Source organism: Eleutherodactylus coqui, chromosome 9 (genome assembly GCF_035609145.1).
Source record: "Eleutherodactylus coqui strain aEleCoq1 chromosome 9, aEleCoq1.hap1, whole genome shotgun sequence".
Classification (NCBI taxonomy): domain Eukaryota; kingdom Metazoa; phylum Chordata; class Amphibia; order Anura; family Eleutherodactylidae; genus Eleutherodactylus; species Eleutherodactylus coqui.
Window position 1 is genome coordinate 156,365,678 of NC_089845.1, and position 117,514 is coordinate 156,483,191.

The 117,514-nt window shown below is 45.0% G+C and overlaps 2 protein-coding genes and 2 pseudogenes across 2 annotated transcripts; all 4 read left to right on the top strand.

Annotated features, from left to right (window-relative positions):
• Positions 1-7,408: 7,408 nt before the first annotated feature.
• LOC136578880 (lymphocyte antigen 6E-like) lies at positions 7,409-11,418 on the top strand. Its single transcript, XM_066579060.1, has 3 exons — positions 7,409-7,485; positions 8,981-9,100; positions 11,174-11,418. Exons 1-3 carry the CDS (start codon positions 7,434-7,436, stop codon positions 11,380-11,382), a joined length of 381 nt encoding a protein of 126 aa, XP_066435157.1. The 5' UTR covers positions 7,409-7,433; the 3' UTR covers positions 11,383-11,418.
• A 15,854-nt stretch (positions 11,419-27,272) lies between these two features.
• LOC136578736 (forkhead activin signal transducer 3-like) lies at positions 27,273-32,245 on the top strand (annotated as a pseudogene).
• Positions 32,246-59,315: 27,070 nt separating this feature from the next.
• Positions 59,316-64,122, top strand: LOC136578737 (forkhead activin signal transducer 3-like). Its single transcript, XM_066578908.1, is given in 3 exon segments — positions 59,316-59,804; positions 60,998-61,102; positions 63,520-64,122. Coding segments are annotated over 3 exon segments (1,197 nt in total).
• Positions 64,123-93,236: 29,114 nt separating this feature from the next.
• On the top strand, positions 93,237-101,900 carry LOC136578738 (forkhead activin signal transducer 3-like; annotated as a pseudogene).
• The last annotated feature ends 15,614 nt before the right edge of the window (positions 101,901-117,514 follow it).

The window sequence follows — 117,514 nt, forward strand, 5'->3', positions numbered from 1 at the left end:
ACCCCAGACTCTGAAATAGGGAGATGGCTCGGCTGGTATCCTCTTTGAGGATCTTTGGCGAGGATGCAATTACCAGGAAATCGTCCAGGTATGGGATGATGTTTATGCCTGCCACATGGAGATGCGCCACCATCTCTGCCACTATTTTAGAGAATATCCTGGGTGCCGTTAAAATTCCGAAGGGTAGGCACTGGAATTGAAAATGGCGTACACGGCTGCCTATCCTGATGGCAAACCGCAGGTACTTGTTGTGTTCCGGCAGGACTGGGATGTGGTAGTATGCGTCCTTTAGATCGACGGTACTCATAAAGTCCCCTCTTTCAATCAAAGTTACTGCAGACCTGACGGTTTCCATCTTAAACCTTTTGTGGGTAATAAATCTGTTCAGGCCCTTCAGATTAAGGATCATCCAAAAACTGCCATTCGGTTTTTTGATCAGGAATAGGGGTGAGTAGAAACCCAAGCCCTGCTCTGCTGCGGGGACCCAGACTACCGCCCCCATTTGTAGCAGTTTAGAAATTTCGTTTTTAAAGATATCCTGCAGGGCAGGGGATTGCGTGCGGGTGACTTTGAAATTATTGGGGGGCCGGGTGAAGAATTCTATTCTGTACCCTTGGGCTATGAGCTGCAGGACCCACGGATTATCTGTAATCTCCTGCCATTCCCGGGAAAAGTTCAATAGTCTGCCCCCCACCTGGTACTCTTCTACGGGGGAAGGGGTTGTTTTTGTCTTACCCCTGCTTCCTTTGGGGTAGGACCAGCGCCCCGTCTTTCCTTTGCCCCAGTATGGCTTGAAGGATGGCTGACGTTTGTGGGGAAATCCTGTTCTTGCTTGGTCCGGGAAACTGTGGGTTTTGTCGGTAGCTCTTTTTAGGATCTCCTCCAAGTCCGCGCCAAAGATGTGGCGTGATGTTGGCCATGAAAGGGGATGTTACACAGCCTTCCTCTGGAGGCCGTATCTGCTTTCCACGTTTTCAGCCAGACTGCCCGCCTGGCCATATTAGACAATGCGGCGCTTCTGGCCGCCAGCCTCATAGAATCGGCAGATGTGTCTGCCAGGAAGCCTGTTGCGGATCTCAGTAGAGGCATGCATTCCAGTAACGCATCTCTAGGGGCCTTCTGTTTAATCTGGTCGTCGAGTTCCCCTAACCAGAGGAACATCGACCTCACCACAGAAGTCGCTGCAATATTGGACTCCAGCGTATAGGCCGTTGTTTGCCAGGCCCGTTTCATCAAGGCATCAACCCTGTTGTCCATCGGGTCTTTAAGGTTAGAGGAGTCCTCGAATGGTAGGGCTGTCTTTTTGGCCATTCTGGCCACCTGTGCGTCCACCTTGGGGACCTCCTCGTAGATGCTCACGTCTTCCACCGCAAAGTGGAGTCTCTCTTTATACTCGCGGGACAAATAGAGATGTTTGTCCGCGCAAACCCATTCCTCCATGACTACTTTCTTCAGGGTATCATTAACCAGAAAGACGATGCGGTTCCTTGGCCTGAGCCCGCCGAACATATCGTCCTGTACGGACCTTGGCTCGACCACATCCTCGACCTTCATCATATCCCTGACTGCTTTGATCTGGTCATCCAGGTCCCCGGATGAGAAATAGTACTTTTTATTCTCATCCTTGGCATCAGGGGGACGGTCAAAGAGTTCGCCATCTGACAGGTCGCCCAGGGATTGTTCAGACTCTGAGCTCCTTAGCGGTATGTGGCTAGCCCTTTTAGCGGCCCTTCTTTCCCGCTGAGCTGGGTGGAGACTGGAAATCGATGCCCGGACCTCCTCTCTAACCAGTGATTTAATATCTTCCCTGAATGCGACCTGTTCATCCGTAAGGATCTTGGAGGTACAATCGGGGCATAGCGGCTTTTTATACACCTCGTCCAGTTTTTTAAGACACAGGGCGCATTTCCTGTGTTTTTTCTTTAGATCCTGTTTAGACCGGGTGGATTCCCTGTCCTGCAAAATATACATGCATGCACATAAGGGAAAACCCCAACACAATGCTAAATCCCTGAGCATAACATCCCTGCAACAAGTAACACTTACAGTTTGCAGGGCTGCCATCTCTGATTCCTTTGTAGTCATAATGCCAGATAGCGTAGACAGAACCAGGTAGACAGATAAATCCTTCCCTGAAGGTGTGCTGTCAGTGGAAGCCTGCCAGGGGGGTCTCCATTTTTAAATCTCCCGCTGTTCCGGGTCAGCTGATGGCGTCTGACGTCACCGCGTCACTGGCCCCGCCCCCGACGCCGCGCGCAGACGCGCCGGCATGCCTGGAGGAGAGAGGCATCTGAGCCTATGGCCCGTCGCTCTCCCTGGCAGAGAAACGCTGCATAGAGCTCTGGAAGGAGGAAGGAGGGGACTCAGGGACCTCTGGCCAGCCGCTCCGACCGCTGCGGTGGTGAACCCCGGGCAGTCAGATCTGTAGTCCGCCGTACTCCCGGACTGCGCTGACCCCCCGAAGGGAGATGGGAAGGGAAGCAGCCCTGTGGACCGTCAATCCCTCCATTCAGCCTGCTTGGAAGGAAGGTGAGGGGAAAAGCAGCCCTGTGGACCGTCCCCCAGCTGTCATCCTGCGGCTCCCGGGAGGGAGCTCCTCTTGCATGTCCCTGTAGGGACAGGAAGCACTGGTGAATGAGAGGCAGGAGCAGCCTTTTGAAGTCTCTTGCTTCCTGTCCCTACAAGGTCAAGGTGCAACTTCCATGTCTGCCATCAGGATGACGCCGGGGAAAAACCACAATATATAGTGCCGAATAGTGTGTTCAGAAAGTGCTATATTTTTCCCACGTAGCGCCATATGTGATTACATATAGTGAAATAGTGCCAGATGGTGCTAGAATTCTTTACCCACATATTCATAGAGTACTCACACAGTGCCATACTGCACAGTACTTTGCCCCATAGTCATATAGTGCCACAGGGTGCTCACATTTTACTAAACAGTGCTCAGATTGATATATATTGCTCACACCCTGCCCTACGTGGCATTTTTCCCATACAGTACTCAGTGTCATGTGTTGCCCTAAGTGACAGTGCTTTGACAAACCGTGACAACAAAGTATGTGTGGGTGCTATACAACCATGTGAATAGAGTACCTACAGTTGGGTGAGGGGCATGTTGGCACAAATGCCTCTTCAGGTCATTGTCTGGCGTCTTTGCCCCATTTGTCGATGCTTATATGCTTATTTCCATGGCTACTACCAGTATAGTCCTGCAGGGGGAAATAGCGAATACAAGGCAACTGGCTGATAATTAAAGTATCTCAGTCAGATAATTACTACGTTCTATTGTTCTCTGTGCCAGAGATTTCAGGAAGGATGAAGGTGTGAAAAGTTCTGCAACCTGAGAACAAGGAACCAAAAACAATTACTGAAAGTCCAGCGTCTTATGAGATATTTAAAGGGGACTTTGGAATATAATATCAGACTATGCAGTACTTGTGTATTGAATGCCCGCCACTGTGTGTAATTGTGCCCTTTAGTTCATCGTAATGGCAGAGGCTACTGTAGCTGGCAGGGTGATGGGTGCCAATGGGGGCACCAACAAGCCACTCTGCTGTGTCTCAGGGTATAAAGATCCAGGGCAGCTCATGCCATCTCCCTATTGGGCTATCAGTAAGATAGTGTCCTATCGTGGATGCAGATGAACATATTCCCGTTCACAGGCGGACTGTGACAACCTGACTATCATTACAGGCGACTGTTCAGGATTGTCAGTCATGTTCTGCAGTAACGGTCATTTCGGTATGACACAAGCTTCAACAGTATTGCAATCTGCAGCTCCAGAAAGTGTGCCTGCAGCTACTATGATGTTCCCCACGCCCAACAGCGCTGCACCCCCGACACCAACCCCTTGCTTACTGGTAATGTAGTATAACAGGGCTCTGATTAGTGTCTCCATATTCGACAGGCTCAATACTGTGATCTGCTCAACCATGAGAAGTGGCATCCTGGCCGCAGACGGCATCCCATTCCGTCCCAACCCACAGACACTGCAGTGGCACTATAATGAGGACTTTACACCAGTGTAGTGTAATATCTACCAGAAGATGATCTGTGAAGCAGGCGAAACCAGGCCATATATGTGTGCCGGCGGCCTCCATCACTCCTTACTCCTTACACTCTCTTTCTGCATAGTAGACAACCTTAGGTCTTCAACATACTTAATGTGTGTCTGAGTTGTCGCCCAAGAGGCTCAGGGGCAAGTCACATTGGTCACCACAGACACTTGTGATATGGACAAGAATAGGGCATACTAATAGTTTGTTGTTTTTTCATGCGGACGATTGGTCCACAACAGTGTGCATAACCCTATAGGCTATAATGTGTCCGTGTGCTGTCCATGAATTAACAGAAACAGTACATGGACCCAAACACGCCAGTGTGTCGGATGCTTCACAGTGGTGGAAATCAACTGTAGTAACTTTTGAGAGGGTCTTGAGACCTTTGGTGCCAAGTTGAACAGGACCATGGGGAAAATGGTGTGCAGGTTATGAGGGGAGTTACAGGGGTATTTTAAAATGATTTCCCACCATCCTCTTCACCATGAGCTCCCCATCATGGTGTCCTAACAGTGTTGCCCTACCGCTACCCCCAATATTGCCGACCATGCTGCCCAGTGCCACAGTATATGTTTTTCATCTCTGCAGTGTTGCAGAGATAACAGAGGCATAAATATAGTCCCCCCAAAATCATAGCACCATGCAGATAGTGCCCAACATTATTAGTACCCACAACAATAACCCTACCAAGCAGATGGTGCCCAACAGTGTTAGTATCCACAGCAATAACCCTACCAAGCTCCTGATGATTCTGCCCATCATATACTGCCCTCAATCAGTAATATTGACCATATATTGCCCTAACTGAGCCTCTAGATTGCAGGCTGTGGAAGTTGGTGTCCTAGATGGTCCCATACATGTTCGTGGCTGCCCCGTCACCAGATTTATTGCCAATAGAAGTGTGACAATGTTGTGGGGGTTCCTGTGACCCCCTGTGTGTGCAGCCGAGCATTATCCTGCTGCCTCTTGGAAGACCGCCATGAGAAGAACACATGTGGCTGCAGGATATCCTGAACATATCGCTGAGCTGGCATTGTTCCTCATACGACTACTTGGGGTGACCGACCGTTGGTGCGATAGACTGGCGGGCCATCACATACAACAGGGGGCATTGTGCCGTTCCACAGCAAAGGCAGTATTGAGGCGCTCATCCCGAGGTCTCCAGGCCGTCATCAGCACCCAAACTGAAACCTGGATTCATCGCTGCAGACAACCTGGTTCCCCTCCGTAGCGTCCAGTTTCATCGTTCATGACACCACTGTAAATGGACGTGATGGTGGGTGGCCAAGACATGGCACACAATACATGCTCTGAGACCGAATATCCTTCAGCCAAACACCTAGAAATGGTTCTGACAGACATAGGCACCTGTAAAGATGGCGCCACCTGTCTCTGGATGGCGGACAACAAAACAGTTGGATCTACTGGTGCTGCTCAGGTGATTCTCTGTATTGCCAAGCTTGTATGTTTTTTATGCCTTTAAAGACAAGGAGTTAAATCTAGTGCACTTTTATTAATAGAATGAGCTGTAGTACAGTTGCATATAGTAAATGATATCACATAAATTTTTGCAATAATTTCTAGAAAAGGTTAAGTACTAAGTTATTTCCTTACACATCACCAAGGGCTGTTATACAAGCATCATCTGTTGGAAACATCAGCTGGGTAACACCAGCGAAGACAGAGAACCCCTGGGAAATTCACGACACTGAGCCTGGAGTGGCCTACCCCCAAATACATGTGAGACAGAGGGACAAGACTTGTTCCCAAACCATGATGGCAGTACGCCAGAAATGTACAAGGTCTCAGCTAGTCTAGAAAACAAGTTGTATAGATGACAATATTCAAAGAGCGGGCATACATGGCTGAAACAATACAAACTGGTGGCGGAAAATAGCTATCTAAGCCATTATTAACATATCCCCTTACTGGTGGTCTGTCAGGGGTCCTGAGCCCGTTCACCTTGTGGGCCCTCACACATCCACTGGTCCCAACACCTCCTAACAGTCTGGTCAGACACTCCTCTCTACTGGTGGTCTGTAGAGACCAGTGGATGGAGGCACACAAGGTTACCAGGGTCAGGACACCCCTGAACCTCCTAACAGTCTGGTCAGAAGGGCCCAGTGGGGACAATTCATCGATACGACAATGCAGATTCTCACATCCCAATAATGCGCCACCTTCTGGTAATGGGGTGAAATCTCTTCTCTAAGTCGTAGAGATCTAGTGGTCAACAAGCTCTACACAAGCGGAAGAAGAGGTCACTACACACAAGGAGCCTCCGAGAGCCTCTTATTGGTGCAAGATTTGTTTCCCCCTTGGCCTATATGAATCCCATTCTTTTGAATGGAGTAATATACATGAGCGGCATGCTTGTCTTTGTTCGTGCCTTGAAACACATCACGCATTGTTTTCAATTAGCTTTAGGCATCTTAGCTTTGCCCCCGTCCCGCCTCTTGTCCACAGCCAGCAATGGGAGGAGGCAGGATGGGATGGCGCTTAGCTCCACCCCCTCATTGCAATCAGCCAGAGGGGAGAGGAGGTGAGTCGGCGAGGGGGAGGGGCAACGGCATGGCGACCTCAACGTATATGCGCCCTGGTCCATGCCGTCTGAACAGGCGCACAAATGTTTGATTTTTGTGCCCATTCACAGGTTTGTAATCCTCACATCGTAGCGTATATCGACTGGATGGGAAAATGGTGGCCGATATACGCTCGTGTGAAAGAGCCCTTAGGCTGCCTGTCTACAGGCATTGCGGTATCCCGCGGAGATCCGCCGTGGGATACCACCGCCTGGGAGCAGGAGACGGCAGGATCTCTGCTGTCAGCCTATCTAACAGATAGGCTGACCGCGAAGAATCGCTGTAAATTTGCAGCATGCTGCGAATTGCCGCCCGCGAGCAGAGATTGCAATGATTTTCTGCTCGTGGACAGGGGGGAAACGCTATGAAGAACTTTCACTGCATTCCCCGCGGCCAGATTATCGCCGCGAGGAACGCAATGAAAACCCGCCCGTGGACAAGCAGCCTTAGTCTGTGGTATTCTTTATATAATCCTGCTAGTCTGCGGTGCTTTATGCAATCATGTTATTCTTGGGTGATATATATATATATATATATAATCACCGAGCGTTCACTTCACCCCAGGACCAAAGTGCTGTTATACTGAATTGAGTGTGACTGGTTACAATCAGCCGTAATACAATGGGGAGCGACAGGTATTGCCCACACAAGTGTAGGGTATTGGGTGACGCTCGTGTAGTTCCAGCCGTACATCGCTGCTCGCTTTACAGGTAGGAGGAGATTACGGGAAATTACAGACCAGTATGTATATATAGAGAGAGGACGAGCCTCCCGGGTCACACAGCGCACGATGGCAGCGTACACAAGCCTCCTCCTGGTGATCGCCCTCTGTGCGTCCGCAGGTAAGACCCTCCACCTGCCCGACAGCTCAGCAGGTGGTATAACACATAATAGGATTAGATACAGCAGCTCAGCAGACAGTATCACACATGATGGGATTAGATACACAGCTCAGCAGGCAGTATCACACAGGATAGGATTAGATACACAGCTCAGCAGACAGTATCACACATGATAGGATTAGTCTGCTGAGCTGTGTATCTAATCCTATCATGTGTAATACAGATACACAGCTCAGCAGACTGTATCACACATAATAGGGTTAGATACACAGCTATGCAGACTGTATTGCACATGATAGGATTATATACACAGCGCAGCAGACAGTATCACACATGATAGGATTAGATACACAGCTCAGCAGACTGTATCATACATGATGGGATTAGATACACAGCTCAGCAGACAGTGTCACACATGATAGCATTAGATACACAGCTCAGCAGACTGTATCACACATAATAGGATTAGATACACAGCTCAGCAGACTGTATCACACATAATAGGATTAGATACACAGCTCAGCAGACAGTATTACACATGATAGGGCTAGATACACGGCTCAGCAGACTGTATTACACATGATAGGGTTAGATACACGGCTCAGCAGACTGTATTACACATGATAGGGTTAGATACACGGCTCAGCAGACTGTATTACACATGATAGGGTTAGATACACGGCTCAGCAGACTGTATTACACATGATAGGGTTAGATACACGGCTCAGCAGACTGTATTACACATGATAGGGTTAGATACACGGCTCAGCAGACTGTATTACACATGATAGGGTTAGATACACGGCTCAGCAGACTGTATTACACATGATAAGATTAGTCAGCTCAGCAGACTGTATCACACATAATAGGATTAGATACACAGCTCTGCAGGCAATATCACACATAATAGGATTAGATACACAGCTCAGCAGACTGTATCACACATGATAGGGCTAGATACACTGCTCAGTAGACAGTATTACACAGGATAGGATTAGATACACAGCTCAGCAGGCAGTATCATACAGGATAGGATTAGATACAGCAGCTCAGCAGACTGTATTACACCTGATAGGGTTAGATACACAGCTCAGCAGACTGTATCGCACATGATAGGATTAGATACACAGCTCAGCAGACAGTATTACACATGATAAGATTAGTTACACAGCTCAGCAGACAGTATCATACAGGATAGGATTAGATACAGCAGCTCAGCAGACTGTATTACACCTGATAGGGTTAGATACACAGCTCAGCAGACTGTATCGCACATGATAGGATTAGATACACAGCTCAGCAGACAGTATCATACAGGATAGGATTAGATACAGCAGCTCAGCAGACTGTATTACACCTGATAGGGTTAGATACACAGCTCAGCAGACTGTATCACACATGATAGGATTAGATACACAGCTCAGCAGACTGTATAGCACATGATAGGATTAGATACACAGTGGTATGTAATCTGTATTCTCCCTTCTGTCTGCAGTTCAGTCTCTCAGATGTTACAGCTGTCTCACAGCAACTAAAAACACCAACTGCCTGACAGAGACAAACTGCACTGATGGGGAGACGTATTGTGAGACGACGGTGACATCATCGGGAATCGGTGAGTTCATCATGTGGGTTTTGTGGGGTTGAGTTCTCATCAGCCGGGCCTCGGACTGCAGTGACATATGTGATCATATCACATGACCCAGGGAATGACCGGCGGGCGGTCGGGGTATGGTGACCCAGTGTTGTCACTACTAAGGGTTAATCTTCCACTGGAAAGTAGGACAGGATGGTTGAATATCCTCATTGTATGAGCTGAGCTGACAGCCATGGTGATTGGAGAACAACAGAGTCTAAACCAGAAGATCCTGTGATCCAGAAGTCTAAATAACCTCCTGCTGGTTCCTAGAGACCTCAGAAAGGAGATCACCCAAGGAGAAGCAACAAGTGTCTGTCCTTGCACCAGGGAACTTTACCTTTACCAGAGTCAGACTGACTCTTTAAATAATGTCACATCGTGACATTTTCTAGGCGGACTGTTTTTGGGGGATGGTTTGCCATTGCCTTCCCCAGTCATCTTTTTACCCCCCTCTGGGTACTCAGCCTTCCATCCTTCCGAGGTTGGTAAAATGAGTCAACCTTGAGGCGACTACCTGAACCACATGGGGATTGAGCCTGCAACCTTCAGGTCGTGAACGAGAGTTAAGGACTGCATTTCTGCTGCCTTAACACACTGCACCACACAAGTATCTACAACTGGCTAAAGGAAGGGCTATCCAGGGCCTTATTCCTGATTCTGGGAAGGAGCAAGGAGCCAGATACCATGTTGTCGTAGTCATCCCAGGACCAGTGAAAAACCTGGACAAGCTGTATGGGAACTTTGTATAGAAACAACAGTATCTCCAGTCACCATCTCCTCAGTGGGACATAGGGATTATGGGACTGTGTTAATGTCTTCCTGACTACAAGCTGAATGAACCAATAAGCATGAGATTTCTTGTAACCATCTCCGTGACTCCTGCAGCTCCTTTCCATCTGGGGGGACCTGCACTGCACTACACCACAACACTGTCCCCAGAAGCTGAGGCCAACACACTCCATCAAGTCCCCCCATCATCAATATTGTAATATAACTGATGGGAGTCAGAGTACAAAGTCTCAGACATTATCCAAGCTGACCCCATTTTCTGTGCTCATTACACAAGCTCCACCCCTTTTAGTGACATCACTAAATAGTCACATTGTAGTGTCCCAGAGTTGGGCACTCCATAAGATCTATGTGGTAATCTTTCAATTGGTGTATGTACCTTTAGATGTCTGTTAATTTTAGAACATTATTGCATATTCTGCCTTACAACCACCCTGTTTCCTCATTGGCTGCCAGACAATGAGGTGATAGGGAAGCCCGGTGCTTGGTGGAGTAGCTCTCCGCATGGGTTCGTTGATAGAACTCCTGTCAGAGCAGTTGCAGAGAGAAGCAGCAGCATCAAGTGAAGAGCAGAAGGAGAAAAGGAACTGACAGTGTGGTGAGAAGGAAGAGGTGTAGTGAGTACCAGCAAAGATCACAGATATAATAGCAGGAAAAGATAAAGAAAGAAGATTTGGTTTGAGAAACAGCAGTAAAAAATATATGTATATAAAGAGAAGAATAGATATATTTATTACAGAAAGGAGTGCAGATGTATTGCCTATAACTACCTATATAAAGATTATTGAAGTGCTCACTTGTAACTGCTTGCTGAAATCTCTACAAATAAATTATCGCTTATTGCTCATCTGTTGCCCTGGAGCCCCTTCTCACCCAGATGCCACCTGTCCAAGTACTATACCACCCTCCAGGGGAAGGGACTAAAATCCCCAACATCCCCAAGTTTTTCCCTTTTATTTTTGCTCATGGCAGATGTAGGTCTGACTCTGAGCTGGCGTCACGACAAAACAAAAAACTTTTTTACCACCATACCGTCCCCGACGCAACAGCGGGTAGCCAAATAAAGTAAATTACTCCAAAGAATTTATATTCTAAGTTGGTCGCTGCAGTTTGTGGGAAACATCACAGCCACGATCGCTATTTTAAGGGATAACGTAGCCACCACCGCCACCAATCACAAACCCCTCACATTTTGGGTCTGGCCCGCCACACATGACTAGTGCTGGCCGATTTCTCACATTTGGGTTTTCTCCGCTGTAGATTTGCTGTCATACGTCACCATCAGTAAGTGGTGTGCTGTGTCCTGCACTCCGACCGCCAGCAGCTTCGCCATCGCTTCCACCTCCGTGTCCTGCTGCAAAACTGATCTGTGTAACTACAACGGCAGTGCCAGCATCAGGTCCAGCTGTGCCGCCATCATCCTGGCGCTGGGATCCGTCCTGATCATCCTGAAGAGCTCGGTGCTGTAACCGCAGAGGTGTGACACCAGCGCAGAATGTAGAAATAAAGAGACCGTAACTTCACTGATGTGTCAGTCATTATTGTTCTGCTTGCTGATAGTGAATGGAAATGTTCTTGTTCATATCTAGGGGCCGAATGCTTCTCACACATGAGTGTTTTATCTGGATACAATTGTAACATCCTCTGTAAGGTAACCGGCTGATACATTGTAACAAACCTACAGAACAGAAGAGAGGTTTGTGCTGCTGTTGTGTCTTCTGTGAGGTAAAAACATCAATTGTGACAAACCCTCAGCTCCATGGAAATGACGGTGCCCTTTAGCTAAAAGAGATTTGTTTTGGAAGGTTAATATGTCATTCAATCGCTTTCGGGCAGCGACAAGTGCCGAGATTACATTTGATGTTTTTTTTGAGATTTTCAATTTCAGACATGAGGGCCACCTGTTCACTCGCTCTTTTTTGCGCTGCATCACATGCCTCATGAACAACCCACACACGACACATTTGTGTGCCTCCCATACCCTAAGAGGAGAGGTTTTCCCCCAGCTGGTTTTCCTCAAAGTAGTGGACTAAGTGGAAGCGAATCTGCTCACTGATGGTGAGGTCATTCAGCAGTGACTCATTCAGACGCCAATTCCAGGGTCTTATTCGAGGGAGAAGACAGTGTGCCACATAGCACTGCATGATCTGCACATGTAATATGTATTGTGAAGGAACAGATTTTGGGGAGGTCCATACATCTAATAAAAAAAAGTCAATTCTTGAGTAAACATCATGGGCCGGGGAATAGTACATATAGTCTCTCCCTTCTTGGTGGGCCATACTCCATATGTCCATTAACTATTGTGATTGGAGAAGGTGCTTCACGTAACTGATGTTTTGCAAGGCTCATCACACATTGCCTTCTACCTCTGAGTGTGGGTCTATTGCCAGAATAAAGTAACCCCCCACCATTAAGGTGCCATGCGAGAATTCTTCTATTTGCGCTAGGATGCAGTCTAAGACAATGAGCTGGTTGGAGTTTGGAAGGTATACATATGCAAAAGTGTATGTGCAGCCCACCAGTTTACCCTTCAGGAACAGGAAACACCCCTCTCTGTCAGTATGATAGTCAAGTGTTTCCCATGGTACCCACTGCAGACTAAGCCTCTGGCTTTTGTCCTGTGGTAGCAGCTATGATAGCCCTCAGGGTATCTAGGGGAGCACATAGCTGGAGCCAAGCCCCCTTTGAAGTGGGTTTCTTGAAGGAAGGCAATCTGGACTCTCTTGCTCCGGAGAAGGGCGGATCTCTTTTACAGCAAGTTGAGCCCTCGGGTAGTAAGTGTCGCAAAGGAAATGGTGTCCATGATAAATGGAGAGAACGGAAGACTGAGTAAATAACAGCAATTAACACACAACTAAATAAAATGAAGGGAGCAAGTGGGGGATATAAATGAAAGAAGAGATAAAAAAGGGAAGAGGGAAGAGGGTTAGAGACTAAGAAATAGGAAAAGCTGTAGAAGAAGAGAAAGGAATGGGGGGGGGGGGGGGTAAGGGCTAAGATCCCTTGAGTCAGAATTAGCCCATGACTGAACCTGGCTAGTCCAAGGACAGTCTAGAAGGGATAACAGTGGTGAAAAAACTCACAGTAGCAAGTCCCAGGCAGCCACTCAGTAGCAGCCTGCGAGACACCAATCTAATTGTAAAAGTGTAGAACCTAATGCTGAAGATACCCCCTGGGTCAACTGCCAGCCCCCCCCCCCCCCCCCCCCCAGCATTAACGGAAAGAAGCCTCCCTATATGAGGGGAGAGAAAGATAGATCATCCGATACCCCACCAGTAGCAATAGATGTAGATAATGGGAAAGAAGCCTTTCTATATGATCTCCTATACCGTTCAGCGGTAGGTCATGGTAGCTTAGAGCCCGGCATCTAAGAAAGTTATTTGGTAAACAGGACAGAAGTAAGCAAAATATAACAGCTCTAGGCAGAAATCCAAAATCCTGCGCATTGGAATGAAAGCTATATTTCAGCCAGGTCTTTTGCACAGTGAGTGCTGGTGTCTTTAAAAACAAAAGAGAGGTTCCTCTGATCTTCTGAAGGCCTGGAGCACGGTAAAAGAGGATTAAAGGGGTTGTCTCACGCCGAAACGGGTTTTTTTTTATTCAATAGGCCCCCCGTTCGGTGCGAGACAAACCCGATGCATGTGTTAAAAAAAAAAAAAAACGGGTAGTACTTACCCGAATCCTCGCGCTGCGGCGACTTCTTCCTTCTTCTTACTTACCTTAGTAAGATGGCCGCCGGGATCTTCACTGTGAGGGCCATTGCCGATTCCAGCCTCCTGATTGGCTGGAATCGGCACACGGGGCGGAGCTACAAGGAGCATCTCTCCTGCCTTCTGAATGGGGCCGCTCGTGCCGAAGACCGCACAGCGCAAGCGCGTCTAAAATCGCCTCTTCTGGCGATTTTAGACGGATCCATGGAGACGAGGACGCCAGCAACGGAGCAGGTAAGTGAATAACTTCTGTATGGCTCATAATTAATGCACGATGTATATTACAAAGTGCATTAATATGGCCATACAGAAGTGTATAACCCCACATGCTTTCATGAGACAACCCCTTTAAGTCCATTGTTCCACTCACCAAGCGAAAAATGTCAAAGAGTGTGGTCTTACACTATATTACTTAAGTCGGATTGAAGGGAAGATAGGAAGAATTAGGAGTGGCTTAACTTAGGTAGGCCCTAGGCCTTCTGGGTAAGATCTATAGAGAGCTGGACAAAGAAAGAGAGATAGCTAGACAAACGACCACTGTCTTCTCTCTACCATCAGCATTAGTATGCCATGTGTCTTCAGCTAGACCCCTGAACCTGTAAACAGTAAAAAGTCTTTGCATGTATGAGGTAGTGTCCATTGTTCTTCTATGGAGGTGGTTTAAGATCCTTAGGTGCTGAGTCTATTGGTTCTGGCCCATTGACGGGGTCTGGATGGCGTATTTCGTTTATCTCAATGAGGCAGGAGACTCTGTTGGGTGGAGGGCAGAGGACTTCCAGCTAATCTGGATTTGCTAAATTCTCTGTACCCAAGAATTTACTTAGTGCTCTTGATTGAGTTGGTGAGTGCAGGTTGAAGGTAGTTCCATCTTTCCAGATGACTAGGTGGAACGTATGGCCCCATCTGTAAGAAGCTCCCACTTCGCGATTCTAATTTAGGAGGGGTTTCAGAAGATGCCTCATCCCGAGGGTTCAGCGACAAAAATCTGGTAGAAGCTGTAGGGTAGCATTTTGGAAGGTTATGGGACCCATCCCCCAGGCCTGTTACACGATCCCATCTTTTTCCCTGAAAAAATGAACTATGCACAAGATGTCTCTTGGGGTGGTGGAATCAACGTGGCTAGGGCCCGCAACGCGATGTACTCTGTCAATCTGAATCTCTGAGGACTCTGCACGTATTTTATTAAGGATATAGCCTTATATAGATCTGGTGGGAGGACCGATTCAAGAAACCCCGCAGCTTGATGTTGTTTCTATGGTTTCTAGTCTCTTGATCATCAGCTTGAAGTAGTATAGTTTTGTTAAATGTACTTTGTGTGGTTAATGTTTCTTCTAATCTGGTCATGTGGGTGTCTATCAGTGATGAGGCTTGTTCAGTAGTCGAGACTCTAAGTAATGGCGTTAAGCTCAGAATTAACCATTGCCATAGCCTTTTCATGCTTGGATTCAACTCTTTGAATCAAGGACTCTAGGTCAGATGCAAAACTGGGCAAACCCCTGGGTTTTTTTGCCTTAGGCTGTTGGGAGCCAGGGTAAACTGATGTGGTCAGAGATTACAGACCCCTGCTATATGTGACTTGTATGTTTGCTCCCTTGTCTCTGCGACAGGATGTTAATCCGGGAGGGTACCGACCAATGATGTGCATTTATGTGTCAACACTTTCCGCTTGCTTCTGTAGTAGCCTTTTAATTTTGCCCACCCTGCCAGAGACTGTGTGACACACTGTCCTCTTCTCCCTGTGCTGCCGTGTGGCTGGCTCCAGGTTGAGGGAATCTGCTCAAAGTTATGTGCCGGCCAAGCCAAAGTCAGATTTCTCTATGGAGGAACTAGTAGAAGCTGCAGTGTGCCTGATGTCTCCAGGGCACATGTAGATATGGAACAATCTGCAGTGTAAGGCCCAATGTGTAGTGGCCCAAATGGGTCCTACAAAAGCGTCTGGACTAAATGGCAGCGCTCAGTTCATGTATAGCCAGCGGGGCTTAATCACTACTTAATTTGCCCTATAACACAGCTATTAATAATCTGTCAGGTCGACAGTTAATTTTGATTGATTGCCCGCAGATTGGCTGCAAGCCTGTTGAGAGGCAATTGTTCGTGCAGATCTGGGGAGTGAAGAGAGAGAGAGGTAGGAGAAGAGTCGTGTCATAGTTATAGTCAGGAGATAGTCAGTGAGATTTCAGTCAGATCAGAAGAGTAAAGTGCGAAGACAGTTTGTCAGTAAGTTGGCTGTTAAACAAGTGAACCGTATAGTCAGTGGGATCATATGTGTAGTTGAGAGGAGTTAGTCAGACAAGTGAGAGAGTTAGATAGTAAAAATCTCCGGGCGTCCATCAGAGAGAGGGACAGTGTTAGTGTGTATATAGAGTGAGTTAGGATTATCGGGAGAAGAAAGTTTCCTGTCAGCATTGCAGTTAGGGAGCTGCCGGAAGAGTTGTTGGATCCAGAGGAGAGTTGCAGCCGGTCACAGGAGAGTCAATGCGAGATAGACGAGACACGAGAGGTAAAACACAGAAGTATTCATTTTACTGTGAGGAGTGGGGCCCAAATACAGAGCAGTGTTATAATTGTGGACACCAGAGCCACGGAATACCCTCATAACCTGGGCCAAAATGAAGGTGTATACTGTTCACAGTTCATGCCACTGAGGAGCCATTAAACCGACCCAAGGAAAACTACCAGCACCGTCATATGTTAACCAGACGGTCATCTCTGTAACCTAAAGGATCCCAGGTACATTACATGTTGGGAGGATCATTAACAGGAATATAGACAATAACCACTTTTATTTAAAGGCTTGTATGTGTGCACTGATATATGATCACTACTGACAACAAAGAAATGGAAAAGAAAGTTAAGTTTTAATCCCTGGTTCTTCTGATTTCTTAATTGCATCACTCGCAATAACACCATGAAGAGGCCTTTGTGGCTCTGTGGCAGACAACAGGGAGTCGCTTCAGAGCACCTAAGCAGCTGCCTCATGTCCGCCCATAGAGCAGCATTGGACATCCGCACTTGATTTAAGTCCTGTGGATTTGATTTTAAATGATTTGCGGATGCCCCGTGCGGATTGAAAAACGCAGTATGCTCCATTTCAGTGCGGATTGGGCTCCATTTACATCTATGGAAGCTCCCAATTCACAGTGCATCCGCAAATACACAAAAATAGATTTGCGGAATTCGCTGCGGATTTGAAGACTGGAAGGTGGAGATAAGGGAGGCAGGCGGGAAAAGGGCTGTGGACTGCAGGCAAAGAGCTGAGGTGGCCATTTTAGGCAACGTGTTTTCCATGAGCACCCCCAATTTTCCCATGTCGGACTATCCTGCAATTTGGGATACAAATCATGAACATTTCAAGGACAAAATCGTTAAGGAGCGCAGCTGGGGGGAATTGGCACAGGCCATGTATGTCACAGAGTAGTCAAAAGACACTGTCTCTGCTAAACAGACTATCTGTAAGTACTTTCTTCCCCTGTAACTGCGTCTGAGTGCCACGGCTCCCTTGCCGGCATTCACTCATCAGCGTGCTGCTATCTGTGCTGATCCTGGCGCACACTGTTACATCAGTGTGCAACCGGGATCCTTCTCCCCGTCCCCTGACGTCTCCTACTTGGTTCTGCGAGAGCAAGGGGAGGAGGCATCCGGCAGCACACTGACGTCAGTGTGCACCAGCGATAAGGCAGAAGAGGAGCAGCACTTCCACGAGGAGGGGTAAGTATGTGGGGGGCCGCTGGGGGGGTGCATTATTACTGCTGGGGACCACTGGGGGGGCGAATTATTACTCCTGGGGGGGGCGCATTATTGCTGCTGGGAGGGGCCATTATTACTGCTGGGGGCTGTCACTATTATTACTGCTGGGGGGGCCATTATTACTGCTGGGGGATGTCACTAATATTACTGCTGGGGGGCCATTTTTACTGCTGGGGGAGGGGGCATTATTACTGCTGGGGAACTGCTGGGGGCTGTCACTATTACTGCTGGGGGGGGGGGGGTCACTATTATCACTGCTGGGAGACCGCAGGGGAGGGGACATTATTAATGCTGGGGGGATCGCGGGGGAGGGGGCATAATTACTGCTGGGGGACCGCGGGGGAGGGGGCATAATTACTGCTGGGGGACCGCTGGGGGGGGGTGTCACTATTATTACTGCTGGGGGGGTGTCACTATTATTACTGCTGGGGCGCATTACTATTCCTGGGGGACCGCGCGCGCGGGGGGGGTATTATTTCTGGGGGACCGTGTGGGGGGGGGGTATTGCTGCTGGGGTGGGCAATTATTACTGAGGGGGGACCATTATTACTGCTGGGGGCTGTCACTATTACTGCTGGGGGGGTGGTTGTGTCACTATTATTACTGCTGGGAGAGCATTATTACAGTTGGGGGACCGCTGGGGGAGTGGGAATTATTACTGCTGGGGGATCGTTGGCAGGGGGGCATTGTTACTGCTGGGGGACCGCCACTATTATTACTGCTGGGGGAACACTGGAGGGGTGGGGGTGTCACTGTTATTACTGCTGAGGGACCGCTGGGGGGGCATTATTACTGCTGGGGGGGTGTCACTATTATTACTGCTGGGGGGCCACTGGGGGGGGTGGGGGTGTCACTGTTATTACTGCTGGGGGACCGCTGGGGGGGCATTATTACTGCCGGGGGGGGGGATAGCTGGGGCGGGGGGGGGGCATTATTACTGCTGGGGGGGTGTCACTATTATTACTGCTGGGGGGCCACTGGGGGGGGTGGGGGTGTCACTGTTGTTACTGCTGGGGGACCGCTGGGGGGGCATTATTACTGCCGGGGGGGGGATAGCTGGGGCGGGGGGGGGGGGGGCATTATTACTGCTGGGGGGTGGGGGTGTCACTGTTATTACTGCTGGGGGGGCATTATTACTGAAGAAAAATAGAAGTGGAGAGGAGCTGCTACCGTTAAAAAAATTTTTTTTCATACTTTATTGAATAAAAAGCATACAGCTCACAGGTTCGCGCTGAACGCGTTTCGGCTACAGTAGCCTTTGTCAAGAGCTATGAGGTATGGGATACACAAGACATTTATAGACAAAATACAAATTAAAATCAAAGAAGCAATACCTGTGTGTGCTAGCTTGTCAGGAGGAGAGATGGCTGAGGAATGGTATGGAGGGGGTGTTCAGGAGTTAATTGCACCACATGTTGTAACCAGCATACGGAGATGTATGGGGGGAGGGGTGTCACTATTATTACTGCTGGGGGACCGCTGGGGGGGGGATTATTACTCCTGGGGGAACGCTGGGGGGTCGCATTATTACTCCTTTGGCGGGCACATTATTGCTGCTGGGGGAGGCGCATTATTGATTCTGGGGTGGGCAGTTATTACTGCTGGGGGCTGTCACTATTATTACAGCTGGGGGGCATTATTACTGTTGGGGGCTGTAACTATTATTACTGCTGGGGGACCGTGGGGGAAGGGGACATTATTACTGCTGGGGGACCACGGGGGAAGGGGACATTATTAATGCTGGGGGACCGCGGGGGAAGGGGGCATTATTACTGCTGGGAGACCGCAGGGGAAGGGGGCATTAGTACTGCTGGGGGACCGCAGGGGGAGGGGGCATTATTACTGCTGGGGGACCACGGGGGGAGTGTTCATTATTAATGCTGGGGGACCGCTGGGGGGGGGGGTTCACTATTATTACTGCTGGGAGACCACGGGGTGAGGGGGCATTACTAATGCTGGGGGACCGTGGGGGGAAGGGGCATTATTACTGCTGGCGGGTGTCACTATTATTACTGCTGGGGGCTGTCACTATTAGTGACACCCCCACCCCCCCAGTAGCAATATTATTACTGCTGGGGGAGCATTATTACTGTTGGGGGACCGCTGGGGGGGGGGGGGCATAATTACTGTTGGGAGACCCATCTCTAGAAAAACCATTAGTTATTTTTTGAAAAAATAAAACAATTAAAAACATCATTGCCCCCTCATGGCCACACAGCAAAACACTGCAAAATAAATGCAAATTCTTCCCACGGTCCAGGCCCCTGCAAGGGTCTTTTAGATGTGGCTTAGCTAGATGTAAATGCTGCAGAAGTATTACCATGGAAGGAAAGAAGTTCCACTGGGGAAGAAACAAGCGCCCTACAAACTAAAAGAATTTTTAAATTGCGGTACAACATGGTATCTATCTGTTGGAATGTCCTTCTGCCCTCCGGTATGTGAGCCGTACAATTAATGCATTGAGGACAAGATGGAATAAGCACCGCACCAATATAAGAGAAGGCTTTTTAAGTCACAGACTTTAAATTATCATGATAAAGATTTTGCGGCCCTGAAAATGACACCATTGGAGTGTAAAACCAGGTACAATTACGTGTTAAAGCCCAGGGTCTCAATGAGAGTTTAGAGAAGATTTAATATATGGGTATCTAACTCACATGTTTAACATTATATAATATGATTTATGTTATACCATTTTTATTGTTATAAAAGTGTTAATCAGCAATAGAATTAATGTATTTACAAGTTTACGGACCATAACTTTTAAGTATTATAATTTATTAGGTACTAGCTTACCAGTCGCGCGTTGCTGCGAAGACAGACAGACATACATACATTCGTTTTTATATATCTAGATAACAACCAATCACAGCGCAGATTTCATGTTACCTCAGTGGTATAATATATATTATAAAACTGAGGTAACATGTAAGCTGTGCTGCGATTGGTTGTTATATAACACCCAATCACAGCGCAGCTTTCATGTTACCTCAGCAGTATAATATATAACAACCAATCACAGTGCAGCTTTCATGTTACCTAATTAGTAAGAGAAATAACAACCAATCACAGCGTAACTTTTATTCTGCCTCAGCAATATAAAAAATAGCAACCAATCACAGCGCAGCATTCATTTTACCTCAGATGTATAATATATAGCAACCAATCACAGCACAGCTTTCAATTTATTTATTTTCTTCATCTTTCATTTAGGACATCAAGCACTAGGGAGAACAAAGTCACTGAGGAGGATCCTGGCATGGGCCCTCATACATCCACTCGGGATACAAAGGGTCCCCTATTTCTGAAACTTGCCGACCATGTATTGGTACCCCATTTGGTGAGATTCTAAGGCAACAGATGTTTGGTAGGAGATGTCCAGTGGAGGTGGACGCTCTCATAATGGTCACTCGTGAATCCTTTGGAGATTGGATGAACAGACTGTGTTTCAGGAGGAAATTTTAGTTAAGATTTGGCAGCTTCTCACACCCCAGTTACCTAGTCTTCAGTTTATCCAAAGTCTCCTCCCCTTAATGGATCTATTGACACCTGAGCAGTTGTATGATTGCTGGTTGGACTGGTTGAGTATGTTTTGCAACACCTGCATCACCCCCTCCCCTCCTCTATTTTTACATCATCATATTTATACCCCTCATCCCTATCATTTACACCAACCTAGGGCCATCTAACAGCGCACTCCCATCCAACATCTCATCACGTTCCACTGGCACAGCCCCATCCATAATTTGTCTTATCCCACAGCACTGCAATTACCACCTCCCCAGTCCAGTGGTTCATCAGCTCACTCATATACTCCAACAGTACCATTTCCACAATCCCAGTTCCATACAGCCAACCTGACAATTCCACCTTCCCATTCAACTCCACAATCTTTGTCTTCTCATTCTTCTCCTCCTCACTTTCTTCTTTCTCCCTCCTTCCTCGCTGTTCACATATCATTTGCTATCCCCCTCAGAATGCTACTCCACCCTAGTCAATACAACAAATCCATATGCAGCCGCCCAATATGCTTTCCAAATGGAAAATACATCAAACTGGAAATTCACGAAATGGAAAAAAAAATGATTGTCATAGTATCCAATTGATTGCTAAAATATTGCAGATTTTGTCACAGAATCAGTACTGAAAATATGACAAATGAATGAAGCCTTAGGGAACCTTCACACAAAATGGAATTGTCCGCAGGATGCAGCACAGATGTGGATTTTTAAAAATCTCTACATACCGATTCCGCCTTTTTTTTTCTTTCACCTTTTATGGGTTTGCATCTAAGGGGCCCTCAAACAAAAAGGTACATTTCCTCTTTTAATTTATCAACCAAATGAATACCATCTGAGCCACTACCATCACACCGGATTGCCTTGCCTCCCTCTACAAAGAAGGACCCGACTCAAGCTGTTCTTCTGAAATGCTGCAAGGTGTTCCCCATGCAGATAACAGAATTTGGCATCCCAAGTTGACAATGCGCAAGTAATTGGGTTACGCTCGCTACCAACTGCCTCTGAACCTCTACCTCCATTCTTACACGAAACCTGACCTAACCCACTCCCTGACATAGAATTCTGGACAAAAGACGGACACGGACAAAACCTGGAGTCATATTCCCCAGGCTGCACAGGAGCTGTGATACCACCGTGGGAGATCTGAAATCCAGAGCAGACTCTCCGACAGCCATATTTGCACTGGCTGATTCTGCTATAACTTTGCCAACCAGGAAGGCAGAACCTCCCTACCTCCGTCCGGGCATCCATATGGAGGAAGCCAATCGCACACTATGGTCCTGCTGAGGAGGATCATCTGAGAGAAAGAGAAGCCAACTGACTGCAGCCTGCTGGGAACAGGCCACTGCACTACTAATTTAAGGCTGTAATCCATGATTCCACACTGTCGACCACTGCACTCTCATGCCTGGCAGGCTCCCTGAATGGAACGCCGCCAGTGGAAGTTAATGGGGCCAGAACAAAAAAAATGTAGAGCGCTTTCACACACCGGAATATTCTGCAAACATCGCTGGCAGTATGGATCCATTTTCAAATCGGCATCACTATCCTCATGTTGAACCTGCGGATTTCTCTGCTGGCGGAGTATTCCACAGCGTATTGTGTGTGAAAGCATCCTCAAAATCCACGTTACATGCGGACCCTGAATATCATTTTAATGCGGATTTCACCCTCTCATTGGAAGAGATGGAATCCATGATGGAAACCGGCAGCACAGATTGGCTTGTTGTGCAAATTGTAAATTGACAATCTACAGACTTACAATGTAGATATCTTTCCATAGTTTGTAGATGAGATTACTTAAAATCTCATCCCCAAAGTTAATTTGCAGGGTTTTACAGCATAAAACAAACTGTAGAAGCTGTGGGCCAACACACAGAAGGGGCTCCATGTCTCCTGCCCTGGGGGTGTTATTCATCATCATCAGTGGAAACTTCCGCATTTTGCATTTCAATGTTCTGTGGAAAATGAAATAAATGGCAAAAACATTTAAGAACTTTCATGACAATCCTATATAAAGACGTATGGTAGTATTATTATGTAAGGTCCTAGCGGTGGGTGCATTCACTGAGATGCTCTTCAGTACTTGAAGCATCAGGGTGGGGTGAGATGCTGAAGGAATACAAGCCTCCTATGCTGTGAAAGTGGAGCCCCCTGTGGTGACCGATCTGGGGGACAATACAGTCTTTACATATGACTGGCCCCAATAATATCCCAGAATGACTGTCAACAAGCAGCAATCAGAGACAACAATCCCAGCTGGAGAGCGAACCTCCTCACATCACACTGTATTCATGTATAGCTGTAGGGCATCTGACACATTAGAGACTGAGGTGGAACTGTGGAGAAATAAGTGGTTATTCTCGCATTTTGTATCTGTTTTTGAATCACATTTGGTGCCATTTTTTAAATGTTTTTGTCAGTATTTACCTTCCAACAAAAGTAAAAAAATAATTAAGTCCCGTCTTCAGAACCTACAGGGTCACAATCAGTAAAACCATTTATTACACTGTACGATGTCTTCTAGAGACGCTACATTGTCTTTTTCAATCTCCTGTAAAAAACAATGAAATCTCACGTATTATACATGAGTACCAGAACCTGCAGCGACTCGTCTCTGTATAATCAGTAGGCGCACCGGGGCTTTTCTTCCATTGTAAATATGTATTAAAAAACTTACAAAAGTTTCTTGTGTTTTTACCGATATTTTTTAATTCAACTTTTTCATTGCCAATATCTCAGCTTTGTTCACGTAAGAACTACGGCTCTATAGATAAACCAAGTAGGTGACAGGGATGCATCAAACATCTCATTGACTTATGGGGTATTCCGGTGATTCAAAGAGAAAGTTATATGCTTCATAAGGCGATAACGTCATGTTGCAGTATAATGTTAGCACTTGTTTATAACTTTAAGGGGTTGTGCCAAGTTCAGGCTGGTTTCACACGAACTATTATATCGCACAATTTTGTAGCGATGCGATATTGCTGCAAAAACGCATGTATGTGAAGCCCATGTTTTCCAATGAGTTCTTGCAATGTAGCAGACTACAAAGCATCGCTCATGTGAGGGACCACAAAATGTGATGTGCTCTATACAGCTGGGATTTGCTATGTTTTGTAGCCCATGTTTCCCTATGGAGTCTCCTTGTTTATCTCATAGCACGAACTTGTTATTTTCTTGCGGTGTAATTTTAGCATTAGAAAATCCTTTTAACTTTCTTGCTATAAAGTTACTCAATTTTATCATGCCGGTAGCAGCGATGCAATATTCTTTCCAAGAAAAAAAGAATCACTGACGCGACAAAGTATCGTGTACATAGCAGCGATATCACTGTCACCCGTGTGAAGAAGGCCTTACAGGATAGGGATAGCTTTATGATTGGTGGGTGTCTGATCACTGGGACCACCACCGAGTGCAAGAATGGGGTCATGAAGGTCTCCATATGAATGCAGCGGAGGTCGCACAAGAACACCATGGCTCAATTCATTTCAATGGGAGTGCCGCAGATTGCCAAAAATTTGTACTCGGCAATTATTGACACCGTTATTGATTTGAATGGAATAGTAGTGCACATGTGCAATGTCTGCTGCGCTTATGTGGGGACATTTGGAACCCAGCAGCAGGACGCCCACCAATCCTAATTATCCTCAATCCTTGGGATATAAAATAGAATAGCTTGGCACAACCTATTTAAGTGCCTTTTACAAGGTTCGATCATCAGGCATGAATTTTGCCAGAACGTTTATTTGCCTGCCCCAATGTTTGGAAGACCAGCCAACAAGCAAGCACACACTTTACAGAAGCATGAAGATGCTCACTGGTTGGCTGCACGTCTGTGTGGACTGGGAGATGTATAGCCGATCAATGGTGGCTCTGTTAGGATGAACGATCGGATTATTATTCGTTCCCATAAAGCCGATCATCTATCGTGTGTGAACGGCAGTGAATGAGCGCCAATCATCATGTCAATTGTCATCTCATATAAATGGACCCTAAAGGGGTTAAGCTGAGATAGCATGCCCTATTCACATTAGGGCATATAGGGGTCACCCTGCTCAAGATCCCCCCCCCCCCCCCCGACTAGTGCAGAGAGCCATCCCGTAAGGCTCTCTCCAATTCAGGTAGACTGTGTGCTGCTCTTGTAATTCATGTGAACGGCTGTCCTGCACTACTACGTTTCTCCTGTAGTGGAAACATCTGGGTCTCTACGACCAGCTAGATGCCAGGAAAGTAAAGAGTGAGACTCTGGGAAGTCAGTTGTTCACTTCAGGCCGAGAATTATAATAGGGGTTGTGGAAGTTGGGACGACAACTTCAAGGGGCTGTCAGTAACACAAAGATATCTGTTTTCGGTCTCTGTCTGACTCCACTCCTGCAGGCCAAAGACAACAAAGGTCAAAATCTGTCATCACTGATGACAAAAATCAGTACTCCATGGCCGGCTTACTCATACTGTACAATGAGGGAACTATATCATCGAGTCATCTACAAGATAGTTCAATAAATCCCCCAAGCTCAAGAGTCCATAGAGGGGGAGGGTTCAACTTTTCAAGACCCACTGTATTAGCCACATCGGAGAGGCCTCTGTATGACTCAGCCTAACACCATATATATTTCTTCATTGGACGCCCCTTTAATTATTATGGCATTATCTAGTTTACAGAATTTTGCTTTAAATGGATATTCAATATAAAAAAATTGCATTTAAAAAAAATAATAAATGGGCGTTCTACACTCAAAATATAAGTTCTTAAACCAAGGAAATGAAATGTCTTTTTGCAGATTGCTTATCTAAGCCCCAAATTATGTATGCGGATGATGACTGCCCATGCAACATGCTTTAGGGTATACACACCTCATATACATACTGTATACACAACACAAAGATGGATCACACCCAAGGACTGAAACTAAAGTGTAGACCAGGGGTGTCAAACTAATTTTAACCGAGGGCCACATCAGGCTTATGGAGACCTTCAAAGGGCCGATTGTAAGGCCCCCTGTCCACAGATGTGATTTCACCGGGGTTGCTGTGGAAAGCACCGGCCCTGTGTCCACAAGCAGAGAATCCTTGCGATTCTCTGCTCGGGGCCGACATTTCGCAGCATGCTGCGAATTGCCGCGATTCTCTGCGGTCAGCCTGTTTGTCAGATAGGCTGACCGGCAGAGATTTGTCTGCTGGCTCCCGCTCCCGCGGCGGAGATTCACCGTGGCACTTTGGAACTCTCGTGGACATGGGGCCTAAGACAGTATAATGAGGGCTTGTTCACACCAGCGTATTTGCGTACATAATATGCAGGGAATAGAAGCCATTGATGTCAATGAGTCATTCACATGATGTATATTGTCATACAGTCTGACCTATTTTGTTGCGTACTACGCACCCCAATAGGCCATTGAAGTGAATGGGCCGCGCAAATATGTGGTGATTGCGCAGGAAACCGATGTATTCACTGCATATTTGCGCACCATTTCAGTGGGCCCATCTGCGTTTTTTTGCATCCCCAAATATGCAGGCATAAGTAATTTTCGATTGCGCAAATATGCAGCGTATTTATGAGACCAAAATATGATTATGCCCATGTGAACGAGCCCTAATAGTGACCCCTATAGTGGCCCCAATAGTGGCCCCAGTAAAAATAATGACCACCACAGTGGCCCAATTAGTAATATTAACCACCTCAGTAGTAACACCTCCATAGCAACATTAAGCCCCCTCAGTAATAGTAATAAACCTCTCAGTAATAAACCGCCCTCAGTAATAAGCCCCCCCCCCCCCCACAGTAATAAGCCCCCCCCACAGTAATAAGCCCCCCCTCAGTAATAAGCCCTCCCCTCAGTAATAATAGTTCCCCCCAACCCATATACTTACCTCCTCCTAACTGTCCTCTGCTCGCGCTGAGCCTGCTTCTTCCCTGAGTCCTCTTCTGCGGAACTGATGAGCAGAGGACTTAGGGGAGAAGAATCCCGGCTGCACATTGACGTCAGTGTGCGCCGGGATCAGCGCTCACAGCATGATTACCAGCGGGAAGCGGCAGTACCCCAGCTGGTAATCGCTGCACTAGTGAGCGGCGTCAGCACGCTGCGGGCCAAATAAAATGATACAGCCGGCCGGATTCGGCCCACGTGGTGCAGACACAATGTTATTGTCTTTATGGATAGAGGTTTTTCTATAACAATAATGATGGGGGGGGGGGGGGGGCGGGGGAGTTTTCAAGCAATAGGTTCCTTCTGGTTTGGAGCCAATGCTGGAGGTGGGGTGATATGACTTATCAATGGGGCCCAGTGTCACATCAGATACAGCATTGGGAGCAGTGAAGACCACAGTGGACTCTACCTCTTCACTTTCCATACTTGGTGAACACAAGAGCGAGACATGTCCTACCCATACCATCCTTGGCATCCAACCTACATGCCAGCAACTGACCTGCCCAGCATGGAGCGGATGCTGCAGATGGACTTCAACAGGGAGAGTAGTTCAGAGGAAGGGAGAAGTGTTCTGCGTGAGCAAGATCCCACAGATAATCCTAAGAAGATAGAGAAGACCCCTGGGAAGAAAAAACTACCAGCGATACGCCAAGCCTCCATATTCCTACCTGGCCATGATTGCCCTGGTTATACAAGGCTCTCCAGAAAAGAAGCTCAAGCTGTCCCAGGTAAGAGACCTTTATGTCCCGGAAACACAGGGAGGTGATTGGCAAGTAGGAACTGACCAACAGCTACAGCCATTTTCCAGATACAAAGTTCTAGAAACTTCTTAAGCCCTTAAGGACGCGGCCTAATTTGGTACTTAAACATGCAATTATTTTTTTGGATTTTCATCCCCACTTTTCAAAAATCAATACATTTAATTTTTTCACCAACGTGGCCATATGAGAAATTGTTCTTTGCATGACAAGTTGTAGTTTTAATTGGTATAATTTTGGGGTACATGTAATATATATATATATTTATTTTTTGGGGGGCGGGGGTGGGGGTTAAAAAGCACATCAATTTTACCATTTTTTATAATATTCACCATGCAGTAAAAAACAAAAAGATCCATTTTTTCTGGTTGTCGGTACAATTAAAACAAAACTACAATTATATATTTTTTTTTAGGTTTTTACACTCTTGCGCAATAAGAAGTCTTTTTTTTGTAAAATAATTGTTTTTTGTCACTGCATTTAAAAACAAGACTTTTTTCATTTTTCCATGCACGATGCTGTTAAGGGCTTTTTTTTTTTAGATGTGCTGTAATTTTTGTTGGTAACATTCTGGAGTACCTAGTACCTTATGAATCGCTTTTATTGCATATTTTGGGAGGCAAAATAAACAACCCCCCCCCCCCCATCCCCACAAATGGGCTTTTAGAAAATGGGCACTTGCCTTTTAGGATAAAAAGTGTGTTCAATTTATTGGTTAGATGACTCGATACTAAACTTTTTTAAAAAAATTTTAAACCAAAGAAATGAAAACAAAATGCATAAAAAATTTCTTTTAACTGTTTATGTCCCTGTAGGGGACTTTAAGCTGTGATCCTATAAACACAAAAAGGGAAAAAAATACTACTATATTGGTAAGTGGATATGGCTTAATTTTCTGTGATTTTGTAAAAAAAATGTTTTCCCATTTCTGTAATTTTTTTTTCAAATTAGTGTGGGGACTCGCAAGAAGATGAGGACCCGTGACGAGGGCTCGTGAGCTTCCATATTTTGGCCAAAATATTAACTAATGCCTCACATTTATTGGTACATATCAATATATCAGTTATTTGGCATTTTGACCTTATATGCCATTGAAGCCTGGAGTATAAGGCCAATGCGGTTCACCTGTAAGTAACAGAGCAGCCCTCTGATTTAACAATGGCGCAACTCATCAGTTGTTAGTTTGTATGGTGCACCACATGTGTGAATTGCCCTGACTCCTTTTTTATCATTTTGAATTGTTTATTGATGTGCATTTTTGTGTTAGGCAGCCGGCCCTCTGTAGATGTGTGAGTGGCTTCTTGTCAGTGTCTTGCTCCTTTGCAATGCTCCTCTATTTTGCACTTTGGCTGTCTGTGTGTTTGCTTTTAGCAATATTGTATAGTCTGCGCCATGCAGTTTGGCCCTTGGTGCTGGAGAGACCGAGTGCTTTGCTCTTTGTTATTTTTCAGCCTGCTTTATACCCATTGATGGGTTCCAGATCTGCAGTGAGTAGAACATGTTTGGCATGGCACCCTTTATATCCTGTATCTATATCCAGGTGCAGCATTGGATGGCTTTGTAGGTCATGTAAGTGGCTGTTCATTAGTACCTTGCACCTTTTTAAGCTCCTTTATTTAGCATTTGGTCCTTTTGCATTTAGTGGGAGGTCATGCATCTGCATCCTTATCTGCGTCATACTATATTGGTAAGTAAATATGGCCATATGTTACTGTGATTTTGTGATCCTATAACCATTCAAATAATACACTGCAGTACTTCTGCAGAGGTGAACAAGGTTTCATAACCGAAACGCGTTCTCTGTATTATTCAAGCACCACAAGAAAATAAAAAGCAAGTTTTTCCACAAAAAGCTGTATTCCTGCAATTGGATTGTTTTGCGTCTATTAGCTCTATTAGTTTACATTATAGGCCATGGCAACCTTTCAGTCCTCCACAATTGAATGGCAGTGGGCCAGTGACATCATAAAATGGAGCCTCCTCCATTAACTCCATACATGCCAAGATCAATACTGATCCTTCTGATCCACACTGTTGCAGCAGGATCCTATCTGTCAATCCCAAGTGCCTCCAGCTGCAGATGCGGTTGGCAAAGCTCCTAAACCCATGCTATTCATATACTGTACATGTACATCTTGGGGCAGGAAGTTTTTATAGAATCTAAGATCTTCCTACCCAATAGTAAGCAGGGAAGGAGGGGCACAATTTACTAGCAGACTCTTTACTAACAGATTCTTCAGGAGATCAGCAACATATTCCCCTTCTTCAAGGGAGATTACCAGGGATGGAAAAACTCCATCAGACACAACTTATCATCTAGAGATTGCTTCACAAAGGTAAGGGACCCAAAAATGGACGGCGGTGGTAGAACTTACTGGAGTGATATACCTCTTATAAGTGCTGGTAACTTTTCCATATATAGTTGGGAGATTTCCTAACCCCTTAATGACAAAGCCAGTTTGCACCATAATCAATTTTCAGTATTTTTCATCATCGCATTCCAGGAGCCATACATTTTCAATTTTTCCATTAACATAGCCGCAAAAAACATGAGGGCTTGTTTTTTGTGGGACAGTTTGTATTTTTTAATTACATCATTTGGGTGCATATCATTTACTGCAGAACTTTTGTTGTTTTATGGGGGTTTGGGAAAAGAGCTAAACTGTCTCTAACTACCCGATGGTATGCCGGGCTGGGCATGTACTCGCCACTCCTGGGCCATCTGAACGGACGCACAAACGGGAGATATTTCCGCGCATGTTCAAGCGATTTTCGTCCGCACTGTGACCGTAACACGGCCAACCGAAAATAGTCTATGGTTGTGTGAAAGAGCCCTAATTGCGTACAAAAATAGTAAAAACAAACACTTTAAAAAAAAATTACTTTTGTGTCACCGCATTCCAAGATCCAGAGCTTTTTTATTTTTCCATGGAGGGAGCTCTATAAGGGCTTGTTTTGTTTGAGGAATTAACTCTTCATTTATCCATTTAACATTTTGATTCCATATTTTTTAGAGGCAAGATTAATAAAATCTACAATTCAGGCTTTTTATTTTTAACAGCGTTCACCGTACAGTATAAATATGGTCAATTAATTCTGCAGTTTAGTACGATTACATCAACACCGAATATATATATATAGTTTGGGGGGGGGGGGGGTGGATTGCAACATTTTCGAATTTAAGATATTTTTCTTTTTTTTATCACTGCATTCAAGAGCCCCTTCACATTTTTCTTTGTCAACGGTGCTGTGAGATTTTTTCTTTTTGAAGGATGAGTTGTACTTTCTAATAGTACCATTTGTTGATCCATGCAACGTATTGATCACTTTCTATTATGTTTTTTGTTCAGCAAGATAGGCAAAAAAAGCTTATTTTTATGCTGTGCACTCTGTGGGTTAAATAATGTAACAGCATTTTTCTCTGCGTCATTATGAACACAGTGAGATCACAAGGGGTTTTTTTTAAAATATTTTTTTACATAGTAAAGGGAGAAAAGTGGGGTTTGAATATTTATTTTTTTACATTTTTTAAAGCCTTTTTTAACTTTATCTGTATTTTTTTGCCATTACAAACCATGGTAAACCATTGATCTTTCGTGATAGGATGGCAGAGGAAGCCCCTCCCTCTGTTACAGTAGACTTGTACATGTCCCAATCAACATTGATTGGGGCATGTAAGGGATTAACGGCCCCGGATCGAAGTTCTTTGCGATCCCAGTCATTGTAGCAGGACCCCGGCTGTCCTGCTACAATGATTTCGGATGACATGGGCTCAGCTCTGAGCCGGCTCCATCTACATGCCGTACATGTATGGCATTTCATGGTGTGGGAAGGGCTTAACAGTGTATATGGAAGTCATTGTCCATTAGAAGAAAGCTCATTAAATACATTCATCCCAGCAGTACAAGATGCCACCAGGCCGCATGTACTAAAGGCAGATGTATAATCTAAGACGGAGTTCAACCAGCCTGTAATAAGTGATATCATTAATAAAACTCCTGTAATTCACCTTTTGTGTAAGCCAGAATTGTCCAGTAAGCCATCAGCTGAATTATTATTATTTTTTTCAGGTCCTGAAAGATCCGCACAAACCGCAGGCGAAGGAAACTACTTGACGGTGGATGTCAGTAAGATTCCAGATGACGCCATGAAGCTTCAGAACACGGCAGTCACCAGACAGAATATCTATCCACAAGACCTGGCCCCCTTCATTGTCCACGGACATTCCTTCCGTCCTACACAGTGCCAATACCAGAAGCCGCTGCTGCAGCCAGCTTATCTGCCCCGGACCCCGCAGATCCTATGGAACTTTCCCACATCTTACACGAACTGCGTTGCCCCTAATGTGGTTGCACCTTCTAGTATTCATCCACTTCTGCTTTACCCCAACTTTCCATCTATGTCCCTGGGTAACTACATGCCACCTCCTTGCCCTAATCCCCCTTACCAAAACCGGAGGGAGGCCTACCCCTCCTGCCTAGGACCACAACTACCCCTCGCCCCAAGGCCTCCACCAGGGTCTGCTGATTTCCTCCCTAGCAGATCAGTGTATGATATTAAAGGATACACCCCACAACCTCTATTCCCACCGCCTCAACCGGTATACAGGCAGCCGCTCACACACAGCGCCGGATATTCTGGATACCGGCATGTGGATTACTAACAGTGGACGTGCAATCTTTGGGTCTAATAGCACAATGTTGGTCCTCGGTCCTCACAGGCTCTTAGGCCGGTTCACACGCTCGAATTTGTGCTGTGCAATATTTTCAATGTGTTCATTTACATGAGCGCATGAAGAAAATATGTAACATGTTCTGTTACAGATTTCACCCCTTTAATTAAAGCCTGATGCAGATCCGCAATCTACACCAATACTGCTGATTTTGGCATGGATTTTTCTCTGCGGCAAATCTGCACCGAATTCTCTACATGTGAACATACTTGACATTTTTCCAATCAGTTTCCCAAAGCATCTCACCAGGCCGGTCCGAGGTGAGGGCACGGCGGCATTTATACTGTTCTTATACATATAAATACATTATATATTAGCGTGGACACCCACTTGCGTTTTTCTTGCTCTTTTTTTTAACGTGATTGTCAATGGGACTTTCTAATGTTACAAACGCTTTGCAAGTTTGTGCTTTGCTATCTTTGTGCGATGCGTTTTTAACATTAGAAAGTCCAATTGACAATCGCGTTAACAAAACCTGCAAGAAAAAAGCAAGTGGGTGTCCACCCTGATATATCACACATATATATAATCACTTAAGCACAGTAAATTTACGGCACTTGGCCCTGGGCTTTATTCCCGGACACAGCTGAGGACCCGAAGGTGAAGCGGTCTGTAACGGCTTTTGCCTTCTCCTTTCCCAGTTTTTTAAAAAAAATATATCTTTTTTTTAGCTTTTTACCCTCAATAAAATTAAAAAAAGGAAAAAAAAACTCTGAAACAGATATAAAAAAAATAGCCCTGTGCATAAAAAACAGCAAAAATAATTTTGGTAGCTGAAGGAAAAAAAATAAGGCAATAAAACCACCAGATGGGTAAAACCCCTAAAACGTGTCTGGTCCTGTAGGGGTTAATCTTTGTTGTTTTTGTCTTTTAACTCCTAATAAAGTTTTTTTCTCTTTAAACGACTCTTGTCCCGGTTTTGTACTTGTGAATGAGCCCCTCAGAGGAGACATCCAGCAAGGACAGTAGTAACGCTAAGGGCTCGTTCACATGGCGTAAATACGCTGCGCACCATGCAGAGAATAAACCCAGTGATGTCATCGCGGTTATTCATATCTGTGGATTTTTACATGAATTTTGGTGGCATGAAAAAGACCCACAAAAAACAGCATGTCCTGATTTGCTGCATTCTGAGGCCTTATTTACCTACTTTGCTGCATAATATGCGCTAAAAGAGCTCCTTGAAGTCAATAGGCCGGCGAAAATACACAGAAAACCTGAATATTTGTGCTTGAAATCCATGTACGGCCAAAGGACACCAAGGTGCTGGGGCCTCATGGAATCTGGAGCAGTGAGGTGCTTTAGATGTTAGGTAGGGAATTAATGGTGTCAATGAGGTTCATTTCAGGGCCAGCAGAAAGTGCCAGAACACGCTGGTGAATTTACTGAGCCTTGGTGACAGGATTGGATTGGGCAGTGGAAAATCGGCGGGAGAGAGAGGCTGCCAGCTGAGTGGTAAACTGGAAACAAGATGATTGGTCAGGAGGAGTTGTGTTATAAGCGGGTGACAGCTGGACGGGACCTTCAGTGGAGAGCGAAGCAGGTTGTCTCGCCCACCCTTTGCTTTGGAGTAAGGCCCTCTGTCAACGGGCGTTGCGGTATAAGCCGCCGCCTGGGAGCAGGAGCCACAGACCAATCTCCACCGGTCAGCCTAATCTCCACCGGTCAGGGCCATTCGCAATGATTCTCCGCTCGTGGACAGGGGGGCCGGCACTTTTCATAGCAATGCTATGGAAAGCATCAGACAGCGTGATTCACCAGTGGTTTACAACCAGTGAAATCACTGCCGTGGACAGGGGGCCTAACAGCGCGTCTGTCGTGGGCATTTTTTAAGATAGGGGGATTGCCACCTTCGGCAGGTTGGCATCGACGGTATGTTAATGTTTGGTTGTTGGTTTAGTCTGGGTTCATATGACCAAGACTACTCGGTTTTATAGAACATTTTTTGAATTTGAGTTAAATGTTAACCCCGTTTGAAAAATAAACACCTGCAGCCAATAAATGCCATATTGGTGTCAGGGCCTTTATTTCAGGTATAGTTTAAAAGGTTCAATTAAAGCATAAGATTCCATGGAGTTTCAGACAGTTATTTGCGCACATAAATACGCAGTGTTTTCACGTGTAAAACCCCCCTCCTGTCCGCATGTAATACACGATTAATACTGCGTGTTTTGGCCCATAAATAAACCCACATCCACTAGTGTGAATGAGCCCTTAGGGAGCGCCACATACAGACGCTGTATGGTGGCACTAATAATCCCGGTCGGTTTGCTTTGTTGATGCGTTCACAATACGGTAAGGGGCGTGGCTAAGAATACTGCCGGTTCCGTGTTTGTGCCCTGTTTCAGTGTGAATCCACATTAGATGTAAATCATCTAGCGATCTGCGTGACTCCAGCGAGGCGCAGTCATCAGCGACAGGATCTCACCCCCAACCGTCTGGGGTTTTCTAGTGCAGCAATGTGAAGTGTATACTAAAAATGGCGCGATGAGGAAAGCATCCAGCAAAAGGGGATCTAATAGACAGAAACAGGGTTGGAGGAGGATGTCAGGAATCGTTGTGACCAACAGGCGCTGCAAGTAAAGCGCAGCTGAACACAACGCTGGCGCTTCAACTAACGTGTCTGAATGCACAACTCGCCTTTCCTCATCACGGATGGGCTATAACAGAAGACGGACAGTTCTAGCACCATTGTATCTAAGAGAAACTCCAAAAGACAAAAGAGGGCAAAAATTGTATCAGTGAGTAGAGGAAAAACATGGCCTGGTCAGATGAGGTCCAACGTGCACCCAGATGGGGTCTCACTAAGACTGGCTCATGCACAGCTGAACTCCATAGCGGCAAGCATAGTTGCGCAAATGCCAGTGTGCTGTTGCCCTATAGGTAAGGTAGATTCTCCTCAGTATATGCAAATAGAGATCGGGCAGATTTTCCTCACTATATACACAGAAGTGAGGTTGATTCTCCTGCTTGCTAGAGAAGAGTTACACCTTACACAAACAAGTAAGCATATATTTGGTGGGCGCCTTGCTTCACTCATCAGGAGAGCTTTAAACTAGAATATGGGGAGGGAAGTGAAAGGCCAGGCAAAAATTTACAGCTAATTAATACGTTTGAGAACCTTGCTATTAGAAGTGGAAAGAAAGAACAGAAACAAAACATTCAGAATGCAAGTAGAGGAGCAAGAGACACCGATCACAAACTAACATGTTTCTACACAAATGCCCAGAGCATGGGAAACAAACAAGGGGAATTGAAGCTCCTAACACAGGAAGAGAAATATGATGTCATAGACATCACAGAAACTTGATGGAATGATACACATGATTGGCATACAAGGCTTGATGGATACAACTTATTTATAAGAAACAGACCTAATAAAATGGGAGGAGGTGTTGTGTTGTATGTTAGGAACACATTCATCTCCACAGAGATTCAAGCTTCAGAGCTGGGAGTTCTGTAGAAACTGTTTGGGTAAGAATACAAGGAGAGAAGAACAGAAAGGACACCATTATAGGCATTTACTATAGGCCGCCTGGACAAGCAGAAGATATGGATGAACTCTTTCTACATCAGATGACCAAGCTCTCAAAGACGCCCAACATAGTGATCATGGGTGATTTTACTGATCCAGACATTCGTTGGGAATCTCTCAGGTAAAAGTAATGGACCCAACAAATTCTTATCCGCTCTTGCTGACAACTTCATCTTCTGAAAGGTAGAAGAGAAAACAAGTGGATCTGCTATCTTGGACCTAATTCTTACCAACAGGGAGGGAATGGTTGAGGAAGTAAGGGTGGCTGGGACCTTAGGAGGCAGGGATCATGATATCCTTCAGTTTTGGATAAAAAGGGGATGAGGATCAGAAAAAAATAGTATCTGTGTTTTGGGGTTTTTGCATGCAGAAAGTCACCCTGTGTGTCGAGTCTTTTTTGGTACTAACATTTTTGTGCACATTTTTGTGTTTGTAATACATGCAGCAGGCCTTTAATTAGAAAGGTTGTACTTTTCATGTTTCATTAAATGCATGTGTGCAGGCACTGTCACCCACTGCCCGTTATGGTGGTTTTTTTTGTTTTTTAATTGTAAAGAACGCCACTTCCTGCGGCTCATCCTTTTGTGGGATTGTGAATTTTGTGCCTATAAGAGGTATTTGTAAGTAATGTGAAGAGGCTTAGCACGCTGTTATCTGTACCCTTTTTTTTGCCTTTTTTGTTTGAAAAGTTTCTTTTGTCAACTTAAATTTTTGATGATATTGTGTAAAATGTGTCTAGCTGTGCGTGTTGCTCTGGCTTTTCCCCCTACATAAAACTGCCTTACCACAACATGTAAAGTTTTAATAACATGTTCTTTTTCTCCACCTGCAGATTTCTGGCTACTGGGGACTCCTTTGCAACCCTCCACTTCCAGTTTCGGTTAGGATATACAACGGTGTCAACTGTAGTTCATCGAACCTGTGCGGCACTGTGGCATGCGTTATGTCCAGAAGTAATGCTTCTGCCAATGGTGGGTCATTGGCTTCATGTGCCGATGGGTTTAAGGCACATGCAGATTTCCCGAACTGCATAGGGGCACTGGACGGCAAGCACGTGCGCTTCCGTAAGCTGCGTAACTCTGGGACCCGCTTCTACAACTATAAACACTTTTTCTCTGTAGTTTTGTTGGCCATGGCGGACAGAGTATAAATTTATATTAGTAGATATCGGGGCGTACAACAGATTCACGTGCCTTTACGGCCTCACGAATTGGACAGCGGCTGCAAGAAGGCTCACTTTATGTTCCTCCAGCACAGAGCCTTTCTGGATGTGATGGGCCACCAATACCCTTCATCCTGGTGGCGGATGAGGGGTTTGCTTTATCCATGCATGTGATGCGGCCTTACCCATTTAACTGATGGGCGACGGATTTTGTAACTACAGACTGTCTAGGGCTAGGAGATGCATCGAGTGTGCCTTTGGTATTTTGGTGGCACGCTGGCATGTCTTAGACACTATGCTTTGTTTGAACCCTGATCGTGCTGTTGGGGTGGTAAAGGTCTGCCTGGTTCTGCATAATTTTGCAATACTTGAGGATGGTCCATGGGAAGAAGAAATACCCCTGTGCCCGTTACATAATATATTTGGGGTTCAGGCCGCACGCCATGAGCGCCCTGCAACAGTGGACCTGCGCATTCGGGAGCAGCTAACACATTATTTCCTAGCTCCAGAAGGTACTGTACTATGGCAGCAGGCGGCTGTTCCATGGCGACGGCCATAGCAAGTGCATTAGACAAGGCAATTTTTGGGGCATCTAAACTTCCATGCGAGGATGGTGCCTGGGTGAATTCTCCCATATTTCATTATTTGGCTGCAGCAGATCTTAAGGGCCGCACAACGTATTTGAATTTGTGTTATAATTGTAAATGCCTTTTTTCCTATTGTGTTTGAAAAATAACCACGGTCATAATGTAGTGATGGTCCTTTTTGTTTGTTCCCTTTTGTCGGTCAAAAACTTGACGTTCCTTTCCTTTTTGTCTAATGTTGTGCATTTTTTTAATTAAAATCATTTATTTAATTAAACAAAGAGACTTCTGACATAAATGTGGCGGCTGTAAATGTTGTCGCGGTCAATACCAATGAGAGCCTATATGTTCGCTTCTTGCTTTGACTAACCTAGTTGTCCGTCCTTTGTTGCCTTTTTCCCTGTATTTGGATTGAACGCCAGCATGTTCTCTACTTTTGGGTCTTTACAAATTTCTTGACTTTACCATCCTTGTTTTCCGCCTGTCTTGGCCACTTATTTCCCTTTACAGTACATAAGAGTTTGCTCCATGAATCTTTGCGAACTTCACACTTGGCATTACATGTTACTGGAATATATTTGACCAACAACCCACATGTGATGCGCCAAAGCATGCGCACCCTTTTTTTTTGTGTTGAGCTTTTGTGTAACCGCACATCCCCGATGCCCCTGCAATGTCTTGTGTCTTCTGTACTTAGGCCAAAAGATGAACACTATATTACAATGGCCAAGCATGTCTTGCCATCCCCTGAAGGGAAGGCTTATAATGTCAAGGATAGATTCCCTGACACAGAAGGCAAGCGATAATATAAATATCATACTCAGACCCTTTGTGGAGGCGCTACCATCTTATATATGAGATACTACTGACATCTTGACACATCTAGAGGGAATCACAGTAACAGATTATATCCTTCTAGCTAGTTTGGACATGGACACCCCATAATAACTTTATCCTGGGACTGCTTAAATTTGTCCTGGAGCACAATTTTTTGTTTGAGGGGTGGTTCTTCCACCAGCTTAGGGGGGCCGCTATGGGGAGCCTGTGTGCCCCTGCTTATGTGTGCCTCTATCGGGGCTGGTGGAAGGAGAAATATCGGTTCCAGGAGGCAAACGAAAAATGGACAATCCTCATTGACCTCTGGGTGAGGCCTATCAATGTTTTCATCCTCTGGTCCGGCACAGTTGCGGAATTCCAGGAGTTTGTGAAATTCCTTAACAACCGTGTCTATATTTGACATTTGATATTCAAACACAAGGTTTTACTTTCCTGGACTTAAGTTATCTAAATCTGAAACAGGAAGTTTACAGACAATGTACTGCAAACCGACTGCCACAAATAACCTCCTACATTTGGGAGAGCTATCATCCCACCCCTCTCAAAAAGGGGTTTACCCAAGGGGCAGTATATCAGAGTTAGGAGAAACTGCTCAGAAGAGGATGAATTTGAGTCTCAAGCAGAAGAGATGACCAGGAGAGTCACAGACAGGGGGTATCCCAAGGACACACTCACTAAGGCCCTTGGAATAACTAGGGATATGAATAGAAGAAACCTGTTGAAAGTTAAGCACAGAACAGAGTCACAAAAAGTGGTGAGAATCATTGGGACATATGATGACTAGAGATGAGCGAACGTACTCGTCCGAGCTTGATGCTCGGGCGAATATTAGGGTGTTCGGGATGTTCGTTATTCGTAACGAACACCACACGATGTTCGGATGTTCGGGTTACTTTAACTTTCTTCCCTGAGAAATCATTTCTATATGCGCTCAATGGGGCCGGCGGCAGCAGCGCCAACCCCATTGAGAACATATAGAAGACAAATCCTTCTTCTCTGCCACAGCTGTAACAGCTGTGACAGAGAAGAACGATGTTTGCCCATTGAATTCAATGGAACCGGCAATACAGCCGACTCCACTGAATGCAATGGGCTGCCGGCGATCGCGGGATGAATTGTCGGAAAGGGGTTAAATATATAAGCCCTTTCCTGCAATTCATCCAGAAATGTGTAAAAATAAAAAATATATATATACTCACCTGGTGCCGACAGACGGAGTTCAGCGCGGCAGGCTGCAGTTCTCCTGAACTGCTCTGAACAGCTGTTAGTAGTATTCAGCAGCCGGGGATTTAAAATCCCCGCCTGCTGAATAAGATGCCTCTGAATGGTCACAGCCTGACCAATCAGAGGCCAGCCCTCACTCACACCCATTCATGAATTCACATCGTTCTGAATTCATGAATGGGTGTGAGTGAGGGCTGGCCTCTGATTGGTCAGGCTGTGACCATTCAGAGGCATCTTATTCAGCAGGCGGGGATTTTAAATCCCCGGCTGCTGAATACTACTAACAGCTGTTCAGAGCAGTTCAGGAGAACTGCAGCCTGCCGCGCTGAACTCCGTCTGTCGGCACCAGGTGAGTATATATATATTTTTTATTTTTACACATTTCTGGATGAATTGCAGGAAAGGGCTTATATATTTAACCCCTTTCCGACAATTCATCCCGCGATCGCCGGCAGCCCATTTCATTCAGTGGAGTCGGCTGTATTGACGGCTCCATTGAATTCAATGGGCTAACATCGTTCTTCTCTGCCACAGCTGTTACAGCTGTGGCAGAGGAGAACGTGCTGTGTCGTTCCCATCATTTTCTTGAATTGCCAAGATTTTCACACATGAAAACCTTAGCGAGCATCGGCGAAATACAAAAATGTTCCGGTCGCCCATTGACTTCAATGGGGTTCGTTATTCGAAACGAACACCCGAACATCGCGGGAAGTTCGTTTCGAATAACGCGAACCCGAACATTTTGGTGTTCGCTCATCTTTAATGATGACCAATTGAGAAACATGAGCAAGATAATAGGCACGTACTGGAATATCCTACTCAAGGATGAAGATCTAGCAGAATGCCTGGGGGAGGGGGGAGATCTCGATTACGTATCGGAGGGGTAGAAATTTAAAGGACCATTTGGTCCATAGCCATTTTACCCCCAAACCACCAAAAGAAACATGGCTGACCTCCAGCAGGATTAAAGTCACGTTTCCTTGCTTGGATTGTAAAGCCTGCCAATACATCAAAAAAGGTCCTGTGTTTGTGAGCTCTAAAACCACTAAGTCATCCCACTTTTCCCACTCTTCATTCTAGCCTTAGAACCATTAGCTATAAAAATGTGTAACAATCCCAACATTAGAGGAATCGAAATTGCTGAGGTCCAACACAAAATTAGTATGTTTGCGGATGACATACTTGCTATAATATCTCCTCACACCACAATCCCGTATCTTATAGTGGAACTGTCCAGGTTCGGCTCAATTTCTGGTTTGAAAATTATTGAGGCAAAATCAAAAGCTTTTAATCTTACCCTACCCACACACACAATCTCTCTACTCCATTCCAACTTCCCATTTCAGTGGATGACCGGGTCGCTGAGCTACCTGGGTATAAGTCTGACAAATTCCTATACCTCGTTATATATGCAAAATTATATACCACTCCTCCATAAACTCCGCCCACTATTGAAAAGCTGGGACATATACCATATATCATGGATTGGAAAAGCGAACTCCCTAACAATTTATTTCCTTCCTAACCTTTATTTTTTAGAGCTCTTCCAGTACAAGTACCTGGGCATTTCTTGAAGACACTACAGCAGATGACCCTCCATTTTATCTGGAATAACTATTCACAGGGTATCATGTTCCACTTTATATAGGCATAGACGGCAAGGAGGTATGGCCCAGCTAGCCTCCTTTCATTCCACTACTAATGCCCCCGTTTGGCTTACTACAGGCCATGGATATACACCCTGTCACAGTAGATTTACTTTTATGGACCCCCCCCCCCCCCCCCAACTTACAAGCCTGTGATTGCTAACCCAATTATTAAACACTCTTAGAGTTTGGGATCCATAAAACATTACTTACAGTTAAAAAATTGGTTGTCCTCCCTACAAAAAAACACAAAACCCCCTTACACCTTTACGCCCTTCGAATCATTTTGCCTTAAACACCCACAAGCAAAAGGTCTTATTTCTCAAATTTATTTGAACCTTGTCTATACTATGTACCGCACATAATTATCACATGTAACAAGATGGTAGCGGGACTTAGGTAGCATTCTAGATGAGGAGGAGTGGTCCCAGATTTGGAGATCAACCAATTGTGGCTTCCGTAACACATTAATGTTGGAAACTTCAAATAAAATCCTTCTACACTGGTACTTAGTCTCTACTGGAATTGCACTAGCGGTTCCTGGCTACTCTAAAGATTGATTCCGGGGTTGTTCTTCCCCTGGAGACATGCTCAACATATGGTGGTCCTGCTCTAGAGTCAAATGACTTTGGATTAGGACATACTCCCTAATTTACTCAGTAACATACCACAACCTGCACAAAAATCCATAGGAGGCTCTGATCAATTAAAAAAAGAAAACAAGAATATGCCCGCAAACTCCAGAAAACTGATTTCTTTCTTATTTTTAGCTGCAAAATAAACTATTGCTTGTTCCTGGCATAAAGCTTCTTGATTCCCTTCAGGGCCGCAGCACCGGGAGAGAGTGAACTTCCCCCCATCCACACCCCACACCTGGATTCTTCCCTGTTCCCACCCCTCCCTTCTTGATATGTGCTTTGGCCCTAGCCAGGCCATTGTTTGCTATTTTTGGAAAGAGCATTTTACAATAATAATGAAAGAAGAGAAACACAACAATATTTGATTGCCACTATTTTGTTATAAATAATCTATCCAGAAGATATAAGGCTTGTAGCTACATCATTGTGTTACGTCTGGAAATTTTGTATATTGCTATATATTTCTATGCATATTTGAAAATGTAATAAAAACTATTGTTAAAAAAAAAACCTAAACACTAAGTCATAACTTTATAAACTGTAAGACATCAGGGGTAGTGTATTTTGTCACTTGCACTACGTGGGAAAGACCAAAAAGCAGTTCAGGGGAAGAATTTTAGCCCATGTGGGTAACATCAGGAGAAGTGAACACACCAGCTTGGCGACCGGCGTGAATGATCATCATAATAATGATCCGAGTGTTTTGCAATTCCAGGGAATAGAGTTAATTAAATCCAATGGAAGAAGGGGAAACATCGACAGAAAACTATTGCAGAAGGAATGCGTGTGGATAGATTGCAAACCTTGTTCTCCGGCAGGTTAGAGTGAACATGTCTCCTATACATTATTTACATGATAAGATTTTTGGTCCTACGTAGGTGTGGGAAGAATCACCAGCAATGATTTTCCTGGCCACCTAAGAGTAATAGGTGGGCAAAGAAACAACTCTATACCCTCTTAACACCAGGAGGTAAACAAAGTGGAATATATGTATACATGGGCCCCTCTTATTGAGCCTTTTTAAGTCCTTATCTGATTAAATGTATAGGTAATGCATTTTTTGCATCCAATTTTAAATTGAAAGCTGAATGCGAACTCTTAATTATGCTATAATTGGCCGGACCAGCTAATTTCAAGGTATTATACATACACAGATTTTTGGCCTCTGCACCACTAACAGAAACCATCCCTTTAAGGCAATGCTTCCCCGGAAACCATTATACGCTAATATCAATACCCACAGATGTGTACTACATCAATCCCTCTCTCATAAGCATTGGATGTGCGGAAATAGACTTATTTTAATCTAGAAATTTATCAGCATAGTGCACAATAACAAATCAATGGAGGGAGCTGTCCAGTGCTGATTATCACATTAGGCTGAACAACATGCCCTATGATATGGCGGAACAGGAGCTGTCCAGTGCTGATCTCCTCGCTATGTTAATGGGGCAGACAGACTCCTGCTCTCATCTAGTGCTCACATATCGTGAGAAGCGGATGAGGGATGGCCTATAGGATGACTGTGGATCAGGATTGGTGCAGAGCGGAATGACCTCAGGAATAGGGAAGGTGGGGCTATTTACATGTAAGTGCTGTCGGGACCCGAAGCGCAGCACTCATTATTGGGAATGCGGCCAGGCATCACGACCGCTCCCGCCTGCTCTCTATCGTCCTGATGACACAGTCAGCAACAGAAGGCTGACTGTAGAAATGAGTCACTGTAGATTAGGTACAAAGGGAAAAGTATCCATCAGCACTCAATCCATACCTACTAGGGGTGAGGTGAAAAAATGCAAGCCACTCAACAATGAGTCTGAGTCTCAAGACTCAGTAGTCAATCCCAATCAAGCTTGAAAAAGGCCTTCTAAGGCCGAAATGTAGCTTAGCTTTTTAACCCCTTGAGTGGCACGCCCGGAAATTTTCCGGGACGAGCTCCACTGCTCATAGCGACATAGCCCGGAAGATTTCTGGGCTATGTATCACTATGGGAGCTGCAGAGCACAATGCCACAAGCTGTGACAGTGTGCTCTGCCTGCACAGACCCACAGAGAACAAAGCAAGGGCTTTGAAAAACCAGCAGAAGATATTGCCAATATGCCGGCAATCTCCTGCTTTGTTTACAGCTTGCCATAGAGACCATCAGCTTGTCAGAAGCAAGCCGATGGTCTCTGTGGCAGGGAGAGCTAGTGCTTGGCTGCCAGAGGACAGCTAGGTACCTGCTCTTACAGCAGAGATCAAAGAAAACCTCTGATCTCTGCTGTGTTAACCGTTTACATGCTGCAGTCTATGTCACTGCAGCATGTAAAGGGCTGTCACCATCGGACCCCCGGAATGTGATCAGGGGTCTTGATGGGTCCCTGTGGAAGTCCCCAAAAGGGACGAAAAAAAAATAAAAAAAAATAAAAAAGTTAAAAAATTATAAAAACAAATAATAAAAAAACACTTGTCTCCCTTTACTTTGTAAAAAAATCAAATATACAATCACACATGTGGTATCCATGCGTCGTAATGACCCAGAGAAGGAAGTTAATACATTTAACCTCTTAATGACATGGCCCCTTTTTTTCTTTTTTCCCCATTTCTTTTTTTCCTCCCCCCTCTTTAAAAAATCACAACTTGTCCCGCAAAAAACAAGCCCTTATGTGGCCATGTCAATGGAAAAATGAAAAAGTTATGGCTCTTGAGACGCAGCTGCAAAATTAGTTGAAATTCAATGATTAGACCATTTGAAAAAAACCTGCCCTGGTGGGCACGACAGGGTGGTAGGAAACCCGACACTCAAGGGGTTAAAGACCATAGAATAATAAAATTTAATTTTTTATGAAGTTTTTCCATGCTGCAAATTACACTTTATTACTTTTGCTGGAGATTAGGTAGTCAGCATCCCAGATAGTTATTTAGCAGAGTGCAGCGGGCCGCCTGATACCATCTGTCAGGCGGCTACAATGGTGCCCACTTAGCTAGAGTTTACTATGTCTCCTCAGCATCGGAGGAGTCAGATTAGATTCTCCCCTAGGGGCTATATTCTCATCAAGTTCCTCTAATACCAGATATTTCCTTCAACATTTAAGAAAAAAAAATCCTACTGGAAATAGGGGGACAGCCGGGGAAAGAATCTAACACTAGCGGCGCCAGTTTCTCTGAGACCCTGATACATTTAAGAACCTCTGATATTAACCCTTCCATTACCGGTGCCTATAATCTGGTGCTGTAGGAACGAGTTGTCTTGGCAGAAAGGGCGGAACATATGAAGTAGATCCTTGAATAATATGCGTACCTCCCTTGCTGCTATTTTAAACTTAACCCCTTAGTCTCCAATTCCATCAGGATAAGTAAATTTGGACACTTGGAGGGATCAGCCCTCAAATATATTATATATATATATATATATATATATATATATATATATATATATATATATATGTGTGTGTATTTTTGTTTTTCTACTGCCAATTAGGCAAATAGAAAGGGGGACATATGGAATAAAGGGTTTAATACAAATAAAAGAAGGGAGTCGCTGTATCTGATAAGTACTGCAATAATAATTGCTACTCTTCTCCTATGGGCTACTGACTGAGCTATAAAGATATACTACACAGATAATTTCTGTTTAAATCTGTACTCTGTGAGCCTAGAACTAAAGGCTTCTATACATGAAAAGGAAGTGCCTTCCTATTCAGTATCTTTTTTAAAGTGTGGTGTCAGGGTTCTATCATCATACCTATACCGATGTAAATTATATGGATGTATGGTATCCTAGGCCCTGCACAGTTAGAAGGAATAGGTTATGAGATGTGAGGTTTCCTGGTGCCTATCCATAATTCGGGATGGCACCTCACATATATGTTTAAGTCTATCCAGGAGTCAAAAAAAAAATTTTAAGTTATTTCTTAATTTTTCTTTTTCGGTGACTAAATCTACAGAAAAGATTCAATTCCTCAACGTCATGGTTATCAAACGTGGTGGCAGCCTTGAAATGGGTCTCTATGAAAATCCCACTGCCAAAAATAATCTTTGTTTATATCAAAGTTATCACCCTAGGGGGATGATGAACTTCTTACCTTGGAACCAACTCCTTAGGGTCATACATATTGTGAATAAACAAGTGATAGATACAATATTGGAAAAATGAGTTCTAGATTTTTGTCAGGGGCTATCCGGAGTCATTGGTTTTTGAGGCCTCTAATACGGCCAAATAAATAACAAATGAGGAGCTATTGACACAGGAGGAAGACACGTGGGATGGACAGGGTACCCCTTGTCTTGACTTTTGGGTCGATGAGTAGCAAAATTACGGGCATCATTAGAAAACATTGATCGTTGTGGGAATGTTGTGGAGTTTACCTCTGCCCCATTATGTCCTATAAAAGGGTACCCAATTTAAGAGATAAATTGGATCACTCAACATATTGTTCTGAATAAATATTTATTTTATTACTAAAGAATCATACACCTAGCAGTTAACAAAATAAGCAAAATAAGTATATAATAACATAGATAACAATAACAGAGATTGAGTAGACATCCAAATACAACCCCTTAATAGTCATTAACCCACAAGAACTCCATTCTAAATGATATATTTCATTCTTGTATATGTATATGAATCAATACCATTGATTGCTTCTTTCGTGTTCAGTTTGACTCTGGTCTGCCTAAGACGACCAAAGTGACACTCACCGAAGTCTCTCCGGACACCACTAGCCATAAAATTCCTTTATAAACGAATACCATTTCTTCCTATTAAATAGACAAAGAAAAAAGGAAGAAAAAAGGAACAAAAAAAGAACGAAAAAAAGAAACGTAAGTCAAAATGTCTACGGCCACGCTAACCCCCTCAGACTCTCTTACTTTATCTATTTATTTCCCCCATCTCTCGTCTCATCCCTAACTTTCCCCTCTTAACTTCTCCCAAACTTATGTTACTCCGTCCACTATCCGACGGTCACATCTTGCAGATCAAGGAAAAGTCCTCAACACCTTCCATATTTCTTATATGCCAACCATTTAGTTTCATCCTTGGCCCTTAATCTTTCTATGTAGTTAATCTTGTCCTTGGCCAAGACCCAGCTCAAACGTGTAGGTGGGGGCCTGGGATTTCCATAGTCGAGGGATCACAATTTTCATAGCCAGGATGAAAAAGCAGAGGATTTACCTTTTACTATCTACGATAGAGCCTTGTAAAATTAAGAGAAGTGCCATTTCTGAAGTACCAATGATTTACCCATCAGATCGTTATATAAGGCCCCCACCTCTGACCACAACCCTGCTATGTCTGGGCTGAACCACCAAATATGCATAAGCGAGCCTGCCCCCTATAAACACCTTCAACACCCAACATATAGTTCTGACAATATCCCCAGACAGAAGTTATTAGCCCCATTAAAAATGGGCAACTTCCCAATTCTGAATTGCTCTTGCTGTCGAAATCTACAAAGGGGGATAAATGTAGATATCCATTGATGAGTGAAACCTATGACATCATAAAATAGATACCCATGCTCATCGTCATTTGTGGTCTACATTATAACAGGCCAATGTGGCTTATGCCATGTAGGTGAGACCACAATGGAAATTGGATTGAAAATAGTTAAGTATAAGAGTACATTCCATAGTAACAATAGGGAGCTACCTGTTTCAAGACATTTTCTTGTAAAAAGACATTCTATCAATCAACTACGCTTTAGGCCATAGATCATGTTCCTATGTTAATGAGGGTGATGACCGTGTCCAATTGTTGAAAAAGAAAGCAATTCTGGTGGATTTATACATTGGACACCCTAGCCCTGAAAGGAATTGAATTTAGATTATAATATTTTGCCCTATATATAATGTAATATCCTGTATACTGCAATGGCTACGTGTATGTTTTGCTTTTAATGTAGGGCCATGACAATTCACAGAGTGCAGGAAGTCTAGGTAGAATAGAAGCCATTCACAGACTAGACTTAATATTAAATGATAATCTTTACTAGAAAAAAGGTCTAATAGGTTACCATCCAGGCCAGAGGTGCTGCTTTTTTATTTTTACTAGGCAGGATCTCCTTTGAGAAGGGGGGGGGGGGGGGGTTGAGGAAAGTCCTCTTTGCAGGGCACTGAGGTCGGACTCTAACCTTTCTTAGACAATAACGATACTGTAATAGCTTTCCAGGCATTGCCCTGGCTTTGGTATACTAACCATGGAGTCCCTATAGACTCCTTCTATCCTCCTTTCTACTCTATGTTCTTGCTATTGGGGAACAGTCTACTACTGTGGAGTACTAGGATAGAGATCTGATCTTATAGTAGGTGATAGTACCTCAAGCTGCCGTATTTGCAACTATACAGTATACAGCCTCTCAGAATCATACATTTAACTATAATTTATGGTCTGTCTTTATCAGTGCTCCCACACCTCCTGAAGATCTGCCCCATGGGCGGTGAAACGTGTAGAGATTTAGGGGCTGCTTAGTTTTGTTGACAGATACTCTACTCCAATACACTCTAAATCTGAGTCCTTTGGGTCTTTTTCTCTACTACATTCAGGTCTCTAATTCAGAGGGAAACTGCATGTATATTGGGTCCACTTTATAACCTATAATATAGGTCCATGTGACCGCAACTAAGAGATTCATCTCTCACTTCTGTGTCTGACATATGCGTTTGTTAATTACTGGGCTCCGGGGTTCTGTGTTGCACTATTATGGTCTTCTGTCCTAGTGGTCTTGCCCTCGTGTGCATTTTTTAGACCTTTTTTCTAATAAAGATCATTTAATATTTTAATACGTCCAGTCTGTGAAGGGCTAGTGTAGGGCCATGTGTTTTTTATATCACGTGATTTTAACTTGTAGTTATGTGTGTTATTTTACTTCGTGGGGAATCTGGGATCTCTTTGTGCCCCGACCAGGTTCCCCCCAACGATGTCTACTGCTCTGGATTATTGATGCAATGTGGTTTCTTGTTTGAGACATTTAGTATTCTTAAATTGAATTAATTGATTCTCTTCTCTTAATGTCAGTCGGTGTCTATCTGGCTTTCTTTGCATAATATTCTATAACAAAAAATTGGTTTTGTTTTGATATATGAAAGATATTTGATAGATTTGAGACACATACCTAATAAATTTATTTTTTGTCAATGGGTCTACTTTATTGGACCACTAGTACTGGAGTATCTACTACTCTAGGAAATACTCATTTAGAAAACTAGGGGTGTCTACTATGAATGAAAACTAATGAGTATTTATCATGGATTGTTATCCTGTGCAAGGCAAATTTGGGATTTTTAGGTCCACCATTCCGCTTTCGGGGCATGGGTGCAGATTAATTGTAGATACATTTGACAAGCGTTAATTAAGATACATGTCAATTGAATAGTGGATATATACTGGGGCCCCGATATGATCAGGGACAAAGTACAAACCAATCTCCATATATGTTGAGAGCTCTTAATGGAGATTGATTGGCAGTGTATTAGCTACCCTGCCGGGTTATATCTGTGTGTAAATTTAGCCCAGTAACTTGAATAATTTCTGTTGATTGTGATAATGGAGTGTATTGTTCTGGAGGAATATATAGCGCTGTTAGAGCGTAAGCTTCTTGCCCGACGAGTGACAGCGTCTGTGGTTGTCTAGACAACCCTGGTTTGCTTGAGGATGGCGTCCCGTGGGACTAGGAACGTCATGAACGTCATGCACAGTGGAGGCGGCCAGGCTGGATGACAGCGCTGGGATCCTGGATACCCCTGAACATATCTGAGCTGTAATTATATGATGCATATCTGTTTAACCCCTTAATGATGCTGCCCTTTCCCCCCCCCCCCTCCCTTAAAAACATTGTAAGTCCTTTATTTATCCATCGACGTTGCTGTATGGAGGTTTGTTTTTTGCGGAACAAGCTGTATTTTTCAAAGGTACTAATTAATGTACCATACAATGTACTGAAAAACTTTTTAAAAACTCTAAAGTGCAGTAAAATAAAAAAAAAAGACATTCCGCCATCTTTCAGGGTGTCTTGCTTCTACTGCACACAAATAGCAACAAAAATGACACGATAGCTTTATTCTGTGTCAGTACGATTACTACGATACCAAACAGTTTTTGGGTTTTTTTTGCAGTACTGCTTGCATTTTCTTTTCAAGAGACATTTAATTTTTTACATTCATTTTCTGCCGCCATCTTCTGCATGCAATAACTTTATTTTTCCATAGACATAGTTGTACAAGGACTCCTTTTTTGCAGGATGGCCTGTAGTTTGCGTTGGCACCATTTTAGAATACATACGACTGACTGATCGCTTTTTATTGCATTCTTTCTTGGAGACAGTTGCACCAAAAAAGCGCCTGTCTGGCGTTCTTTATAGCTTTCTTTTTCGGACAATGTCCACCATGTGGGGTAAATAATGCATTACTTTGATGGATCGGACTTTTACGGACACAGTGATACCAAATATGTACTTATTAGATTCTTTTATTGTAAATATGGCAAAAGGGTTTCTTTTTACTTTCATTTCTTTTGTTCAAATAATTAGTAAAAAAGTTTATTGCTCTTTTTTGCTTTGTTTTTTAGTCCCCACAGGGGATGACAACTTGCAATACTTTGGTTGCCCCTGCAGTATTATGTAATACCATGGCATTACATCATACTGATATTGGGCAGGCAGTCTATCAAGCCACCCCACGGGCATGGTTTGATAGGCATTCTGCCAAGACAGCACGGCTCCCAGCGATCTCATCGTGGGGGGCCGTATGGGACCTGCAACATCGTTCGGGGGATTTAAATGCTGCTGTCAGAATTGTCAACATCATTTAAAGGGTTAACAGCTTCAATCAGCCAAGCTGCTTATCAGGGTTGTTGCCACCAGGGAGGTGGCTGTAATAAACAGCCGGCACCCTCGATATATGAAGAGAGATCTATGAATATATGAAGGATGATACATGAAGAGAGATCGCCCCGCAATCTTTCTTCATACATCCCCTGACACTGCAGGATGTAAATATACGTCCTATAGCGGGAAGGGGTTAATCTGCTGTATATTTGTTTCACCTGTTGGGGGAATGTGTCTAAATGGTTGGAACTGTATTGTGATTGGTGAGGAGCTAAGTGGTTACCTATTTAACAATGTTGTGTTGCCTGTACCTAGTAAGCTTGAAGAAGACCTAGATAGGGTTGAAGCGTTGCCGTTTTTAACGGTCATGAAAGAATAAAGGAACTTGGATTTTATTGCACCATTTATGCTGCCACGCTTGTTTCTATAGTGCCTGGATACGTATATGAAGTCGTGATTCAGATTCTACTGTGACTGTGCATTGTCTTTGCATTGCCGTATGAGGCCTATAGGTTTGTGCTGCTGGCAAACATCGGTTTCCTGTTGCTACATCTTCTAGAAGCTGTCATATGTGTTCAGCCCTTCACATAACTGCTCAATGTCATTGAAACCTTCTGAATGCCGTAACTTTCCAAATCTTCAACCGTACCCCATACCGTAAACAGTACCCAGACTTTTATTTAAGCTCTACTCATTCTTTTGCCCTAGAGGTGCCATGCATGTAGCCTGTATAGAAGTACATTGAGCTTGGATATCTCCATTATTACCCATCAATACATCTACAGCGTAACACTGTAAGCCAACTAGAACACAAATATACCTCGTCTGATGACTTCTGCTGCAGGATTTTTAGGCTTCTTCCCGTGACCATATTTGCACATGTTTTTGCATGCATAAAATACAGAGAATAGAACCCATTGATTTCAATGGCTTTGTTCTCATGAGTGTTTTGCGCACTTATGAAAAAGGTAGAACCTACTCTACTTCTCTTCGTTTTGTGCAGCAAAAGCCCCCATAGAAGTCTATGGAAGGTATGCAAATATGCAAGGGGATGCGTGACAACACTGCGCAAATGCGCGGAGAAAGGAACACAAAAGCTTGAATAGCCTTTTAATTCATGGAAGGGGTTTGTCACACACATTTGTGAACTGGCCCTGCGTGTCTAGAAAATATGGTACTAGCGGTATGTGCAGACATGCGCAGAAATCCAGCTCAATATCCTCATTTATGCACAAATACGTCACACTGAGGCGAGCAGATTTGCGCATATAGTTGTGTGAAGCCTTTACTATAAGGTGCGCTTTCACTCTGCTCCTCCCAGTCATCATCCAGAGGAAACTATGAAATGCATTATGCATTTCAATGTTTTGTGAAAAATGAAGGAAGTTGCAACACTTAAGGACTTTCATGACAAACCTACATAAACACATACATATAGCAGTATTCTTATGTAAGGTCCTAGCGGTGGGTGCATTCACTGAGATACTCTTCAGTACTTGAAGCATCAGGGTGGGGTGAGATGCTAAAGGAATACAAGCCTCCTATGCTGTGAGAGTGGAGCCCCCTGTGGTGACCGATTTGGGGGACAATACAGTCTTTATGGGATATCACTGGGGTCAGTCATATGTAATGTTCGTCAACAAGCAGCCTGAATACAGGGCCATCAGCGACAACAATCCCAGCTGGAGAGCGAACCTCCCCACATTACACTGTATTCATGTATAGCTGTAGGGCATCTGACACATTAGAGACTGAGGTGCAACTGCAGAGAAATCAGTGGTTATTCTCACATTCCGTATTTGTTTTTGAATCACATTCAGTATTTACCTTCCAACAAAAGTTAAAAAAAGTCACAGTCACTAAAACCCTTTATTCCGCTCTATGATGTCTTCTAGAGACGCTACATTGTCTCTTCAGTCTTCTGTAGGATACAAATGTAAATACAATAATCAAACCTGTACTATTATTCATGTGTGCCAAGAACCTGCAGCGACTCATCTCTGTATAATAAGTAGGCACACCGGGGCTTTTCTTCCATTGTAAATATGTATTAAAAATCTTACAAAAGTTTCTTCTCTTCTTACTGATATTTTTTAATTCAACTTTTTCATTTGAAAACGGATCCTGAGTTGAAGCTGCGAATATCTCCAGCTTTGTTCACATAAGAACTACAACACTATATCTAAACAAAGTAGGTATCAGGGATGAATCAAACATCTCATTGACTTAAAGGGGTATTCTGACGATTCAAAGAGAAAATTACATGCTTTAGGATAGGGATAGCTTCATGATTGCATACATGGACTATCACTTGTGGCCATGCATGATAGCTTTCAAAGTATGGGGTTTTTGTGATGGGTCCATTAGTGACTATAGAGACCTATTCTTGATCCACGAGTTCTTTTGCAGTGGGGACATCAGCGTCCAATTGGAAGATGGTCCCGACAAGGGTTAGTTTAACATGTTTTCATCTTGATATGTTTCTTCCTTTTACCCTTCATTCATACCTCTTCAAAATTCACAGTTATATTAATGGCTGACCCCTCAATTGAGCACTCGAGGGCCAGCGCTTCCCAGTTCTTGATGTCTATGCAACAGTTTTTAAGGTTAACTTTAAGCCCATCCTTAAATCTCTTTCCCACTTCGTCCATCCTGGCAGCACACATGGAGGTTGCCCTTTGACCTCGTTGGGACAGGAAGAGGAGAGTTTAAAAGGCCGCATCACACCGCCATTCTCCAGTGTTCTTCCTGTCCCAATGGGACAGAGGGAGGATAATTTGAAAAAACGTGTGTCGATTGCACATCTAATATTGTTAGAGGAACAACAATCTTTAATGGAAGGTATTCACTAGATGGTGCGGGAGGAAATCCAGGCAATTAAAATCTATCCTGCTTCCCAACCTAAGCCTGGGGCGTCTAGGCCTGCAAAAAGGAATCGGACGCAGGTCCCGGCTTCTTTGGACTCCAATGAGTCAGACTTGGAAATGTCTGAAGGTGAAATTTCAGACATGTCCACGCCGGTCCTCTTAGAGGATGAGAAAAATTATTATTTTTCAAACTGTGACTTAGAAGAACTAATAACAGCAGTTCATAATACAATGGAACTATCAGACATCCAACAACCCAGGTCTATTCAGGACGAGATGTTTGGCGGGCTGAGAACAAGTGTTTTCACGTTAAACACTAAAACAACTGGTGGAAGATGAATGGGAAAAGAAGCGGTTGTCGATGTTGAAAGACTTCAAGGACAAGCTCTTGTTCCCCACTGATGAGACTTAATTATGGAATACAGTTTCGAAAGTCGACATTCAAGTCACTAAATTAATTTAAAAGACAGCACTCCCATTTGCGGATGCTTCTCAGCTTAAGGATCCCATGGACCAGAAGGTGCATGGGCTCCTTGAGTGCGGTTGTGAGACTACAGCCAACTTGATAGATGCTAACATCGCGGCTACCTCAGTTGCTCGTTACATGTACATATGGCTGTCACAATTGGAATCACATTTGATGCAGAAAACTGCAAGAGAAGAATTAGCTGAATGCATTCCCTTGTTAAAAAAAGCTACCGGCTTTTTGGACGATGCTTCAGCCAAATCAGTCTGGTTTTCAGCAAAAAATGTAGTGTTATGCAATACCGCTAGGTGTGCGCTGTGGCTCCGAGCATGGTCGGTTGACACCGCTTCAAAGAACAAGTTGTGCTCAATTGCCTTCTAAGTGGAATACTTATTTGGTGCTGTGCTGGATAAAATTCTGGAAAAGGCAGGTGAGAAAAAGAATGGGTTCCCATCAGATTTCTCCGCCCGAAGCAGCACAGGGTTTAGGCAGCCCTTTCGTTCTAGAGGCCAAAAAGGCAAAGGCAAGATGGGCAGGTGGTCCAACGCAAAGGGAGGTAAGGGTAAATCTTCCCCCTTCTTTCCACCAAGGCCAGAACAAAAATAATTCCACAATTCCGCAAATAGGGGGCAGGTTACGCCAATTCCCAGGGAGATGGCCTCAGGTTACTGAGAATCGCTGGGTATTGGAAATTATTTTGTTAGGATATAGAATTGAGTTTGATTCCCTGCCTCCTAGGAAATTTTTGGTTACCCCAAACCATCCCCCCCTTCTGCAAACAAGATTAAAAGAAGGGGTAGGGAACCTGTTACAGATGGGAGCAGTGCTTCCAGTTTCTTCATCACAGCAAGGGTTTGGATATTATTCACCATTATTTTGGTGCCAAAACCAAATGGTTCTTTTAGAATCATTCTTAATTTAAAATCCCTGAATAATTATATATATAATCGCCATTTCAAAATGGAAACGGTGAACTCTACAATTCCGTTGATTAATCAGTCAGACGTTATGTGTACGATCGACTTGAAAGATGCATACTTTCATATACCCATGCATCCTGCGTTCCAAAAATTCCTTAGGTTTGCAGTCAGAATAAAGTCAAACATTTTTTCATTTTCAGTTTGTTGCCGTTTGGCATTTCAACCGCCCCAAGGATTTTTTCAAAAGTTATGATAGAACCAATAGGATTCCTTAGGAATCAATGTATCTGTATAGTACCTTATTTAGATGATTTATTACTTGTCTCGGAAAGTTCTGAATCTATGGAACAACATTTAGACAAAATGCTATGTCTCTTTTCGGATCTGGGATGGCTGATTAATTTCGAAAAATCAAGCCTTCAGCCAGATACCAAGAAAGTTTTTGCAAATGTTGTTCTTGAGAATTTAAGATCCCTGTCGGCGGTGCATCTAATGCGCTCTCTAAATGTAGTCGTAGATTATCTAAGCCGGGAGGAAATAAATCCGGGAAATTGGTCCCTAAATACTGAAGTATTCCAATCTCTAACAGCCTGGTGGGGCTCCCCACAAGTGGACTTGTTTGCGGACAAAAACAATACAAAGTGTCAAAACTTTTATTCCCTGAACATCAGAGACAGACCATTGGCACTGGTGCTTTGTCCCAAAATTGGTAGATGGATCTGGCCTATGCCTTTCCCCCCTCTTCCTCTGGTCACGAGTTCTGAGGAAAATCAGCAGCAGCCAAAACAAGGTTTTTCTGATAGCACCGGCATGGCCAAAAAGACCCTGGTACCCGCTGTTAAAATCCCTGTTCATAGATGCTCCGATTGCACTTTCACTAAGGGCAGGACCTTCTGTCCCAAGGTCTAGTCTTCTGTCAGGAGATTCACCAGTTGAAGTTGACTGTTTGGCTCCTGAGCGCCGTAGGCTGAGGAAGCAGGGATTGCCAGACAAGGTAATTGAAACGCTTCTTAAAAGTCGGAAAGTATCCACCTTAAAAATATATTCCAAAGTCTAGAAAAATTTTTACATTGGTATAGACCTCAGGTTTCCGACACGGATAGACCTGACCTATGAAAAATTTTAGATTTTTGCAGGATGGCCTGGACATGGGTCTTAGCCCCAGAACTCGAAGAGTTCAGGTCACAGCTCTGAGCTCAGTATTTAATTGCCAATGGAGCAAAAATAAATGGATTCGTAGATTTTTGCACGGGAACGACAGACTTAAACCTTTCATCAGGAAGTCTATTCCGGCCTGAGACCTTAATCTAGTTTTGAATAGCCTATGCCAACATCCATTCGAACCAGTTGAGTCTCTCTCTCTTAGAAATCTGTCAATCAAAGTGGCCTTTTTGACAGCAAAAACAGCTAGAAGGGTTAGCGAACTTCAGGCCCTATCCTGTAGAGAATCCTATTTAAGAATCTTGGATGACAGAATAATTTTGAGACTCGATCTGGAGTTTTCCCAAAAAGTAGTGTCTAGTTTTCACATGGAGCAGGAAATTGTCCTGCCCTCATTTTGCCAAAACTTCAAAAATACAAGAGAACAGCGCATGCATAGCTTAGACGTCAGGTGAGCTGTATTGACATATCTACAAGTTTCACAAACCTTCAGAGATTCAGAGAAAATATTCCTCCAGTTTCAAGGTAGAAACAAAGGAAAGGCAGCTACGAAAGATACCATTGCTAGATTGCTAGATGGCCAAGATTAGCCATACAAGAAGCTTACAAAGCAGTTCCAGAAGGAATAAGGGCCCATTCAAGAAGGGCTCTTGCTTCTTCTTGGGCCGAGCGCAGGGAGTCCTTCACCGAACAGATATGTAAGGCTGCTACCTGGTCTAGCATCCACACCTTCACATCATGCATTACCGTTTGGACCTACACTCTGAAAGGGAGCTGGCCTTTGGACGGAAGGTCCTTCAGGCTATTGTCCCCCACTGATGTGTCCATAATAATCTGGTATTGCCTCCATGTGTGCTGTCAGGATAGACGAAGTGGGAAAAGGGGAATTGTTCTTACAGATAGTTCCTTTTCCATGAGTCCATCATGACAGCACATACTTTCCCACCCTATTGTGATTACTGTATATGTAATGTTCAGTACATTTGTTTGTTTTACTGTAATAAAAGGATTTGGCTGCATAATCGTTGAGATGATTGGAAAGTCACTGGAGAATGGCGGTGGGAGGCGGTCTTTTAAACTCTCCTCTTCGTGTCCCAACGAGGTTAAAGGGCAACCTCCATGCGTGCTGTCATGATGAACTCATGGAAAAGGAACTATCGGTAAGAATAATTCCCCTTTTTGCTGTCCACCAACCTCCTGTTTCCTGTTCTTGAGTTGAGAGTATAGTAATTGCTTTAGGAGATGGTAATCGGGCATTTGCACAAAATGGCCAGTTCAGTGAAATTGATGGCAAAAAATCATTGCTTCAATGTTGCTGGTCTTTGCTTACTCCAGAAAGCTGATATTTGTCTGCCTATCTTCGCAAGATATTTGCAGGATCTTTCTAGGACAACGCTGATGATATTGTTAAAGAAGTTGTGTGACTTTTGTAGATGTCAACCATTTGCCTATAACATGGTTGGAAGGACAACAGTTATCAACCACCCACATGCCAGTCTGTGGCTAGGGGCGTCCAGATTTCACAGTCCTGCTCCTGTCACCTCTCGCTGATCGCCATGGGTCCTTTTTGATTTTCTTGGAATATGCCTGTGCGTGAATTTGATTTGTGTGTGGAGATCAGTGCACACTTGATCAATACACAAACTTCACAGAATGAGGTTTACATCCAGTGGCATGGTTAACCCCACAACCGGTGGCTTCTCATCTGTTGCAAGCTTCCTTCGAATTCATAGCCATTGTAACAAGTTCCATGTTATTATCTGCCTGCTCCACTTTTGAGGACTTCAGATTATGATTAGTGCAGGTCTGATCACTGGGACCAAAACAGATTTCAACAATAGGGCTCCTGAAGGTCCCTGTAGAAATACAGTAGAGGTCACGCGACCATGCCATGGCTAAATTCATTTGAATGGGAGTGCCGGAGATTGTTAATCATTTGTACTTCGCAATAATTGACACTATCATTCACTGGAATTTCCCTGGAATGACCATACACATGCGCGACCTCTGCTCTGTTCACACCCACCAATCATAACATTATAATCTATCCTTGGGATAGAAGATAATGTAATAACTTGGAACATCCCCTTTAAGGGCCTTTTACAAGGTTCGATTAAACATGAATGTCAGTTTATTTTCCTGCGCAAATATTTAAAAGAACGGCCAACATGCAAGCAAAAACTTTTTTATAGTAGCATGAAGATGCTCACTGGTTGGCTGCACGTCTGTGCGGACTGGGAGATGTATAGCCGATCAATGGTGGCTCTGGGAGGATGAAGGATTGTATTATTATTCGTCCCCATAAATCCGATCTATCATGTGTGAATTAGCGCCAATCAATATATCAATGGGCCTTACAGGATTATGCTAAAATAGCATCCACTGTTCACATTACAGCATATAGGGGTCACGCTGCTGAATGTCGCCCCCCCCCATGACTAGTATGGAGAGCCATGATGTAAGATTCTCTCTAATCCGAGCAGACCATGTGCCACTCTGGTAATTCATGTGAATGGCTGCCCTGTACTATTACATTTCTGCTGTAGTGGAAAAATCTTGGCGTCCATGACTCCGTTCCTGCAGGCTAAAGACAAAATCTGTCATCACTGATGATAAAAATCAGTACTCAATGGCCGGCTTACTGATACAGTACAATGAGGGAACTATAATGGGTCATCTACAAGATAATTCAATAAATCCCCAAAGCTCAAGTGTTCATAGGGGGGGTGGGGCTCAACATTTTAAAACCCCCTGTATTAGCCACAGTGGAGAGGCTTCTGGCCTAACACCCCATACATTTCCTCACTGGACCCCACTTTAATTATGGCATGCAGTAGTATACTGAATTTGGCTTTAAAAAAATTTCAATACAAAAAACTGGCAATTAAAAAAATAAAATAAAAAAGTGCCTTCTACAGTCATAAAATATAAACTCTTAAACCAAGGGAATGAAATGAATGTTATAGATTGTTAATCTAAGACCCAAATGATGTATGCAGATGATGACTGCCCATGCAACATGCTTTAGGGTATACACACCTCATATACATACTGTATACATAACAGAAAGATGGATCACACCCAAGGGCTGAAACTAAAATGTAAACTCAATGTTATTGTCTTTATGGATAGAGGGGTTTTTATAACAATAATGATGGGTGGTGGTGGTGGGGTTACCAGCAATGGGTTCCTTCTGGTTTGGAGGCATTTACATAACAGTGCTGGAGGTGGGGTGATAGGACTTATCAAGGTCCCATTCAATGGGGCCCAGTATCACATCAGATACAGCATTGGGAGCAGTGAAGACCACAGTGGACTCTACCTCTTCACTTTCCATCCTTGGTGAACACAAGAGCAAGACATGTCCTACCCATACCGTTCTTGGGATCAAACCTATGTGCCGGCAACTGACCTGCCCAGCATGGAGCGGATGCTGGAGAGAGACTCCAACAGGGAGAGTAGTTCAGGGGAAGGGAGAAGTCTTGTGTGTGAGCAAGACCTCATGGATAATTCTAAGAAGATAGAGAAGACCCCTGCGAAGAAAAAGAACTACCAGCGATACGCCAAGCCTCCATATTCCTACCTGGCCATGATTGCCCTGGTTATACAAGATTCTCCAGAAAAGAAGCTCAAGCTGTCCCAGGTAAGAGAGCTTAATGTCCTGGAAACACGGGGCAGTGATTGGCAAGTAGGAACTGACCAACAGCTGCAGCCATAATCCAGATACAAAGTACTAGAAACTTTTTAAGCCCTTAAGGACGCCGACTAGTTTGGTCCTTAAACATGCAATAATTTCTTTGGATTTTCATCATTTTTTAAAAGTCATTTTTTTGCCAAAATGCCCATATGCGGCAGCTGTAGTTTTATTGGTATGATTTCGGGATACATAATGTTAAACATTGTTTTTTGGTGGGTAAAGTGAAAGAACACATCAGTTTTATCATTTATTTTATGGTGTTCACCCTGCAGTATAAATAACATGATCACATTTTTCTGGTTATCGGTACGATTAGAAATATATTTGTTTAGGTTTTTACACTTTTGCACATTAGGAACCCTATTTTGGAAAATATTTAGTTTTTGGCGTCAATGCATTCAAAGACCCAGAACTTAATTTTTCCATAGACGATTGTGTTAAGGGCTTTTTTGTGTGTGACGAGCTGTAGGCTTTATTGGTGACATTCTGGAGTACACGAGGACCTTATTGATCACTTTTATTGCGTTTTTTTGGGAGCATTTTTTTTTAAATGGGCATTTGTCTTGCAAGCTAAAATGTGTGCAGTTTATTGTACAGATGCCTCGACACCAAATGTCTTTTTTTTATTTATTATTTTAACCGACAAAGGAAAAGTGCACAAAAAAAGTGTTTTTTATTGTGGATTTTTTTTCACAGTTTTTATTTCCCTGCAGGGGTGATAAACCTGTGATCCTATAATCATTCATATAATACACTGCAGTACTTCTGTACTGTTGTGTATTCTCTATTAATTTACATTAAAAGCCATGGCAACCTTTCAGCCCTCCGCAATTGGATGGCCGAGAGCCAATGACATTGCAGATGGAGGCCTCGCCATTAACTCCGTACATGCAAAGATCAATACTGATCCTTCTGATCCACACTGTTGAAGCAGGATCCTGTCTGTCAATACAAACAGGCTCCAGCTGCAGATGGGGTTGGCTCAGCTCCTAAACCCATGCTATTCATATGCTGTACATGTACACCATGGGGCGGGAAGGGTTTATACAATCTAAGCTCTTCCTACCCAATGGTAAGCTGGGGGTGGGGGCACAATTTACTAAGCGACTCCAAGACTAAATGTTTTTATTTTTTTCTAGATTCTTCAGGAGATCAGCAACATATTCCCCTTCTTTAAGGGAGAATACCAGGGATGGAAAGACTCCATAAGACACAACTTATCATCTAACGAATGCTTCACAAAGGTAAGGGACCCAATAATGGACTGCGGTGGTAGAATTTACTGGAGTGATATACCCCTTTATAGGTGTGAACAACTTTTCCATATATAGTTGGGGATCTGAACCCCTTAGTGACAAAGCCTTTTTTCACCATAATAACTACACCAGGAGCCATAACTTTTAGATGTTTCCATCGACGTAGCCATATGAGGAATGTTTTTTAGTGGGACAATTTGTATTTTTTAATGGTATCTTTTTGGGGACATATAATGTACGATATAACTTATTGTTTCTTAGGGGAATTGGGGAAAAAAGAAATTGGGCCTTTTTTGGATTTCATTTTTACAGTGTGCGAAATAATGGTATTTATCAGAAAAACTATTTTCTGAGTTGGCACGATTCTGGCGATACCAAAATTATACATTTTTTTAAATGTTTTACAATTTTTGAATACAAGCACACTTTTTTTTAAAGATTTGCTTTTTAGTCGTTGCATTCCAGGAGTCAGCATTTATTTTTCCATCGACAGATCTATAAGAGCTTGTTTTTTAAACTCTAGTCTTCAATTATCTAACTTTTGGGAACATTTAGAACAACAGTTTCTTAAAGGGGTGTCCAGGGCAAGAATTAAGGGTCTGCTATGTTTGCAGAAACCAAGCTTTTATCCTAATCCTTACAACACTTAAGTCCTCCATACTCTTCAGGGAAAAGTCAACTAAACCCAACGATTTCTGCTGGACTGGTGGCCGACTATTGTACATACATGGGAGCCTCCTGACTTTTCCTTGAATTTCATGAGTGGATCCATTCTTACCCTGTAGATAAGCCGCTGCCAGAGGTGTCTGGTATTTGGAGTGATGAGAGCACACATTCACTACTGGACTTTGGCTATACCTTAACCTCTAAGGGCGCGGTCACACGAGCGTAGGCGTATTTACATTTGCACGTGCGCAGCGTTTAATCGCCGGAAAGAACGTTTTTCAGTGATCATGACCAGAGCTAGAAAGCGTATTATCGTTTGTTCCTACTTTGCAAACTATCTTTTCGGCCATCGAATATGCGTTGGCGCGTATTTCGGTCGCATATGTTCCGGTTTTTTTTCGGGTTGCCATTTTTACAGGTCGTAAAATCGCCTGTGCGAACGAATACATTGGAAACCAATGCCTCAGATGGTCACGTTTATACGATTGGGCGCAAAAACGCGCAGTTTATGCGCTCGTGTGAACACACCCTAAAGATGCAGCCTAGCTGTTACTTAAGGACACAGATTTTCATCTTCACTTTTCAACAGCCCTAGCTTTTTTATCATGGCAGTATAAGGGCATGTTCGTTGTGTGATGAGCTGGTACAGTTTTGGGGTACATATGACTTTTTAAAAATCACTTTTAGTGTTTTTTGGAAGGTGAATATAACTTTTGGTAATTTTTTAAGGTGGTAGCAGGGGGAAAGAACTCATCAATTCTGCTATTGCAGCATAAATGAAATAACTTTTTCAGTACAACACCAAACAATATTTTTTTTAGGTTTTTACGCTTTTGCATTATAAAAATAATTAGTTTTTGGCATCGCTGTATTCAGAGACCCAGAACATTTTTGTTTTTCCATGGACAGAGCTCGGTGAGGGCTGGAATTCTGCATAATGAGCTGTAGTTTTCATTAGTACCATTTTAGGATACATGTTAGTTTATCACTGCTAGTTCAGTTTTGGGAGGTTAACAAAGAAAAATTCCTTTGCTTTATGATACTGTTTGTCGAGTGGAATAAAAAAAAGTGTGTTCAACGTATTGCATGGTGAAATCAAATGTGTTTTCTTCAATTCACTTTTTATAAACAAAAGAGGACAAGTACTAAAAAAAATTTTTTTTTTCTAGATTTTTTCACTTTTTTATTATGTATAATCTGCATTTTTTTCCCATTGCAAGCTAAGGGAAACCAATGGTCCTCCATGATAGAATGGCAGTAACCTTGTATGTACAAGTCATAATCAACATTGATTGGGGCATCTAAGGAATTAATTGGAGGGATCAGAGTTCTTTTCAATCTTAGTCTTTGTAGTCGGACCCCGGCTGTCAACTATAGCTAACTCACATTGCGGATGCCATGGGCTCAGCTCGAAGCCCACACCATCTACTGTACATGCACGGCATTTCATGGAAACCCCTGCCCTCCCATGTGGTACATGTAATTCATTGGGTGGGAAGGTGTTAATATGGAAAGTCACTGTCCAATAGGGGAAAGCTCATTAAATACATTTATCCCAGCAGTACAAGATGCCACCAGGCCGCATGTACTAAAGGCAGATGTATATTCATTTAAGACGGAGTTCAACCAGCCTGTAATAAGTGATGTCATCATTAATAAAACTCCTGTAATTCGCCTTTCATGTAAACCAGAATTGTCCAGTAAGCCATCAGCTGAATTATTTTTCATTTTGTTTTCAGGTCCTGAAAGATCCGCACAAACCGCAGGCGAAGGGAAACTACTGGACAGTGGATGTCAGTAAGATTCCGGATGACGCCATGAAGCTTCAGAATACGGCGGTCACCAGACCGAATATCTATCCACACAACCTGGCCCCCTTCATTGTCCACGGACATCCCTTCCGCCCTACCCGGTGCCAATATTCAGCCCACCCAACAGATGTGGCAGATCCCCCAGCAGCACAACCAGAAGCTGCTGCTGCAGCCAGCTCATCTGCCCCGGACCCCGCAGTGTCTTACCCAATGATTCTATGGAACCTGCCCACATCTTACACAAACTGTGTTGCCCCTAATGTGGTCGCCCCTCCTAGTGTCCATCCACTTCTGCTTTACCCCAACTTTGCAAAGTCCCTGAGTAACTATATGCCACCTCCTTGCCCCAATCCCCCTTACCAAAACAGGAGGGAGGCCTACCCCTCCTGCCTAGGACCACAACTACCGCTCACCCCAAGGCCTCCACCGGTGTCTGTTGATTTCCCCCCGAACAGATCAGTGTATGATATTGAAGGATACACCCCACAACCTCTGATCCCCCCGCCCCAGTCCCAGCCGGTATACAGGTAGCCGCTCACACACAGCGGTCTGATGACACACTTTTGAGTCCTTGTAACAAAAGGAGGGGCCCACAGCACACCTCCATATGCACAAATCATTTTTTATGTTTTTGTATTTTTGTATTTTTTAAATTTATGTTTTACTTTTTTTTCATCTTTTTTTCTCTTTTTTTCTATTTTTTATTTATTTTTATTATTTTTCATTTCTATCATTTGTTATTATTTATTCTTTTTCCTATCATCATTATTTTTCTTTATTTTTTCTACACTTGCTTCTATATGCCTTGCTTTGTACTACACATCCTGCTTTTTACATTGGTTCTTATTGTTTCACTCTATAGCCATTCACCACATACTCATTTGGTCTGTGATTGGCACTACTATTCTCTTTATGGGGATTCCGGCACCATTTTATGGCTGGCAACTCCATATGCTTCTATTTAAATCCCCTTATGTGTAATACGGGGCTCTTCCTGTCTGCGGGCGCCATATTGTGGCTGGCAAAGCAGCCTTATGTGCCTGACTTTTCTTGGACGTCACCCGCTATCGTATGTCCGCACTATGGCTGTATTTGGATGCCGAGTGCGATATGACATCGGTGAAGCAGCCCAGCCCATGGAGCTTAGGCCTCATGCCAAGGGGAAAATCAGGCCCACTACGGATTCTCCATGTAGAATCCGTAGCGGGTCCCTCCTGCCCCGCGGACATGAGCGCTTAAAATAAGAATAAAAACTCACCTCTCGCACACTCCGGATCTTCCCTTCACCGCGGCTTCATCTTCTCTCCGTCGCGGCCAGATCTTCCTTCTTCGGCCTGGCGGATGTGCATGGCCCGTCGGCTGCGTGCCGCACGCATGCGCCGGCCCGAAGAAAAAAGGTCCGGCCGCGACGGAGAGAAGATGAAGCCGCAGTGAAGGGAAGATCCGGAGCAGGTGAGTATATTCTTATTGTAGGTCTCCTGCGGATCCGGACGGCTTCCATAGGCTTCAATAGAAGCCTGTGGGAGCCTTCCCCGCGGGAGACCTGCACGAAAATGGAGCATGGTCCAGATTTTTTCATGCTCCATTTTTTTTAAAATCACTTTTATTGACCATCCGCGGGTATTTATCTACCCGCGGGTGGTCAATGCATCACTATGGGGTGCGGATCCGCGGGCGGGAGAAGAGTTAAAATCCACTGCGGATTTTAATTCTTCTTTTGCCCGTGGACATGAGGCCTTACCCAGGTTTTTTAATGTGTCTGCAGTTAACATATGTCTCATGTGTTACTCATATGTGATAATTACCTCCCTGTGGGGGTGTCTGTCTCGTTTGTATCTGTCTGTCATTTGCTATATAAACTCTGTACTAGTGGCTGTATGTTAGGCTTGATAAAGACTGCTAAAGTCGAAACGTTGCCTTCTGTATGGAGCAATAAAACTTTATATTCTTTTGCTACACCATTGATGCTGCCATTTGCTTCTCTACTGGATGTACGACACTTTTGAGTCCTCACAGGCTCTTAGGGTCGGTTCACACAGCCGGATTTGTGCTACTTCATACTTTCGATGGTTCCATTCATATGAGCGCATTTGTTCAACAAGCTCTTTCCGTGCTTGCGTAAATTTGGAATCCTATATATCCGCGCCGCACATACACACAATCAACTTTGTGCATATGTGTGCGCAAACACGAAGGACGTTAACACACATATGCAATCGCATCTTAGCCGCATGGCTATGGGACGTATTTGCATGGCAAGAATTTGCTTACGACCGTGTGAACCTCGCTGTAGGATATGTTTACATGTAGCAGATATTGGGGCCACACCACAGTCCACAGCATATTTTGCTCTGTGGATATTGGTGCCGATCTGCAGACACAGCTGAGGACCCGGAGGTGAATTGATCTGTAACCATTTTTGCCTTCTTTCTTGGCTACATACTTGTGTCAAAAAAAAAAAACTGTAAATTTAAAAAATGTGTTTTTAATTTTTTTTTTTTACTTCCAATAAAACTAAAAAAGGGAGAACAAACAAATCGGGGGAAAAAGATATGTAACAAAGAAAGCCCTACATGCACGAGAGAAAAAAACCTAGCAAAAATAATTTTGGTGGCTGAAGGAAAAAAAAATAAGACAGTAAAACCACCAGATGGGTAAAATCTAGAGATGAGCGAGCGTACTCTGTAATGACACATACTCACGCGAGTATCGTCCTTACCGAGTACCTGCCTGCTCGCCGGCAAAGATTCGGGGGTGAGCGATGTGTTACAGGAGTGAGAAGGGGGGGGGGGGAGAAATCTCCCTCCGTTCCTCGCAGACACCCTAATCTTCGCGGGCGAGCAGGCAGGTACTCGGTAAGGAAGATACGCTCGCTCATCCCTAGTAAAATCCCTAAAAACGTGTCTGGTCTTTTAGGGGTTAATCTTTGTTTGTGTCTTTATTTTTTTATTCTTAATAAAGTTTTTTTCTCTGTAAACGACTTGTCCCGGTTCTGTACTTGTGAATGAGCCCCTCAGAGGAGACATCCAGCAAGGACGGACGTAACTCTAAGGGCTCGTTCACATGGCGTAAATACGCTGCGCACCATGCAGAGAACAAACCCAGTGATGTCATCGCGGTTATTCACATCTGCAGATTTTTCACATGAATTTTGGTTGCAAGAAAAAAAAACTGCATGTCCTGATTTGCTGCATAATACGCGCCAAAGGAGCCCCTTGAAGTCACTGGGACTACGAAAATACACAGAAAACCTGAATATTTGTGCTTGGAATCAATGGAGTTTCAGGCGTTTATTTGCGCACATAAATACGCAGTGTTTTCACGTGTAAAACCCCTTCCTGTCCGCATGTAATACACGATTAATACTGCGGGTTTTGTCCCGTAAATAAACCCGCATCCGCCAGTGTGAATGAGCCCTTAGGGAGCGCCACATGCAGACGCTGTATGGTGGCGCTAATATTCCCGGTCGCTTTGCATTGTGGATGCGTTCACAATACGGTAAGGGGCGTGGCTAATAATACTGTCGGTTCCGGTTTTGTGCCCTGTTTCAGTGTGAATCCACATTAGATGTAAATCATCCAGCGATCTGCGTGACACCAGCGAGGCGCGGTCATCAGCGTCAGAATCTCGCCGTCAACCGTCGGGGTTTTTTAGTACATCAATGTGGGGTGTATATAAAAAATGGCGCGATGAGGAAAGCATCCAGTGAAAGGGGATCTAATAGACAAACAACTCATCACTGAAAAGGGGTCTGAGGAGGATGTTAGGAATCGTTGTGACCAACAGGCGCAGCAAGTAAAGAGCAGCTGAACACAACGCTGGCGCTCCAACTAACGTGTCTGAACGTGCAAATCGCCGTTCCTTATCACGGATGGGCTATAACAGAAGACGGACAGTTCTAGCGCCATTGTGTCTAAGAGAAACAGAAAGGTGAGGACGGTCCGACCCGAGTAGATAAATATCAGCATTAGGACGGCTTGGGAGCTCAAGGATAGAGATAATATGGTGGTTATTGTAAACCAGTGACTGTGAATGAAGGAGCCCCCGGCTGTAGTCACCTCACTGGTAGAAGCTTCTAGAGTCTGGTAGCTACTCCGGTGGGCTCTTATTACAATAGCCCCGGCACTGGGCTAGAAGCTGGGAGACACGGATATCCGAGCTAATGGGGCTATAAAACACTCCAAGCACGGACTGGGGGATCTTCATGCCGGGGTTGGGATAAAGTACGAAGACTCAACAGGTTTCTATCCTTTATAACCGCAGTATTTCATCAGGAGTTTTAGACTTATTTCCCTAATGGGTAGAAAGCCGTACAGCCATGATGTTCAGCCGCTAGCTGGAGGTAATAGTGGAGCCGCCGCCTAACGCCCGGGACTTATGTGTTCATAACCCCGCCCTCCTCAGTTCTAGAGGCGTGGCTCTCTCAGCCAATCATGGACCGAGGTGGGTGTACATCAAGATGACATCATCACACTATCCATAGAACTTCTGTCAGTAGAGTGAGGGGGATTCAGTCTTCAGAATAAGGCTGGGTTCACAAGGGGTGTAAATCCCACAGAATGCCCCCATGGGACCACACTGAAGTTCTGTGAGATATCTGCAGCTGAAGTCACGTGGGTTTTGAAAGCGGCTATCTATCCCCATATGGAGGAGAGAGCCCACAGTGGAAACGGCGATACAATTGACATGCTGCAGCTTTGAATTCCGCGCGGCATGTCAGTTTCAGCGCGGCTTCACAAATCCTGTCCACTTTGCTGCTTAATATCGGCTTAAGATTGCCGGTGTAATTTCTGTGCAGAAAGTCTGCAGGCAAATCCCGCCCCGTGGGAACCAGCCTAAACCAGCCACTAAACGGAATGTTACCTCCAACACAAGGGGAGAAACATTGTTTGCAGGAGACAAGTATAGCAGCTAAATCAGAGACGACCCCGCTAACTGTAGGCACCACTGCCTCTACTATCATATCTCCGCACTGCGATCCTGGTCCGTCCACGTATACAAGGATATGACCCCTCCGCAGTAATCCACTATACAGAAGATATACAATTACATGTATAGTGTAAACAGAACATAATGATGGATGATAAGCCAGTTCTTGATAACAAGAGGACTGGAAATGGGAGAGAAAGTGAGGGTAAGGATGGGGGGGGGGGGGGGAGAGAGAAGGGGGGGTGATCGGTGAGGTGAGGACTAGAAGGTGTAAACCAACTAATCGGCCGATTGGTATCGGTCAAACACAGAAAGGATTGAAGGTGATGCTGCTGGGGGACTCTTCAAGCAATCGCCGAGTGCGCAGTACGGTCTCCCGGTATTATCTACGTCACTCGTCCGACCAAGAGTCCTACTATTCCGCAGTCTGGTGGAGACAGTAAAGGAAACAAGTAACAATAAACAATAGAATAACAATTGAATCAGACCATAGCCCATAAGGGGCAAGCCTCATTGTGGCCACAAGTCGTACTATCTGTAAGTCAACATTAGCTAAAGATAAAGTTATCAACTCAGTAAGAAAACGGTAAGACATCCGGGGAATGGGTCCATCTTCTGTCTAACTTCTAATCGTTAAGTTAGCCGTGCAATCTCGGCCTTTCAGATTCTCAGGTAGTTTTGTGGAGGGGACCTTCTTTGCTTTTCTTTTTCTTCCCTCTAGGGGACCTAAAACCTCCTGAGTTCTGGCCAACCCCCTCCAGAGACAGTGAGGGGAGTGTGGGGAACTCCGGGAGTGGAAGCCACGAGGGAATGTCCATGGGCTCCATCTCTAGGATGTGCCAACATTTCTGCAGGTCTTCCGGTGAGCGGATGTTATATCTGCGGCCCTTGATGTTGAGCCCCAGTCCAAAGGGGAAGAGCCGGGAATACTTAATGTCCCTGGCTCTCAGGGCCTCGAGTAGGGGTCTCATTAGGCGCCGTTTGGCTAAAGTTGTTGGGGCAAGATCTTGGTAGAACTGAATTGATGCCCCGTCATAGGAAATATCCTTGTTGTGCCGAGCTGCATCCAGTAAGGCCTGTGTATCTGTGAACAATAGTAGCTTGCAGATTATGTCCCTTAGGGATCCGATCCACCAGGGGGGGGGGGTCTCAGGGATCTGTGGATACGCTCTATTGTAATTTGTGTGGCACGTTCTTGGCCTATGAGTGATGCAAACACTTCAGACGCGACTTTGGGAAAGGCCTCTGCAGCCCATGATTCCAGGATGCCTTTAATTCTGATATTATTTCGCCTATTGCGATTTTCTAGATCTTCTTGGAGAAGCAAAGCATGTTTGAGCTGGTGATGTTGTTCTCTGACCAACTGCTCAAGCTCTGTTGAATGCGTAATTATAGAGGTTGAGGAGGCTTCCAGGGCTTCTACTCTTCTACTTGTGTACTTGACCTCCTCTTTGATTTCTGCGAGATCCATGACAATTGGTTGTAAGGCTTTGGTAATCAGGTCCCTCATAAAGCTTCTGGATACAACTTGCTCCGTTTCTTCTCCTTCTGATGACGCCTCATCGTCTCTTTCTGAATGAGCCGGCGGTGGGGCTGATAAGTTCAGTGCTTTTTTGCTAGAGGGGTGAGGGGATCTGGAGGATCTCTCTTTGAGGAACTTCTGCATATCTGATTGGCCTTTTGCTGGTCGGGGTGTATTTAGAGAGTCGCTGCTTTTATCTTTGTTATTTTTCCCCATGTTGCGTTGGAGTTGACTCAGACTTGTTCGTGCGACGAGGTCCGCCCCCTGGTGTGACTTTTTTTATTGGTTCATCAGGTGGGCCCTACCACTTGGTATCTTTGGGAAATAAGCCTAGATGAAGCAGCTTGCTTCAGGGTCCGGCTGCGCGGTTATGCAATCTAAGGAGTGCGTTGAGGGTTGGGGGGTCTCCACCAGTGCGTCAGAATGATGGTCTAATCCCCCCAGGGGAGGGCTTATGTAGCAATTGAGGTTCGCGTGGGGGGACCTTGGCCGGGTCCCCCTGAAAAATTCAGGCTGAGCCTGTATGTAGTCCTTAGAGAGGGCTGACTTCTGTTGTCCTTCTATCTGCTCTCCTTAGCAGGGTTGAGCAGGAGGAGGTGGGGGATGTATATATGTAGTTGAGTAAGTGGGGTATGTGCAGGGGGGGAAGGGTCTCTTGCTGCTTTCAGAAACTGGATGTTTTTTTTTGCATTGCTCGGTGCTGCTGGGCCCACTGTAAATTATGTTGCTGGCTTTCTAGGCGCTGGCAGGCCAGCAGATATGAGTTAGGGTTCCCCCAGAAGGGGTGACACAGTCCTCTTTATGGGTGTTAAACCGGGATGCAGTGAGGTGGGATCGCACAGCAGTCCGTGGAGACAGAGCTGCGCCACCCGGTAAGTATGGGCCTTGTCCCCCCTTGTGTGTTCCCTTGGATGAAAGGGGCTGCTTGCTGCCCTCCTCTCGGTCACTGCTGCACCCCCCCCCCCCCCCGCGGCGGTCGCCGCTGCCGCCGCTGAGTGCTGGTCGGCCTGTGCCTCTCCTAGACAAACCTTTATCTGGGAGACCCCTTCAGGGGTTGCCGGATTGTGCCGCTTGTGGATTGTGGCCGCAGGGGCTCCCGCCCGTCTCGCCCTCTGGCGCGGCGCGAAAATTTAGATCCCGGCTTCCTCCTCGGCGCTAGGCCGGAATGTTATCCGCGGCTGTGAGGGGTCCGGAGCGGCTCTCTTTGATCCCCGGCCTGCGGAGCAGCTAATGCTGATGTTTAGCAGGGTGGTCCGGTGTCAGGAGCGCCGATAGTAGGGTTTTCCTGAAGCGGTTGCAGGAGCTGAGTTCCCACACGTCAGCTTCCTCCGCTGGCTAGGCCACGCCCCATCCTGAATATGTAGTTTGAGAGAAATTACACATTTCTGAGGAGGCTACATTATTCGTGATTTCCCGAACCAACTAAGACTGTGCGTTGTCCTCCTTTTATCAATATTGATGTAGGTGTACCTACAGGCATCAAATGTTTCTTGTTTTTTGTATGTGCATCACAAGTTTTTAATTGAACAAAGCCAACAGCCCAACAAAAAAGTAGCGTTTATAGTTAATATAATGTGAGCCTGAATTTGGTGGTTTGTGCACCCGCACGTGCTTCCCATCCAAAGCACCAATACATAGCAGAAAACTGCATGCCTCCCAGAAGCCTTTGGCAACTTGTAACCAGTCTGATGTGGCGCTAATGCTTCCGGCTGCATGTTCCTCCAAATTGCCCTTGAGGTCGTGTGCACAATTTGAGATGGTTGAAAGACCCCGCAGGAACTCAAATTAAAGTGCAGTAAAGGATTTACCCGCAGTGAGGAATCTGTATGGGAAAACATACAACACATTAACATTCATTACTTACAAGTCTGCCACGAGTGCGAGCTCAGCAGCCTTCAGGGTCCGCTCCGTTACCTGTTTTTACACAAATACTTCTACTCACACATTGGCCCAAACCTACGCCATTTGAAGCACATATCCATAACGCTTCTCCGTGGAGATTCAGAGAATACGATCACCATAACCAGTAAAGTTAATTTTTCAGCCCATCCAGCCTCTGAACTGACATTTACAGCTGTTAAAAAGCAACAGCAGCAAGAAGCTTACCACATGGCCAGTACACTGTGCATCTATTGAAGAATAAGGCGCACCCCATCCATACGCACTACATCATACTGAAGGAATCAGGAAGGTTTATAAATGGGAGCTTCTGTGAGGTAGCAGGATACGGTTGTGAAAAGAACTCCTAGTATTTATAACAATGCTTTTGTGCCATTGTGTGGTGTTCTTCAGGAAAAGATACTTTGGTTCCAATACCAAGGTTACGCTAAAGTCGTGTCACAAGAATGACCGTACCCACAAACTAACCCTAATGTGACTAGCAGACGTTCCTCCTCAGAGATGCAGCGCCGTAGTTGAGTATCTTGTAAAGTGGGGGCAAAGTTTTTCTAACAGAATATCAAAAGCTCTTCCTGATAGGCGCACATATGCCTTAAACTTGGCAGGGTGTTGACGAAGGTCTCCATACAGTGCTCTAAAGTGACCTTTCACAATTGGATGGACCAGAATCTCCATCTGCGCGGTTTTCTTCCATGCAGCATCATCTGCTGCTCCCCGAACAGCCGGGATACTAGCCAATTAAGCAGAATGACATTCCTTGATATAATGACACGGCTTGGTCGCTCGCTGAACTTTACCTCACGAAATGCCAGCTGAGGTAATGTAGTCCTGCTTTAAAAAAAATGCTCTGAGAGGGCGGAGCCACTCTACTATCACTGACCAGAACGGATATGGAAGTGTTTTTACGTTAAAAAAAACACACAATAGCACTGTGTGAAAAACGCACACTTTTGCAATGTGTTGCAAAGAAATTTGCATGGAAATTGCATCTGGCAAATGGCGATATTGCCCTCAGTGTGCAGGAGCCCTTACCAGACAAAAATGGAACTTTTGTTGAAAAACATTGTAAATGTACATAAATGGAGTAATTCAGTTCCATATTACAAGGTGTGAACATGAAGCTCAGGGAAAGACCATAAAATTGCCCTGAAAGTCACTTTCAAATAACACCTGATACAACTACCCTCCTCCATTGGTGGCATGTGTGCCCGTTCACAACTCACCACCCTCGACCTCAACAATAGTTGTCCTAGAGTTCAAGCTGTTGTGAGGCACAATGCTCTACCGGACCAGATGGGAGGCCAAGGTATAGTGTAACCTACTTCAAGGCCTTAAATAGCTGGCATGGGAGAGCAATTTATTAAATCGCAGACCAGAATTTCCTAATTAACATTATCAATCAGACAGTAGTAATCTCTTGTCAAAGATAGGGAGATTTCTGTGTACTCACCATAAAATCTCTTTCTTGCTTCATCATTGGGGGACACAGCAAACCATGGGATATAGCCACTGCCACTAGGAAGCGACACTAAGCAAAAAAGGTGTAAAGCCCCTCCCGCTGGCTATATCCGTCCTGCCGACACTAGCCTGATCAGTCTGTGTACCAGCAGTAGGAACCGCCATGCGGACAAAAACAAAAAGCAACGAAGGTTAGCAATATGACACAACAGCTACAAATACAATTTAAATACAGCATCACATGCGAGTTACGGAACCCAGGTTCTGGTCAGGACAAAAAATCTGTGTCATATGGCAACAGATAAGATGGGTGGGAGCTGTGTCCCCCAATGACAAGACAAGAAAGAGATTTTAAGGTGAGTACACAAAAATCTCCAATTCTCGGTCGTGCCATTGGGGAACACAGTAAAACCATGGGACATCCTAAAGCAGTCCCTTAGGGGGGAAAAAAACACGCATGTGGTCAGACTACCACCTTTTGTAGTACCGTCCGACCCAGCGAGGTGTCAGTCGACGCAAAAGTATGAATCTGGTAGAACTTAGAAAAAGTGTGCAGAGACGACCAAGTAGCCGCCCTGCATACTTGTGAAGCAGATGCTCCATTGCATACTGCTATTGAGGTCCTCACCACCCTAGTCGAGTGCGCCATCACCTGAAACAGTGGGGTCTTCCCCTTGGCCCAGTAGGCCTTCATCACCACTGAACGAATCCAGTGGGAGATGGTCGCCTTGGAAACCGCAAGGCCGTGCCTTAGGCCTTCAGGGATTTAAAGCACCGAAAAGGAGCTGTTTGCTCCAAGTAGATCCCCAGAGCTTGTACCAGGTCAAATGTGTGCATAGCCCACTCCCTAGGGTGTACTGCCACCAGGCAGAAGGAAGGCAGTACAATATCCTTGTTGATATGGAAAGCGGATACCACCTTGGGAAGAAAAGAAGGCACTGGACGCAGTGCCACCTTCTCCTGGTGACATACCGTGAACAGCGAAGTGAGCACTGCATTCCCATCGGAATTAATATTTCCCGATCGAGGTCGCTCGTCTACCCATCCCACCTCGTCAGTAGAGCCCACTGAAGGGGGTGAGAGTGAAACTGGGCAAACAGAATTGCCTCGAATGTTGAGACCATCAGCCCCAAAACTCTCATGTCGTGCCAAATCGTTACCTGGCGGCTGGTGCAGAGGGAGCGCACCTGTAACAATAGAAGCTGGTGCTTTGCCACTGGGAGCGAGACCCGGCTCTGCAGGCCATCGAAGATCATCCCCAGAAACACCATGCACTGGGACGGCACCAGAGACGATTTCTGGTGGTTGATGACCCACCCAAATCAGGTCAACGTATCCAATATGATGCACAAACTCTCCAAATTGTCGGACCGAGTTGGAGCTTTCACCATGATGTCGTCCAAGTAAGGAATGGTCACTATCCCTCTGGAATGAAGAATATTACACCATTACAGCAGCAAGTACCTTTGTAAAAACCCTGGTAGCAGTCACCAGTCCAAAGGGTAGCACCGCTAACTGGAAGTGATCATTCTGCACTGAGGACCGCAGGTAGCGCTGGTGCACCTGGCAGATGGGAACATGGAGATATGCGTCTTTGCTGTCTACTGAGGAGAATCTGCCAGGAAAAAAAACTCGATCTGGTGAGGTGAAGTGCCAAGGTGCCGCTCCCCCATTCCCACTACCACACCCCACACCACTGTGCCTAGGAAGAAGCCTCTGCTGCAAGCCTGGAGAGAACCCGAGAACACACCAGCAGGTACCCGGAGACTACCCGCCAGCTACACAAGGGGAGGACAGAAGAGAAGGGGGAGAGAAAAGGAGGAGAGAAACGGGGGAGAAGGAAGGGAAGGCACATACTCACCTAGCCGCCCGAAGGGTGGCTCCCAGTTCCAGCAGAGCTCTTCCCCTAGCATTGCTTGCGCTTGTGAGGGGAGGGGATGCGGACCAAGCGCCATAATTGGGGGCTACATGCTGGTGGACGAACCTCCTTGCCTTCTGATGGGGCTGAGCAAACAACAGAGTTTGCACATCCAGTTTCGTTTGCCCTCCTCAGTTGGGGTGATGGGGAAGCATCATATCATCCTAAACTAAAAATTGATCAGCCTAGTGTCGGCAGGAGGGAAATAGCCACTGGGAGGGGCTAACACATTTTTTTTTGCTTAGTATCGCCTCCTAGAGGCAGTGGCTATATCCTATGGTTTTGCAGTGTTCCTCAATCATACAAGCGAGAAAAACATTTTCTTAGGTTTCTGAGGCTGAATTAGCCGCTGACCATATAGCTTCTATATCGCATCCAAGCAAAGAAAGCTTCATAGAAAAACACAAAAGCAAATTTTAAGAGAAATTCTAAAAATATTCCTTTCCGAGTTTCTTTTCCATTAGAATGGAAACGATCCAATTTGAATATGAGTAATATTTAGTATTTAACCAGAAGAACCATTGGAAAAGCTACAATATAGAGTCATACAAACATGGCAGAATTCTTTGATCGGTGGGGGTACGGATGCAGAAACAACCGCGATTGCTGGAATGGAGGGGCTCCGGCCCTCACCGGACTGCTCTAACCCTTCGGCTATGTTCATTACAGATTGACAGAATATTTTCATCAGCTACATTACATATGCCGTAACATTTGTGCTGTTGAGGAAGGTTTGAAGAAAGTATTTTTAAAAGTAAAAGACATATCTTCTAAGAGCTGTCATACGTCTGAGAGAAGTACATAGACAAGGGGAAGTGCAAAGTTCTGGGTGTCCAGCCTTTTGTATTCCTGCTCAATGTCAACACCTTCTGGATGTCATAATTCTCCAAATCTCCAACCGAACCCCATACCGTAAACAGTACCCAGACTTTTTTAAAGCTCTACTCATTCTTTTGCCTCAGAGGTGCCATGCATGCTTGTACCAGGTCAAATGTGTGCATAGCCCACTCCCTAGGGTGTACTGCCACCAGGCAGAAGGAAGGCAGTACAATATCCTTTTTGATATGGAAAGTGGATACCACCTTGGGAAGAAAAGAAGGCACTGAATGCAGTGCCACCTTGTCCTGGTGAAATACAGTGAACAGCGAAGCGAGCGCTGCATTCCCATCGGAATTAATATTTCCCGATCGAGGTCGTTCGTCTACCCGTCCCACCTCGTAGAGCCCAGTATTTGTAAAAGTAAAAGACATATCTTCTAAGAGCTGTCATACGTCTGAGAGAAGTACATAGACAAGGGGGAAGTGCAAAGTTCTGGGTGTCCAGCCTTTTGTATTCCTGCTCAATGTCAACACCTTCTGGATGTCATAATTCTCCAAATCTCCAACCGAACCCCATACCATAAACAGTACCCAGACTTTTTTAAAGCTCTACTCATTCTTTTGCCTCAGAGGTGCCATGCATGCAGCCTGTATAGAAGTACATTAAGCTTGGATATCTCCATTATTACTCATCAACACATCTACAAAGTAGCACTGTGAGCTAACTACATACTAAATATACCTCGCCTGATGACTTCTGCTACAGGATTCTTACATTAAAAATGTGTTGCCTATGAAATTATTTTTATTACTAGACATGTTTCCCATTGTAGGATGATGTACAGCACAACTTATAACAGCAGCGGTTCCAGGAGCGGCGCTACTGTAAGGAGGAGGTAGGCTTAGCTGACACAGTGCTGATTGGCTATGAAGTAATAGAGTCAGAATGCAGCTTGGGATGTACGGGCATGCAAGGTTTGAGCAGTAATGACAGCAAACGTCATTACTGAGTGCTCCCGCCCCTTTAGCCTAGTTTGAGGTGGAAGAGGCCATTTTCTGCAGCACATAGTTGGGTGTGAAAGCAGTATATCAAAGGTAAAACGGATAAAAAGCACTGATGATCCTAACCAGAGGCGTGACTTAAAGCTTTTGGGCTCCAATGCAAAACCTGTAACAGGGCCCCCAACTATAATGTTTTATTCATACTACTAGGCATACTATATGAAAAAGATAAGCGTTATGGGCCCCCTAAGGCTCCTGGGCCCGAGATCAACGGCATCCTCTATAGTTACACCCCTGATTCTAACTATAAATAATTCACTGCACAGGCAGCACTTTCACTTAGCAGAACTGTCAAGTTTTTAATTTATTTTTTTCATATTTCATTTAGGACAACATCAAGCACTAGGGAGAATGTGATCCCTGAGGAGGATCCTGGCATGGGCCCCTCATACATCCACTCGGGATACAAAGGGTCCCCTATTTCTGAAACTTGCCGACCATGTATTGGTACCACGTTTGCCGAGATTCTAAGACAGGAGATGTTTGGTAGGACATGTCCAGTGGAGATGGACGCTCTCATAATGGTCATTCGTGAATCCTTCGGGAGATTGGATGAACAGACTGTGTTACGGGAGACATTTTAGTTTTGGCAGATTTGGCAGTTAAATGGGTGGCGTTATCGATTCTCACACCCCAGTTACCTAGTCTTCAGTTTGTCCAAAGTCTCCTCCCCTGGATGGATCTATTGACACCTGAGCAGTTGTATGATTGCTGGTTGAGTATGTCTTGCAACACCTGCATCACCCCCTCCCCTCCTCCATTCTTACATCTTAACCAAATCCGCCATCACATTTATACCCCTCATCCCTATCATTTACACCAACCTAGTGCGATCTAACAGTGCACTCCCATCCAACATCTCATCACATTTCACTGGCCCAGCCCCATCCATAATTTGTCTTATCTCACAGCACTGCAATTACCACCTCCCCAGTCCAGTGGTTCATCAGCTCACTCCTATACTCCAACAGTACCATTTCCACAATCCCAGTCCCATACAGCCAACCTGACAATTCCACCTTCCCATTCAACTCCACAATCTTTGTCATCTGCTCGTTCTTCTCCTCACTTTCTTCTTTCTTCTGTCAAGACATGTCACTAATATTTTTTTTACCTCTATGTGGTTTCCATAGTATTCAATTGAATGCTAAAATGGTGCAGATTTTGTTATAGAATCAGTACTGAAAATATGCCAAATGAATGAAGCCTCAGGAACCTTTCACACAAGACAAAAAATTGTACGCAGGATGCAGCACAGATGTGGATTTGTCAAAATCTTTACATACTCATCCCGACAAGTTTTCTCTTTTACCTCCTCTTTAAGGGGCCCTCAAAGCAAACGTAGACTTCTCTTTTTACTTCATCTAAATGAATACTGTCCTCTTTTTCCAGCTGAACCAATAGCGCTATGCTGGATTGCCTTGCCTCCCTCAACAAGGAAGAACCCAACTCAAGCTGTCCTTCCTAAATGCTGCAAGGTGCTGCAGATACTGGAATTGGGCTTCCTGATACTCCCTTCCCACATTCACAATGTGCAGATAATTCCTTTGCGCTCTCTACAAATTCCCACAAACCATCTTTCTCTAAACCCCCTACCTCTATTCCTACGATCCCCAAACAAAACCTGACCTAACTCGCTTCCTATCAAAGAATTGTGAACAAAACCTGGAGTCATACTCCTTAGACTGCACAGGAGCTATGATCCCACCAGCTGAAGATCCAGAAGAGATTCTCCAATGGCCCTATTCATGATGCCTGATACTGCTTTAATTTTGCTATCCTGGAAGGCAGAACCTCCCTGCACCCTTCTGGGCAGTTTTATGGTGGAAGCCGATCACACATCCTTAGCCTGCTGTGGAGGATCATCTGAGAGACGCTAACAGACTGCTGGGAACAGGCCACTGAAGTACTAAATTTAAAGGGGTTGTCCCGCGACAGCAAGTGGGTCTATACACTTCTGTATGGCCATATTAATGCACTTTGTAATGTACATTGTGCATTAATTATGAGCCATACAGAAGTTATCAGAAGTTTTTCACTTACCTGCTCCGTTGCTAGCGTCCTCGTTTCCATGGAGCCCGCCTAATTTTCGGCGTCTAATGGCCAAATTAGACGCGCTTGCGCAGTCCGGGTCTTCTTCTTTTTTCAATGGGGCCGCTCGTGCAGGATGCCGACTCCGTGTAGCTCCGCCCCGTCACGTGCCGATTCCAGCCAATCAGGAGGCTGGAATCGGCAATGGACCGCACAGAAGCCCTGCGGTCCACCGAGGGAGAAGATCCCGGCGGCCATCTTCAGCAGGTAAGTAAGAAGTCACCGGAGCGCGGGGATTCAGGTAAGCGCTGTGCTCCCTGAATGAAACACTGCCAGTAGAATTTAATGGGGCTGGCACACAAAAAAAAGACGTGCAAGATACACATTGCTAATTGATGCAGAAAAAAATAAATTAGGGCTGTTTCAGTTATTTTTGAACGTGAAAAACAAGTGACATGAAAAAGTAGAAAATGGACAGAGACCACATATGGATATCAATTTATCCCGTGGGTTGTCAGAACACAATTGGTTGCCACACACCGGAATATTCTGCAAACATCGCTGGCAGTATGAAGCCATTTTCAAATCTGCATCACTATCCTCATGTTGAACCTGCGGATTTCTCTGCACGGCGGAGTATTCCCCAGCGTATTGTGTGTGAAAGCACCCTCAATATCCACGTTACATGCGGACCCTGAATATCATTTTAATGCGGATTTCACCCTCTCATTGGAAAAGATGGAATCCATGATGGAAACCGGCAGCACAGATTGGCAAACTGCAGATCTAAAATTTACACTGCAAGTCAATTTATAATGGAAATATTTTTTTCAATAGTGTGTAGAGATTTCCAAAAATATTACAAACCATAAAAAACAAATTATAAAAGCATTAAAAATAAACCTGTAAAGCTGTGGGCCAACACACAGAAGGGGCTCCGTGTCTCCTGCCCTGGGGGGCATCATCCAGGAGAAACCTCTGCATTTTGCATTTCAATGTTTTGTAAAAAATGAAGGTAATAGCAACATTTTTAAGGACTTTCATGACAATCCTACATAAACACATATAGTGGTATTATTATGTAAGGTCCTAGCGGTGGGCGCATTCACTGAGATGCTCTTCAGTACTTGATGCATCAGGGTGGGGTGAGATGCTAAAGGAATACAAGCCTCCTATGCTGTGAGAGTGGAGCCTCCTGTGGTGACCCATCTGGGGGACAATACAGTCTTTACATATGACTGACCCCAATAATATCCCAGAATGACTGTCAACAAGCAGCAATCAGAGACAACAATCCCAGCTGGAGAGCGAACCTCCTCACATCACACTGTATTCATGTATAGCTGTAGGGCATCTGACACATTAGAGACTGAGGTGGAACTGCGGGCAAATAAGTGGTTATTCTCACATTTGTTTTCTGGTTTTAAATCACATATGGTGCAATTTTTTTAATGTTTTTGTCAGTATTTACCTTAAAAAAATGAAATAAGTCCGGTCTGCAGAACCTACAGGGTCACAATCAGTAAAACCCTTCTCAATCTCCTGTAGATACAAAAGTATAATACAATGATGGGATCTGGCGTATTATACATGAGTACCAGAACCTGCAGCGACTCATCTCTGTATAATAAGTAGGCGCACCGGGGCTTTTCTTCCATTGTAAATATGTATTAAAATTCATGTCCGATCCAATGATTTCCCTACCCCGAGCCATGGGCATGATAAACAAATTCGGACACTACTCGGGCCTGCACATTAATTGGTCAAAATCCGCCCTGATGTCAGTTACGGCGCTGAACCCCCTACGGCCCATGGACTTACTTCGGGATCTACAGGTCTCTAATAATTTTAAATACCTAGGAATCCAGATTACCAACACAACGAGCCAATCTCTGGATTTAAATATATTCCTCCTAGTTGACCTTTATAGGTCTTTATTCAGTCTGGGGATTTCTACCTCTATCCATTGTAGGCCGCATTAATCTAATTAAAATGGTTGTTCTACCTAAATGTCTCTACACCCTACAGAACATCTCCGTACCTGTCCCGATGAAGTTCTTCCGAACCATGAATTCTCTCATGACTTCCTTTATATGAGGAAGCTCCCGTCCGAAACTCAAACTATCCACGCTTCAGAGACCTAAAGATAGCGCCGGATCAGCACTCCCAGACATACGTCTCTACTACGTGGCCAGCCAAATGCTACACTTAAAATCTTGGTTGAGTGAGGATTCTTTACCTAACTCAGAAGCCCACCTGTCCCACACCTTAAACTTCCCCTGTCTTTGGCCAGTACTGGAGTTCCCTACCTCCGTGAAGGGCAAGATACTGCCCATTCATAGACTCGCTATGCGAGTCTGGCACCAGGCTGGAGAGGCGAGCGGGTTCCTTGACGTTGCCGCGGATATGCCTCTATGGAGAAACCCGGGAGTACAAGAACTACAGTCACTAGAAGGCCTTGAAATATGGGAACAATACGGGATTACCCGCCTAGGCAATCTGTATAATTCTAACATACTATTATCCTTTGAGCAACTACAGAGCCAGTACCAACTACCGCGAAACCACTTTTATAAATATTTGCAGATTCTACACGCTCTTCAGTCACAATTCCCACCGGCGAGCATCACTATATCTCACTATCCATTAATTGGGATTAGAGATGAGCGAACACCAAAATGTTCGGGTGCTCGTTATTCGGAACGAACTTCCCGCGATGCTCGAGGGTTCGTTTCGAACAACGAACCCCATTGAAGTCAATGGGCGACCAGAACATTTTTGTATTTCGCCGATGCTCGCTAAGGTTTTCATGTGTGAAAATCTGGGCAATTCAAGAAAGTGATGGGAACAACACAGCAACGGATAGGGCAGGCGAGGGGCTACATGTTGGGCTGCATCTCAAGTTCACAGGTCCCACTATTAAGCCACAATAGCGGCAAGAGTGGGCCCCCCCCCCTCCCAACAACTTTTACTTCTGAAAAGCCCTCATTAGCATGGCATACCTTTGCTAAGCACCACACTAGCTACAACAAAGCACAATCACTGCCTGGATGACACTCCACTGCCACTTCTCCTGGGTTACATGCTGCCCAACCGCCCCCCCTCCCCCCACAGCGCACACCAAAGTGTCCCTGCGCAGCCTTCAGCTGCCCTCATGCCACGCCACACTCATGTCTATTTAGAAGTGCGTCTGCCATGAGGAGGAACCGCAGGCACACACTGCAGAGGGTTGGCACTGCTAGGCAGCGACCCTCTTTAATAGGGGCGGGGCGATAGCCCACAATGCTGTACAGAAGCAATGAGAAATAGAATCCTGTGCCACCGCCATCAGGAGCTGCACACGTGGGCATAGCAATGGGGAAGCTATGTGCCACACACTATTCATTCTGTCAAGGTGTCTGCATGCCCCAGTCAGACTGGTAATATGCACCTTAACAGTAACCGCGTTGGTGGTAATGTGGTGGTGACTGCGGACCTAGTAGCACGGTTGTATTTTGTTGGTTTTCGGAATGTGGCCAGGATTAAGTGGGCCGTGGCGGGGGGATGGTGTGGGGGCTCTCTTGTTGTGTCGGTAAAGGTGAAATTCTTGGACTGCCACCAGATGAACCAATGCAAAGGCATTTGCCAAGAATGTTTTCCCTGTTGGAGGAGGAGGGGGATGTTTTTGAGGCACTACGTGTCCTCTCCACGTGTCCGTGGTTATATGCACCTTAACAGTAACCGCGTTGGTGGTAATGTGGTGGTGACTGCGGACCTAGTAGCACGGTTGTATTTTGTTGGTTTTCGGAATGTGGCCAGGATTAAGTAGGCCGTGGCGGGGGGATGGTGGGGGGGCTCTCTTGTTGTGTCGGTAAAGGTGAAATTCTTGGACTGCCACCAGACGAACCAATGCAAAGGCATTTGCCAACAATGTTTTCCCTGTTAGAGGAGGAGGGGGGATGTTTTTGAGGCACTACGTGTCCTCTCCACGTGTCCGTTCCATGTCAGCAATAGTAGCACTCAAGACAGGCCCCAGTAACAATTCTGAAGCAGCAGTATAGCGGAGCGCAGTCTTCGTTCCATGTAAGCAATAGTAGCACTCAGGACAGGCCCCATTAACAATTCTGAAGCAGCAGTATAGCGGGAGCGCAGTCTTCGTTCCATGTCAGCAATAGTAGCACTCAAGACAGGCCCCAGTAACAATTCCGAAGCAGCAGTATAGCGGGAGCGCAGTCTTCGTTCCATGTCAGCAATAGTAGCACTCAAGACAGGCCCCAGTAACAATTCCGAAGCAGCAGTATAGCGGGAGCGCAGTCTTCGTTCCATGTCAGCAATAGTAGCACTCAAGACAGGCCCCAGTAACAATTCTGAAGCAGCAGTATAGTGGGAGCGCAGTCTTAGTTCCATTTCAGTAGCCTTAGTATAGCCAAGGCACAAGTTACATTTATGTAGCTAAACTGTAGGCCAACCCCACACACCTTTCTGTACCATGAGTGCAGGCGAAGAACATAGAAATTACTATGATTACACTGTAGGTGAGGGCCCCAAAAAATTGGTGTACCAACAGTACTAATGTACCTCAGTAAAAATTGGCCATGCCCAACCAAGATGGCAGGTGAATCGCTTTGGTTAATGTGGCTTAAGTGGTAACTAGGCCTGGAGGCAGCCCAGTGTAACGAAAAATTGGTTCAAGTTAAAGTTCCAACGCTTTTAAGCGCATTGAAACTTATAAAAATTGTTCAGAAAAATTATTTGAGTGAGCCTTGTGGCCCTAAGAAAAATTGCCCGTTCAGCGTGATTACGTGAGGTTTCAGGAGGAGGAGCAGGAGGAGGAGGAGGAATATTAGACACAGATTGATGAAGCAGAAATGTCCCCGTTTTGGATGGTGAGAGAGAACGTAGCTTCCATCCGCGGGTGCAGCCTACGTATTGCTTACGTATCGCTGCTGTCCGCTGGTGGAGAACAGAAGTCTGGGGAAATCCAGGCTTTGTTCATCTTGATGAGTGTTAGCCTGTCGGCACTGTCGGTTGACAGGCGGCTACGCTAATCTGTGATGATTCCCCCAGCCGCACTAAACACCCTCTCCGACAAGACGCTAGCCGCAGGACAAGCAAGCACCTCCAGGGCATACAGCGCTAGTTCAGGCCACGTGTCCAGCTTCGACACCCAGTAGTTGTAGGGGGCAGAGGCGTCACCAAGGATGGTCGTGCGATCCGCTACGTACTCCCTCACCATCCTTTTACAGTGCTCCTGCCGACTCAGCCGTGACTGGGGAGCGGTGACACAGTCTTGGTGGGGAGCCATAAAGCTGGCCAGGCCCTTAAAGACTGTTGCACTGCCTGGGATGTACATGCTGCTCGATCTACGCACATCCCCTGCTACCTTGCCCTCGGTACTGCGCCTTCTGCCACTAGCGCTGTCGGCTGGGAATTTTACCATCAGCTTGTCCGCAAGGGTCCTGTGGTATAGCAACACTCTCAAACCCCTTTCCTCTTCGGGAATGAGAGTGGGCAGGTTCTCCTTATAGCGTGGGTCGAGCAGTGTGTACACCCAGTAATCCGTCGTGGCCAGAATGCGTGCAACGCGAGGGTCACGAGAAAGGCATCCTAACATGAAGTCAGCCATGTGTGCCAGGGTACCTCACTAGGAAGATCACTTTCAGGATCCTCCTCCTCCTCCTCCTCCTCAGGCCATACACGCTGAAAGGATGACAGGCAATCAGCCGGTGTACCGTCAGCAGCGGGCCAAGCTGTCTCTTCCCCCTCCTCCTCATCCTCCTCATGCTCCTCCTCCTCCTCCTGTACGCGCTGAGAAATAGACAGGAGGGTGCCCTGACTATCCAGCGGCATACTGTCTTCCCCCGCCCCCGTTTCCGAGCGCAAAGCAGCTGCCTTTATGGTTTGCAGGGAATTTCTCAAGATGCATAGCAGAGGAATGGTGACGCTAATGATTGTAGCATCGCCGCTCACCACCTGGGTAGACTCCTCAAAATTACCAAGGACATGGCAGATGTCTGCCAACCAGGCCCACTCTTCTGAAAGGAATTGAGGAGGCTGACTCCCACTGCGCCGCCCATGTTGGAGTTGGTATTCGACTATAGCTCTCCGTTGTTCATAGAGCCTGGCCAACATGTGGAGCGTAGAGTTCCACCGTGTGGGCACGTCGCACAGCAGTCGGTGCACTGGCAGCTTAAAGTGATGTTGCAGGGTGCGCAGGGTGGCAGCGTCCGTGTGGGACTTGCGGAAATGTGCGCAGAGCCGGCGCGCCTTTACGAGCAGGTCTGACAAGCGTGGGTAGCTTTTCAGAAAGCGCTGAACCACCAAATTAAAGACGTGGGCCAGGCATGGCACGTGCGTGAGGCTGCCGAGCTGCAGAGCCGCCACCAGGTTACGGCCGTTGTCACACACGACCATGCCCGGTTGGAGGCTCAGCGGCGCAAGCCAGCGGTCGGTCTGCTGTGTCAGACCCTGCAGCAGTTCGTGGGCCGTGTGCCTCTTATCGCCTAAGCTGAGTAGTTTCAGCACGGCCTGCTGACGCTTGCCCACCGCTGTGCTGCCACACCGCGCGACACCGACTGCTGGCGACATGCTGCTGCTAACACATCTTGATTGCGAGACAGAGGAGGAGGAGGAGGTGGGTGCTTTAGTGGAGGAAGCATACACCTCCGTAGATACCACTACCGAGCTGGGGCCCGCAATTCTGGGGGTGGGTAGGACGTGAGCGGTCCCAGGCTCTGACTCTGTCCCAGCCTCCACTAAATTCACCCAATGTGCCGTCAGGGAGATGTAGTGGCCCTGCCCGCCTGTGCTTGTCCACGTGTCCGTAGTTAAGTGGACCGTGGCAGTAACCGCGTTGGTGAGGGCGCGTACAATGTTGCGGGAGACGTGGTCGTGCAGGGCTGGGACGGCACATCGGGAAAAGTAGTGGCGACTGGGAACTGAGTAGCGCGGGGCCGCCGCCTCCATGATACTTTTGAAGGACTCCGTTTCCACAACCCTATACGGCAGCATCTCAAGACTGATGAATTTTGCGATGCGGACGGTTAACGTTTGAGCGTGCGGGTGCGTGGCGGCGTACTTGCGCTTGCGCTCGAACACTTGCGCAAGCGACGGCTGGACGGTGCGCTGAACTACACTGCTGGATGGGGCCGAGGACAGCGGAGATGAGGGTGTGGGTGCAGGCCATGAAGCGGTAGTGCCTGTGTCCTGAGAGGGGGGTTGTATCTCAGTGGCAGGTTGGGGCACAGGGGGAGAGGCAGTGGTGCAAACCGGAGGCGCTGAACGGCCTTCGTCCCACCTTGTGGGGTGCTTGGCCATCATATGCCTGCGCATGGTGGTGGTGGTGAGGCTGTTGGTGTTGGCTCCCCGGCTGAGCTTTGCGCAACAAAGGTTGCACACCACTGTTCGTCGGTCGTCAGGCGTCTCTGTGAAAAACTGCCAGACCTTAGAGCACCTCGGCCTCTGCAGGGTGGCATGGCGCGAGGGGGCGCTTTGGGAAACACTTGGTGGATTATTCGGTCTGGCCCTGCCTCTACCCCTGGCCACCGCACTGCCTCTTGCAACCTGCCCTGCTGATGCCCTTGACTCCCCCTCTGAAGACCTGTCCTCCTGAGTAAGCGTTGCACACCAGGTGGGGTCAGTCACCTCATCGTCCTGCTGCTCTTCCTCCGAATCCTCTGTGCGCTGCTCCCTCGGACTTACTGCCCTTACTACTACCTCACTGCAAGACAACTGTGTCTGATCGTCATCGTCCTCCTCACCCACAGAAAGTTCTTGAGACAGTTGGCGGAAGTCCCCAGCCTCATCCCCCGGACCCCGGGAACTTTCGAATGGTTGGGCATCAGTGACTATAAACTCCTCTGGTGGGAGAGGAACCGCTGCTGCCCAATCTGAGCAGGGGCCCGAGAACAGTTCCTGGGAGTCTTCCGGCTCATGAGCAGGTGTCATTGTAGTGGAGTGAGGAGGCTGGGAGGAAGGAGGAGCAGCAGACAGAGGATTCAGATTTGCAGCAGTGGACGGCGCAGAACTGCGTGTTGACGATAGGTTGCTCGAAGCACTTTCTGCCATCCAGGACAGGACCTGCTCACACTGCTCATTTTCTAATAACCGTCTCCCGCGTGGACCCATTAATTGGGCGATGAATGTGGGGACGCCAGAAACGTGCCTCTCTCCTAATCGCGCAGCAGTCGGCTGCGACACACCGGGATCAGGAGCTCGGCCTGTGCCCACACCCTGACTTGGCCCTCCGCGTCCTCGGCCGCGTCCACGTCCTCTAGGCCTACCCCTACCCCTCAGCATGCTGTATTACCAGTGATTTGATTTCCCAGGCAGGAAATAAATTGGCGCAAGACTGCAGGCCAAATATAATTTTTGCCCTTTTTGGAAAACGAAAGGCCCCACTGCCTCTAGTGAATGAATTATCTAAGTTTAATAACTGTGCTGTGTCCCTGCTTATGTGTCACAGAACGTGAGGGTAGCAGAGTTATTATAACTCTGGCAGAGCAGGTATTTTTTTCCCAATTAAGGAAAGCAAATGGCGAAGCCAGCAGTAAAGCGTAGCTGGGTGCGTCTGATTTAGCAATGTTGTTCACGCAGCTCACACGTGTCCACAGCCCTTAGGACGGACAGAGGCTGGACAAATAGATTTGTTTTCAGTTTTTTTCCACCAAAAGGCAGCACTACGTATATTCAATGAACATGAAAAGTTTAATAACTGTGCTGTGTCCCTGCTTATGTGTCACAGAACGTGAGGGTAGCAGAGTTATTATAACTCTGGCAGAGCAGGTATTTTTTTCCCAATTAAGGAAAGCAAATGGCGAAGCCAGCAGTAAAGCGTAGCTGGGTGCGTCTGATTTTTACAGGTTGCAGACGCAGCTCACACGTGTCCACCGGCGTTAGGCCGGACAGAGGCAGGACAAATTTAATTATTTTCCGTTTTTTGGCACCAAAAGGCAGCACTGCGTATATTCAATGAATAACAACTGTGTTGTCGCCCTGCCTATACAATTCTTTCCCTGCAGTATCAATGGAGGGTGCAATGGTCTGCAGAGGCGATTTTGAGAAGCAAAAAAAAATGCAGCACAGCTAACAGCAGCCTGGACAGTACTGCACACGGATAAATATGGCCCTAGAAAGGACCGTTGAGGTTCTTGAAGGCTACACTCACTCCTAACACTCTCCCTGCCTATGCAGCACTTCTGTCCCTAATGCCGGGTGCAATGCTCTGCACTGCCGATTTTGAGAGAAAAAAAATTTGCCACTGCTAACAGCAGCCAACACACAGCTATCAGTGGCCCTAATAAGGACCTTTGGGGGGTCTTGAAGCCTACACTAACTACCAATTCTTTCCCTACAGCAGCTCCGGTACAAACAGCACTGTCCCTCATCTAACTCACCAGGCATCTGAGGCGAGCCACGGGAGGGGCCGACTTTTATGTTCGGGTGACACCTGATCTTCCCAGCCACTCACAGCAGGGGGGTGGTATAGGGCTTGAACGTCACAGGGGGAAGTTGTAATGCCTTCCCTGTCTTTCAATTGGCCAGAAAAGCGCGCAAACGTCTCAGGGTAGTAAGTGAAAGTAACCAGAACACCGCATGGTGTTCGTTACGAATAACGAACATCCCGAACACCCTAATATTCGCACGAATATCAAGCTCGGACGAACGCGTTCGCTCATCTCTAATTGGGATACTAAAATCACAAGGCCCCCGGGGACTCATATCAACATTATACTCCCACTTAACCTCAAAACCGCACGGGAAATTCCCCCAGCCCTGGTTAGATGGAAGTCCCTTATTCCATCATTGACAGAAGAAACATTTCAAGAACTATTGGAATCTCCACTAATTGTTTTGCCCTCAGCAAACAACAAAATGACCCAATTGTATATAGTCCACCAATGCTACCTTACCCCGGCGAGACTGCATAGAATGGGCAGAATCCCATCCACTAGCTGCATCAGATGCACATGCACATATGCCGACTTCTGGCACATGATCTGGGATTGCCCATCGATTACGTCATATTGGGGAGAGGTTATAGATTTGCTATCTGCGGTGCTGGACGTCCCGATTCCCGTCACCCCGGAAATTTGCCTCTTCGGTATACTAGATGCAGAGCAATGGCAACACTACGATAGAATATTTTTACAGGAGGTCTTATTCTTAGCTAGAAGGGTTATTGCATTGAGGTGGATGGACCAAGGGGGCCCGACTCTGGCAATGTGGAGGAAAATTACCAACTTAACCATTCCCTACAATAATCTAGTATATAAAGCACGTAAATGCCCAGAGAAGTTCCAAAAAGTGTGGGGCCATTGGTGCGACTCATTACTAACCCTATTTCCACCACAGCCGCTCACCTTGGCCATATCCGCACTAAATAGATGCCGCTGAGAACCCGTGACTGCTAGCCAAAATGAAAGGGGACCCGATTCCTGTGCATGGTTACCCACTCAGGACGCCGCACTAAAGAGTGCCCTGATGGCTTTACCTCCTAATATATTCCACTCCTCCAATGGACGCATTAATACATGAGCTACATATATATATATATATATATATATGTATATAGCTACTCCCATGGCAGATATATGTGTCCCCCACTACACTCTGTAATGTTACTATCCTTTTTTACAAGCCACTACCATTTCGTACCATCTACCCCTCCTCCTCTCTTTCACCCTTATCTAGAAATTGTACCTGACAATGTAATCATTGGGGCCTGTAAGGACAACTGACCCTTAATATTCATGTATAACTCTGTACTGCAAAAGTTTCTATGGTTTTTGACATGTTGTTTACTTGTCAATAAAATGAGTTTAAAAAAAAAAACGTATTAAAAATCTTACAAAAGTTTCTTCTCTTCTTACTGATATCTTTTAATTTAACCTTTTCATTAGAAAACAGATCCTGAGTTGAAGCTGCGAATATCTCCGGCTTTGTTCACGTAAGAACTACGGCTCTATAGCTAAACCAAGTAGGTGACAGGGATGCATCAAACATCTCATTGACTTATGGGGTATTCCGGCAATTCAAAGAGAAAGTTACATGCTTCATAAGGCGATAACGTCATTCTGCAGTATAATGTTATCACTTGCTTATAACTTTAAATGGGTTGTGCCAAGATCACATGATAGGGAAAGTTTTATGATTAGTGGAGGTCTGATCAATGGGACCACCACTTATTTCAAGAATGGGGGTTCCAAAGGTCCCCATGTGAATGCAGCAGGGGTGATGCAAGCACAATGTGACTTAATTCATTTCAATGGCAGTGCCAGAAATTGCCAAGCATTTGTTCTCGGCAATTATTGATTTGAATGGAATGGCAGTGCACATGTGCGACCTCTGCTCCACTCATGTGGGAACCTATGGGACCCCTGTTTTCAGGATCATAGGGGTCCCAGTGTAGTGGCCTGAAACATCTATTTCTGTCCCCCTCCATAATTGTCATGCATGTCATGACTTTTGTGTAGATGCACTGTGCAAAATGTCTAGTCTCTTGTTATGTGTATTGCACAGATGCAGCATATGAGAGGTTAATGTCTAAAAGTCACTGGGATATGTCTGGGAAAGTATCAATTTATGTCCTGACGTGGTATGTTAGAGCCTATAATTGTGAGTGTCTGAGAGTGGGAAAGGGTCTTTCATCATCTTCAACAGTTAGGAGAGTAGTAGAGTGCCGGCCACATGGGGGTACCTTGTACCCTCATGTGGTGACGTGATGGAGAAAGAGGAGAGGTATCTTGAGCCTGCTATTCCAGGTACCACCTCAAAGAAGCAACTGAAGTGGAGAGTCCACTGTGCAAAGTATCTTCAAGTGCTGAGTGTCTATGGAGTGATCCTACCCCCATCCTCCTCCGGAGTGTTCCCCTTCCAGGAGTAGTACCTTACAGATAACATAGACTGTACGACCGGTGTCGTCCCGTGTCTCCTCCCTGACCTCATAGTGTCTGTTTTTCCTGCACTGGCGTGTGTAAAGTGTAACCTGACAAGGCTTAAGTTAAGGTTTCTAGTCACTGTCCATTCCCAGTGATTAAGGGAATTCAAATTTCAAGCATGTGTGTGAACTCTCTTCATTTATCTGCAAGGTACAAGCTACGGTGAGAAGGAACAGTGGCGTCACGCGTGACAACTCTTCAGTCCACCACATATAAACAGGTAACCGCTGTCCCAGCATTGCCTAGAAGAGGCCTAGCAGTACTAGGGCTGAGGTTGGGTGTGTCCCTCCGTGGTGGAGTCTGGTAGAGCCATCGTGACAAGTGCCGACTCTACACTCCCAGCTCCGCGGGTTCTTGTGTCTAGGTGGCTGCTGGGATACTGCACAAGCAGCAGGACACCCACCAATCATAAAGGGTATCCCCTATCATCGGGATAGAAGATAATGGAATAAGTTGGCACAACCCCTTTAAGAGCCTATTGCAATATTCAATTATCAGGCATGAATTTCGCCAGAGCATTTATTTGCCTGCACAAATGTTTAAAAGCCAACATGTAAACAAGCTCTATTTTATACGAGCCTGAAGATGCTCACTGGTTGTCTGCACATCTCCCCATGTGAACTGGGAGATGTATAGCCGATCAATGGTGGCTCTGTGAGGATGAACGATTGTATTATTATTCGTTCCCATAAAGCCGATCATCTATTGTGTACTGAATGAGCACCAATCATCGTGTCAATTTTTAACCTATGTAAATGGGCCCTAAAGGGTTATGCATCCTCCGTTATAGGATCCCCTGTTCACATTAGGACATATAGGGGTCACCCTGCTGAAGATCGCCCCCCTACCCCCCCATGACTAGTGCGGAGAGGCATCCTGTAACACTCTCTCCATTTTGGATAGACCATGTGCGGCTCTTGTAATTAATGTGAATGGCTGTCCTGAACTACTTCATTTCTGCTGCAGTGGAAACGTCTCACTGGCTGCGGCCTCCATGACAAGCTATATGCAGGGGAGTCAAGAGTGAGACCCTGGAAAATCAGCTGTTTGCTCTGGGCCCAGAATTATAATAGGGGTTGTGGAAGTTGGCACAACTCCTTCAAGGGTTTGTCAGTGTTCCAGAGATATCTGTTTTCGGTCTCTGTCTGACTCCACTCCTGCAGGCTAAAGACAATGAAGGTTAAAATCTGTCATCACTGATGACCAAAATCAGTACTTCATGGCCGGCTTACTCATACAGTACAATGAGGGAACTATATCGACGAGTCATCTACAAGATAATACAATAAATCCCGCAAGCTCAAGTGTCCATAGGGGGGATGGGGTTTAACCTTTTAAGACCCCCTGTATAAGCCACAGTGGAGAAGCCTAAGGCCTCATGTCCATGGGTGGGTTGGATTCCGCATGCGGGAGCCCTCAGCGGAATCCCACCCTGCCCATGGCAGAGTACACTGCATTCCTGTGCGAGCAGGCGGTGGTCGCACAGACCTCTCTTCTGCCGGGATATCTGTACTGCGGATGGTCCACACGGCTCGCAGTTAGACATGTGCAGTACAGATTTTTAAAAAATATCCTGCTTTCCCGCGGGGCCGTGGCCTGCCCGCAGCTGTCACTGTGGGATCACATGACTTTATTGACTTCAATGGAAGTCGTCCGGCCAAAAAGGTGCACAAAACAGATCTGCATGCTTTAACTCCAGTGTGGACGCCCATGTTTCCCTATGGGTGGCTTGATTTGCTGATCATCTACACGGGTGAACTGCGCAGATTCCGCAAATCAGATCAAGCCGTGGACATTGGGCCTAACACCATATGCATTTACTCATTGGACGCCCCTTTAATTATTATGGTATTTAGTAGTTTACAGAATTTTGCTTTGAATGGATATTTAATACAAAAAACTGGAAATTTTAAAAAAATTAAAAGTCCCTTCTACAGTCATAAAATATAAACTCTTGAGGCAAGGGAATGAAATGTCTTGTTACAGATTGTTAATCTAAGCCCCAAATGATGTATGCGGATGATGACTGCCCATGCAACATGCTTTAGGGTATACACACCTCATATACATACTGTATACATAACAGAAAGATGGATCACACCCAAGGGCTGAAACTAAAGTGTAAACTCAATGTTATTGTCTTTATGGATAGAGGTTTTTCTATAACAATAATGATGGGTGGTGGGGTTACCAGCAATGGGTTCCTTCTGGTTTGGAGGCATTTACATAACAATGCTGGAAGTGGGGTGATAGGACTTATAAAGGTCCCATTCAATGGGGCCCAGTATCACATCAGATACAGCATTGGGAGCAGTGAAGACCACAGTAGACTCTACCTCTTCACTTTTCATCCTTTGTGAACACAAGAGCGAGACATGTCCTACCCATACCGCTCTTGGGATCCAACCTACGTGCCGGCAACTGACCTGCCCAGCATGGAGCGGATGCTACAGATGGATTCCAACAGGGAGAGTAGTTCAGGGGAAGGGAGAAGTCTTGTGTGTGAGCAAGACCTCATGGATAATCCTAACAAGATAGAGAAGACCCATGCGAAGAAAAAGAATTACCAGCGATACGCCAAGCCTCCATATTCCTACCTGGCCATGATTGCCCTGGTTATACAAGATTCTCCAGAAAAGAAGCTCAAGCTGTCCCAGGTAAGAGAGCTTAATGTCCTGGAAACACGGGGCAGTGATTGGCAAGTAGGAACTGACCAACAGCTGCAGCCATTATTCAGATAAAAAGTACTAAAAACATTGGTTTCTGGGGGGCAGGGTGAAAGAACACATCAATTCTGCCATTATATTTTTCACCATGCTGTATAAATAACATGATCATTTTTTTTTGGTGGTCGGTACGATTACCACAATACTAGAATTATATATATTTTTAGGTTTTTACATAATAAGAACCCTTTTTTGGAAAATAATTTGTTTTTGGGGTCCCTGCATTATTCAAAGACCCAGAACTTCTTCATTTTTGCATAGATAATGCTGTGTAAGGGCTTTTTTTGTGTGAAGTCAACTACAGTTTACATCGGTAACATTCTGGAGGACATGAGGACCTTATTGATCACTTTTATTGAGTTTTTTTGGGAGGCAAAATGAACAAGAAAAACAATTGGGCTTTTTTTAAATAGGCATTCGCCTTGCGGGATAAAAAGTGTGTTCAATTTATTGTACAGATGCCTCGATGCCAAACACTTGCTTTTCATTTTTTTAAACCAAGAAAGGAAGAAATGCACAAGTGTTTTTATGTGGATTTTTTTAATGATCCTGTAGGCGACTTTAACCTGTGATCCTATAATCATTCAGATAATACACTGCAGTACTTCTGTACTATTGTGTATTATCTCTATTTATTTACATTAGAAGCCATGGCAATCTTTCGGCCCTTCGCAATTGGATGTTGGAGGGCCAATGTCATCACAGAGGAAGGCCCCTTCATTAAATCCATACATGCTGAGATCAATACTAATCCTTCTGATCCACACGGTTGCAGCAGGACCCTGTCTGTCAATTCCCCCTGGCTCCAGCTGTAGATGCGGTTGGCTCAGCTAACAAACCCATGCTATCCATATGCTGTACATGTATGGAAGGGTTTATACAATCTAAGCTCTTCCTACCCAATGGTAAGCTGGGGGTGGGGGCACAATTTACTAAGAGACTCCAACACTGAATGTTTTTGTTTTTGTCTAGATTCTTCAGGAGATCAGCAACATATTCCCCTTCTTCAAGGGAGATTACCAGGGATGGAAAGACTCCATCAGACACAACTTGTCTTCTAACGAATGCTTCACAAAGGTAAGGGACCCAATAATGGACTGCGGTGGTAGAATTTACTGGAGTGATATACCTCTTATAAGTGTTGGTAACTTTTCCATATATAGTTGGGAGATTTCTTAACCCCTTAGTGACAAAGCCATCACAATTTGTCTTTTTAATAGCATCTTTTTGGTTACATATAATCTGCTATATAGCTTTTATTAAATTGTTTTTTATGGGGATTGAGAAAAAAAGAAAATCTGCCATTTGGTCTTTGGATTCAATTTTTTCAGCGTTCGGTGAGCAAAATAAATAATATGATAACATTTTCTGAGTCGCACGATTCCCGCGATACCAAGTTTATGCAATGTTTATGTTTTACATGTTTATCACTCCATTCAAAGATCCCTAACATTTTTTCCAATGGTGCTGGGAGGGATTTTTTTTGCTGGAGTTGTATTTTCTAATAGTACCATTTGTTGATCCATTCAACATTTATTTTTTTGTTAAGTAAGAGAGGCAAAATCAGCTATTTTTACCATGTTTTTTGTATTTTTTTTCATGGTGTGCACTGTGCAGTTTAAATACTTTTTTCTCTTGGTCATTACGATCGCAGCAATACCACAAGGGATTCTTTTAACAGGAGAAAAGAGTTGTGATGTATTTCTATTTATGATTTTATATATATATATATATATATATATATATATATATATATATATATATATATATACACATACACATATATATATTCACACATATACATATATATATAATACATATTTGTATACATTAAAATTTATTTCACTGTTTTATTTTTGTTCCACTAGGGGATTTGAATATCACCATATTTTATCAATTATTTAATATACTACTATACTTCAGTATAGCAGTGCATTAGAATGCCTATTAAGTCAGCTAGAAGCTGTACCTCATGGGCCACCATTGCTCGTAGTCCCAGAGGCAATATCCAAGCCTTTTGGGGGCCAAAGCACATCATTGGGACCCCGCAATCACATCATGGGGGTCCGTTGGGTGACACTGATTGCAGCATAGATTGAAGCTCCTTAGTGGCCGACGACAAAAGACGTATGGGCGGACATTAAGGGGTTAATATCGTAAGATGCATTATATTGTGAGACAGAAAAAAATGTGGAATTGTACAATTTATCAAAAAGGCACATATAGTATATTCAGTTTGGCAGAACTTACAAGTCAGATTTGACACATTAATTATAATTGGTGCATTTTATGATTGGCTCTTAACCACACCCCTTTTTTAAACTTCTCAAAATTGGTGCAAAGAGGATCTATAACAATACATTTTGCGCACACCAAGACTTCAATTTTTTGGGATGTTTACTTGAGGGACTACTCCCCAAACTTTCTCTTATCACTTATCCACAAGATAGATGATAAAAGTCTGATAACTGGGGCTCACCAATCCTGAGAACAGGGGTCCCGTGTCCCCCACTCCTCCTCATTGCACACCCGCAATCAAGAGCCAACTGAATGGAGTGGCGGTCTAGCATGCGTAGTGACGCTCTATTCATCTTCAATAGGATTGCCAGATATAACAAGGGCTTGAACTCGGCTATTTCTATCAGCCCTATTGAAATGAGTGGAGCGGTGCCATGCCTGTTTGACCACCTCTTCACTCCATCTCCACGTCACTGCAGGTGGGGTCCGTAAGCCCACAGTGACACGAAGAGGAGGACAAAAAAACCCCACTGATCAGACTTTTAACACCCATCCTGTAGATCAATGATAAAAGTCAAAAAGGCTTTACTAAACCTCCCCCTTACACATAATGTTTATTAGTATGTGATCTGACCTGACTTCATCTCTAGAAATGTTTATTAAACCCACAGCTTACATTTTCACAAAAGAAAACTTTAGGCTGGGTTCACACTGGGGGTTTGCCGTGGAAATTCCGTCTGGAATTTAGCCGAGGCAAATCCCGTGGTTAGCCAGCCATGTGTATGAGATTTCTCAGAAAACTCGTCCACATGGGATGGCGAATCCACTGCAGCAAAGCCGGCAGAAGCCAACGTTGTGGCGCGGATTCGCCAGGCAGCAGCATGTCTGTTTTTCTTTTTACCCGACTGCGGCAGCGCTCTCTCCAATGGGAGGGCCGTCCGCAACGGAAAAGCATGTGGCCAGGCTGCTTCAAAACCCACGGCTAAGTGTCGCAGGTTTTTAAGCAGCGCTTTCCTGATGAACATCTTGCGGTTTTTCGCTTCGGCCAAACCGCAAGTTTTCTGTCGGGATTCCGGTGTGTGAGAACCCAGCCTTATAGTTACAAACGTGACCCCAGCTAGTAATTCTGCTAAACTGCTAATTGGGCTTTCTTATTCAGGATTTTAGAATATTTTATTGCATGTTACCTTTTTATTTAACAGTCCATAAGCACACAAAATATACATCCTGCAGCAGCTCCCCCCATACACCCACACTTCACTTACGGATTTATAGGACCCCTTCCCCTTACACACTGTTATTGCATCTCTTCACCATCACCACGTATCACCCTATTTACACTTCCCCCATAACAATGTATATTCTATGACATCTTTAAGATGAATTTACCTTACAGATGCAGCAAACTCTACCTTGACCGTTAAAGCATTAAATACACATTTCAGCAAATTTTAAAATGAAGCTATGTTTTCTGAAAATGTATTTAGAGGGATTATATCACCAAAAATTGTTTGATTATAACCAGATAGGGAAACATTTTCTATTTTTCTAATCCATTTACATTTTTTGACTAATTTTTTTTAATCCTGTTGTGTAGACATCAGTATGGGGCGGCCATCTTTCTTGAGCTGCATTTAACAGCATTTAGAGCATTTAGAGAGATGCTTTACGGCGGCATCAAGGGCCATTCACACAATGGACAGGAACTAACCCATTGACTTCCATGGGAGACTGTTCTAGACATGCTCTGTGGCCTGTGCAGAGGTTATTTTGCAGGGAGAGTGGACTGATAGTCACCTGCTCACCTAATGTGAATGGTGGATCCTGTGTTATCTACATATAGGTGTTACTGTTCAGTGTAATCCTGCCTGTGATGTTAGGAATTAGTCTGGCATGACTTGTTTGTTACAAATCCGTGCTGGCTTTGGTTAATTACTCCATTCTCATTCAAACACTTGCTGTTTAATAATTTATTCAAAGATCTTTCCCAGTATAGAAGTCAGGCTCACAGGACTGTAGTTTCCTGGGTCCACATTCTTCCCTTTTCTGGGACTTCTCCTGTTCACCAGTAATTTTCACAGATTACGGTGAGTGGTTGAACAATTACATCTGCTTTTTCCTTCAGTATTCTAGGATGTAACCTGAAGAATTGAATTTATATAAGTTACTGCAGCTAAGTGTTCCCTCATCGTCTCTCTGCTTATAGATAGCCTGTAGAGATGAGCGAACTTACTCGTCCACGCCCCTTTTTCGCCCGAGCACCGTGATTTTCGAGTACTTACGTACTCGGGCGAAAAGATTCGGGAGGAGTCGTGGATGAGTGGGGGGTTGCAGCGGGGAGTGGGGGGGGGGGAGGGAGAGAGAGAGGGCTCTCCCCTGTCCCGCGCTGCTACCCCCCACTCTGCCACGCCTCCCCCCGCCCCCGAATCTTTTCACCTGAGTACGGAAGTACTCAAAAATCGCGGTGCTCGATCGAGTAATTACTCTAAACGAGTATATTCGCTCATCTCTAATAGCCTGCATTCTTTTATTCCCCCAATAGCATCGGGAAGATTAGCGGATGTTATATTTACTTTTTGAAAGAAAAAATATACAAAATATGAATTTTAAGTTTGGCCACCTCAACATCATTCTTAACCGATTCACCATTTTCGTCCTGTAAACATCCTTTAGTATCTTTGACTTTTCTTTTGCTTTTGACATACCCCCAAATCCTTTTTTATTGCTTTTGACTTCTCTTGAAGGCCTCCATTCATTGCTAGCTTTAACTTTTTTGACACTTGCCCTACAGTTTCTGCAGACCGCATTTTATTTTTCTTTAGATATTCCCCCTCTTTCCATTTGATAAACATTTTTCTTCCTTTTTCGTATGTGTAAGTTTGGTATTGATCCATCCTAGTCTCTTTAAATGTTTCCATTTCTTCCTTCTTTTAGGGATTGTTAACAATTGTGCTTTGAGAATCTGATTTCACAATATTTCCCAATCTACTTGGATATTTCTGTCCTTAAGAACATTCAGCCATTGGATTCTTCCTACCCTCGTTCTGAGTTCATTAAAACCTGCCTTTCTGAAATCCAACCTTGAGGTCTGAGTTTTCTCAGGTCTTCCTCCCCTTTTTATCCAAAATTCAAGGCTAGCATGATCACTGCCTCCTAAGGTCCCAGCCACCCTTACTTCCTCAACCATTTCCTCCCTGTTGGTAAGAATTAGGTCCAAGATAGCAGATCCACTTGTTTTCTCTTCTACCTTTAAGAAGATGAAGTTGTCAGCAAGAGCGGATAAGAATTTGTTGGGTCCATTACTTTTACCTGAGAGAGATTCCCAACAAATGTCTAATAGTGATTATGGGAGATTTTACCTATGTTGTGCTTTTTTGAGATCTTGGCCATCTGATATAGACAAAGTTCATCAGTATCTTCTGCTTGTCCAGGCGGCCTTTAGTAAATGCCTACAATGGTGTCCTTTCTGTTGTTCTCTTACCCAAACAGTTTCTACAGAACTCCCATACTCTGAAGCTTGAATCTCCATAGAGATGAATGTTTTCCTAACATACAATTCAATACCTCCTTTTATTAGTTCTGTTTCTTATAAATAAGTTGTATCCTTCAAACCTTGTATTTCAATCAGGCGTATCATTCCATCAAGTTTCTGTGGTGCCTATGACATCATATTTCTCTTCCAATTTTCCTTGTTTCCCATGTTCTGGGCATTTGTGTAGAAACATGTTAGTTTGTGATCAGTGTCTCTTGCTCCTCTACTTGCCTTTAGAATTCTTTGTGTTTGTTCTTTCTTTCCACTTTTAATATTATTGTTCTCAGTTGTATTCCTTAGCTGTATATTTTTAGTCCATCATATCGGTAATTCAATCTATGGTCCAGAAATCCAAATTGTGCACACAAAAACCTGCAAGAGCGGGTGAAATACACAGCATAAGTGATCTTCGATCATGTAAATGCGCTTATTCCCAAGTGAACAAACCCTCAAAAATTAGCAATTTCTCAAATTTTAATCCCGATTTTTAAAACCTAGAACATTTTTTGTTTTTCCATCAATACAGCTGTATCAGGACTTCTTTTTGAGGGATGAGTTGTGTTATTAATAATAGTATAACTGAGAATCTGTTACCAACTTCAGCACTATGAGGTAATCTTATAGGCTGAGAGTAGAGGACCCACTGAACCAGTGGAAGTAAGTGATATACTTACCTCCCCCATTGTTCCTCAATGGCTTGAGAAAGGCCATTGCAATGGCCGAAACGTCACGTGTTTTACTGATGAAATAAAGAAAACCTGTTTTTTACTGCACCTGGACTTTTGCTGCTGTCACTTTATCTAACATTGGGATGTATTCAAAAGAAGATAGGAGCCCATCTTCTGCTTGTGGCTGTGCAGCTCTTGAGAAAACCTCCCCTTTTGAAGGGATGTTTCCATTTTGTGCTGTTGTATATATAACCATTGTTCCTCAGTGTGAGGACTGAAAGTGGGGTAAGTAATCCACCCGCTGTAATTTTATAATGGGTGGACTACTTAGCACACCTCTTAATGCATTAACTGTGGCTTTCAATGTTGAAATTGGAGGAACGAAGGGGGGGGGGGGGGGGAGAGTATAACACTTACATCCCAGGGTTAGCAGGTAACCTACTTTCAGACCCTAAGCTTACAGGGTTAAAAGTGGTTGGGGAAGTCTGTTTAATGAACCATATAATGTACTGAGAACTTTTTAAACATTTTTCAATGGGGTAAAAAAGAAAAAGCTCACAATTCTGCAATTGCTTTTTGGGTTCTTTTTATGATGCTTTTAGTGCAGCAAAAACAATGTTAACTTTATTCTGTGGGTCCGTACACATGGGGCCATACCAAATTGACTATTTTAGTTTTTTTGCCTTTTATGTTCATGTAGGGGACTTGTACCTGCAATCCTATTATCACTCAGATAAATCACTGTCCATTAGGAGAAAGCTCATTAAATACATTCATCCCAGCAGTACAAGATGCCACCAGGCCGCATGTACTAAAAACAGATATATTCATCTAAGACGCAGTTCAACCAGCCTGTAATAAGGGATGTCATCATTAATAAAACTCCTGTAATTTGCCTTTGGTGTAAACCAGAATTGTCCAGTAAGCCATCAGCTGAATCATTTTTCATCTTATTTTCAGGTCCTGAAAGATCCACACAGACCGCAGGCGAAGGGAAACTACTGGACAGTGGATGTCAGTAAGATTCCGGCTGATGTCATGAAGCTTCAGAACACGGCGGTCACCAGACAGAATATCTATCCACCAGACCTGGCCCCCTTCATTGTCCACGGACATCCCTTCCGCTCCACACGGTGCCAATATTCTGCTCTACCTACAGATGGGGCAGATCCCCCAGCAGCACAACCAGAAGCCGCTGCTGCAGCCAGCTCATCTGCCCCGGACCCCGCAGTGTCTTACCCAATGATCCTATGGAACCTGCCCACATCTTACACGAACTGCGTTGCCCCTAATGTCGTTGCCCCTCCTAGTGTCCATCCTCTTGTGCTTTACCCCAACTTTGCATCGACGTCTCTGGGTAACTACATCCCGCCTCCTTGCCCTAATCCCCCTTACCAAAACCGGAGGGAGGCCTACCCCTCCAGCCTACAACAACTACCCCTCGCCCCAAGGCCTCCACCAATGTCTGTTAATTTTCCCCCTAACAGATCAGTGTATGATATTGAAGGATACACCCCACAAACTCTGCCCATCCCACCGCCCCAGCCGCTATACAGGCAGCCGCTCACGCACAGTGCTAGCTATTCTTGATACCGGCATGCGGGTTACTAACAGTGGAGGCACAATCTTTGGGTTTGAGAGTTTCTGCCTTCTCCTTTCTTGTGTACATAGCTCTCAAATGAGCGGCATGTACTAGAAAGTGGAAGCATTAACCAAACTATACAGCCCAGGGATTACGTGACCGACGGGTGCCCCCTGTTACAGCAGAGCTGCAGGGTACCCGCAGACCCTGATCAGCTCTGACAGAGACTATTGTCACTATAGTGGAATGTTTTTCCCTGTAACTGGAGCTCCTATGGATTCTGCTTCTGTGGATAACCCCAGCTACAGTGGAAAAGTGTGAAATAAAAAAAAACCACGTGAATGACCCCTGGACATCACGGAGGACATAGATGGTAAAAAAATATTCACAAAAATAAGTAAAGAAAATACAGAATAATAATATATATGTATAAAAAATAATATTAATCTTTATTTATATAGCGCCAACATATTCCGCAGCGCGAAAAAAAGAAACTGACTCACTGCCGTTTGCTCCACGTAATCCAAAACTATACAAATGGTTATATCATTAATATATGTCAAAACGTTCAAAACAAAAGGAGGAACCCATTCCCATACTTTGTTAGCGTAAAAATACTAATGTAGAACATAAAAATAAATCATTTGTTAAGCTTTTTATCCCCAATAAACTAAATAAACTATTTTTGCATCCCGAAAAAATAAAAATGCAGCAAAAATAATTTTGGTTGCTAAAGAAGAAAAAAAAGGGCAATAAAACCACCACATGGGTAAAACTGTCCGGTTCTTCAGGGGTTAATCTTTGTTGTTTGTGTTATTTTTTTTTAAACTCTTAATAAAGTTTTTTCCTCTGTAAACGACTTGTCCCGGTTCTGTACTTGTGAATGAGCCCCACGGAGACATCCAGCAAGGACGGAAGTAGTAACTCTAAGGGCTCGTTCACACGGCGTAAATACGCTGCGCACCATGCAGAGAATAAACCCAGTGATGTCATCGCGGTTATTTACATCTGACCATTTTCACTAAAATTTTGGTTGCAAGAAAAAAACAGGATGTCCTGATTTGCTGCATAATATGCACCAAAAGAGCCCATTGTAAACAATGGGACTGCGAAAATACGCAGAAAACCTGAATATTTGTGCTTGGAATCAATGTCAGGCAGGTGACATCGCGGACGGGCTGCGGATACCGTGGGAAAAGAAAAATGTACTGCGCATTTCCGACTGTGAGCCGTGTGGACCATGCGCAGTACAGAAAAAGAAAGATGTCAGGTACGCGCAGACGCCGCTGCCGACAGGGTCGGATTCCGCTCCAGGCTCCCACATGCAGAATCTGACCGGCCCATGGACATGAGGGCTAAGGCCACTCTCACACACGGCAGTACAATTTTAATTGCAGCATGGTACCGCAATTTTGATCGGCATTTTCGAACAGGTTACTGCGTTTGACAGCGGTTTTAACCGCACCCTATCATTCTGTTGGGTAATGAGGTGCGGTAAAAAGAGCGAAAAATGTATCAAAATAAAGACCACAGCGCTCCAAAATCACAGCATTAGAGCACAGGTCTGCGAGGCCCCATTGAAATTAACGTGAGCGTTATTAAAATTAGCGCAGCGTTCAAAATGCCGTGCTAGTCGCGGTAAGAAAGAGAACCTTAAAATAACGTAAAATGAAATTAAAAGTATTCAAGTGCCTCGTTGCGTCCTCTAGGGCAGGGGTGTCAAACTCATTTTCACCGAGGGCCACATCAGGCTTATGGTGACCTTCAAAGGGCCGGTTGTAAGACAGTATAGTAAGTATTCCCATGATGGATATTGTTACACCGCAGGACCTATTTTGTTGCGTACAACGCACCGCAATAAGCGATTGAAGTGAATGAGCCGCGCAAATACATGGTGAATGCGCAGGAAACCGATGTATTCACTGCATATTTGCGCACCATCTCAGTGGGCCCACCTGCGTTCTCTTTTGTGCGCCCAAATATGCAGGCATAGGCGATTTTTGATTGCAGAAATGTGCAGCGTATTTGTGCTACCGAAATATGATTACGCCCGTGTGAACGAGCCCTAATAGTGACCCCTATAGAGGTCGCAGTAGTAATAGTGACCCCTATAGTGGTCGCAGTAGTCATAGTGACTCTCATAGTGGCCCCAGTAAAAATAGTGACCCCCATAGTGGGCAAATTAGTAATAGCAACTCCCACAGTGGCTCCAGTAGTAATAACGTCCCCCACTGTGGCCTTAGTAGTAATAGTGACCCCCACAGTGGCCCCAGTAGTAATAGTGACCCCCACAGTGGCCCCAGTAGTAACAGGGTACCCCACAGTGGTCCCAGTCATAATAGCGACCCCCACAGTAATAATATTAATCCCATCAGTAGTAATAACCCCACAGTAATATTATCCCCCTCAGCAATATTATTATCCCCCTCAGTAATATTATCCCTGTCAGTAATATTAACCCCCCTCAGTAATATTAACCCTCCCAGAAATATTAAACCCCCTCAGTAACATTAAACCCCCTCAGCAATATTAACCTCCCTCAGTAATAATAAACCTCCTCAGTATTATTAACCCCCATGGCAATATTAACCCCCCTCAGTAACATTAAACCCCCTCAGTGATATTATCCCTGTCAGCAATATTAACCCCCCTCAGTAATATTAATCCCCCACAGTAATATTTACCCCCTTCAGTAATATTAACCCCCCTTCAGTAATATTAAACCCTTCTCGCTCTATGACATACCGGTACCTCATGAAGCGGCGGAGTATGTATGAAGAGAGGTTTCGTGGCAACCTCTCTTCATACAGTGCGGGCGTCAGCTGTTTATAACAGCTAACACCTGCAGGTAATAGCCGCTATCCGTTCGGCCGATCGCGGCTATTAACCATTGCCACTGTCAATTTTGACAGTGGCATTTAAATCCCCCGAACGATATTCGGGGGTCCCGCATGGCCCCCCCGCGGTGAGATTGGGGGAGCCGTGCAGGTGTCATGGCAGCCAGGGGCCTAATGAAAGGCCCCAGGGCTGCCTTACCAAGCTGCCTATCAAGCCATTCCCGTGGGGTGACTTGATAGACTGCCTGTTAAACTGCAGTATTACATAATGCTGTAGCATTACGTCATACTGCAGGAGCGATCAAAGCATCGCATGGTAAAGTCCCCCAGGGGGACTTCAAAGTAAAGTAAAAAAAAATCAATAAAGTTTTTTTAATTGTAAAAAAAAAAAGTTATAAAAGTTTAAATCACCCCCCTTTTGCCATATCCATTATTAAAAAATCTAAATCATAAAATAAAAATATGTATTTGGTATCGCCGCGTCCGTAAAAGTCCGATCTATCAAAGTAGTGCATTATTTTTCCCGCACAGTGAACGTTGTCCGAAAAAAATAAAGAAAGCCAGAAATGCACTTTTTTAGTTACCCTGTCTCCCAGAAAAAACGCAATAAAAAGCGATCAAAAAGTCATATGTATTCCAAATTGATACTATTAGAAACTAAAAAACATCCCGCAAAAAATGAGACCTTGCTAAACTATGTCGACGGATAAATAAAAAAGTTATTGCGCGCACAAAATGACCGCAGAAAATAATTGAAAAAAATTAAATGTCTTTGAAAAAAAAAAAATATATATAGAGAGTAGTATAGTAAGAGAAAACCTTTACAAGTTTGGTATCGTAGTAATCGTACTGAGCCATAGAATAAAGTTATCATCTCGCTTTTGTTGCCGTTTGTGCACCGTAGAAAGAAGATGCACTAAAAATGGCGAAATGTCGTTTTTTTCATTTTACTCCACTTGAAATTTTTTTCAAGTTTTTCAGTACATTATATGCTACTTTAAATAGCACCATTGAAAAATACAACTCGTCCCACAAAAGACAAGCCCCATACAGCGACCTCGATGGATAAATAAAGGAGTTACGATTTTTTTGAAGGGGGAGGAAAAAACGAAAATGAAAAAATAAAAAGGGGCCGCGTCATTAAGGGGTTAAACACCCCTCAGTAATATTAACCCTCGCCTTAGTGATATTAAACTCCCTCAGTAATAATAGTTCCCCCCAACCCATATACTTACCTTCTCCTTGTTGTCAGCACCGCTCCCCCTCTGCTCGCACTGAGACCGGATGCACTTTGACGTCAGTGTGCTCGCCCGGCAGGCTTCCTCCCTGAGTCCTCTCCTGCAGAACTGAGGAGCAGGGGACTCAGGGGAGGAGGATCTCGGCTGCATACTGATGTCAGAGTGTGCACCGGGATCAGCGCTAACAGCGTGATTACCAGCAGGGAGCTGCGGCACCCCAGCTGGTAATTACTCCAGTGATGAGCGGCCGTTGGCACGCCATGGGCCACATAAAATGAGGCAGTGGGCCTTGTGTTTGACACCTGTGCTCTAGGGAATAAGGCCTCCAAACAGAAGATACAAAACATATTTCATGCGTAGTTTGCTGAATTCTCCGTCAGGTATTTTCTCCAGTGGGGTTGGGTGCTTAAGTGAGGCGTCTTTAATGTACGAAATGGCAGAAAACACTGCGCTTTGTAAAGCCGTGAGAGATATTCAGGCGATGTTTATTCCCTGTAGTTCCTAATGCATTTGTTGTGCGTCCAACATATTTCAGGCCGCATGGTCACTCAAGGAGGTAAATGATGTCGTTGTATCCACAGTTTAGCAGGTCTTTTATGTTATGATTTCTATTCTCACTTTCGGTAAATATTTCCTTCCTGTTGTGGCAAATAATCCGGCAGCATCTACAGTTTTGTCTGCCACATTTGAAGACGCCACGAATGTGCCAAACTCCAGAGGGGTGACCCTGGGCACCTGGCTAACGTGAAGAGCTGGGAGAGTTAAATGCTGATGTGTCATGGTGGCACTTACCAGGCTCTGTTCCCGGAGGCATAACATGCTACCAAGGCCTATGTAGATTGCCGCTCAAGCATTGACACTCCTTTGGCTGGGAGCACCAATAAAGGGGATGAGGGGGGTTTAGTAGATATCACTCGTGACGCCACCGTTCCCACACACCATTATTTTATGCGGAGTAATAAACAAGGAGACTTGTGTATAGTACCTCGGGTCCCTTGGAACGGTTAGGGTCCGGTATAACTTTTACTTGAATACTTAAATTTGAAAAACAGATAATACAGGTACAATTCACTTTCAGCTGAAACAGCCTATAGCTCAGAGGTTGGGAGGATACACAGTATAAATACGGCCCTACAGTCTACGTTATGTATATGTCACCGGTCCTGGATTGGGAGCACTCCACATATACTCTGGAAAAACACTTATTACTCAGGAAGGCTTACCCAAAATACACCTGGCACAGCAGATGCGTGGGTATCTCAATCAAGTACCTCTGTGTGGTGATCCTAATGCCGGATGACCGCACAGGAAAACCTGTGCTGTGAACAGGTACCTGTTTTCAGAAACTGGGGGTTGCTCTTTCTCTGTTGCTGGGACTCAGTCCTTCACATCCACACTCCAAATGCTACGGGATGTCGTTCCTCCGCTTCCATCTTCACCTACATGGAATCTAAAGGTGCTTCCATGGGGCTCTGTGTTAGAACTCTCTTGGGTCCCAGAACAAGATTGCACTCACAGGCTGAAGATAGAACTCCCTTCCCGCTCTCAAACACTCACATTTATAACCTCACTTGTACCACATGACACAATAGAATAGATACATACAGCAGACGGAGCTGACAGGCAATGATTTTATTACAGTTAACCATTCAGACGCTGCAGCTGTACAACACACATACAGAAAATGACAAGACAGGCTTCCACAGTGCATCCGCAGGAGACAAACCATGTATGACATTTATGGAGGGTACCAGGATGGTGTTCTGGGCCACTACAAATGTGCCCCACCCTACATGGAGGTACCCCAAGAGTGAGTTGGAATCTTCTGTTTGGGTGGGCAAGAAGGCGCCAGTATATATTTGAGCAGTTTGGCTGGGTATGTTGCTGTGGCTGGGTATGTTGTCAGCTTGCAAGATCCCCCAATGTTAGTATATTTCTTCGATGGTAATGTTGGCTGTTAAAACAAGTTACAAATTATGCTTTAGGGCTATGGCCCTTCATTCAATCTGGTTTCTGTGTAGGGGTATTGACCAACCATTACACAATGTAACTGATGGATGGCACCATCGTCTCGCTGTAATATATGTCACATGCGTAAACAATCCGCCTTTCTATAACATGCTGAACATGAAATAGTCTCATGAAGCTCTGGCGCCATTTTCCCTTCCTTTCAGGCTACAATTAGACATGGTGTAATGGTTGGTCTGAACCCTTCTGTCTGCATATTAACATTTTTCACATCACTTCTGCCCTATTCAGCAATGCCAGCAACCTGATTGGTTGTTTGGTGAATCAGCCAACCCAAACAACCAATCAGGTTGCTGGAATTGTGAATCAGCCAACCCAATTGCTGAATAGGACAAACAGGGGTATCCATTTGGGGGTGTAAATCCTCATTTTCATGTGCACTATAGAAAAAAAACTGCCTTTAAAATGACATATTTGCAAAAATATGAAATTTTATATTTTCTCCTCTAAATTGTATTAACTCCTGAAAAAATACTGTGGTGTTAATATAGTCACTGAGGGGGGTCAGGAGTATTTTAAGGGGTGCAGTTTTTAGAAAGGGGTCATTTGTGGGGGTATCATATTGACACCTACGATCCTTTGCAATCTTGGCTTGGTGCAGGAAAACAAATGGAAATGTATATCTTATCAAAAATTGTACAGCATGTTTGTACATATTAGATATATTACAATTGAAAATTGAATAAAAACAATTTTTTTTTACATGTTCAGAATCACTTGGACATGCAAAACCTTTACGGAGTTATTCTATGTTAAAGTGACACATGGCAGATTTCCAAAATTTGGCTTGGTCATTAAGGTGCAAACAGGCTTGGTCACTAAGGGGTTAACCTTTTACCTTTACTTTTCAGGACTGCAGATAACATGCGTGACCATGAGGAAGCGGCTTCCGTTAGTGACTCCGACGACCCGGGGGCAGCAGCAGAGCAGGCCGCACCGTCACCACAAGCCTCAACTTCCCAGCAAGCGCTGCCTGTGCGACAGGCTGGAAGTCGACGCAATAGGGAAAGAGGGTCTGCTGGCCGATACGTTGATACTGAAGTGTAGGATTTCCTGCGCAGCCAGAGTGACATGGATTGGGCTGGGGCTATGGGCCAGAATATTGCAGCGCCAAGCCGGCGTATACACGTGGATCTACAGCTGCAATTGAACACAGCTTGGAACACTGTGGTTCAGATTGCAGACAAACCGCACAAGGCAATTTCAAGGCATTCGCCAGTTTGCCCTGGATGACACTTCTCCACCAAGCTATGTTAGTTCTCGGGAACGCCAGCACATACCACCAGCCCATCAATTTGCACCTCCATCCCACAGTTCTGCAAACCACTATGTGCCACATCCATGCAGCCCGTATATGCCAGCCACTTGCCTTAGGGCACAATTGGCTATGGAAGGCAGGCACCGGAGCAAGCGCCATCCCAACGCCCATCTGGACCCGGTATGGCTGACCCCACCTTCCAGGGTTCTTTAGCCACCTACATAAACGTATCACTTTTCATTTCTTAAGATTTTAAATTTGGCTATTTTAAATTTAGATGTTTGCCTTTTGGGTTTTTCCTTTGTTTGGCAAGACTTAAAAAACTGTTTGCCTTTCATACGGTTTTAAGTAATCTTTACTTGGTAACTATTTTCTGATGTTTTTGTCCTTTTAGGCTGTGTGCACACGGGCGGATTTGCATGGCAGATTCTGCAGTTGGTGTCCGTTTACGAATTCCATAGCACAAACAGCCCCTAGCATGCTATGGAAAATCAGGATTTCATCTCCATGAGGGGAAAGCGATTGGGATTTTCCGCTAGTGGAGAAGAAATCGCAGCATGCTGTGATTCTGTGCTGCCGCCACACGGACAGTTTGCACTAAAGTCTATGGAAGCCGTCCGATCCGCGTCCCGCCCGCAGTAACAGCGGCTAAGGGGCGGTAGAAACCGTGCCATCTGTTCTGTGCATGTACAGCAATTACTTATGCTGCAAATACCAACCATATACATACAATGCAAAGACAGAGATTCAGGCCGTTTTACTTTACTTTACCGTCTGTTACAATTACCTTATTTAGTTACGTTCACAAGTAATGGCGAAAACAGACACGCTAAAAAAAAAAAAACTTTTTTATTTTAAGAAATATGTGTTGTGCTCACATAAGAAAGTCCACCCCCCTCCATCCAAAAAGGGGAAAACAGAAATAAATCACGATACCAAACTAATTTAGGGTAAACTGAATCATAAAACGAAAAAGACCCTGTACATGTCAATACTTATTTACACACCCCTTGCAAAGAATTTTTATTGCCAGGGGACGGCGCCCACAGAGAAGTTAAAATAGTCAGTAAGACTGTCCTGGACTCTAAGCCCTGACATCCCAGGGCGTCCCAAGGCCTGCAATGGACATTGCCGAAGCTCTGCTGGTGGTACTTGCTTCATCTCCTCTTCAAATGGGCCATCTGTAATCCTGCAGAAATTGTGTAAAACCACGCAGGCTATGATTAAGCCTACAGCTCTACTGGGAGATAGCGTCCAACGTGTGCCAGCGCATAACCAAATTCCCAAATGCCCATTTACATAGCGTCTGACACGTGACAGACATTGGTTGGAAATGTAGTGAGATGCCGACGAGGAAAAGGACGCATCACATGCTGACTCAGCGCAAAGCCCTCATCAGCAACGATCACATATGGAATTGCGGGTCCCATTGCTCCAGGCAGATTCTGTGGAGGTGGGAGCTATAATGCCTCGTTCTGTAGACATTGCCCTATGTGTGATGCAAGAAATGCGAGTCTGCAGTGCTACCATAGGCCCCTATGGCCACTAAAATAAACTCACTTTCATTGTCGGCCAAAGCCAACAGCACAACAAAAAAGTTGCGTTTATAGCTAATATAATGTGAGCCTGAGTTTGGTGGTTTGTGCACCCGCACGTGCTTCCCATCCAAAGCACCAATACATAGCAGAAAACTGCACGCATCCCAGAAGCCTTTGGCAACTTGTAACCAATCTGATGTGGCGCTAATGCTTCCGGCTGCATTGTCCTCCAAATTGCCTTTGAGGTCGTGTGCACAATTTTTGAGATGGTGGAAAGGAACTCAAATTGAAGTGCAGTAAAGGATATACCCGCAGTGAGGAATCTGTATGGGAAAACATACAATACATTAACATTCATTACTTACAAGTCCACCACGAGTGCGAGCTCAGCAGCCTTCACCGTCCGCTCCGTTACCTGTTTTTAAACAAATACTTCCTCTCACACATTGGCCCAAACCTACGCCATTTGAAACACATATCCGTAATGCTTCTCCGTGGAGATTCAGAGAATACGATCGCCATAACCAGTAAAGCTGATTTTTCAGCCCATCCAGCCTCTGAACTGACATTTACAGCTGTTAAAAAGCAACAGCAGCAAGAAGCTTACCACATGGCCAGTACATCGTGCATCCATTGAAGAATAAGGCGCACCCCATCCATACGCACTACATCATACTGAAGGAATCAGGAAGGTTTATAAATGGGAGCTTCTGTGAGGTAACAGGATAAGGTTGTGAAAAGAACTAGTATTTATAACAATGGTTTTGTGCCATTGTGTGGTGGCCTTCAGATAAAGATAGTTTGGTTCCAGCACTAAGGTCACGCTCCAGTCGTGTCACAAGAATGATCGCTGTCAGCAGTCGCACAACATACGGCACCCACAAACTAACCTTAATGTGACTAGCAGACGTTCCTCCACAGAGATGCAGCGCTGTAGTTGAGTATCTTGTAAAATCGGGGCAAAGTTTTTCTAGCAGCCTGTCAAATGTTTTTCCTGATAGGCGCACGTATGCCTTAAACTTGGCAGGGTGTTGACGAAGGTCTCCATACAGTGCTCAAAAGTGACCTTTCACAATTGGATGGACCAGAATCTCCGTCTGCGCGGTTTTCTTTCACGGAGCATCATTTGCTGCTTCCCGAACAGCCGGGATACTAGCCAATTAAGCAGAATGACATTCCTTGATATAATGACACGGATCGGTCGCTCGCTGAACTTTACCTCATGAAATGCGAGCTGAGGTAATGTAGTCCTGCTTAAAAAAGACCAGAACGGCTGTGGAAGTGTTTTTGCATTAAATAAACACAATAGCGCTTTGTGAAAAACGCACACTTTTGCAATGTGTTGCGAAGAAATTTACATGGAGATTGCATCTGGCAAATGGCGATATTGCCCTCACCAGTGTGCAGGAGCCCTTACCAGACAAAAATGGAACTTTTGTTGAAAAACATTGTAAATGTACATAAATGGAGTAATTCAGTTCCATATTACAAGGTGTGAACATGAAGCTCAGGGAAAGACCATAACATTTCCCTGAAAATCACTTTGAAATAACACCTGATACAACTACCCTCCTCCATTGGTGGCATGTGTGCCCGTTCACAACTCGCCGCCCTTGAACTCAACAATAGTTGTCCTAGAATTCAAGATTTTGTGAGGCACAATGCTGTACCGGACCAGATGGGAGGCCAAGGTATAGTATGACCTATTTGAAGGCTTTAAATAACATTATCAATCAGGCAGTAGTAATCTCTGGTCGAAGATAGGGATATTTTTGTGTACTCACCATAAAATCTCCTTTTTGTCTCGTCATTGGGGGACACAGCAAACCATGGAATATAACCACTGCCACTAGGAAGCGACATTAAGCAAAAAAAGGTGTAAAGCCCCTCCCGCTGGCTATATCCCTCCTGCCGACACTAGCCTGATCAGTTTGTGTACCAGCAGTAGGAACCGCCACGTGGGACAAAAACAAAAAGCAACGAAGGTTAGCAATATCACACAACAGTTACAAACACAATTTAAATACAGCATCACTAACGTTTTACGAACCCAGGTTCTGGTCAGGACAAAAAAATGGTGTCACATGGCAACAAATAAAGATAGGTGGGAGCTGTGTCCCCCAATGACAAGACGAGGAAGAGATTTTAAGGTGAGTACACAAAAATCTACCTTTCTCGCTCGTGTCATTGGGGAACACAGCAAAACCATGGGACATCCTAAAGAAGTCCCTTATGGGGGGAAGAAAAAAACACGCATGTGGTCAGACTTACCCTTGGCCTAGTAGGCCTCGACCACTGCCAAACGAATCCAGCGGGAGATGGCCACCTTAGAAGCCACAAGGCCGCGCCTTGGGCCTTCAGGGATTATGAACAGGGATTTAGAGCGCCAAAAAGGAGTTATTTGCTCCAAGTAGATACTCAGAGCTTGTACCAGGTCGAATGTGTGCATAGCCCACTCCATTGGGTGTACTGCCACCAGGCGGAAGGTAGGCAGTATAATATCCTTGTTGATATGGAAAGCCGATACCACCTTGGGAAGAAAAGAAGGCACTGGACGCAGGACCACCTTGTCCTGGAGAAATACCATGAACAGCGGTCTTGCTGATAATGCCATGATCTCGGAGACCCTACGGATGTAAGTGACTGCCACCAGAAAACCCACCTTCCAGTTCAACAGACATCACAGCACGCCACATAAAGGCTCAAAAGAATGAGCCTGAAGGGCGTCCAGAACCAAATTTAGATCCCATGGCAGAACCAGTGAACGGATAGGGGAAGCAGCATGTGCGACCCCCTGTGGGAAGGTGCACACCACAGACCAGGACATTAAAGTACGCTGGAAGAGAAAAGACAAGGCAGAAACCTGCCCCTTGAGGGAGCTAAGACCAAGCCTCATCTCCAGTCTGTCCTGAAGATAGGACAAAAGACCGGACAGTGGACAACACATGGGGTGAAACCTCCTCTTTTCACACCACAGGATGAACCCTTGTCAAACACGGTGATACACCCTCGATGAAGAAGGCTTTCTAGTCTTAATGATCATCTGGATTACAGCATCCGAAAAACCACACGCTCTCAAGACCACCGTTTCAACAACCACGTCGTTAAGCGTGGAAAACCTCGGATTGCAGAGCGGACCCTGCAAGAGAAGATCTTCTCACAGGCGGAGGCACCACGGGATGTCTGCTAGGAGGTTGACGAGGTCCGCAAACCATGCCCGTAGAGGCTTATCTGGGGCTACCAGCAGCCCCTCCCTCCTGAGCAGCCAAGGAGTAAGTGGGATCCTGGGAAAATGTAGGCAAAACAAAACCCCGTCCATGGAGCTGACAACACATCCACCGCCCGAGTTTCCGGTTGAGACAGGATGCCATCGGATCGATGTCTGGCTGGCCCCATCTAAGACATAGCACCCAAAAAATCTCGGGTGAAGCTCCTACTCTCCCAGATCTACTGACTCTCTGCTGAAGGTTGCCAACAAGGCCTAGAGATGAGTCTCCACCCAAAACAGGACCTTTTCCACCTCTGCCAGAATCTGCCTACTGCGGGTTCTGCCCTGATGATTTATGTATGCAACCGCAGTCACATTGTCCGACTGAACTTAGACCGAATAGCCCGCCAAATGAGAAGCAAAAAACTGCAGAGCTCGAAGGATGGCCCAGACCTCCAAAACATTGATCGGCAGGAGAGACTCCTGACCGAAACAAGCCCTGAAAGGTTCCAGCCCAACCAGTCAGGCTTACATCCATGGTGATAATCAGCCAGTGCAGAGCAGGAACGCTGAAACCACTGTGAGTCCAACCACCACCAAAGCGAGAGCTGCGTTTCCATTGGAATTAATATTTCCCGATTGAGGTCGCCCGTCTACCCATCCCACCTTGTCAGTAGAGCCCACTGTAGGGAGTGAGAGTGAAACTGGGCAAACAGAATTGCCTCGAATGTGGAAACCATCAGCCCCAAAACTCTCATGTTATGCCGAAACGTTACCCGACGGCTGGTGCAGAGGGAGCGCACCTGTACCAATAGAAGCTGGTGCTTTGCTGCTGGAAGCGAGACCCGGCTCTGCAGGGTATCGAAGGACATCCCCAGAAACACCATGCACTGGGATGGTACCAGAGACGATTTCTGGTGGTTGATGACCCACCCAAATCTGGTCAACATATGCAATATGATCTACAAACTCTCCTAATTGTCTGACCGAGTTGGAGCTTTCACCATGATGTCGTCCAAGTAAGGAATGGCCACTCTCCCTCTGGAATGAAGAATAGTCACCTCCTACAGACACTAAGCTGAAAACTGATCAGCCTAGTGTCGGCAAAAGGGATAAAGCCAGTGGGAGGGGCTAAAACCTTTTTTTTGCTTAGTGTCGCCTCCTAGAGGCAGTGGCTATATCCTATGGTTTTGCAGTGTTCCTCAATCACACGAGCGAGAAAAACATTTTCTTAGGTTTCTGAGGCTGAATCAGCCGCTGACCATATTGCTTCTGTATCGCATCCAAGCAAAGAAAGCTTCATAGAAAAACACAAGAGCAAATTTTAAAAGAAATTCAAAAAATTCCTTTCCGGCTTTCTTTTCCATTAGAATGGAAATGATCCAATTTGAATATGAGTAATATTTAGTATTTAACCAGAAGAACCATGGCAAAAGCTACAAGATAAAGTCATACAAACATGGCAGAATTCTTTGATCGGTGGGGGTACGGATGCAGAAACAACCGCGATTGCTGGAATGGAGGGGCTCCGGCCCTCACCGGACTGCTCTAACCCTTCGGCTATGTTCATTACAGATTGACGGAATATTTTCATCAGCTACATTACATATGCCGTAACATTTGTGCTGTTGAGGAAGGTTTGAAGAAAGTATTTTTAAAAGTAAAATACATATCTTCTAAGAGCTGTCATATGTCTGAGAGAAGTACATAGACAAGGGGGAAGTGCAAAGTTCTGGGTGTCCAGCCTTTTGTATTCCTGCTCAATGTCAACACTTTCTAGAGGCCATAATTTTCCAACCGAACCCCATACCGTAAACAGTACCCAGACTTATTTTAAGCTCTACTCATTCTTTTGCCTCAGAGGTGCCATGCATGTAGACTGTATAGAAGTACATTGAGCTTGGATATCTCCATTATTACTCAACACATCTACAATGTAACACCATGAGCTAACTAGAACACATAAATATACCTCGCCTGATGACTTCTGCTGCAGGATTCTTAGCAGTATTCAAACAAATGCTGGTTTCCTATAATAAAAGAAAAAACATTATATTTTTGCTGTGTGAAAAGCTGTGCTATCACTCTGTAAGCCGTGTACTGGGGGGGGGGGGGGGGGGGGGGATACAGCGAAGTCACAGACAAGGAAAACCTCCCTGACATCAGTTCAGGTGCAAACCGAATTTTACTAAAGCCCTGTGGCCCACGTGACCACAAACAATGGGTAACCCAACAAAACTCACACTCAGCCAGATGGCTGAGGCCCTTGTGCTGTACAGCGCTGTACTCCCCAAAGGGCGCTACTATAATAGACTATTCTTTTACTTAATGGGCAGGCCTAAATAAACCGTCCCCTTGTTACCTATTAATACCGCTACTAAGGAACAAAGGAAAGGGAGAGTGATCTGAGTACCGGCGGTGCAGCACAACAGCTTAGAAACTTACCCACACTGACTCTATCCCCCCAGACCCAATACAATATGGAACATGTATAAAGAACAGCGGCCATATAGCCAGGTGAATGTTCTCCAGAAGGTTCTTACTGACAGCTGAAGTGGGGCCTGACACGGTCCACAACCCTACCTAATCTAACTACAGGCCAAAACGCAGTCCCAAGTAACTTGCCGCCAAAATTTGGTGTCTTGCGTGCACATAGACCGGTCTGCTGTTTGATCAGCCAAAAAGTCTAGACGGATGAGGGGCTCCTCCAGAAAAGTGTGCGGTACCGCAGAGAGCCGTTACTCACTTCCTCAGCGGCATCCAATATTGTCCACACAATAGCCAGTCTCGCTCCGGTTGCTCAGCAACCTCCCCGGCAGCAAGTCTTCTCCCATCCAGCGGGCATCTGGTCAAAATCTGAATCCGCTGCAGCTCCGGTCCCTTCAGGATACGGCCTCCTTCCCTCTTCTGTAGCTCCACTCAGATGGCTTCCTCGACCAACTGTCCCCTCACAGTGTACGCACGCTTTTAATTTTCTCTCCTCCAGTGCGCACGCTGTAACCAGGCAACGGGTGCTCCAATCACAGGCTACCATGGTCCTGTCACCTCACAGCTTGACCAAAATCTTTTCTGCAGAACAGCGACCTCTTGTGGACAAATAATAAAACACACAGTAGTGGACTATTTACAGTAACAAGAACAATGTACACATATTGGAGGCTGTCTCACCCTCTCACATGCCACCCCACTAGAGGTTGACGCCCCCGGCAACCTTCCCCAAACAAACTCGTCCTGCGCATAGCACAGTGGAGGTACGCCAGCGTTGGACCTAGTCGTCCTACGCAGAGTCGTAGAGTTGAGGGAGTTGGGCACACTCACTGAAGGATGCACTGCTGATTGCGTAGCTCCTTCCCTGGGTGTCGGGTTTGTCTGAACTGGAACCTCCGCCGGGATAGGGACTGAGATGACCCAGCTTTCCTCTTCTAAGGCAGGTTCCCTAGTACTCATGGCGGGGGTAGACACCTCCTTCTCAGCTGCGGCCTCTTCAAAGTTACAACGTCTTAACATATTACGGT

What these genes read in the sequence shown, in the direction of transcription:
- LOC136578880 (XM_066579060.1), top strand. Translation starts at nt 7,434, where the DNA reads ATGGCAGCGTACACAAGCCTCCTCCTGGTGATCGCCCTCTGTGCGTCC. An exon ending in CGCCCTCTGTGCGTCCGCAG is followed by an intron (nt 7,486 to 8,980) that starts GTAAGACCCTCC and finishes TTCTGTCTGCAG; the next exon opens with TTCAGTCTCTCAGATGTTAC. An exon ending in GGTGACATCATCGGGAATCG is followed by an intron (nt 9,101 to 11,173) that starts GTGAGTTCATCA and finishes TCTCCGCTGTAG; the next exon opens with ATTTGCTGTCATACGTCACC.